The sequence below is a fragment of the Heloderma suspectum genome, chromosome 4 (assembly GCF_057233095.1).
Source record: "Heloderma suspectum isolate Gila_16-S chromosome 4, 16-S_ref, whole genome shotgun sequence".
NCBI classification, from domain to species: domain Eukaryota; kingdom Metazoa; phylum Chordata; class Lepidosauria; order Squamata; family Helodermatidae; genus Heloderma; species Heloderma suspectum.
The window spans coordinates 216,230,556-216,374,734 of NC_139461.1; the positions used below are offsets into that span (position 1 = coordinate 216,230,556).

The 144,179-nt window shown below is 43.7% G+C and overlaps 2 protein-coding genes across 5 annotated transcripts; one reads left to right on the forward strand and one right to left on the reverse strand.

Moving 5' to 3' along the window:
- The first annotated feature begins 10,544 nt into the window (after window positions 1-10,544).
- On the forward strand, window positions 10,545-65,273 carry GNG12 (G protein subunit gamma 12). 3 transcript variants are annotated; one of them, XM_084852253.1, is made up of 6 exons: window positions 10,545-10,680; window positions 28,354-28,461; window positions 49,603-51,068; window positions 52,691-54,274; window positions 59,239-59,356; window positions 63,654-65,273. In XM_084852253.1, the coding sequence occupies exons 5-6, from the start codon at window positions 59,261-59,263 to the stop codon at window positions 63,777-63,779; spliced, it is 222 nt and encodes a 73-aa protein (XP_084708379.1). In that variant the 5' UTR covers window positions 10,545-10,680; window positions 28,354-28,461; window positions 49,603-51,068; window positions 52,691-54,274; window positions 59,239-59,260; the 3' UTR covers window positions 63,780-65,273. The 3 variants fall into 3 exon arrangements, with proteins under 3 accessions (XP_084708379.1, XP_084708381.1, XP_084708380.1); XM_084852255.1 differs by lacking the exon at window positions 49,603-51,068 and having other exon boundaries at window positions 54,169-54,274; XM_084852254.1 differs by lacking the exons at window positions 49,603-51,068; window positions 52,691-54,274.
- Window positions 65,274-65,736: 463 nt separating this feature from the next.
- GADD45A (growth arrest and DNA damage inducible alpha) lies at window positions 65,737-77,623 on the reverse strand. Of its 2 annotated transcripts, XM_084852252.1 has the most exons (5): window positions 77,538-77,623; window positions 77,303-77,393; window positions 76,590-76,691; window positions 75,696-75,915; window positions 65,737-74,371 (listed from the first exon to the last, which is right to left on the reverse strand). In XM_084852252.1, exons 2-5 carry the CDS (start codon window positions 77,344-77,346, stop codon window positions 74,258-74,260), a joined length of 480 nt encoding a protein of 159 aa, XP_084708378.1. In that variant the 5' UTR covers window positions 77,347-77,393; window positions 77,538-77,623; the 3' UTR covers window positions 65,737-74,257. The 2 variants fall into 2 exon arrangements, with proteins under 2 accessions (XP_084708378.1, XP_084708377.1); XM_084852251.1 differs by having other exon boundaries at window positions 77,303-77,623.
- Window positions 77,624-144,179: the final 66,556 nt, after the last annotated feature.

A 144,179-nucleotide genomic window follows, 5' to 3' on the forward strand; every position in this document is an offset into this window, starting at 1 on the left:
GCTGGTTTGGGTGTAGAGTATGCCTATTTTAGAGCCATTCTAGCATGAAGATGAAGATGATACCACTTTGATGGCTGTAAGGAGGAGCTGAGGAACCTTATGATGTTCCTAGGAGGAGCTGAGGAACCTTATGATGAAGATGAAAGAAGAAAGTGCAAAAGCTGGGTTGCAGTTAAACCTCAAAAACCCAAGATTATGGCAACCAGCTTGATTGATAACTAGCAAATAGAGGGAGAAAACATGGAGGCAGTGACAGACTTTGTATTTCTAGGCGCAAAGGTTACTGCAGACGTTGACTGCAGCCAGGAAATCAGAAGACGTTTACTTCTTGGGAGGAGAGCAATGACAAATCTTGAGAAAATAGTGAAGAGCAGAGACATCACACTGACAAAAAAGGTCCACATAGTTAAAGCAGTGGCCAGACTGCTCACTTGAGGGAATGATATTAAAGGCAAAACTGAAGTACTTTGGCCACATAATGAGAAGACAGGATATCCTGGAGAAGATGCTGATGCTAGGGAAAGTGGAAGGCAAAAGGAAGAGGGGCCAACCAAGGGCAAGATGGACGGATGATATTCTGGAGGTGACAGACTCGACCTTGGGGGAGCTGGGGGTGGCGACGGCCGACAGGAAGCTCTGACGTGGGCTGGTCCATGAAGTCACGAAGAGTCGGAAGCGACTGTCCAAATAAACAACAATTGCCCCTAATAACCTATGGCTGCAAGAGCTGGACCATAAGGAAGGCTGACTGAAGGAAGATAGATGCTTTTGAACTGTGGTATTGGAGGAAAATTCTGAGAGTGCCTTGGACTGCAAGAAGATCAAACCAGTCCATACTCCAGGAAATAAAGCCAGACTGCTCACCTGAGGGAATGATATTAAAGGCAAAACTGAAGTAGTTTGGCCACATAATGAGAAGACAGGATACCCTGGAGAAGATGCTGATGCTAGGGAAAGTGGAAGGCAAAAGGAAGAGGGGCCGACCAAGGGCAAGATGGATGGATGGTATTCAGGAGGTGACGGGCTCTCGACATTGGGGGAGCTGGGGGTGGCGATGGCCGACAGGAAGCTCTGGCGTGGGCTGGTCCATGAAGTCACGAAGAGTCGGAAGCGACTGAATGAATAAACAACAAAGCATGAAGATGCTATATCCTGCTTTCACAAATAGCCAGATACTCTGATTCTATAAACCTTGGATTGTGACTAATAAAGAACTATTTCTAGTATGTGTATTTTAGACTAAGTTTCAATTGCTGTAATGACTATATAATTCTGAAATTAAAAACAGAGTATTAATGTGAAGTTTGAGAAATTTTTAGGCCCATCAGGAATTCCACTGTGCAGTGGAACCAGTCAGGAGCTTCAAACGAAAAAGGGCACCAAGCTGCAGGTTGAATGTGGCTACCACAGATATTGCATAGATGTCAGTACAAAGTATTCAAAACCACTCATGTTCAGAAACGGTTCACAGATAGCTTAGCGCAGGAGTGGGGCACCTTTTCTCCCTCACAAGGGCTGCACCAGAAGCATGTTGGCACCCCAGAAGCATGTTGGGGGGGCACATGCCAGCAGTGGGCAGGGCCACTCCCACTCTCTTACACACACCTCCCAGCCACCCCTTAGCTCAGTGATCTTCAGTTTTTCAAGCAGGGACTATTTTGGCTCCAGGCACTGCTAACAAAGCCACTTGAGGGCCTTTCCCATGCTGTGTGTGAGGTGGCTTTCCTCCTGCCGCCCCATCAAACCGTGACGCTATGCACTGGACTTGGCTGGAGGCCTTTTCAGGCCTCTCCTCCGAATCCTCCTCCACATCATCCAGGCGAGGCCTGTCAGTCAGTCACCAAGTCATCAGGAAGGCAAATTCCCACAGGCTCACTTGGGCCTTGGATTGGGATGGATCTTTTCACTATTACTGAGAGAGCACTTTGCTCTATGCAAAATCTCCTGGTGCACATCTACATTGCTCTCTCTCTCTCTCTCTCTCTCTCTCTCGCTCAAGCATTCAACTTCCCTCCAGCGACCATGCAATGCCCTGCTCCAGCTACTTAATCACATTGCTCTTGGCCTCCTCCCCCACCACAGCTAATTGGCTGTTTGCTACTGCATTGGCCTCTCCCCCACCCTACAGCCACCTTACAGCTGAGGAGCAGCAGATCTCCTGACTCCCAACCCCAGAAGCCTCCTCTGGTAGCCCAGATCACAGCAGCTAGCTCACTGCTAAAACAAACAAGGCATAGCTAGAGAGCCCCTGCTGAGAGCGAGCAGCTATGGCGGAGAGAGAGAGAGGGAATGAATGAGAGCCGCACTTGAGATGAGTGGGAGCCATCAGTGGCCCTCCGGCCCTGCAGTGAAGAACACTGCTTTAGATGGTAATATTGTGCAGGTCACTAGTAAGGAGGCTGATTGATGCCAAAGGAAGGCAAATACCAATTCTGTGGAATAAAGAGACGAAGATTCAGGATGTTGAAAAAGATACATGTGGTTTTATTCCAAGAAGGAGCTCTGTGCATTTTGGCCCAGAGTATGGGCCTTCTTCAGGGGTCAGTTTTAATATATATAAATGCCTGCAGTGATCTCTGAAGATGAATCCTGCGACTGTCTTGGAGACTATCTCTTTTAGGGATTTCTGCAGGCATTTATATATATGAAAACTGGCCCCTGAAGAAGGCCCATACTCTGGGCCGAAATGCATAGAGCTCCTTCTTGGAATAAAACCACACATTTTTTTCAACATCCTGAATCTTCGTCTCTTTCTCCCATTAGATCACTTGGGATGGTCTCCAGTTTTGTTTTACCCAAACATCAGTCCTGGGCAAGGTGCAAAGTACAACAGGAGAAGGAGGGGGAACAGGCCAGAGAGTAAGCAGACCAGTTCCTTCTGTAATAGTTGAGAACAGAGGGCTGGTGTAACTCCCCCTAAATTAAGCATAGTCTCCTAGAAAATTAGGAGGCAATTCATTTGCTTTTCTCCATATCTACCACTTGCTGTTGAAGCTATCTATAAAAGGTACAACATCACAAACAAAATGCAATAATAATTCATTTCTTAACATTCAGTATCAACTAATACAACAGTTCCTTCAAATAAGGAACATTTAGTAGTAATAAGCAGTACATGCTAACATTTCAAAGCAAATAATTTCATAAGCATAACATAATTCACTTCAATAATATATCATATCTAACAAAACATAATCAGTTTTCCATTTCACCTCCCATGGGTGGGTCTGTGAACAGCAGGAGTGCAGGGGGTCAGGTGAGTTTCATGCCCGAGTGGAGACTAAAACCTGGGTCTCCAGGGTCCAAGTCCAACAACCACACTGTTGTTGAACATAAAAGCCTGGTGGAATAAAAATGTCTTAAGAGTACAGACCATGCTGGGTGGGGAATGGAGTTGTAGGGCTTTTTTCTATCTAAATACGCATATGATTGTGCCCTTAACCATCTTAACTAAGGCTGGATCTACACTTACCACCTTTTTTCACTTCCAATGAGGTTTCACTGCCTGCCTTTCACACTACGCAGTAGCCACCTCAGACTGGAACCGGAATTTCCCACTTCCGTGCTCCCGCTTTCAATACTCTAATATCCCGGTATTTCCCCTTAATGTGCTCTGATTTTCCGCCTTCGCTATTGTATCCGGTCGTAGTCCCCTCCCCCACCTGTCCATATGCAGCGGTTTGTATTTCCCTCCTGTCCAATCACAGCTCTCAACGGCCCCATGTCTTCTTCCGGCGACTGATCGCATAGCTTCCTCAGCAGCCCCCGTTTCCTCAGCAACAAGCAAAGGGCTGGATGTGCGCGCGCTTGTCTGATCTCGGAAGCTAAGCAGGGTCGGTCCCAGTCAGTGCATGGATGTGTGACCGCCTGGGAATCAGGCTTCCTGCACTGAGCAGGGGGCTGTTGTATCCCTTCAAATGAGATTAAGTTTTACCCCCTCCTATCCCCTGCTCTGGATTTTTTTAAAAAATTAAGGCGTTATCCTCGCAGAATCGGGGCTTCTCCGTGATGTTTTTTTTCCTAATTGAGGCATGATCTTCGAAGCTTCAAAGTTGTGATTCCCAAGCGGTCGCCCATCCAACTACTGACTGGGGCCGACACCGCTTAGCATCCGTGATCAGACAAGCGTGCGCAGGAAAACAGCAGGAAAACAGCACAGCGCTCCAGCGTGAACCGAGGTTGTGCATTCGATGAAGCACTGCAACAGGGAAAATAGGTGAGTGTGAATAATCACGTTTTAATGCGAGAGCGTTTAACCCAACGGGACACCGAATTCATTGAGATGGCGGGTGCAATGTAGATTGGCCCTAAAAGACAACGGACGGGCCAATCTAACTTCCCTTTGGAGGGAGTTTCACAAGCAAGGTGCTGCCACTAAAAAGGCCTTGTTCCTTGTTTCCACCAATTACACCTCTTTTGGCACCAGAATGTAGAGCAGATCCTCCAAAGATGACTGCAATAGACAGTCTGGTTCATGAGCCATGAGGCAGTACTTCAAATAACCTGATCCCCAGCCATTTAGGGCTTTAATATGTTGTAATATGTAATCTAGGTCTCTGTGTGAAATGAAACAAAAGACAGTAGTTTGGGTTTCAACCAACAGAGAGTTGGGAACCTATAAGTATCTTATGGTGCTGGCTGTCTCCCAGGAGATCTGATGTAAATGCAGTGCTCTCCAGTGATCTGCTGGAGTGTTTAAGTTGTGTGTCCACATATCCTCAAGCTGTATATTTATAAATAAATCAAATATTACAAAACACCAGTAAGCCTCCAGTGAACTCCTTCGAAAGGGAACCAAACCCTGGTAAGTTTTGTGCCCCTGGAACCTCTCACTGCTCAAAAAAAGCAGGGTCCACCTAACAATAGGTAATAACCAGCATCTTGGTTTGGGCCCAGAAATGAACCGGAAGCCAGTGCAATTTAAATAAGACTGGTGTAATATTGTCAGAAAAGCAGACATCAGGAATTTTTCTGGCCACATTTTAAACCAGCTGTAGTTTCTGAACACTTTTCAGGGGCAGCCTCACACAGAGTTGCAGTAATCTAATCTGAATGTAACTAAGGGTACAATCCTGTGCGTGTTTAGACAGAAAAATGTCTGACTCCCAGCATGCCCCACCCAGCCATGGCATGAATAACCAGATCTGCTTTCTCCAAGGAGTGCAGCTGGAGTAGCAGCCAAAACTGGGTAAAAACACTCCTAGTCACAGCTGTCATCTGACCAGCCAGGAGCAATGCTGGATCCCTCCAAGCTGTGGATCTAGTCATTCAGAGCGAGTGCAGGCCCACCCAGGACAGGTTGTACTTCTACTCCCAGCCCTACATTTATACGCCTACTTCTGTCTTGTCTACATTAAGCCTCAGCTTGTTAGCCCACAGCCAATCCATCACTGCACCCAGACACCTGTTCAGGTTCTCCACAGCCTCCTTGGCAAAAGGGTGATAGAGCTGGGTGTCATCAGCATATGAATCACACCCAACCCCAAAACTCAATGAACTCTCCCAGCAGTTACATATAGATGACAAATAACGCGGGGGACAAAATGGAGCCCTGAGGGACCCCAAAGGCCAATAGCCAAGGGATCCAATAGTACTCCTCCAGCACCATCTTCTGGGAACATCTAACCAGATAGGACTGGAGCCACCACAGAACAGTACCACCAAGCCCTATACTGGCTAAATGACTCAGAATCATACCATAATCAATGGTATTGAAAACCACTGTGAGGTCTACCAGAACCAGCAGGGTTACACTTCCTGTCTAGTTCCCAAAGGTCATTCTAGGTCATCCGCCAAGGCCATTTCAGTTCCCAAACTGGGCCTAAACCCAGGCTGGAAATGATCTAAATAACCAGTCTCAGCCAAGATAGCCTGGAGCTGAGTTGCCACCACTCACTCTACCTTGATCAAAAATGTTAAGTTAGAGACTGGCTGATAGTTATCAAGGATGGTGGAGTCCAAAAAGAGCTTTTAAAAATAGCATTCTTACAACTGCTTCCTTTAGCGAAGTTGGAACACAGCTCTCATCCAAGGAAACATTCACAGTTTCTTCCAGCCATGTGGCCAGTCCCCCTCTGGCATTCTTAATTAGCCAAGATGGACATAGATCCAAGCAGAAAGTGGTTGGCCTTAATTCTCCAAGCAACTTGTACACATCCCCAGGGTGAACAAGCTGAAATTCATCCATCAAAACAGGACAAGCAGACATCTTAGTCACAGCCATAAATCCTGCTCTGTGTGATTAGGAATCTTTTGTTCTGCCACTAGTAAAATGCGTTGCCTACATTTTTGTCTTTTTCAGGATGGTGGGATGGGTGCTTCTAAGTAGGGATGGCGGAGAATTTCTCCCCAAAACTTCGGGGGGCCGAGCACCAACGTGTTCGGCCCCCCGAACAAGTTTCAGGGAGAAATCCTCCGAACCCCTCCCGCACCCCCCCCCCCGGGACGGGACTTACCTTCGCCAAATGTCCCTCCCGGCAGCGGGTCCAGCCGGTGGTTCGGCGGGTGTTCGAGCGGGGCGGGAGCGGCAGCCGGTCTTTCGACCGGCTGCCACCGCCGCCATTGCAATAAAAAAAAAACACGCCCCCTGATAGGCTACGTGACGATTCACGTAGCCTATCACGGCTAGATTTGCAAAGTCAGCCGTGATAGGCTACGTTAATCGTCACGTAGCCTATCACGGGTGACTTAAAAAAAAAAAAGCGCGTACGGATAATGGCGGCCCCCATAGGGAGCCGCCATTCCCGTTCCTTATTTGGTCGCTGTAGTCTACATAAAGATTTACATAGACTACGGCGAAAATAAGGGCAACGCAAATAGCGTTGCCCTTATTTTCGCCGTAGTCTACGTAAATCTTTACGTAGACTACAGCGACCAAATAAGGAACGGGAATGGCGGCTCCCTATGGGGACCGCCATTAGCGTACGCTTTTTTTTTTTTTTAAGTCACCCGTGATAGGCTACGTGACGATTAACGTAGCCTATCACGGCTGACTTTGCAAATCTAGCCGTGATAGGCTACGTGAATCGTCACGTAGCCTATCAGGGGGCGTTTGTTTTTGTTTTTTTTAAACTTTCACGTTCGCGGCCGGGCGAGGCGGGAAGCCTCCCCCCCGGCGTGAATTCCGGCCGGGGCGAGGCGGGAAGCCCCCCCCCCGGCCTGAACTTCGCGGGGGGAGCAGCGAAGCGCCTCCCCCCCACCGCGAACAAGCTTCGGTGAAAGGTAAGGGACTTTCGTCCACCCCTACTTCGAAGGATAACTTTTAATACAGAGCTGGTGCCATCTACTGTCCAAATGTTTTTATTCTCAACAAGTACAATCTATCCACAAATGTTGCAGTCTTTGAGAGTATATATTCATATTACAGTCGTTAAAACATATCAGAAAATTTTAATATCCTTTAAGCAAGGGACCTAGGATAAAATGTTTTAATTTAAATCACTACATGTGGAGTGACTCTAGCTGAAAGCAACATCTGGAAACTAGCTAGCCTAGCACGTCTTTAATGAGCTAGGACAATGGCCGAATTCCTGGTTGGCATGGACTTCAGATAGTAGGGATGTCAGAGAATTTCGCCCCGAATCTCGGGGAGGCCAAATGCCAGCACATTCGGCCCCCCGAAATCGGTGTCGAAATGGTCCCCCCCCCCCCGGGGACAGGACTTACCTTGGGCGAATCTCCCTGGCGGCGGCGGCTCCAGTTTGGCAGCAGCTGCTGCGGCCAGTCTTCCGACCGGCCACCGCCGCCATTTCTAGTAAAAAAAAAAAAAAAAAAGTGATAGGCTATGTAAAGATTTACGTAGCCTATCACGGCTAGATTTTAAAAAAATACCGTGATAGGCTACATAAATGTTTACGTAGCCTATCACGGCTGAGTTAAAAAAAAAAAACACCCGCGCATACGCAAATGGCGGCACCCATGGGCGCCGCCATTTGCATTCCTTATTTTGGCACGTCTAGTCTACGTAAACATTTACGTAGACTACGGCAAAAATAAGGGGAACGCAAATAGCGTAGCGCCTATGCTATTTGCGTTCCCCTTATTTTCGCCGTAGTCTACGTAAATGTTTACGTAGACTAGACGTGCCAAAATAAGGAACGCAAATGGCGGAGCCCATGGGCGCCGCCATTTGCGTACGCGCGGTTTTTTAACTCAGCCGTGATAGGCTACGTAAACATTTACGTAGCCTATCACGGCTGACTGCAGGGATGCAAACGGCGGCGGCTATGCCCGCCGCCATTTGCAGACCCGGCTGGCCAGGATTCGCGGCAGGAGGGATGGGGCGCCTCCCCCCCGGCCAGAATTTCGGGGGGGAGGGATGGGGCGCCTCTCCCCCGGCCAGAATTTCGGGGGGGAGGGACGGGGCGCCTCCCCCCTGGCCAGAATTTGGGGGGGGAAGGACGGGACGCCTCCCCCCCATCCAGAATTTCAGGGGGAGGGACGGAGCGCCTCCCCCCCACCGCGAATCACATTTCGTAAAAGGTGACTTTCGTACATCCCTATCAGATAGTCTGTAGTCACGCGTGGGAGCACTTGCACCAATGTGGACACTTCCTTAAAGAGATTTACGTTAAGTACTTAAAGCACCAAGGTGAATGTGACCTTTGCTTCTTTGTTAAGTTATAGAAGAAACAAAGGCAGCCGTGTTGACCATGAGAAAAATTCCAAAATCCATATATAATTTTATTACAGTAACTCAGAAATCACAAAACGTGCAAGCTTTTGAGATCTCCAGATTTCTTCATCTGGCAAGATATTACAAAAACAGGTTGGCAGGAAAGTGGGTGGTGTAGTCAGGATGCCTGCAGGGTCAGTCTTAAGATGATATTGTGTTGTCCTGTATCAAATGTTTTCCTTCTTCTCAGGACCAATCATTCACTCTGTTGGTCTTTCCTACATATGTATTTAGAAGAGTATTTCACACTTACAATCTGCCTCCTCTTTAATGATGTCATGGTGACTGTATGGAGAGAAATAGGAACAGAACAGGACATACCCTATAGAACTCTTCAGCAATTTTGACTCATGTTTAGGATTGTGATTTTGCTTTAAATCTATAAATACAAATCTCATAATATATTACTCAGGTATACGTCATATATAGTAACAAATTCAATATTGTTCTGAGGATATTCTTCATATTCTTTAAAGATGACTCTAAAAAAATGTATAGACATTTTTCACTAATAATATTCATGAAGAAAAAGAATATAACATCCAGCAACTACTAATTATGTTTTCAGATTTAGTCTTGATGCCCTTTAAATACACACTGAAGACTTTAACTTGATCTATTCTAACAAGTATACCTCAATTATGCAAAGACATTGAAACAAACTTTATGGCTGCCTTTCTACTCCGCCCAGGTTTATTATCACTTTTAAATCTTCACCTTGTTTTCTTTATTACTCCACATGAGGTTCATTATTGCTGTTCTAATATACAGACAGGGAATTGAGGCTGACAGGGAATTGGGCTAACAGAGGGAATATGCATTTAATTATTAAGCATGTCAGCCAGGGGACCAAGGGCTGTTGGACTGGGTGCGTCTGTGGTTTGTTATTACAACGGATTGTATCCAATGTTAGTCTACCTTAAGTCACACTGATTTCAGTGGATCTACTTTAACACTGGATACAACCCATCTACAGTACCCAACCTTGAAGATCATTCGACTGAAAGGTGGGTTGGATGTAAATCTTCTACATACATAAAAATACAATTCCCATCTGCATTAGGCCATTGAGTTCAAGGCAGAGCACAGATCTGCACATCTCAATCCAGCACTTTCTCTACAGGACCATGGAAGCTCCCTGCAAGCCAGTGGGCTCACGGCATCATTCAAAGACGCCCAGTTCTCAAACATGTGTCCTTTTAAGTCATTCCCTCTGAGCTTAAAAGGACTTCCCCCAAGTGTCACCTGTGATGGGTAGATTCAGAAGCAGAATACCAGCGCTGAGGGCCAACGGAAGGGGCAGCTGATATTCGGTGGTCTGCTGCTTCCGAATTTACCCATCACACTTGTGGGCTTCCCGGAGGCATCTAGATGGGCCTTTGTTCTGACCCAACGGGCTCTCCTCTACGTACACGGCCAAGGGCTGTTTAAAAATCAAGCAGCGCTGGCGCTGATCCAGGACCGTCGGCGCGGCCTAAGCCGAACACTGCGGCCGCTTAACGGCCTCCTGGCTGCTGCGCGAATTCTCCCCGCCGCGCGGCACGCCGTGCTGCATTGCGTCCAGCAGGGGCCGAGGCGCCCTCGGGAGCGGGGCAACTGCCTCCGCCACCCTAAACCAGGCCGGGGTTAAGGCGCCGAACCTGCCTGCCAAGGGTTCCCCTCGTCCGGCTGAGCAGCCCGGCCGGCCGGCCAGCCAAGCGGGCTGCCCGCGGCGGGAGGAGGGGGCGCCCCCGCCCCGCTCAGCCGGATCCGCGCCAAGCTGGCCGAGGCGCTGCTGGGCAGGCGGGCGGGCGGAGCGAGCGAGCGAGCGAGCGCTCAGTCCTGGCCCAGGAAGCCTCGTCGCCTTCCCCGCCCGGGGCCAGGCGGAGCCAGCGACGGGAGGAGGAGGAGCGGGTGAGAGGTCGGCCAGCTCCGGTCGCCCATAGAGACGGAGGAGCCCCGAGCTGTGAGGGCGGCGGCGGCGGCCGAAGCGGGGACAGGGACGACGAGGGAAGGGCCCGCCGGCGGTAAGTGGGGGCGGCGGCCGCGGCCGGTGGGGGGAGCGGGAGGGCCTCCGCGGGGGGAAGAAGAGCTGCCCTTCCTCCTGCTCAGCCCAGGCCGTGTCCCCGCCTCCCGTCACTGCGGCGGGGGCGGATGAGGGCTGCCCCTCGGCTGCCCCCGCCGCGGCCCTTCCCTTGCCGCCCGCGGCGCGGCTGGCCGCACGGGGCGAGCAGCCGCCCCTTCCTTGCCGCGGTGTGGCGCTGAGTGAGGCGTGGCTGCGCGCATGGGCAGCCCTTGGGCTCGCTAGGCCACTGCTCCCCTCCCTGCCCGAGTGCAGCGCTTCGCGCGGGGTCGCTAACCGCCTTCGCACTGGCGGTGATACTGGGGTGTGGGGAGGAGAGTAGATCGGGCGCTGCCCCGCTCCCTCTTCCAAAGAGGTGCGGATTCTAATCCGGATTAGTGACTGCGCAGCCGACGGGAATCTCATGATGCCCTGCTGGAGAACTTGGAGTGTCAGGGTGTGATCATGTGTATGTGCACACGTCGCTAGAGCCCTGCTGGATCAAACCAGAGCACCGTCTAGTCCCGCGTCTGGTTTCCAGACAGTGGCCAGTTGGACGCTTCTGGGAAGCTCACAAGCCGGGCATGAAGACCCGTCGCAGACCCGCCCCCCCCCCCGCGGGTTTTCTCTGACCCTGGACTTTCCATTTCGCTATCGTGGCTAGTAGCTCCTTGATAAACCTATGCTCCATGAATTTATTTAATACCTTTTTAAAGCCATCTAAGGTATTCATCACCTCCCATGTTAGGGCAGATGGTTCCATAAATCAGTCACTCCAGCTTTTCCCAACCTTATGTTGTCCAGATACATTGGACTGCAACCCCCATAATTCCCAGCCAGCATAGCCATGCTGGCTGGGAATTATGGGAGTTGTACTTCAACGTCTGAAGAGCACCAGGTTGGGGAAGGCTGAGTTACCCATCGTGTGAAGAAGAAGGGTGGGATGAAGTTACTGCCACCAAATGTTCCTTGGATTGGCCCTCGTTCCAGAACTGCGGATGACCAATGTAGATAAAATGGACAGGTAAAGCATTGGTGAAGTATTATAGAGTTCTGGCACAGTGTGTTTTATTGGCTCTCACCCCCGTGTTTAGGTTGTCCATGAGACGGTATGGAAATTTCAGGACAGCAGTCTGCTTTCACCACTGAGAATTGCACTGTCCTATGGAATATAGCACTGGTCTTCACTTTTGAGTGAATAGTTTGAGTATTCTTTTATTCTTAAAGTCTTTAAAAATATATAATCTTGTTGCGCTATCAATAGGGTAAAGCACAGTATGAATACCTCAACTAGTGGGCAAGCACTGGGTGAAAGGAAGCTACTGTAGACCCTGTAGATTGGCTTTTGCTTAATGGTAGCTGTGTCTTGGCTGGAAGATAGCTTTCTGTCCTGGGTGGTGTGTAGCTGGCCACGGTGTTTGGTAAATGGTGGCTGTTTAACCTGTACTGTTCCATAGCTGGTGTTGTGTGAGTGATATTGTCATCTTAGCAAAACATTGTGGCTAAGTGGTGCTGATGATTCCCTTTCCACTCAGTTCTGTGGCTTCTGTCGTATGATGTGGCTACTCCTGGTGAAGTGACCTCATTTCACGGTATCTGAAAGAGGACGTATGGTGCTGGTGATTGACACCCTTTGCTCGCTTTTGCTGGTGATTGCCCCTTAGACATATTGTGGTGGATGCCCCACAGTACACCCTATCCATTATGGAGAAATAGCCACTAACAATTTGTAATCGGAGCCTAACCAGTGCTATTTCAACACTGTATTTTGGCAAGGACTGCATGATTCTTCTACTATAAGTTTCAGAATGGCAGGATTTGTTAATGAAAATAAAAAGCTATTTTTTACAGAAGCATGGAAATAAAAGGCCAGGAAAACAATCCTAAATACAGGTTGTGTAATGAGGTTTTCCACTTTCTGGTTCTCCTTAAGCCACTTGTTTTCAGTTTCATCACAACCCACGTACTTTTGTGAAGGAGGTCTTGATAAAACTCCACCCATAACTTGTCCTGATGCTGTTGCAAAGGGGGAAAAGTAAGCAATTGTTCTAGTCTGAACTTAGTGTGATAATGGGCTGTAAGCTGCAGAATAGTAATAAGTATACTTTTACCACTGTTGATGAAACATCTCCTGCATATTAATTGCATTTTCCCCCAAAGGGGGAATGATTGGCAGGTGTCTACAACTTTTTGTCTTGTATTACTAGCCGGCACTGAGTTGCAGTTGTCACTGACCCTGACCCTCCCAATAGTCCTCAGCATATGCCGTAGCATTTGGAATGGGGAGGGGCCCTCTTGTAGCACACTGGGCTTCCATATTGCACTCCCAATAGCTTCTGTCTGCTCCAAAGTTCAGCACAGAATGAGAAACACACCACTCCCTGACTCTGAAGAGGGGGAGGACTCTTATATTTGCATTTCTGCCTGAAAACTCAGTGCATTGTAAAGTTCTCCTCCCCTCCCCAAGCTGGGAGAAGGAGGAAGGTTTCTCATGTTGCTCTGAGCAGGGGTCCCTTGCTTTTGGCAGACTTGTACGTGGATGTATGGAGGCCGGATTATTTGAAAGCCTAGTCACAAGAAAAACTGACAGCAGAAAATAAAGGAGTTATTGAACATGTTCTATCATGTTTAATGTTTTGTTTGCTACAGAAATAAAACACAAGGCATAGTAAAAACTTGCAGAGTTGAATTAAACTCTGTTTCTTTTTATTAGACCAATACTTTTAACATTTCTTTTAAGCTAGAATCGTTTGTTTTGTACATGTTTCTTTGTATGAATTTAATCATCAGTTCATCATGACAACTTTCAGCTGACATGAACAAATTTTCTTTATTAAAACTTCAGCTCCAGCTTTTTAAAATTTCTGTTAACTTTTGTTCACCTCCAGTGATCCATGAAGTAATGACAAGTTGATGTTAGCATTGATTTCTGTTAGCAACGTTTGTGTTTGGCTTTGTACTAAGCTCTTCCATAGGTTCTAAATACAAGTTATGCCTAAAACATAACTTGTATTATGAACTAATTTCCTAGAGATTCAGCAAATTACATATTTTTGGTGATTGAACCACACTCATTTATTTAATTTCCGTATCATTTCAAAATGGTATTGTGAAACTTTAGCAATGTTGATCATGTTCAGCATTTATATCTGTCTATTGCGACAAATGCTTCATTTTTATTTAATTCATTTGTAATCAATAGTTTGGGTTTTCCAGAAAATCTGCAGTTCCCAGAAAATTTTCAAGGGCAAATTAGGTTCATTTCCATAGGAAAAGTTTCAATTTGAATCAGAAAATGTTCTGACGCCCTAGAACAGGGGTGGGCAACTTGTGGCCCTCTAGAAGTTTTGGCCTACAACTCCCATAAGCCCTCACCATTGGCTACGCTGGCTAGAGTTGATGGGAGTTGTAGGCCAAAACATCTGAAGGGCCATACATTGCCTACCCCTGCCCTGAAGAGATCTAATTTAGCATGATTATTATAATTGTATTTAGTAAGCAAAGCTAAAAAAGCTATCCCATTTATTTTTTTGTCCCAATATACCACAAATATTTGACCTGAAATATTTGAGGGGGAAAATTAAGGCACATGTAATTTATTATTTATTTATTTATTTATTTATTTCATTTCTATACCGCCCAATAGCCGAAGCTCTCTGGGCGGTTCACAAAAATTAAAACCAAACAACACACAATAAAACAATTTAAAATATATAGAACATTAAAACCACAATATAACAATACAACCACAATAAAACCTAGCAGCAGTGCAGGAGTTTAAAATACAGATTTAAAACAGCAAAGATAAAAATTTAGAAAGCTAAAATGCTAAAATGCCTGGGAAAATAAAAAGGTCTTCACCTGGCGCCGAAAGGAATACAATGTAGGCGCCAGGCGAACCTCACTAGGGAGCTCATTCCAGAGCCAGGTGATATATATGTTATATTATGTAGAAACGTTTATAGGAATACTTGTAAAAAATGAAAGACAATAGCATATACTTTCCTTACATTCTTTAAATTTAAGGAAAAAACAAAGGAACTGTTGACACACTAATTAATTTTAGCAACCCAAAGAAATGTGCATGATACGCTGACAACCACTCATCTATTTCAACAGAGTTCAACGTCCTTCCATTATGGTTGTTGGGGGCCCTTCACTTTCGCTGCCACTATTTATTAGTTCCATTATACTCTGAGACACATATGTATTTCAGTGACATGTGTATTCTCTCACATACTTGCTAAGGATAATCTCCTGAGAAACATTAATTACAATTTTGAAACTGCCAAGCTTGCCTAATATTGCATTTGCAATTGGAATACATTCATTTTTACTAATGAACTTATGAAACAAAAAAATTATGTAAAAAAATAAAGCACCAGAAAATTTTCCACCCCACATCACTGTTCATAATATTTAGATACTAGAAGTTGCTTTGCTCTCATGTTAGCTCTTCTCACTTTGTGGTCACAAATTAGTTGGAATTGGAATTATTGCGGTAGGCACTCAACAACTTAGCTTTATCTCATAATTTGAGAGCAAGTGGTCCATATAACACTGTAATGGACACACAACAAGACTTTTAATCAGCATCAGGAGTTGCAGAATTCAAGTTCTTTTGCATATTATGAAGATTAAATATATTCTAGCCTTTCTTCAGTCAATTCTGGGTGGGACATATATGGATTTGCTGGTGTCCACAACCCTTTTGATTTTTGTAATGCTCTCCCATTTGAGTGTGAAATACTTAATCTGTAATTTTATGCACACTTTCCTGGGAGTAAGCCCTGTTAAACATAGAAGAACTAAGGAAATATGTATACTTCATTGTAATGGATTGTGCTATCAGCTTCTAAACAATAATTTTTTAAAAACATAATAAACAAATGTTCCTGATACACATGTTTCTCATGCAGGTTTGTGTTTATTTTAAAATGTCTGTATCGTGCCTTTCAGCCTAAAGACCACAAAGGCAGGTATAACAATAAGATAAGACAATGATAAGAACCATAGCAGCAAAATCATCTTCAGAGGAGGAGGAGGGGACCTGGAGCTCATAGCCAGGAAACCAAACCATCCTATGTCCCCCACCAGATGCTGACTAGGAGGCATAGGATTGCTCCTTAAGACACCTAGATCCTTTTCATGTGCATTGTTACCAAACCAGGTCTCCTGGCCAGCCTGTAGATGTACATTTCTTTTTTTTTTTGTACCTATATGCAGGACTTAATTATTTTATTATTTATTTATTATTTATTTTTATTTTGCCAAAATTGCATTCAAGGCAGCTTACAATAAAATATTGATTAAAATAATATCTTAGTTAAAACATAACATAAACAGAAAATTAAAAACACACAAAAACATACTTTACATTTATTTCTGTTGAATTTCATTTTGTTAGTTTTGGCCTAGTGCTCAAGTCATATCATTCTGGATATTGATTCTGTCTTCTGTGCCATTGTTAGCTATCTCCCCAGCTTCATGTCATTTGTAAATTTGATAAGCATCCCCTGTACACCTCCAGCCAGGTCATTTTTTAAAATGTTGAACAACATAGAGGCTAGGACAGAGCTCTGTAGCACGCCACCAAGAGTGCCCTCCAGGCTGATGCAAAGCTATTAATGAGCACTCTTTTATTTATTTATTTATTGCATTTATACCCCGCCTTTCTCCCTCTCGCAAGGAACTCAAGGCGGCTTACATTATCCTCCTCCTCACCGTTGTATCCTCACAACAACAACCCTGTGAGGTAGGTTGGGCTGAGAGTCTGTGACTGGCCCAAAGTCACCCAGTGAGCTTCCATGGCCAAGTGGGGACTAGAACCCGGATCTCCCGGCTCCCAGTCCGTCACTCTCACCACTACACTACACTGGCTCTCCCCATACCTTTGAGTATGGTTGTTCAACCAGCTGTGAATCCACCTAGCAGTAGTATAATCCAGTCCCATTTTATCATCTAGTCAATAAGTATACCCTGTTTTATGAAATCAAGATATGCTATGTCATGTCCATGAGCTATCAAACTAGTAACTTTATTTAAAAAAAAAAGAAAAAAGGAGATAGTCACTTTGAATTGGGCTCAGAAAGTTTGGTACTTTGAATCAGTTGTAGTTTCTGGAAATCCTTGAAAGGCAGTTCCATGTAATCTGAATGTTACTAAGGCATGACTGACAACAGCCAGGTCCATCTTGTCTAGGATAGCTGAGGAGTTTAAGTTGGTAAAAAGCATTCTTGGCCTCTGCCACAACTGGGCATCCAGGAACAGTGCTAGATTTAGGATTACCTCCAAGCTGTGAGCCTAATTTTAAAAAGGGAATGCAATCCCTTGCATCTCTGGTTTAAAAAAATTTCCCTGGTAGCAGGGCTGGGAAAACGTCCACCTGAAATCTTGGAGTTTGGGATTCAATCCAGTCAGAGTACACAACACTAAGCTAAATGGACTAATGCACTGACTCAGTATAAAGGGGGGAGGCGGAAAGAAATGCACTTTCTTATGGATGTAGTGGGGGAGGGAAAGAGGCGGGGAGGGATTTGTTAAATAGGAGACTAGTCTATCCAAAATATTCTTACATGATGACTCTCATAAAGTAATGACTGGATTCTATTGCTGTCCTTATTTGAATAAAATAATGTTCATAAAATATTTCCAAATTAGTTTGGGTATGGGCAGCAGGCCAGTGTTGCTCATCACCAGCACCATTCCTTTACACTCCTGTAGCCACATTCTGCACTGTACTAGGGACCTATCCTTAAGCTTTGTGCAGTAATTGCCTAGTTGTTGTTTCATTATACAGGATCCAGGCATCTTTACTCATGTCAGCACTAGGGAAACAGTTTCCCCCAAAGCTAATGCAATTAGGCGTTCATTTTTTAAATTGTGCTGAAAGACGGTAGCAATAACAATTGATGTGCTATCTGGGGGTGGGGGGTGGGGACAGCTGTAAAAAAAAATCTACAGCAAATTATTGACTTGGGCATCGGGGAAAATACAATTTTCCCATAACAGACCCAGTAGCTTAAGGAGGGGGTGGGGAGAGTCTGGATCCGGCACAATAAATGAGCAACAGCTGCGCAAAGCAAATCATCAGTAAATGATCAGCAAATCATAAAAAATGTAAATTACTTGTGATACCTTAGTTGAATCCCAAGCTGCAAAAGTTCAGAGAGGCTTGAGATTAACATATTTACTTTACATTCTGTGCATGTGCGCTCAGAAGTAAGTCTCACTGTGTTCAATGGAATGTTATTGGGAGGTATAGAAATGTAATAAATAATAATAATAATAATAATAATAATAATGTGCTCTCAAGAAATTGTGTTCAGGATTGCAGTCTCAGAGTTGTAGCCATGGTAGGTTTTCTGCACTACGGTAAATTTGTGTACTGGATATAATTCCCAAATACCTTAATTCCTAGGTATTTTAGATGGACTTTTGATTATATACAGACTGGTGTGCAGTATGGTTCCTGTGCCCTACCAATAATTTAAAGAACAAGAGGCATGTGACTTGATGATATAAGCAGTCTTCCACAATGTGTTGCCCTCCATATGTTTTGGATTACAATACCCATCAGCCCCAGCCAGCATGACCATTGGTCAGGAGTGGTGGGAGTTGTAATCCAGAACACCTGGAGGGAACCCGTTTGGGGAAGACTGGTATATCGTACCACGAAGGACAAGGCTGATTTAATCATTTTGGGGTTGCTCATCTTACTTTTAACTGCTGGAAATTGTTTCCATGTCAGCCTATCAAGGGGGTTTCCATGTAGATATGTGATGGATAAAAGCAGTTGTCTTCAGATTAACACTGGGCAGCTGTGTACACAAGTTTATCCTGCATGCTTGGAAATTGTGGGATCAGCCAATTATCAGTTTACTATTGCCAAGATTCATTTCCAGAATATTAAGACAATGCATACAACTGAGCTTATAAACCGTTGCCTAGGTTTATAAGTGGGAGACTAGTCAACAGAATATAATTTCCATCCAAAAAAATGGCTTTTAGTATTATACTCAAGAGGAAGCCCACCACCCAGGAGTTTTAATTTATTTGTCACATCTGTATGTGGCAGATGTGTTTTATCCTTGCAACAACTTTGTATAATATGTTGGGCAGAGGCAGTAACTTCACCAGGGCTGTCCATTGCCTTTTGTGGTTAAGCAGGGATTTAAACTGGGGTTTTCAACATCCAGTCCAACACACTCTCTACACCACAGTTCTTTGTGCAACACTAGACTTAGATTATGTGATACAGAGCTGTGTTGCTTAATTTTCCAAGCAGCAAAATTATAGGTAAGACTAATAAAAGTGCTATATAGGTAGCACCTAGAAGCAACACTTGAAATGTGGGTTCAGCTTTTGTAGGCACTATGTATCTGCAGTATTAAGGAACGCACTCTTCTGCGTTGATTATCCCATATTATAATGTATGCTCATATTTCAAAGCAAAACACTGATTCAATTACAGTCTATCTCTGGGACATGAAACCATGTGAAAGTGCTTCTGTTGCTTCTGGTGGCAACAGTCTCCTCCGGAAAGGAGTTGTAGAAAGCTGAAGTTGATCTGAATTCTGAACATGATATGGCTGCTTTGGTGAGATACTTCTGTGAGGCTTATAGAGTGGGGAGTCTTGTCCCTAATGTTTAAATACCAGCTGAGCTTCTGTACAACAGAAAGAGAACATGTACTATTATTTATTTTATGTCATGTTTATTCATATTCCCTTCCAGTGGTATAAGAATATTTCACTTTGTTTGGCATGTTTTACTTTCAGTTTTAGCCATATAAAAAAGTTAGTAGTTTCAGTTGCTGTTTTGTTCGTGTTTGCTGCATTGTGCTATATGTATTGGTAAAGGTTCATGCTTTCAAAAGATAATAAATAACCTTCAGTTTAAGTCTGGAAGACATAAAGTACACCTTTGCCTTTGTGCTAGCAGTCAGAAAACATGCAAATGGCTCCTATACAATGTTGCCCAAATATTTTGTCTTCCGTGGCTCAAAAGACGGGTGCTGTCAGTTAATGTGCTTAACAGTCCTCCCATTTTATGATCTACTGCTTGCTAAACCGGAGTTGCAACACTTAAAAAAAAAAAAGTCTATGCATGATCTTGCGTTCCTAATTGATAGTCATCTGTGAATGTAACTTCCTCTTCCCAAGATTCCACTCAATTGGAAGAACAGAACTGTCTGTGTTCTATGAGGGCAAATAAATTAATGAGCCAGTGTCAGGCTTGGATGTAGAGATACCCAGGTTCAGATCCATGCTCAGCCATGGAAACTGATGTGTGGCCTTGGACAAATCATTATAAGTAAGTTCAGATGTGTCAAAAAAGCATGTGGTACATACCTCCTGATACTGTGCCACCTAAGCTGGGTAAAGCATGCGTAATTGCATTCAACTGTTAAAAGTCCCCATGTGTGAAAAGCTGGTCTGTCAGAGAGAAAACTAAGCTTAAGCCCTTATTCCTAATGTGCTAAGTTTCCACATGCAGAGATTATTATGTAGCGGAGAATTAAAATATGTCATCACTCTCCTGCAGTATGAAATGATATAATTTCAGGAGGAATGTGCTATGTGTTTTTGGATGCATGTTTGAGTTAGCTCCAGGTCTCAGTTTGAAGTTAATGGGAATACTGGAAAATCAAAGTAAGTGTTTGCAATGAAAGAATATTTATTCTAGCATCTTGAATTATATTCAATAATTGCTTCTCACCCCAGCATCAAATAGATAATGACATAGGAATACACAGACTTTTGTGTTATTCAAACTTGTATATTTTTCTTTTCCTTCAATCTTACTTCATGTGAAGTATTTGTAATGCACTAGGATATCCTGGCACATTAAAAAGAATACAAATTTTCTTTCTTTTTGGAACTTTTCAAGGGATGCTGTCAGTCTATTTTAGGCCAAAGGTTCTAGAACTTTAAAACCCTTTGCAGTATACTCCTACAGATGTCTCCTCCGAAGCAGGTTCCATTGAGTTCAGTGGGGCTTACTCCCAGATAAGTGAGTATAGGATTGTGACCGTGCAGTACAATCCTATGCAGACTTACTCAGAATCAAGTCTCATTGTATTCAGTAGAGCTTACTGCCAGGTAAGTGTGCAAGGGATTGCTTGCTTAGTGACTGAAGTATCCTCAATAGTCAGATATAATTACTTTTATATTAAAATGCTAAAAAGTCTATGGTCCATGAAGATTCCAAATATTTTTTGGTATGCTGAATTTAAAATCGTACTTTTATGCCAGGGTTGATTAAGGGTGCAATCCTATGCATGTTTATACAGCAAAAAGGCCTACATGGCTGGCTGGGGAAAGCTGGGACATTTTTCTGTCTAAACATGCATAGGATTGCGCCTTAACAATCTAATCTGCATTGACCGCAGTGGGGCCACATGCATGTAAATGGATACTCCTGCAGTGTTTTGAGGTGAATGGGGAAGCATTCTCATGTTTGGCAGCAGGTATGGTACTCCATCCCCTTCATGGATCACTGCCTTGTTGTGGCGAAGGGGCTTGCGTAACTCAGTGAAGCCATAAGCTATGCCGTGGAGGGCCACCCAAGACGGACAGGTCATGGCAGAGAGTTCTGACAAAATATGGTCCACTGGAGAAGGAAATGGCAACCCACTCCAGTATTCTTGCCAAGAAAACCCCATGGAACGTATCACAAGGCTAAAAGATATGACGCCGGAAGATGAGCCCCTCAGGTCAGAAGGTGTCCAATATACTACTGGGGAAGAGCAGAGGGTATTTCCAGGTAGCGCCAGAAAGAGTGAAGCGGCTGGGCCAAAGCCGAAAGGACACTCAGCTGTGGATGTGTCTGGTGGTGAAAAGAAAGTCCGATGCTGTAAAGAACAATATTGTTTAGGAACCTGGAATGTCAGATCAATGAATCAAGGTAAGCTGGAGGTGGTCAAACATGAGATGGCAAGATTGAACATCGACATCTTGGGAATCAGCGAACTAAAATGGACAGGCATGGGCGAATTTAATTCAGGTGACCATCATATCTACTATTGTGGGCAAGAATCCCTTAGAAGAAATGGAGTAGCACTCATAGTCAACAAAACGGTGGGAAAAGCAGTACTGGGGTACAATCTTAAAAATGATAGAATGATCTCAGTACGAATCGAAGGCAAACCATTCAACATCACAGTAATTCAAGTCTATGCCCCAACCACTGATGCCGAAGAAGCTGAGGTTGATCGGTTCTATGAAGACCTACAACACCTTCTAGAACTAACACCAAAAAAAGATGTACTCTTCATCATAGGGGATTGGAATGCTAAAGTAGGAAGTCAAGAAATCACTGGGATAACAGGCAGGCATGGCCTTGGTGTACAAAATGAAGCAGGACAAAAGCTAATAGTTTTGCCAAGAGAACACGCTGATCATAGCAAACACTGTTTTCCAACAGCACAAAAGGTGACTCTACACATGGACATCACCAGATGGTCAATATCGAAATCAGATTGATTATGTCCTTTGCAGCCAAAGATGGAGAAGCTCTATACAGTCAGTAAAAACAAGACCTGGAGCTGACTGTGGCTCAGATCATGAGCTGCTTCTTGCAAAATTTCGGCTTAAATTGAAGAACATAGGGAAAACCACTAAACCATTCAGGTATGACCTAAATCATATCCCTTATGAATATACAGTGGAGGTGAGGAATAGATTTAAGGGATTAGACCTGATAGACAGAGTGCCTGAGGAACTATGGACGGAGGTCCGTAACATTGTTCAGGAGGCAGCAACGAAATCCATCCCAAAGAAAAAGAAATGCAAGAAAGCCAAATGGCTGTCTGATGAGGCTTTACAAGTAGCTGAGGAAAGAAGGGAAGCAAAAAGCAAGGGAGAAAGGGGAAGATATATCCAACTGAATGCAGAGTTCCAGAGAATAGCAAGGAGAGACAAGAAGGCCTTCTTAAATGAACAATGCAAAGAAATCGAGGAAAACAACAGAATGGGAAAGACTAAAGATCTCTTCAAGAAAATCTGAGATCTCAAGGGAATGTTTTATGCAAAGACAGGCATGATAAAGGACAAAGAAGGCAGGGACCTAACAGATGCAGATGAGATTAAGAAGAGGTGGAAAGAATACACAGAAGAACTATACAGGAAAGATCTGAATGTCCCTGATAGCCATGATAGTGCGGTCACTGAACTTGAGCCGGACATCCTAGAGAGCGAAGTCAAGTGGGCCTTAGGAAGCATTACTAACAACAAAGCTAGTGGAGATGACAGTATTCCAGCTGAGCTATTTAAGATCCTAAAAGATGATGCTGTTAAAGTGCTGCATTCAATATGCCAACAAATTTGGAACACTCAACAATGGCTGCAAGACTGGAAAAGGTCAGTTTACATTCCAATTCCAAAGAAGGGCAACGCCAAAGAGTGTTCAAACTACCGCACAATTGCGCTCATTTCACATGCCAGCAAGGTTCTGCTCAAAATCCTACAAGCTAGGCTTCAGCAGTATGCGAACCGAGAACTACCGGAAGTACAAGCTGGGTTTTGAAGAGGCAGAGGAACTAGAGATCAAATCACCAACATTCGCTGCATCATGGAGAAAGCAAGAGAATTCCAGAAAAATGTCTATTTCTGCTTCATTGACTACACTAAAGCCTTTGATTGTGTGGATCACAACAAACTGTGGCAAATTCTGAAAGTGATGGGAGTACCAGACCACCTTACCTGTCTCCTGAGAAACCTGTACGAGGGTCAAGAAGCAACAGTAAGAACCAGACATGGAACAACCGAGTGGTTCAAAATTGGGAAAGGAGTACGACAAGGCTGCATATTGTCACCCTGCTTATTTAACTTATATGCAGAGTACATCATGAGAAATGCCGGGTTGGATGAATCAGAAGTCGGAATTAAGATTGCTGGGAGAATTATCAACAACCTCCGATATGCAGACGATACCACCCTAATGGCAGAAAGCGAAGAGGATCTCAAGAGCCTCTTGTTGAGGGTGAAAGAGGAGAGTGCAAAAGCTGGTTTGAAACGCAACATTAAAAAAACGAAGATCATGGCATCTGGCCCTATCACTTCCTGGCATATAGAAGGGGAAGAAATGGAAGCAGTGACAGATTTTACTTTCTTGGGCTCCAAGATCACCGCAGACGGTGACTGTAGCCATGAAATTAAAAGACGCTTGCTCCTTGGGAGGAAAGCTATGGCCAACCTAGACAGCATAGTAAGAAGCAGAGACATCACCTTGCCGACAAAGGTCCGTCTAATCAAAGCTATGGTTTTCCCAGTAGTAATGTATGGCTGTGAGAGCTGGACTATAAGGAAGGCTGAGCGCCGAAGAATTGATGCCTTCGAACTGTGGTGCTGGAGAAGACTCTTACGAGTCCCCTGGACTGCAAGGAGGTCCAATCAGTCAATCCTAAAGGAAATCAACCCTGAGTGCTCATTGGAAGGACAGATACTGAAGCTGAAGCGCAGATATTTTGGCCACCTAATGCGAAGAGAAAACTCTCTGGAAAAGACCCTGATGCTGGGAAAGATTGAAGGCAAAAGGAGAAGGGGACGGCAGAGGATGAGATGGCTAGATAGCATCACCGATGCAATGAATATGAACTTGAGCACGCTCCAGGAGAGAGCGCAGGATAGGAAGGCCTGGAGTGCTATGGTCCATGGGGTCACGAAGAGTCGGACACAACTGAACGACTGAACAACAACAATGGTACTCCAAACTGACGGCAAGGATTAGGACTTGGTTCAAGTAAAAAGGTTTTCAGCTTAATTTCAATTGTAGATTGGGTTCTACGGTGAGGCTAGTGATGGATCTACCACTTGTAACTATATTTTTACAACTGGTTTAATGCTGCTGTTGCTGGTGTTTTCTCCTGCTCTACTGTTTTTAGTAATATTTTGTACAGTTTTTATATTCTTGATTGTTTTAATTATTAATTGTAAACATTGTAAGCCTTCCTGGAAGTTGTGAAATTGAATGGTGGGTTATCAAAAGTTTTAAACAAATAACTGGTGGATCCATAGTTGGCTACAGAATCGGACTCAAAGAGTGCTTATCAATGGGATCTTCTCAACCTGGAGAGAGGTAACGAGCAGGGTACTGCAGGGCTTAGTCCTTGGCCCAGTGCTCTTCAACATTTTTATTAATGACTTGGAGGAGGAGGTGCAGGGAATGCTGATCAGATTTGCAGATGACACAAAATTGGGCAGGATAGCTTATACATTGGAAGACAGAAACAAAATTCAAAGTGATCTTGATAGACTGGAGCGCTGGGCAGAAAATAACAGAATGAAATTTCATAGGGATAAATGCCAAGTTCTGCACCTAGGAAAAAGAAACCAAATGCACAGTTACAAGATGGGGGATACGTGGCTGAGCAACACTACAGGCGAGAAAGATCTTGGAATTATTGTTGATCACAAGCTGAATATGAGGCAACAATGTGATGTGGCTGCAAAAAAGGCAAATGCTATTTTGGGCTGCATTAATAGAAGCATAGCTTCCAAATCCGAGAAGTACTAGTTCCCCTCTACTCAGCACTGGTTAGGCCTCATCTGGAGTACTGTGTCCGGTTCTGGGCACCACACTTTAAGAAGGATGCAGACAAACTGGAGAGGGTTCAGAGGAGGGCAACAGAGATGATTAGGGGACTGGAAACAAAGCCGTATGAGGAGAGACTGAAAGAACTGGGCATGTTTAGCCTTGAGAAGACTGAGGGGAGACATGATAGCGCTCTTCAAGTACTTGAAAGGTTATCACAGAGAAGAAGGCCAGGATCTCTTCTCAATCATCCCAGAGTGCAGGACACGGAATAATGGGCTGAAGTTACAGGAAGCCAGATTCCGGCTGAACATCACGAAAAACGTCCTGACTGTTACAGCAATACGACAATGGAACCAGTTACCTAGGGAGGTGGTGGGCTCTCCCACACTGGAGGCATTCAAGACGAGGCTGGACAGCCATCTGTCAGGGATGCTCTGACTTAGATTCCTGCACTGAGCAGGGGGTTGGACTCGATGGCCTTGTAGGCCCCTTCCAACCCTACTATTCTATGATTCTATGAACTGAACAATAGGAGATCTGACTAGTGCATCTAGTGTAAGATGAGCTTCAGGTATGAGGTCTTTATTTAAATGCTATTGAGGCTATCTCAAAATCCCTACCCTACCAAGTTTCCAACCCTAATAGGACATGTTTAGATTTCTGTGTTCCTCGTTGGTTGTAATCTAAAGTTACACACTGCAGAAAAAACTGTGTTTATTAATTTAAATCGTTAACATTGGTTATTCTCTATAAATTATAAATCATTTCACAGGGGCGGGGGGATATATGATGCTGACTGCACACTGAGTCAGACCACTGGTCCATTTAACATGTTGCTCTGACTAGTGATGTTTCTCTGGAGAGAGCAAAATGAAATCCTGCTTAGGGTTTTCTCTTTAGCCAGATGGTGAGCACTCCCCTCAGCGGTGCTGGAGGGTAGATATAGTAAGACTCCAATGGCAGAGAGGATTTGCCCTTGCGGTGCTAGAGTGGTTGAAACAACCGAACATGTTATCTTTTCTTGTCAATGTTATCAAGAAATCCATGTAAAGTTTATTTCTCCTCTGCTTAGAAGGTTTCTGGGCAGATCTGATGTTGAGGTTGCCAGGAAGCTGCTTTTAGGTGCTAATATGCAGTGAACAGATCCTTGTGCAAGGCTTTTTGCAGCCGCCTGTAAGATCCGTGGGGATATTGTATATAATGCTTTAAAATCCTAATAATATTAATTTTAATCGGTAATTTTGTTGTTCAGTCGTTCAGTCGTGTCCGACTCTTCGTGACCCCATGGACCATAGCACGCCAGGCCTTCCTGTCTTGCGCTCTCTCCCGGAGCGTGCTCAAGTTCATATTCATTGCATCCGTGATGCTATCTAGCCATCTCATCCTCTGCCGTCCCCTTCTCCTTTTGCCTTCAGTCTTTCCCAGCATCAGGGTCTTTTCCAGGGAGTTTTCTCTTCGCATTAGGTGGCCAAAATATTGGAGCTTCAGCTTCATTATCTGTCCTTCCAATGAGCAGTAAGGGTTGATTTCCTTTAGGATGGACTGATTTGACCTCCTTGCAGTCCAGGGGACTCGTAAGAGTCTTCTCCAGCACCACAGTTCGAAAGCATCAATTCTTCGGCGCTCATTAATCGGTAATAGGTAAGCTTAAATAATGTTTTATTGTTCATTTATTGTTTATATTGTTCACTTATTTATTGTTTGGAAACATTTTAGTTTATTGTGACATTTTTAGATTGTTTATACATATGAGCTGGTCGTAGACTGTACTATTAAAATAATTTATTCGTTTATTCAATCCTGCTTATAATTTTTTTGCTAAGTGATGGCAATTTATTAAGTGCCACCTTGCTTTTTCTTCATTTGTTTTATGGTTCTGATCTAGTTGTCCTCATGTAGTCCCATCAGATACACAGCAATTGCACAAATGAACTGTTCAGTGCAGGAGCTGTTGGGCCTCTCCTCTGCTCCCTCTCCTGAACAGGTTATTTCGCTATCTTCAGTTATCTGTCAGAGCCCTGACTGCTGAATTTGACTGGGGAATTACGCGCAGCTGTTTGCAAGAGTGTTTTCCCATTAAGCAAGGGACATTCATGCATGTGAAAGCCTGCTTCCATAGGCATCAGGCCTCTGCCCTGAATCAGGATTACGTGCCTTAGCTTATGTCAGGGTGGGGAACCTGCTGCCCACTAGATGTTCTTGGACTCCCAACTTCCATCAGCCTCAGCCAACAGGGCCAGTAATCAGGGATAATGGGAGTTGTAGTCCAACAACATCTGGGGGGCACAGGTTCCCCAACCTTGGCTTATGTGCTTTGTTTTCAGTTCATCTTAAACATACGTGCTGTGATTTTCCCCCCTGATGTTTTGTATGTCACATTTCCGTATCATAATTTCCATGTTTTGCTTTCTCATTTCCTTGACAGTTCATATATCCACTTACCTGGGAGTAAGCCCCATTGAACACAGTGGGACTTAAGTATTATAGGATTGTACTGTAAAGCTCTCTGGGTTCCTGCTAGGGCACTTTCGAGCAGGATATAGGTATTTTCACATAGTGTTATACCAAAAGTGCTGCCTAGTCCTTGGGTGTGGTGACGTGCTGGAGCTGTCAGGATCATATTGACAGAGAGAGAGCTAAGAACACAGTTGGTGCTAGAAAAATAAACTAACCTTTGGGGTTCAGGGAACAGGGAGAGGGGGGTTATGATAATTTCAGTGGTGGTTTACAGTGTCCATGTGTATAATGAATAACATACGAAACAGCTCCTAATTATTCTTATGTAAACATCTTTCTTTTGCCTATATCTTTCTTAAGCATTCAGATCACCAGGAGTTCATTGGGGTTGTTTTTCTCTTTTTGTTTGCTTTTTAAACTTTACGTTACACTGTTGGTTCATAAACACTTCATAAAAAACCAAGTATTTTCATTAGACAATCAAATGATGAGAACTAAGAAGCTTTGGCACCCTAAGAGTTATAATGTTTTTTGTTTTACTGTAGGAAAATGTGAGACCTATCCAAAGATACTTATCTTATCCGTTGTACTCTTTTTTCTCATTCTTGTTCCAATCAACCCCAATATATCTTCTGTTTTCCAGATTTGCTAAAGACCAAGCGCAACATTTGTGACAGAACAGGAATTGGAAGCTACATTACCAGATTCCTAGTCGGTGCTTTAATAGCCAGACTGTTCCTGACCTTTGAAGGTATTTTGGGTTTTTCTTTTAACCAGAGCAGAACTCATCTTTTCAAGTTCAGATGTTACTTGTACCTTTTGTAGGTAATTAACCTTGCTATTCAGAGTTGAGGCTTACAATGCCACCTAGAGATTACAGGTAAATATTCCAGTTAGAAATCTAACTGCAATTCTTTGAGGAATTCTAAATTTGCCTTTGACTAACATTATTCCTGTTAATGTCCTTGCACAGTATCACATATGACTGCATATGCACATATAGAATTCTAGGGTGCTATGCTTTCTCCCCTCAGCTAAAGTGTATATTACTTTGCATCTGTCTTGAAGGGTAGGGAGAGAATGCGTCTTTACTCCTTTTTCAATTCACAGCTGTGGAGAGAACAGTAAGGTTCAGTTCGGATGATGTCTAGTCCTGGCAAGATTGAGCCCATAAAACGGTTATGAGGAAGTAGAACAAGCAAGTGGTCTTGAGCTGATGGAAATGGCCCATCAATGCAGAGGCTGAGCTGTACACCCCATCCAGTGTCAGGAGCAATGAGCTGGAGAACATGTGAGGTCAGAGACAGGTCCTTCAATACCTTGGACAGATCATAGAGAGTAAACAATTTGTTCTGATGGGTTCCTAGTTCCAGATGAGCTCTTATATATTCTCTTTGCCTGACTTCCCCTCCTATAATCAGCCCTCTTCCTGGGGAGTGGAAAGCCTTAAAGGAGCAGTCCTTCAGCCTGGAGCTTAGTACTCAGTCATCTCTGCTATTTTCTGCTTGGTTAAGCTGCCTGCACTGGCAGATGTGCATTGGAGAGTGCAAAACCAATGGTGGCAAGAGTGCCGGCCTGTCAGTGGAATTCAGCCCTGGGGCTACTGTCTGTGGGAGTTCCAGCTTAGGAAGTTCTTGGTGCTGGGGCTGAGGTCCAGCACCTCTGCAGCATTGGCCCTCCATAGTTGGTCCCTTTCTGTGTATGTCGGTGTCCAGGTCGCTGGTCATAGTTGGGGTCACGATAGACAACATCGAGCCAAACATAGGTTTGGCAATCAAAAGCACCCCCTTGAGCTCAAGGGAGATGGCCTTCTTGGGGGGCTACATCAAGAAGGCCACCTTCCTTGTTGCCATCCTCTGAGCCTCGCTCAGAGGAGGCACTCAGAGGAGAGCCTCAAATGATGAGCATAGTATATAGGTAGGTTCATGCCAGGAGAGACACTCTGTCAGGTATTGTAACCAACTCAGTGTCTTCTCAGTTGGTGAACATTAAGAGGTCTTCTCCCTTCAGCTTACACTATCTTTTTTTCTACAATTTAGATAATGTATTATTTATGCTGTAGATAAGTATAGAATTTTAAATGTATTTGACATTCTTTCACCTCAGTCCTATTCTAATTTTGGGGGGACCTAAATTGTCTACTGTAAAATGTAAATGGAATTTAAATTTGCATATATCATTAACTCTGCTGAATTGGTTCTTAAATTTGTCCACTAGAGGTCAGTCCTCTGCTGATATTATATCCATCTTTCTTTACTTATGGTCCTTTCACCAATAAGAAACTAGATTATCAGCCAGAGTCCAATTTAATGCAGAGGAATATGCCGTGACAATAGTTAAGTCAGAATGAAAGGTTACATGGATTTTGCCAGAAAGATCCATGAACTGGAGTTATAATATTCTGATCAGAATTTTTTCCTGTACAATACACATGTTTTTACAAGTGGTGTTTCTACTAGAGATATGCTGATTCATACAGATTCAGGAGATGTCTGAATTGAAGAGGGGTTCCTCAAAAGTGGATTGAGGCCAAATCTGAACATTCCTGAAGATTTGGCAGAACACAGAAACAAATAATCTGTCTCCAAAAAATTAATACATTTCCTTCCAAGCTCTCCATATAAGGAAAACATCAGGGTGGAGAGAGGAGAGGGGCGTAGTTTTATGACTGGAAGCTCAAGCTTGTAATCACAGTGAATTTTTACCAGGGTTCTTCAATCCCAGTGCTTTGAGGAAGGGATGCTGAAGTAATATGTCACAGAACTGATCCAGTGTTCAGTACTTCTTGCTTCTTCTCTCTCTCTCTCCCTGCCCCCTGCTCTCTCCCAGGAGCAGGAATATTAAAAAAGGTTTGGTGGAGTCTGTGGGACTGGGAAGCTGTAGCACTGGGCATTTGCTTCAAAAATGCTGGACGCTTAGTACTTCAGCCTCTGCCACTGTATGTTACATATCTGTCACCCACCCCTGTCCTATTACACTTCCCATGTCTTTAGTGCCAGTTGAGCAGAAAACAGTCTTTAAAATGTTTTCCATTCACCGTAAGTCATTCATCATGCACCTGTTATTCTGAAATTTTGCAGGTTTCTTGCCTAGGGACACCTCTGTGACATATGCCATTTTAATACAAATTACCCCCCCCCGAAAAGTGGGGGGGGTGTAAGGGGAGGCAAACCCCTTATTGTCCATCCCCCCAATATGAACACTCCCCTCCCACAAAAAATGCTGCAGCTATCCTTCTGAAATCTGCAGGTTTCTTAACTAGGACCACTCTATGTTTATGTCATTTTCATAACAATTGCCCACAACGAACATAGGAGGATAAGCACATCCTTTTCCGGAAACCTCCAAACTGTAAAGCTTGCATTTGCACAAAGCTCCTTGCACCTATTTATCTGAAACTTGATGCCTTATAAGGGACTACTATCCTTACAAATTTCATCCAGTTCTCCTAAGAAATAAATAAATAAATCAGTTTCCTTTTTTTAAAAAGCCCCAGCATCTGAAATTTGGCAGGCATAAGGAACTACTATACCAACAAATGTCATCCAATCCTGGCAAACAGAAAAAAAGTTAGTCATTTCTTGATTTCCAATGATAGTGAACAGGAGGCATGAAAATTTGGATTTCAAAACTGAATTCAGATTTGGACCTGAGTTGAGGTGGGTGGCCTCCGAATCAGCCCAAGTCCAAGTGGCTTGTTTTTCAAATTGGGCTCTGAACTGAATCTTGTGGTTGGTGCACACCCCTAATGTCTACATGTAAAATGTTACATGATCATCCATCTTCTTTATTAGCTCATCATCTGAAAATTTATCATTTTTCTGAAATCAGTGGGTTTTTTGGTTTTGTTTTGGATGAATGCAGAACAGTCTTGTTAAGCAGGAAGAGACACTTTTTCATTGCACTGAATTAAAAGGAGAAATAATTTCATTTGTGTTATTAGCCACTAAGGTTTTCTAGTTGCAAGTCTGTCCATAGGATACCGGAAGGCAGATAATTACAGCGTGAAGGGAAAAGTGGCCACTAGTTGTTATCAGTGGTATTCATTTGACAAATGGCAACATAAATACTTACAATATGGCTAGGATTCCTGTCTACAATATTAGTTGTTGCTGTTGTTGTTGTAGCAAAAAACAGAAGATGGCTGTTATTCTCATGGACTGCTTATAGGAATCCTAGGAGCATCTAGCTGAGCACATTGCTCCAAAGATGGTTGTTGCTATCTTCATCCCAAAGCACAGGAGATACAAAGAAGGTATACAAATTATACCGTTAATTGTATCAGCCTAGCTTGTTGTAATAGTGTATGAACTTTTGTGGTTTCACAGAATTCCATGGCATGAAGCATTTGCATTCTCAGAGCTAGGAATACAAAACGAGTTTTCCTGCTTGGTCACTATTGTTAACATATCAAAGTCAAGGGAGTATCAAACTCAAGGGGACCATTTGCTTGACAAGTGGTCAAGCAGGGTATTCCTCATTCTGGGAATACAGAATGTTCTTAACCTGTAGTATTAAAAAAGCAATCACTTATCTTGTGCTATGAGGCCTCTGACTCTCTTCAATGATAGCAACGCTTATCATAGAACAGAGCCAGAGAAAGTCATGTATACATCTGGTGCAGTATTGTTGGGTTGCTAGGAGGCATTTGTTAATTGTCACAGGTAGCCACGCAGCCAACACATTGCAATGTTGGGTTATGGAGTTCAGTGATTATATAAGTATTGCCTTTATTACTAAGGCTTTAGCCATGTGATACAAGTATTTCAGTATTCTTGGTAAGGAGGAGGTGATATGCCAAATTTTATTTTATAATCCAGCAAAGGGTAGTATCACCTCAGGCCTTGTGTGGGTGCCCCAGGACTACCAGGGGCAGCATGCACACAGGCATTTCTGCTCATTGTGGCACTTCCCCCCCGGAAGCGCTATATTGTGGCTGCCAGTGGTAGGGGCTGTGCACGCACCAGCCGCATCGAGGACACCCGCACACACACCACTGCCAGCAACCCTGGGCCACCTGCTCAAGGCCCGCGTTGGATACCACCCATTGGGTACAATACAAAAAAAGCACACACTTGGAACTCCGAACCTACTCTGTACCACAGACTGTGAATTACATGACAAGTGACTATGAAAAGGAAATGGTTGTGGAAGCAGTACACAAATGGCAATAAACAAAACTTGTAACTAACAGTATCTTTATGTAAAAATGACCAGCGGGACCTTAAAAAGACCTTATTGCCAGAATTGTTTTCACATATAGGTTGAAAGAAATGGAGATTGACTGTTTATAGTTAGCAGAAGGAGAGAGAGAGAAGACAACAACAAACGTAGAGATCAAAATCCATCCCTTAAATGGAGTTTTGGAAACTAACTAAATGTAGCATCTCCTTATCCACTGCTTACTGTCTAGTACACCTTAAGAACTAAAACTGTTATTTTATGTAGTTATAATAACCCTTAAGGCAGACTGAACTAGATTCCATTGCCTTCTGTTATTGTCAACAGAACTGTTTACCTGTCCATGGAATGCAGTAATGGAGTAATGGCTTTGCACAGGTATCTCTACATGTATAAGTGGGAGACTGGAGGATGCCACAGAAGGAGTACATTGCTTGAAAACCATTTATGTGGAAACATGAAGGACCAAGAGCTGAATCTGTGTTAGAAAGCTTGCCTTTTTGCACTTTTAAACAGATAACTCATCATTTATGCAGTTTGCGAATGATGTGACTGATTGTACTGAGTAAATGACACTTCCTCATTCTTATGTTATATGTTGCTACACTGTAAGTCAAGTCCTAGAATAGTTTGTGATAACTGTCACTGGGCTATCATGTTGATGGTTCTTCTTCAAATTAAAGTGGAATAGATAAAGTTGGTTTCAAAGAAAAAGTGGCAGGGGGAGGGATGATGGGATAGACCTTACGTTCATTAGCATTTCAAATGACACAGCCACACACAGTAGGCAATTAAGAAAAAAACACCTCTGGTGGGAGTGAAAGAAAGGGATAATATATCCAGCAAAATTGACACTTCTACCTGATGGAACTTCCTTTATATTCTTCACACTACCTTTTTCCTCTAGGGGTGTAACAACTTGGTCTCCTTAGACTTCTTTAAATGGTTCACTGCACCTGTTACAGTGTTTCATTTATTTACAAGATTGTATCATTTCTGTGGCTCAGACCATTAATTAGACACTCTGAGGTAAAAGCTGTGATAACAACAGTAGTGTGGTGGTAAATTTTAAAATGCAGGAACCCATCATGACAGCCCCCATAGCCATGCCCCAAGGATAACCCATAGTCATTCCCCCAGGAGATAGATCTATCCTGCTTATCTATTATTTATACTCAAATATATTTTTAACATGGTTAAAACACTCTGGTTAAAAGCTCGATCATAAAATAAAGATATCTAAAACAAAAAAAAATAATAAAATCTCACAATTAAGTTTATGGGGCACGACTTCAATCTTACACATATTTACGTGGGAGTAAGCTCCATTGAACTCAGGGGTGTTTACCTCTCACTGCATAGGTTCAACTTGTAAAACACATTGAGTTGAAATGCAAAATCCACATTAGCGTATTTCCTTTATTGGGCTAGCCAAAAAGTGTTCAAAGTTTCACGATCCCCCGATCATTTCATGAGGCAAGATGTTACAAAACGCAGGTTGGGGAGAGAGGAAATGATTTGCTGTTGATGTCATGGTGCATGATCACAGTCTTGAAGTGTGATGAGAGAGGAGGGCCTGCAGACATTCAAATAAGGCTCTAGCAGGTGATGTGATTGCTTCAGGTTTCACTTGGAGTTGCCCCTAGAATTGCTGGTAGCAAGAAAGGTGCCAAACTTTGATCCCCCCCATTTTTCAAATATAAAATCCAGCTGTTACTCAGAACTGACTCCATTCTGGCCAAAGCACATAGGCTCCTTTATCAGGAGTGGGGGGATAGAGAGAAACTAGGCAGTCTTTAAAGCTGACAATAATTTTACATGCTGTACTAGGTTTTTTAAAAAGTCAGTTGAAGACAATTTGAGTAGCTTTATCTAGAAGTTGGAGGTGGCAAAACCGCAGAGAACAAAAACCCAGCTTCAGGTGGTACAACATTATCTTCCCTCAATATAGGGTCCCATTTCTAAACAGCTAAACTTGGTATTCTTCCTGTCACACAAAAAGGGAAGGTAGCCATGTTAGCTGTATGAAATCTACAAAATTGGTTTTGGCATTTTTCTTATGGCCAAAATAGTTACTTTTGCTTTTTGTGTGACTGAAATGCAAATAAACTTGAAAATAAGTATTACAATTTAAACTGCTAACAGTGAAGAAGGAACCCCAACAAAGAAAAGGAAAGAAGTATCCAGGCTCTATTTGATTATTTTTCTCAGTCTCTGGTTTCCTCTGTGCTAATTCTGTCACAAACAATAGTAGACGTGAAAGCTTTATCACCTCATTCACTTGTCAGACTAGCATCACTCCTGCTTGGAAAAGAATCCCAGAGCTGCACTCTGCTGCATTTTCTTTCCATTACACCACTGAATAACAATGTAGAAACATTGTCCTTCAGTTTTGTTTTTGGTATTTTAAAATCAGTATTGAGGCAAGTTAGAAAGATTAGGAAACCGTCTGTGCCCATAGGCTTACAATCTAATAGATGCTACATAAAAGGAAAAGGGGATCGGGTGGGGAGAGGAAAACAAACTGAGGCACCAGTTCTTAGTTACATAACTGTTCTTACAATGACCAGCTGGAATGGAAACTGTTCAGGGAGGTAAGGAGACAAGTGGCAGCTGATGTCTCAGCAGAGCCAGTGGAGATGTCCCCACTGTCCCACCTCTCCCTCTGTTCCAGCCTGGTGGAATAGGTGCTGATAGATGACAGTTCAGGAAGCGAGAAGGGGCCAAATGGCAGTTGGTCCCTGCCAAACGATGGAGTGGGCCTATACTGTTATGCCACCAGAATGAATATTTCCTGTGACAGTGACCAGAAAATGAATGGTCTTGTTTGGAATTGAGAAGCCATTTCCATCTGGTGATCGTGGCTTGGCTCACAAGAACTGAGCTATTTGCATGTGTTTTATGAAATATATTTCCTGCCTTACATATATATACCTCTGATACTGTATAGCTTGTTCTCATTTGTTTCCTGTTTGTGATAAATAAATTCTGGGAGATGTTGCCTAATCTGTTAAAAATGTGTACATATAGAGAGTACTTAGTCTCCATAACAGAGTCTTGTCTAGATGACCTTTGGGTGTTTTCAAGCTCAGCTTCAATGGGAATCGTTTCAAGAAATTTATGAAGGATTTAAGGATCTATGAAAATCGATTATGTAATGGATTCAGAGATACATGAACCAAAGTCAGTAAGGTGACAGCAGTCTCTGGAGAATAAAAAATGGACTGAGTTTGGGGGCAGTCTGGGACAAAATAGGCATGGGCACATTATTGGTGTACTTCATTGTAGGATCAAATTGCATTTTATTTTTGGCTTAAACTCTGGTTAGTCATAGCTGATGAGCTCTGCTTTGAAAAAGAGGAAAAAGGAGGTTAAAGAGGCTCCACCAAGATCATCAGAGTCGGGGATCCCTCCTCCCCCACCTCTTTTAAACTCACCGATCCCGACATCGCCTTCAACATCGCCGACTCCGGGACGGGACTTACCTGGGGCGGATCTTCCTGGCGGCGGCTCCGGTGGCAGTTCGGTGGCGGCGGTGGCGGCAGCAGCCGGTCTTCTGACCGGCTGCCGCCACCGCCGCCATTTCCAACTTTTAAAAGAAACAAAAAAACGTGATAGGCTACGTAAAGATTTACGTAGCCTATCACGGCTAAATTTTAAAAAACACCGTGATAAGCTACGTAAATCTTTACGTAGCCTATCACGGCTGATTAAAAAAAACAACGCGCGTACGCAAGAGGCAGCGCCCATGGGCGCCGCCATTTGTGTTCCTTATTTTGGCACATCTTCTTAGTCTACGTAAACATTTACGTAGACTACGGCGAAAATAAGGGGAACGCAAATAGTGTAGACGCTACGCTATTTGCGTTCCCCTTATTTTCGCCGTAATCTACGTAAATGTTTACGTAGACTAAGACGTGCCAAAATAAGGAACGCAAATGGCGGTGCCCATGGGCGCCGCCATTTGCATACACGCGTTTTTGTTTTTTGTTTTTAATCAGCCGTGATAGGCTACATAAACATTTACATATCCTATCACGGCTGACTGCAGGGACACAAACAGCGGCGGCTACAGCCGCCACCGTTTGCGTCCCTGCTAGCCAGCGGCCGGATGTCTGGCCGCTGGCAGAGCTGGCCGGCGGCTCCGCAGAATCCCTGCGGAGCGGAGCCGGCCGGCCAGGATTCGGGGGGGGGGGACGGAGCGCCTCCCCCCCAGCATCAGCATAATCCGCGAACAGGTAAGTGACTTTAGTACATCCCTACTGCCACCGTACCATTGGATCCTCTGTCTATGGTCTCAGAAGGGGAGATTAGAGATCTTTCCCCTGTTCAGCATCAACCAGATCTCAGCCCTCGGGACCAACACTATCAGTCTCCAGAAACACAATACTGTGACTGAGGATTGCAATCTTCTCGGTATGGAAGACCACAATCTTCCACATTTCATGGGGATCCTGCTTCTCTGTTACAGTCATCCCTTCATTGTTATGATGAAGACTATCACAGTAGACATGGCTCCCCTCAACAGGAGTGGAATCAATACTCGGGCTGGTCTATGCCTCCTCCACGGTCGTATCAATGTGATGACTGGTCACTCAGAAGAGATTATGATCTGTACTATGGTCATGTGAGATATTTTGGAGCAGCTTCTCAATTCATATTGCGCCCATCAGCTTCAATTTCACGCCCACCAGACACTGCTGTTTTCCAGCAACCATCTCTGCAGTTTCCTAGAGACAACATGGATCGGGCTCCTCCAAGACGCCCCTTGCCAACCCCACCTGTGCAGGAGCAGAGTGAGCAAGTAAGGACTACCAATCAGATGGAATTATCTCATGATACAGGAGAGGATTATCAGTCAGATTCCTCATCTTATTCCTCTGTTCTGCCGTCTGTTTCGTCTCCTGATGATGTGATGGGTGCCTGAGATAGAGCTTCCCCTTCGGAGGACATGGGCCATTTTTCAGAACAAGTTTTATGAATGGCGCAGTCATTAGGAATAGAGGTGCAATAGCTGACGGAAAAAGTTCAGGATCCAGTCTTTGATGCAGTGTATTCAGAGTCTTTGGTACCGGTGGCAATCCCGTTTCTTCCAACCCTTCTTCAAACAGTGAAGCAAACCTGGTCTGCCCCGTCTTCTGTGGCTCCCACAGCAAAGAGATTGGAGTCAATGTATAAAGTGCAAGAGAAGGATGCCGCATTCCTTTTCTCACACCCATGTCCCAATTCGATAATAGTCAAGTCAGCTCAGGGTCGTTCTCGGTGATCTCTGGTGGATAAAGAAGGATGTAGACTCGACGTCATGAGATGAAGATTCTGTTCATCTGCTGCATGGGATTCCGTGTTGCTAACTACTAAGCCATGACGTCCCGTTATCAATTATTTTTGTGAGAGAAGATGGACTCCCTATGCACTTACCTGCTGGATGATTAGAGAGAATTGGCCAGAGTGTTCCAATCTGAGGCGGTTCAACTTTCACACCAACAAATCAATACCGCACATCAGCAGGTGGATTGCAGTGCAAAGTCAGTGGTGGGCTCACCTGCATTAAGGCGTCAAGTGTGGCTCCAGTGCACAGGATTAACACCTGAGGCCCATTCTAGAATCAAAGACTTACCTTTTGATGGAGAAAGTCTGTTTAATTCTAAGATGGATGACCAAATGGATTCCCTACAAAAGGCCAGAACAATGGCTAAAAAGATGGGAATCGGACAACGTCAACAACAACAATCATACAGACCTCGTCATTGGTTTAGACAACAGCCTTCATACTCCCAGAAACAAGCTGCAAACCATACCTCTCGTTACCAGCCACAACAGCAACAGCAAAGGAAGCAGTATTCCACTGCTAGATTTCGTAGTACCTGTACAAAGCCTGACAACTCCTCCAAGCGGCGTCTTTGACTCTGCCCTGGCTCACCACCTCCCTCTCCTGGAAGTTTCACAATCATCTTTCATTCCTCCTCCCTACTTGGTGTGCGATAACCTCGTATCAATGGGTACTGGCTATTGTTCGTCACAGATACAAGATCGAATTCAACAGCCTCCCTTCAGTGGGAACTATACGATGACTCCTCTTTCAGTAGCATTACATCTAGAAATGGAGTCCCTCCTTTGGAAAGGAGCCATCCAGCGTGTTTCTCTCAGGCAGAAGAACAAGAATTTTTTCTCCGGTTACTTCACAATTCCCAAAAGGGACAGCAGACTGCACCCCATTTTGGACCTACAAAAAGTAAACGAGTTTATCACAACCAGGAAATTCAGGATGACGACGCTTTCAGCAAGTCTTCCCCTCCTTCAGAAAGGCATTTGGTTCGCGGTGGGGGTCTCAAAGATGCTTATTTCCACATTGCAGTCGAAGAGTCATTCCGGAGGTTCCTTTACTTCGCAGTAGGTCCGGACATGTTCCAGTTCCATGTGCTGCCTTCAGCTTTGTGACAATGCTAAGAGTATTCATGAAATGCGTAGCAGTAGCTTGCACATATCTCTGACTCAAGGGCATCAAATTTTACCCATATTTAGATGACTGGCTCCTGGTCAACACTTCCAAAGAAGCCATTGTGTTTGTTCAGAATCTTCTTGATGTTTTGGGACTTTGCCTCAATGAGGAGAAATTGAGCTTACTCCCTTCTCAGACTATACAATTCATAGGGGCACTCTTCGATGCCACAATGGGCCGTGCTTTCCTCCCTTGGGATCACGTAGTCCAATTGGTACAAATGGCGAGCACTCTGTACCAAGGCAGATATGTTTTTGCTTACGACATCCAATGCCTATTAGGACATATGGCAGTGATGGTGTCTGTAGTGGAGTGGCTGCGATTAAGGATGCAACCCGTACAAAACTGGTTCATCCGGGTTTTCCACAACGATACTGATGCTCATCAAACCCAATTCACGATCCCGGAACACATTGCTCAGTCTCTCCGCTGGTGGATGGATCCCAACAATCTCAATCGAGGCATCCCTTTTCTGCAACTCCATCCATCTCAGGTCCTCACCACCGATGCCTCCCTAACTGGGTTGGGGGCTCATTCTGGGCCTCTGTAAGTCCAAGGTCGATGGTCACCAGTGGCGCATCAGGCTCACATAAATTCTTTGGAACTCCTTGCAGTGTGGAAGGCTCTACAGGCTTCTGCAACTTACCTCAAGGACAGACACGGTCAAATCCTAACAGACAACACTTCCATTCTTTGGCACCTGAACAAGCAAGGGGGCACTCATTCATCCAAGCCAATGGGGCTTGCCCTCAAAATTTATGATTGGATTGTCCCCAGGGACAATCCAAATCACCGCGATTCACATCACAGGGACAGACAACATTTTGGCAGATTCACTCAGTCATATCTTTCAGACATCTCACAAGTGGGAACTGTCTCCAGTCATCCTGCGCAGACTCTTTCAATAGTGGGGCACCTGTCAGTGGACTTGTTCACAAACCCCTTGAATGCAATGTGCAAGACATTCTGTTCGAGAGCAGGAGTGGGCCGTTGGTCTTTGGGAGATGCTTTTCTCCTTCACCAGAGCAGAGCCTCCTTCTATCTCTTTCCCCCATTTCCTCTGCTACCAAGAGTGATAGCAAAGATCAAGGAGGAGAGGACCAATTAATTGTATGTTGATCGCTCCATGGTGGCTAAGACAACTGTGGTTTATGATTCTGTCAGGCAGGGCCAAGGGCAATTTCATTCGTCTTCCACTCATGAGGAGTCTGATCTCCTGGGACCGAGAGAGGATCTGGCACCCAGACATACGTACATTGAAGCTGATGGTATGGAGGATTCATTTAGAGGACTGAGGAGGTTGATCCCTTCCCCAGTTCAGCAAGTATTGGATGCTGCAAGAAGACTGGCTACCCATCACTCTTACAATAATAAGTGAGCAACCTTCCAGAAGTTTGCTTTTTCTTGTCAATTTTGAATGTTTTGTCGTTCCTTCGCCATTTGTTTCAGAAGGGTCTTAAATACTCATCCATCAGAGTCTATGTGGCAGCAGTATCAGTAATGAGAGGACAGATACAAGAATCGTTGGTGTTTACACAACCACTCACCAAACAATTTTCGCATGGATTATGAAATTTGGTTTCTCCTGTTAGAAGGATGGTACCAGACCAGAAAGTCTTTGGTGCTACAGACTTTAATGTTGAAGCCATTTGAGCCAATGGCTACTATTGACATTAGTTTACTTTCTTGGAAAGTGGCTTTCTTGGTAGCCATCACTTTAGCTAGGAGGGCATGTGAGTTATGTGCTTTCCATCTCAACTCGCCTTTTACTGTGTTTCGTAAGGACACGGTTGTCCTTCTACCAGACATCTCTTTCCTCCGAAAGTGGTGTCGGATTTTCATATTAACCATGAGGGTTCCTGCCAAAAACAGCTTTCCTCAGCTATAGAAGTTTTCCAAATGGAGGCTCTGCTCAGACACAGAGCCTATACATGTGAATGCACAGATGACCACTCAAAGAACTACAGTTACAGGTGAGCAACCAGCCTTTACTAATAAGCCAGAATTCTCAGCAACCCTGGCTTCATGTTTTGTGTAAACGCTATATGCACAGTATTTAAATCCACATTCATGTACAAGAACTTTGTTTCCAGGGAAGTGTTCAGCTTAGCTAGAAGTAACTTGTATTGTAGCCATAAGCTTCGATCTGCAGTGGGTTGGATCCAGACTTGCCCCTCTGCAACTGGAAAGGCTCCTTCGATTCACAGAAGGGGACGAGATCCAGCAGAATCTTCCACTGTAGGAAGAGCAGGGAGGTGATTTTCACAAATTTTCCCCTTCCCTCTGCAGCCCCCCATGCTACCTCGCACAGTATTCCAGAGGGTCCCCCAGTACTCTAAAACAGCTTTTGGGAGTGTACACAGTTCAAGGGGAAGGGGAAACTGGCAAAAATCTCCCCATCGCCCTTCCTCCAGTAGGAGAGTACCATGGGTGGAACTCTGCCAACAGACAGTGTGGATCCAACCTGCTCAGTTTGTTTCAGATGAAGTATATGATTTGTAAGGTTGGGATTTCACAATCAGTGAGAATTGGAGAATATCCTCTACAGATCGCTTGTTTCTCATCACAGCATGTGATAGCATCATAGTCGAAGCATCATTCAGATTATACTTCTTGCTTTTCTGGCCACAGCCTAGTGTACCAATGTGCAAGGATGCACCTCCTGAATTCAGAGGCATCTATGTGGCATACAGAAGTTGTACCATGCTTCGACTGTTATGACTTCAACCAAAGAGCCTAAGGAACTGCGGCTTTATGAGAATGCTGGAATTTTTGTGCTGGCGATCCCCAGCCCCATAAAGAACTGCATTTCCTCATGGGGAAACTTTGACAATTACACCAGTTTATAGCGTAGGCATGGCTTAAGGCCACTGCTTGCATCAATATTGTTGAATAAATTTAGTTAAAGGCAAAGTTCTCTGACCCATCTCCCAGTGCCACACTGTGTGTATTGCTACAACTTTAATTCAGATATAACACTAATTGCCAAATTATGGTTTGGCAGTAGCGAGTGCCCTATGGGCACTCTCTCTTCCCTTCCTGTGTAAACTCTCTTCCCTTCCTGTGTAAAGATTCCCTCCTCCCTTTCCTGGTTTTCTCTAATTACATTTTCGTGATATCCAGATTGGACAAACTTATGTTACTGTTAACCAGGCATTGCCTACAAGCCATGGTTTGAGGTGGGTTTACATAGTCGCAGAAAACTTTATCAGAGCAAATTGGGGAAGGAAGGAGAGAATGTAGGTGTAAAAAGAGAGATAGGAGCATGTGAGTCTACAATGGACTCCCGACTGCCTAACCATGATTTGTGAATCAGCCTACATTGGATGTAGCTGTACTCTTGGATAAACTCTTGCATTGCATGTGGTCATTTTTAAAATGCAGGTTCACATTCTGGAGGTGCTCCTTGATCTGTCACTGATTTTGGATGCCAACCTAGTGCTTTTTGCCAGCTCCAGCTGCACCCTTTCCTTGAAAAGACTGATGTGGTCACGGTCATTCATGCTTTAGTAGCCTCTAAATGGACTTCTTGAATACAGTCTACATGGGACTGCCCTAGAAAATGTCTGGAAACTTTGGCCCAAAATTGTCTGGAGCTGGCTAGCCAGAGCATATTACTCCAGTCCTTTATAATCTGAATTGGTTTCCTATCCATTTCTGGTCTCAATTCCAGGTGCTGGTTCTTACATTTGAAGTCCTAAGTGATTTGGGCCCTGGCTATCCAAAGGGCTGCTCTTGGTTTGCTCCAGGTACCCCTGCTGACTGAAGCAGGGCCATTTTAGCTGTGATGCCAGCTTTGTGGAATGCCATTCCCTGGGTAGGCCCAACTTGCTCCATCTTTGTGTTCTTTTTTGATGCCTCAGCTTTTTAATGAAACCTTTGGAGAAGCCTGATGACTTTGCCAGGCTCTGTGTCTGTTTTGACTGAGGTTAATCACCTTTTATATTGCTAGATTGCCAGTTTTTAAATTGCTTTTAAAATTGTATTACAAGTTTTGTAAGGTGCTTTGAATTATTTTTTAAGAAAGGCAAGGTACATTTAAAAATAGAATGGTTTGGGAATTGGACAGATTAATATCTGAAATGAGCCAATGTATGACTGGTATTTCAGGCTAAAGGGGAAGAAGTTGTACTTTAATCTGCCAGGAAAGATACTTGGCCATAAGTTATGGTTCTGTTCAGTCCCCTACATTCCACTCTTAGTGACAGCTGTTCAGTAGTCCAAATCCATTTGTAAAAGAATGTGAGCTGAGCAGGGCTCTTGGCTATTAACTCTTGCTCAAAGGTTGGTTTGGAGCCAGGAGAGTGGAAAGCAGGAACTTAAAGGTCAAAGTAGTGCAGGGAACTTTAATGAAGTAGAACAGGTTTAGAAACATTAACTGCAAATAAGTTCAAGTGTTAAGCAAAGATATTCATAACCTTCTTTCATTTTCTTTTCAAATCCTTAATTATTTTCACAGCAGAAGTGTGGTCCTTTACAATAATCCTTTAGTAAATAATATGGACGACTTTATACATGGATTTCACCAGATGGTCGACACCGAAATCAGATTGACTACATCCTTTGTAGCCAAAGGTGGCAGACACCTATATAGTCGGTAAAAACAAGACCTGAAGCTGACTGTAGTTCAGATCACGGACTTCTTATTGCACAATTTAGAATCAGACTAAAGAGAATAGGAAAGACTCACAGAGCAGTTAGATATGAGCTCACTAATATTCCTCATGAATATGCAGTGGAGGTGAAGAATAGATTTAAGGGACTAGATTTAGTAGATAGGGTCCCGGAAGAACTATGGACAGAAGTTCGCAACATTGTTCAGGAGGCGGCAACAAAAAACATCCCAAAGAAAAAGAAAACCAAGAAGGCAAGATGGCTGTCTGCTGAGACACTGGAAGTAGCCCAAGAAAGAAGGAAAGCAAAAGGCAACAGTGATAGGGGGAGATATGCCCAATTAAATGCAAAATTCCAAAGGTTAGCCCGAAGAGATAAGGAATTATTTTTAAACAAGCAATGCGTGGAAGTGGAAGAAGATAATAGAATAGGAAGGACAAGAGACCTCTTCCAGAAAATTAGAAACATTGGAGGTAAATTCCAGGCAAAAATGGGTATGATCAAAAACAACGATGGCAAGGACCTAACAGAAGCAGAAGAGAGCAAGAAAAGGTGGCAAGAATATACGGAACATCTGTATAGGAAGGATAATAATATCGGGGATAGATTTGACGGTGTGGTCAGTGAGCTAGAGCCAGACATCCTGAAGAGTGAGGTTGAATGGGCCTTAAGAAGCATTGCTAATAACAAGGCAGCAGGAGACAACAGTATCCCAGCTGAACTATTTAAAATCTTGCAAGAGGATGCTGTCAAGGTGATGCATGCCATATGCCAGCAAAATTGGACAACACAAGAATGGCCATCAGATAGTAAAAAATCCACTTATATCCCCATACCAAAAAAGGGAAACACTAAAGAATGTTCAAACTATTGAACAGTGGCACTTACTTCACATGCCAGTAAGGTAATGCTCAAGATCTTGCAAGGTAGACTTCAGCAATTCATGGAACGAGAGTTGCCAGATGTACAAGCTGGGTTTAGAAAAGGCAGAGGAACTAGAGACCAAATTGCCAATATCTGCTGGATAATGGAGAAAGCCAGGGAGTTTCAGAAAAACATCTATTTCTGTTTTATTGACTATTCTAAAGCTTTGACTGCGTGGATCATAACAAATTGTGGCAAGTTCTTGGTGGGATGGGGATACCAAATCATCTTGTCTGCCTCCTGAGGAATCTGTATAACGACCAAGTAGCAACGGTAAGAACAGACCACAGAACAACGGACTGGTTTAAGATTGGGAAAGGAGTACGGAAGGGTTGTATAGTCTCACCCTACCTATTCAACCTGTACGTAGAACACATCATGTGATGTGCTAGGCTTGATGAAGCCAAGGCTGGAGTTAAAATCGCTGGAAGAAACATTAACAATCTCCGATATGCAGATGATACCACTTTGATGGTTGAAAGCGAGGAGGAGCTGAGGAACCTCATGACAAAGGTGAAAGAAGAAAGTGCAAAAGCTGGGTTGCAGTTAAACCTCAAAAAAACAAGATTATGTCAACCAGCTTGATTGATAACTGGCAAATAGAGGGAGAAAACGTGGAGGCAGTAACAGACTTTGTCTTTCTGGGCGCAAAGATTACTGCAGACGCTGACTGCAGCCAGGAAATCGAAAGACATTTACTTTTTGGGAGGAGAGCAATGACAAATCTTGATAAAATAGTGAAGAGCAGAGACATCACACTGACAACAAAGGTCCGCATAGTTAAAGCAATGGTATTCCCCATAGTAACCTATGGCTGCGAGAGCTAAACCATAAGAAAAGCTGAGCGAAGGAAGATAGATGCTTTTGAACTGTGGTGTTGGAGGAAAATTCTTAGAGTGCCTTGGACTGCAAGAAGATCAAACCAGTCCATACTCCAGGAAATAAAGCCAGACTGCTCACTTGAGGGAATGATATTAAAAGCAAAACTGAAGTACTTTGGCCACATAATGAGAAGACAGGATACCCTGGAGAAGATGCTGATGCTAGGGAAAGTGGAAGGCAAAAGGAAGAGGGGCTGACCAAGAGCAAGATGGATGGATGATATTCTGGAGGTGACAGGCTCGACCTTGGGGGAGCTGGGGGTGGCAACGGCCGACAGGAAGCTCTGGCGTCGGCTGGTCGGAAGTCGGAAGTGACTGAACGAATAAACAACAATAAAATAATATGGAAGAGGGGTAGGGAGGTTTTTGTTTAAAACCTAACATCTTATTCTCAATTACAAGGCCTGTAAAGTGGATGCATAAGCCAGTTGATAAAGATTCTTTCACGCTTTATGCAATGGTCAGGTTTGCCGCAGCGACAACAGTGTTTCATCAATATTTCCTGCAGTAAATATGAACAGGTGAAGGACAGTCATGCATCACCAAAAGCATGAGGATGCACACCAGAGAGCCCTGACTGGCTGAGGCTCCATGGTGAAGGTTCTCAGGTGTTTAGGGATGTCCGCATGACCTTAATATTTTCTTACAGGAAATGGATTATTGTTGTAGCTACAAAAACATGGTAACTATTGCATAAAGTGTTAAGCAGCATTTCGTTCTTGAATTTAGTGCAGCATGTATGTGCATGTGACCGTATACTACATAACCATATAAATACACCAAATATATAAATACACCAAATCCCTACCTAGGAATTCTTGGTGTAGCTTTTTATTTGTTTGTTTCACACCAGTCCTTCCAAAAGAAGAATTTGTGACCCCCTAAATTATTAGATAACATTCATAAAATGGGTTGTGAGTTAATTGGTGCTTATAGTTAATTGGTTAGGATGACGCTGATGTGAGTGAGGGCAAGATTTCATATAACTTTAGTAGAAAAGAGATTTTTGGCAGGTACAGCTTTTTGTGTCACAGCGCTGTAAGTTTTTAAAAGCTGCACCTGCTAAGATATTTCAACTGCATGAGTATTTGAAGTACAGGAACCCTGTCTTCCTTTGCATCTAGATACCCTGCTTTTTGCATTTCCCTTCCTTTAGGTGTTTCATTTAATACACAGATGGAGAGGAAGGATGGCTTGTGAATTATAAGCCAGAAGGGGAAAGTGCAAGTCCTTAGATATATTCTTGACTTCAGAAGTTTCCTTTGGGATAAAATGAGTCACTAGATTTATTTTTTAAATAGATGGTTCCTGTCTGCTTGCCAGAAGCTTGTACAAGGGTTAATTCAGGGAGGCTTACCAGGGATTGTTGACTCCTTTGATTGCTTTGGCCATCTCTTTCCTGGCCAAGAGCCTGTGTTAAGACACATAGACCTGGTTCACACACCAAGGTGGCAATTCCTGATTTGTTTAACCCAGGAATTGCGGGGACGAATGGAGCATGCAAGCTGCATGCTCATCATTTCTGCTTTCAATTAACAATCCAGCAACGCTCCATTCCTGGGTTGTTTTGTGACGTGTGAACCCGAAAAATCTGAGTTGTTTGTGGGTTAAACAGTGCAGACTTAACCCAACAATGGCCTATGGTTTATTGTTGCTGAGTTTATTCTGGGTTCTTCATTGAAAGTGGAAACGTTGAGCGTGCAGCTTGCACCCTCCTCTCATCCCCATAATTCCTAGGTTAAACAACCCAGGAATTGCTGCCATGACATGTGAACTGGGTTTTAGAGGAGAAATCCCTGCCTTGAAAGTGTCAACACCGGATTCATATAATTATTTAAGTCTTTACACTGGATCCATCAGTACTTCTTATTTTCAGATTGAAGCAAATGCTCTTTAAATCAGTAAGAGGTTCAAGTTTGTTACAGTGGGAGGGAGAATATGTACTGAAAATTGGTGTTTGAACACTGAACACTAACTTCCTTTGTGCTGCTCATGGAATATGAAAGAATGGTCCATGATGAGGGAGTAGTAAGTACAGACAACATTAAAAAATGATAATAGTTTGAAAGCTAGGTGATCATATTCAGGCATAATATTTTACTGGAGAAATAATCACTTCTTCTCTGTCAGACTGAGGTGTCATCAGTTCAGTATTGCACCAGTGAGTAAGCTTAAGATTACCAAATCATGCTGAATAATGCAAGACAACAGTGGCATGTGAATAGCCTTATATGGAAAGGATAATGCTGCAGTGATAAGAAGGTAGCGCCATCCATAGTTCCATTTGCTTCAATTGGGCTTGACTGATCATCTGGCCATAAAGGCAAAACACAAGGGGCATGATCCAGCCAAAGTTAAGCACTTTCAGAACAGCTTGAGTTCAATGAGAATGGCATGTGCTGAACCTAAATGTGTTCAACTTTGGTTGGAATAGGCAGGCCCAAGGTTTTACTGTTGTTCTCAGGGTACTGAGTAGGTCATGAGTTCTTTGAAAAAAACAGAGAAGGCAGCTAAAGTTCCAACTATATGTACAGTTGGAATCATCCTATTTTCATGAAACCTTCTGAAAGATTGTAGGCCCATCATGACTATAGAATAATGGTACTGTTCCTAAACCCTATTACCTCAAAGGAAAAGTGAGCATGTAAGCTATAAGATGTGGATTGGATGGGAGACTGTTGCCTTACCTTCCTGTAGCACCATCACTGCTAGCTGGAACAAATATGAATGGGATAGAGAGACCATCAAGATGGACAGGATGAGCACTGAATCTTGAGTTGGGAATAGAATCCCATCTCCAAGGTCCATGTCTTGGGATAGTAAGCCCCACCAGCAGTGATATTGGGTCTTGGTTTTTATTGTTGCCAAGTACTCACTGCATGTTGCCTGCTTACCCAAGCTAAGTAAAAGCATCAACCTATTCTGATTTGAAAGAAAAAATGATTAAAAGTTAAACGGTGAACTTTTATATTTGGCTTTTGTTAGAAATGAGATTCTAGTTAATTGATTTAAAACTATTGTATGAATTAAACTTTTGTAATTGCAGTGAACAGCAGGTTACCACATAGACTAAATTCTTTTGCATACTTGCCATTGTGAGTTAATTGCATTTCACTCAGCCGGTAGCTTGTAGGTTCAAGGTCTAAGATAGTCTGTAAAAGAAGCTAGATTGACCTTAATTATCTCAGTTGGAGCTTACCTTTTAAAACTGAAATATATACCTGCAGTGAATGTTTTAAACACTTTAAATGCATTGTGACCTTGACCAAAGTACAGCAGTATTCTGCACTTAAGTGACGTTCTGTTTTAGAGAAAAACACCAAATGAACATTCCAGTGTGTTTGTTTTTCTGAATATACTAAGGCTAATACATAAAATTTATTAAGTATTCTGATGGTGGTAAAACAAGGGGACAGTGGTGAATGGGAGTCTTACATTCTTTAAGCAAATAAAAATATTTCCTAAAGGTTAAGCTGGCATAGATAGCATACCAAATATGGGTGAGTAGGGTATATGCATTTAAAAATAAAAATTAAAAACTTGTAATACCGAATTCAGTGAATTCTTTATAGATGATCTGGAACTGCTTTGACATTTTGGGAAGAGCAGATAATTTGATGAACGTTTAGTGTATAGATTTTCACAATCTCTTGCTTTATGCTCTTTGTTCTATTTATTTTTTAAGAAAAGAAGAGAAACAGTTACAGTGGGCAATAGTTTACTAGTGCATATTTTTCCTTAATTCTTGTGCTACAAAATCCTAATATCTCCCTCTGGTTTGTCATTTATTTAGGCTTTCTGTAAAGCTTGTCTGATCAGCCTTCCTCTGGTAAGACTGTGTAGTGAAGTTAATAAAGTGCCTCCAGTAGTGAACCTAAAAGTTCATAGTGGAGGGTTTGCACTTAACAGCAAACCACAATTCAACGGCACCTCATACTCAGCCCATACTCTGGGTTGTTGTTACGTGTGAACCAGGTAGTGTCTGGGTTTGTACGTCACATAGCAACCTTCAGTTGGCCTGATCGGAGGTTGCATGTACAAAATGGGGGCGGAACATGCCCAGCATGTGCGGCATCAAATCATGGGTTAACTTACAATATGCTGCCATTACGTGGGAACCAGGTCTGTATATGCTATTACTGATTATATTTGCTTATACTTTATTACAGCCATAAATAAAGAAAATGGCCCTTTTTGTTTTCTCACTTTTAGCTGTAATTAAAACATATTAATTGTATATCTTTTGTTAAGATAATTTAATATAAGTTCAGGATGAAATTTGGGAACGTCTAAAATGTTTTACTAATTGCAATCCCTCTCTGTGTTCATGGCTTCATGGCTTCCCCCATCCCCAGACCTTATGGCCGTATTACATGGAGATCAGTTTTCAGTGAAACTTTTTTGGATCTCAAAACATGAAGAAGGCCTAAAAGGAATCTAGAATCATACTCATGGGTATGTTAAAAAAAAATTACAGTTCACAAATCACATTGACTAATCATTTGGCCCAAAGCCAAATGCTTATTTGAAAGTGAACTTGCATTTCTTACTGCTGTAAACTGATCTAATGTCCAGCTGTAGTTGAGTCATATCTTATGCTCTCAGACTTCTTTCCCTTTCTTTGCAAGGTGAAGTCATCTAAACTTTGAACATCTATATAATCTTTTATAAAATCTCATTTAGAAAATAGTACCAGAAGCCTGTATCCAAAGAGTTAGTTTATATAAATCAGTATCTGAATATTTAACCTCCACCCGCTGCCTTTTGACTCTGTTGTCCCCTTAGGGTTACCAAGTCATAATGCTGCAATAACAATAACGATCCACACGTGCGTTGTTCTCTACACAAGGTTTAAACTCCGGACTTAGAAACCACTGCCCTGTGGCTCACAGTCCAAAGCCATCCAAACCTCCCTTGCCTATCCTTCCTGCCAGCAGTACCACAGACCCAGTACTAATTTCTCTTTGGCTTCTCTTTTTTCTTCCTTCAACTACATTTCCCCTGCCACTCATTATTTCATAGGACATCTACTTTATTTCATAATTTTAAGTGGTGCAGAGATAGGCGTTAGCATGGGGTGTTAGGTTGTTATTCTTGTTATTATTCTATCTTAACATTTTAAAAAATTATTTTTTGAAGTAGACATGATCGAGCAAATGCTAAGCACTTTGAATGCCTATTGATTTTACAGTGTAATCCTATAATGGGATTTATTTCTTCAAAGTAAATTGCATTGAGTTCAGCTGGGCTTACTCCCAGGTAAGTGTGTATTGGATTGCAGCCTAAATTTTGTAAGCTTCCCTGGAAACTTTGATTAAGGGTGGTATAGAAATCCATTAAAATAACAAATACTTCGGTAAACCTTTCCATTTCTTCCATTGAAATAATTAGGATTTTAAAGTGCTGATCTTTGACTGGGTTGACTGTGGCTTTAGAATGCTAGACAAGTAATGAATTGACACACCTGATTTTGTCCCCTATAAAACCAATTTCTCGTTCTATATTTTTAAAAAATAGTTAACTAGTCTCTGTCTGGTCATGTTCATCACCCTTCTTGTCTCCTGACTCAATTCTTTAGAGAGTAACATAGCTGAAACAAATTATCATAGAATCATAGAATAGTAGGGTTGGAAGGGGCCTATAAGACCATCGAGTCCAGTCCCCTGTTCAATGCAGGAATCTAAGTGAAAGGATCCCTGTCAGATGGCTGTCCAGCTTCATCTTGAATGCCTCTAATGTGGGAGAGCCCACTACCTCCCTAGGTAACTGGTTCCATTGTCGTATTGCTCTAACAGTCAGGACGTTTTTCCTGATGTTCAGCCAAAATCTGGCTTCCTGTAACTTGAGCCCATTATTCCGTGTCCTGCACTCTGGGATAATCGAGAAGAGATCCTGGCCTTCCTCTCTGTGACAACCTTTCAAGTACTTGAAGTGTCAGGGTGGACACTAAGCCCATAGAATCACAGAGTAGTTCTGACTCTGAGGAAGAGCAGCCATTCCTGGGAGAGGAGCGCGCTCATCCTTCCGAGGGCGAACAGCTGGCAGGGATTCCTCCCACCAGCATTCCTAGCATAGATACCAGCCCCGGGAGTGAGAGAGCGCGGGAAGCAGACTTGCTGGATGCGTGACGCCGATGCAGGGAGCGGCGCCAAATGGAGGGCGCGGAAAGGAGGCGTAGTGCCCGGTTGGCGCGCAAACAACGGTTGCGCCCAGAGGATCCAAGGGAAAAGGGGAGGGACTCTCCCTAGCCCATAAGTTCAGGGTCTGCCAGTGATTCTCCTTCAAAGGGGGACCAACTGTTCCAACTTAGGTCATAGGTACTCAGCTGCTCATATCTAGTTGCTCACAGTAGAGTTGTTAAGTTGTAAAGGAAGAATAAAGCTTTGAAAAGAATCCCTTTGTCTGTGTCTGGACTTGGCTACTGGATTAGACTGAGAGAGGCCTCCAAGGAGCCCTTGACAGAAGAGTGCTATCGTATCTCCCCTCAGTCTTCTGTTCTCAGGGCTAAACATGCCCAGTTCTTTCAGTCTCTCCTCATAGGGCTTTGTTTCCAGTCCCCTGATCATCTTTGTTGCCCTCCTCTGAACCCTCTCCAGTTTGTCTGCATCCTTCTTAAAGTGTGGTGCCCAGAACTGGACACAGTACTCCAGATGAGGCCTAACCAGTGCTGAGTAGAGGGGAACTAGTACTTCACGTAATTTGGAAGCTATACTTCTATTAATGCAGCCCAAAATAGCATTTGCCTTTTTTGCAGCCACATCACATTGTTGGCTCATATTCAGCTTGTGATCTACAACAATTCCAAGCTCCTTCTTGCTTGTAGTATTGTTGAGCGAAGTATCCCCCATCTTGTAACTGTGCATGTGGTTTCTTTTTCCTAGGTGCAGAACTTGGCATTTAGCAGTGTTACTGACAGAACTGTAAACATATCAGTTCAGGTGCTGCCATTGAGACAGTGTCAAAAGAACTTTGGCAATGGACAGTATAAATTCTGGTAAACAGTCTTTTGATTACCATACTGATTACGCACACAGTCTTGAACAAGGCAGCTGGTATTCAGACTTTTATTTACTTAGTTTCACAACAGGAAATGTGATCTTGTTATAGGGGTTTTTTTAGTCTCTGAACTGCATGCACTCCTCTCATTCTGTGGTACTCAAGTGTTTGGCATGCATAGCTAGCAGAGCTTCTAAAGCTAGTCGGTACATGCTAAATGTTAGCATTCTTCCCCTTTCCATGTTTTATAGACAGTGTTATTTATTCTTCACTGACAGCTGCCTACTTTTAAAAAATCTGTGAGTTGGATGCTAGTCTTTTAGCTAAAAATGAGCAATTTTGCTGACTAATGGTCCAAATTAGAGTAATAAAACAGGTCATTAGGTGAAATGGTAGTCTTCATACGAGCATAATGGCGTAGTCTGACATCCCCCCTTCCCATTCCACCACACCAGCACCCAGAACTACATGTTGACTCCACCACTATTTGTACAACAGTAGTTTTGTGGGGGATCCTAAGCGGCCCAGGATCCCCTTCTAAGGCACAAGCCTACACATCCAGTTTTATAAGTATTTATAGCACCTCCAGTTTTACAGAAAGTTTCAGTGGCAAGAGGTAGAGTATATACGTTGCATCCTATATACTAATAGCGAATGCATTATCCAAGTGCCGATCCTTATGTAATCAAAATGGCACCATCCACATCCAAGAGGAAGGTATCAGCAGGTTCAGAAGAAGCCCAAGGTTTTCAGAAGGACAGATCTTTAGGGAAAAACCATAAGGGGTGGGAGAACCCCAACTATAGCCAAACAAGGACTGAGCATGCTCAGATGGGTAAGAATGCTGACAGTCTGTTGGAAGGAGGAAATGGAATGGAGTATCCTGGAAGAGGTCATGGCTGGTGAAAATCTGAAATGGGAGCATTTTGTTGCAAGTCCCACTTGTCTCTCTCCACTTCAAAGGATCTCAGGTAATAGGTCTCGGGAAGACTTCTGCATAGAGAAGCCACTGCCAGTCAGAGTAAATTATTTTGGGCAAGATGCACCTTCATACAGTATGTGCATAGTTATCCTGTTCTGCCCTGCTTGTCACGTGGAGGATGTTTCAGGCATCCTGGCAAGTTTTATAAAAGTTAGTTCTCTTTGAGGCCACAAATGACTAACCCAGTTGCTTGTGGGCTAGGAATTATTTTTTGGGCTTATTTGTAAGTCTGTTTTAACTGTAGATGCCCACGCCTCTGTTAAAGCTAATTATCTGTTGATTTTCACCTAGTGGACCACCCTCCTTTAAAAGATTTATGCAGCAAATTGTTCAGTTGCAATTTAGGAAACTGGCAAAAGAGCCTCTTGACTTTCTCCACAGGCATTGTATCCTTGAATTGAAGTTTATGCCACTTCCTGCCAGCCAATGTCATACATGAACATGAAGTGTCACGCACTGACGGAATACCCACAATATTGTTACCTCGGTAAGGCTTGGCTGCAGTGTGCACCAGTTTCCCCATGTGTTTATGAAAGTAGTCTTCCTTCAGGTGCTCCTTTTATCAGAGGACCTTGAACCTAACTTGCTTATTCTTTACTGGTCATGATCATGGTGGCAGTCAGTGACTCAGCAGGATCTGAAACTTCCAACCAGCACCGTCTCTAGATTTTTGAGTGTCCTTGGACAAGACATCCTCAATGGGCCCCTACCTCAGTGAGTCTACCTTCTCAGAGACATTGTCACCAACTGCTGTTGCTGCTGTTGCAGCTCCTCCTCATTACTACCGCTTGCTTGCTTGCTTGGCAGGCAGAGAACCAGTGAGCAAGTAGGCAGTGGCATCTAGTGAGGAACAATCAGTTTGTAATTGGGTTTCAAATTGGTTGGTTGTAAGTAGTAAAATTTTTGATTACTAGTTTATTTAATGTGTAATTATTGACTTTGTTTATATTATTGTGTTGTAAGTTTTGGGGTTAATTGGAATGCATTCTGGTACAGAGCACAATATACATTTGTATTATTATTATCATTATTATTATCATTATCATTATTATCTAATGCTCTACCTCCTCACCACGACCGTTGTCTGGGCCAGAGCAAGAGGCAGGTGACCCAGCAGGTTGCAATAGTGAAGAGGAGGAGCAACTCCAGGGGGATCTTGTCAGTGGGCCCCTGCTGGGGGTGTGGGCCTTTGGCAGGTGTCCCATCATGCCTACCCTTGGGTCCAGCCCTGCTTCTGGCCTAAAGTGAACATACTAATTGAATGAGATTTTATATTGTGCTTCCTAACAAAACAAAACAAAATTGAAAATGGGCTCTCCTTCCCTTGGCAGTAAACTCCTGTCATATACAACATACATTTCCTCTCACCTCAACCACCAGACAGATTTGTTTGCTACAGAGGGTAAGAACTGACTTGTCTGCCAGGAAGCTTAAATGATGACATAGTGTGCTTGCTGTCTGGCACAAGCCTCATTGCAACTGATCCAGTTAATACATTTTCTTGCTACAGGTTTTGCATGACTTCCTTTTGGACACTGTTTCTAATGGATTATACTGGCAATGTACTTTATATCTTTTGTTATGAAGCCCTATTCTTCTGTCAATTTCATAAGCACAAAATGTGTATATATTTCCTATGAAGGTCATAGATACCATGCTATTGATGCCTGCCAAATTTTACAATGAGCTGGGATGCTCTGGTATTTATAGGTTCAATATTCAGAGTTATAATTCAGACCCTGGAAATCTTTTAACCGCGTAAAATTTAGAAATATAACAAAAATTGGGTTCTTGTTTTTTTTTATTGGGTTGTTAGGCTTTTCAGACCCACTGGACTACTATATTTCAAACATGCCTTTGGACCTGTGAGATTTAGAAACTTAGTTTTAAAAAGGAAGTCAAGATTTTCAGGATTCTGGATGCATCTGACCTTTATTCGCATGTTGCCCATCACTGATGGAAACAAAAAAATAGCTATCATTAAGCAAGATTGGTTGGTGTGCTTTTTATGAAGTAGTATCAGGAAAGTGGTTTCTTGTGTGGTTCCTCAAATAAATTCATGCTAATAGCTCTTTTGCATTCAGTTAGTACACAGATAGCCTTCTATCGGAAGTGTATAGATATATATGTTGTTGCCAAATAGACTTGCTTTCTAGCTCACTCTGCAATTACGTGAGCGGTATATTAACCATATACAGTATATATAAGGTCATTTCTTGTTATATAGAATGAAAGCAGCTGAACCTAGGCCAGGCAATATAATCTGCAAGACAGTATAGGATTTCCTACACCCTGTGAGGGTAGTAAAGAGAAAGATTACTATGTGGGATAGAATGGGTCTTAACTGATCTTACAATTTTAGATGTGAATAAATTTGAGAATTCCAGTATGTCAGGCTTGTGAAGGAAATAATCAATGAAAGGTCACAAAACCTTTAAGATTATTTCCAAGAAAAATAAAAACTGTTTTTCAGCCTACAAACAGTTGTCTAAGATTTTTGTTGTCTTTTTACTCCTTGTGAATCAATATATTGGTTATTTAGGAATTTATACAATTCATTCTTGCATGTATAACTGAAATCTGTTAAATATTTTGGCATTTGCCTTACTATAATGTGCATTCCCCTTTCTTTTTAGCCTGACAAAAGCAGGATCATGTTTTGTTATTTTGATCCAGATACTAACCTTCCAAATACATGTGAAAAGGACAGATATCATAACATCTCCTTTGTTTAATCCCCTTTTCACATGCCAGTTTTAAAATTTCTTTTCATTCTTTTGATTTGTACAATGTGTGATATATAATGGTTTGTGTTCATGTATCTATAGAATTTTTGTCTCTGATACTTGATCTATGGGCAAAGGAGACAGGGCAAAGATGGCTAGGGAGAAAATGAGTTTGTCATGATTTGCCATGTAACTCTAAGACAAGTTGTCTTGCATTTACTATGGTGCCATGTTCTTTTGCATTCAAAAAGTGTTGGTACCATTGGATGATCCCATTGCTTTTCAAATGATGACAGTGCAGACCAGTAAAAAGGATAAGATAAAACAGAAAAGAATCTAGGTGCGCTCCCAAACTGCAAACCTGATTTTTTTTTAATAGTCTATCTTAAGAAATTTTCATTTATATAATAACAGCACAGTACAATCCAGCATCTCCTAATGAACAAAGATGGCAATAACATGTATTAAGTAACTAAAAAACAAAAAAGGGGGTTGGATGATAAACAGACAGATAAACATAAAAGCAATTAAGCATAGAAGCTACCATTTTTAATGTGCATTTAATGTGCTTTCCCCGTTCTTATCCAAAGTACACCCTGTAGAATGGAAATACAAACATCCAGACAGATTTTTGTTAATCCTCCAAAACTAATACAGTATTAATTGGTCTTAGACTTGTTTTCCCATTTTTGAAAGCAAAACTGCTTTTTAGGAAGAGTGCAACTGTGTCCCAAAGAACGATTCTTATTTCTGGATCAGCAGTTCTACTGACCTGGAGCACTTCTATCTTGTCTGGATTATGCTTACGTTTTTTAGCCCACATTCAGTCCATTACTGATCTCAGGCACCCATTCAGAACCTCCAGGGCATCTTGTGACTGAGATGAACATAGCTTAGTAACACTATAGCTTCTCAAGACTGCTTTATAATTCAGTAGTTTTACAACATTGTAAGTATTGTTGGGAAACAGTCAACAGAATGCACTATTGTGGATATGGTGACAAAATAATTGTTTCAAGGCCTTTGTGAAAACACTTTACTGTAAACTTTGTAAAGGGGTGAAAATAGGAACTTGAGCAGGAGTTCAGGCTGATGATTTATTTGTGCTATAGTTCAGTTTTAGCAGCCATTTTTCTTCCTTTTGTTCATGATCAGACTTGGCACTCTTACAGTTTTATTCTGTCTGCTTACTTGCACAGAAGAATCTTGTTAACTACTTCATGGGGTTTGGCTGCAGCAGAATGTCTATGTGCACAACTATCTGTAAAACATTTTTGGCACTGTTTTAGGTATAACCTTGAAATCTGTTCAAGAGTTGTCTTTTAGTCACTCACATGGTATCACAGAGACTAAAGAGTCTTTCCAGCAAAGCTGTCATGTGCTACTGTGGTCAGTCCTTGGCTGAACATGATGATCAAAGTCATCATGACGATTCATTGGAAGGGATCCAGTAGCAGGATTGTTAAAACCCTCTGACTCAGCTGCTTCTTTGAACTCTCATCCTGGGACATAGAGTGCAATCAATGCAAGAAGTTATGAACAATGGCTAAAGAAAGGGAATTTGATCTTTTTTAAAGACTCTTTCTGCTGATTTTTATTCGTTGGGTGATATCCTCACATCATTACAGATTCCACACATACACCCACTGTAAACACATTTAGAGCTGAGAATTTAGAAGAAATGAGAGAATATTTTCAAAGTGTGTTTATATAACTTGAAAACTTCTGGGTGTGTAGATGTTTAAGTTCTAAAAAGTTATTGTGTAGCAAGAGACAGTGAATAAACATGAATGAGCAGTACTTTAATTAAATATTAGTGTCTGCATTTTCCAAAGAAACAGAAATAGAAATTTAAAGGAAAAATATGTCTCTTAAAACTTGAATGGAGAAGGGAAATGAGAAATAACATTTTAGTTTGCAGGAAAGTTAAGATAACAGTTTTCTTGACATGATCTGCCCCCTTCTTTCCAAAGATGGGAAAGGAGAGCAGATGTTATTCCTGCTTTTGATCTTGAAGATGAGGTGCAAATCGGGAGTACCGGGGACATTAGAAATACAGGTTACTATGGAGAGCTTGATTAATTGTGATGCCAGGGTTGTGCATAAGAAAAAGGTAGAGCTGCAGGTGCTCCACACAGCACATTCTCTGTTTTCTGGTTCCACGCCAGATGAAGCCAAAGATGGCTTTGATCCATTCCTCTTCATGGATGCTGGCCCAGCACATTTGGATGGATATGATGATGGGGATAAACACTGAACCTCCCCTTGCAGCCATCATTCCGCAGCGGGGCAACTACAGAACAACAAAATAAAGCACTTTGTACATTACACGTGTTACAGAATTTATGACTATCAGTAATAATTATAAAATTTTGTCCCTCTTATTTTCCACGTGTTGGAATGGATAGTAGGTCTTAAACAAAAGTCAAATTCCCTTGGTTGATTCCCTTTGTAAAATGTTTGAAAATGAACACAATAGTTCATGATTATGAACTGGAATGGCTATTCTACTTGAAAGAATTTTACATCTATAATCCCATCGTTCACAATACTTTGTCTACTTTATTACCATGCAGTTATTTGCTCTTTCCATTGTGACAGCTTAGTAGCTGTCACAAAACCAAGGCTACTAAAAGATGTGAAGTTTTCTGAGCAGCCCTTTCTGGTGCTGATTGGCAACCATTATTGGTTGCTAGAAAAATAACTGGTTGGCTTTTCTTAACAGTGCTTGAAAGAGCTTACTGAAAATGTCTAGCAAAACGTCTGGCACAACAAACAACATAGCTCAGGCCAGAAGAACTGTTCAGCAGTTGAGAATAGAAGCATCTATAGAAAGAATAAAGGTAAGAAGGCATTTTTTTTCTTGTACTCTGTGACCATTATTTAAAGCAAGTCATTTATGTTAAGCTGCTTTGTATAAAGAAATCAACTATTCCTAAGGATATCCTTGCAGATGTTAAAAAGTGGTTATTTAGAGTATTGCAATTCATGTTCAACCAATGCATATGGCAACTCAAGCCCCTAGCTTCTGTATACAATTCTTAGATGTTTTTAGCAGGCACACATTCAGAGCATGTTACTCCAGGCAGTCACAGATAGCGGTGTTGTTATACTTTTGATGTATATTGGGAATGTGTGTGTTTGTATATATGTGCTTTGCCAGTGTGTGTTGACTAGAGAATGTCCATAAAAACTGGCCGTTGTGCACAATTACTGGACATCTTGGAAAATGTGCACAAATGAAGAGCTCTAGGAGGGGATTCTGCATATTGCCCTGTCAGTGTGTGTATAATCTCCAAATGATGCAGCAGGGAAGATGCAGAATATGGTTTTATTTGCACATTTTGCTGCATTTAAAATATATGCAGTATAAACAACAAAACACCACTTTATCTCAACCACCCTAACCCCAACTTTCTCCCAAAAGCTAATAAGAAACTATTAGCAAAGAAAGGGGAATGGGAAAAGAAATTAAAGAAGGGCCAGCTCAGTATGAAGGGAAGGGAAAAACATAATAATAAAGAGGGTCAAACTACACATGACCCTAAGTGCACCTTTGCATCTAACATGTAGGTTGACACCCCACCCCCTCCAACGCAAATGCTAGCTTCGGAAGAGGGATTTCTTCAGAACCACAGCAGGGGAAGAAAGCGTTAAATTCCCCCCTCCATATCCGTTTTGGTTCCATCAATTATCAACACTCCCCCAGCTGATGCAATTTGCTTTTTCAGAAAACTGCATGTTAGATGCAAAAGTTAGATGTGAAGAGATCATGTGTGGTTTGGCCCAGAGAGAAAAGAGTTGAAGGGTTAGGCCAACCTAGCACAAAAGCTTGAATACTGAAATTAATTAACAGAGATGCCAAATAAAAGTGTAAGTTTCAGGAATCTCCTACCATAATGCAGGTTTTCTTGTGCACTGACCTCCACTTTTCCTTCTAAACACTGCTCAGTAATAGAGAGTAAAAGCCCCATTATTGACGCATCAATCCCTTTGCCACCAGTGAAGCTTGTTAAATTGATAAAGTATTGTATTTAGAAAGCGCTGATAAGGAAAACTGTAACTCCAAAGCAAGTGATTAAAGAAAAACGGTACAGAGGAAGACAAAATAAGATACTCCATTTTATTTCACACATTACTTAGAGACTATGCACATTCATTGTTCAAATACATGGTTCTTTTGTTGCCAACATGTCATGATGGTTATGCATATTGACCAGAAAATGTACTCAGCTCCCTGTTCATCTTGCTAATGTGCATATTCTCCATAATATCCAGAATTTATTTTATTTTATTTACAATATTTGCATACTGCTCCACAACAAAAGATTTTGGAGCAGTGAACAACACAATCACCCATTTTGGGGTGTGTATTCTTCATTCAGCTTTCATTACCCCCAGCATATACACAATGTATATTTGAAGACACTGGGCAGTATCCACTGCTGCTGTTCCACTTAATGCAGTTAACGCAGCGTTAGCATAAGTGACCTCTAGTGCTACATCAATAGCGTAAGGTGGTGCAACGGGTTTTCCAGGGAAACCCAGCGTGCCAGCTTACATTATTGGTGTAGCACTAGAGGTTGCTTAAGTTAGCGCTATGTCAACTGTGTAAGCAGAGCAGCAACACTGGATACTGTCCACTGTGATGAAGTAACTGACCTTTCTACATATTTTAGATACACTGGAAGTAATCTTCAGAATGTATGCAGCGCTGAAAACTTTAGTAACAGGCTGAGATCCAAAGTGCTATGTGCAAAGGGAGCGATTCACTTTCCCTTCTAGTGACAGCCTCACACATTCCCTGGGAGCCTTCTGGAGCAGCAGCACCTCCTGAGGTGTGGGGGGTTGTCAGGAGGAAGAAAAATCAACCAACCCTGATTCCCACGTAGAAGTGCTATTCACCGTGCATGACCTTCTCTGACATACATAGCTTTGCAACCAAAGTGCTCTTTTTGTGAAGTATTTTGTGCCTTCTTAAGTTTTACCATAGCACTGAATTTAAATAATTATATGAATTTTTATTTATTGCACTTTTAAGCAGGCCAATAACCCAAGTTCTCTGGCCAGTGCACAATATATTAAAAACATAAAATGGAAGCCCTGAAACAAATACAGACAGCACATAGTAAAACCAATATAAAACCAGCAGCAAAGAATAAACGTATCTATTATATAATATTAAGTGCTCCAAGTGCTTCATGTACACTATCCCAGTACAACTCTATAAGATAGACTAATCTTATTCCCATATTACAAGATCGGGAGGGGGAGGCCAGAGGATCCTCAGTTCCTTCACAGGTAAACTGAGATTGGAAATAGCTTTTGTAATGTTGCTTATGACAGTGTTCCCCATCCTGGTGCCCTCCAGATGCGTTGGACTACAATTCCTATGCTGGCTGGGGATGATGGGAGTTGTAGTGCAACATATCTAGAAGGTGTCAAGTTGAGGAAGGCTGGTTTATGATATAATTTGTTTGTAGACATATAGATACCCAGATTAATTTACTATCAAAATATATAAGATGTATATGTAAAGAATGAAAGATGATAATCAATGCAGAAAAGGCTGAAGTCCTCTACACACTTACCTGAGAGTAACCCCTTTTAATCACAATAGAACTTATTTCAAAATAAACATGTACAGTATTGTGCTGTAGGTTTCTTGGTCCCCATCTACATGGGGAATTTACTCCAGTTCTACTGCTTCTCACAGGCATTCATGGCACATGACATTCCCTCCTCTCTGCAGCAAACTCAGATTTTCATGCCAAAAAGTCATGCCAGAAATGAAAAGTCGTTTTGTGACGTATTCTCCCATCGTGATGGCTTCAGTGCAGTTTTGGAGTCTGTGTGACCTCAAACAGCAATACTCCCTTCAGCTGGCTGAGGTATAGCACCAATAGGAAGAAGGAAAAGTTGCTTCATAAGCACATTTCCAGAGGTGCGCACTGGTGAACAGTCATGCTCTGTTTTCCGTAAATGATCCTTAACAGCTCACTAAGCATATCTACTCATATATAATTCCCATTTACGTTCACTGCACTTAAGGGCAAGGAGCAGAGGGAAGGGGTAGGAAAGCCTGTTGTATAAATCAGCCACTGCGTGGGGGGGAGAGGGGCACTTTTCCAGATCTGTGCACATGCTTTCCTTTTCTTCTGATGAGACTTAACATCAGCAAATTGCTTTGGGCCTTAGGGGTGCCACCATGGGGAAAGAGGAAGGTGCGCACAGGCGCACACACATTCTGGGCATTGACTTCCAGCGCACTTAAGCATGGAACTGAGGGTGTGGGAGTCTATGGTGTAAATCAGCGCTTTTCCAGAGATGCATACCTCCTCCGTTGTGCTGCCCACTCAGCCCCATGTCCTGGCTGCTCCTGCTGCTGAGCGCGGTGAGCGGAGCCATTGGGAGAGAGGCGCACACGGGCGCACACAGGTTCCAGGCAGTGACGTCCACTGCACTTAACCCTGGAGCGGGGGAGGGGGGAGCAGTCTATGGCACACCTTCACATAACTTCACTTTTCTTTTTAAGGCAAGCTTGTTGTTGCCATGAGACTTCACCCACATACGCCTGAACTAATGCCCTTTTTCGTGCTGTTCTTTTTGCAAAAGCGATCTTTTTGGGGAGGTATCCCCCACTTTAATTGACTGCATGTGCCACAGGAGGAGCAAATCCAATGTCATGGAAATGTGGCTTTAAACAGAATTTCATTAGAAAGTATCTCTGTATAGATGGGGCCTTGGAATCCGCAAGTCGATTGCAGTCCTTGCTGGCTGTAAATATTATTACATGATACAATCTTATTATTTTTGTTATTATTGTTGATTTGTATATATATCCTAAGCTGCATCAAGTTGTTGAGAAGAACTACATACATTCTCAAATACCTGAATAAATGGGACATCTTGTTTTACATTTTGTTGTTTTCACCACTGAAACTAATCCAGAAAGCAAAGCTGAGATACAGCAGCTTTTCTGTTTGGGGTCTGACTTTTGTATATATATTTTTTATTTATTCACTCATGTGTATCCAATGAATCCACCTGCAGCTGCTTAAAATTCTGTCACCAGTCCTGCTAACCTTCTAGGAAATCACTCTGGAATATTACAGTTCTGCATGTTTTTTCACTCTTCAGGTGTCCAAGGCATCAGCAGATCTACTGTGCTACTGTGAGGAGCATGCCAGGAAGGATCCTTTACTAATGGGCATTCCTGCTTCAGAAAACCCCTTCAAGGATAAAAAGACCTGTACTATCCTATAGGCAAAGCAACAAAATGTCTTCAAGACCCTCCCTGCAAAACCAACCAAGCAGATTCGTAGAGAAGTAACCCGAAAGTCTCCGGTACCAACTGCATAAAACAGCAACACATTTACATATAGTGTATAAATGAACATTTAAGTTTTCTAAAAGGTTTCTTTTCTTTATAGCATTCTAAGTGGGGATGCAAGGTTTATAAAGTTACTTCTTATAAAATGGGATGGTTCTAAGAGCGTAGTTGGAAATTGGATTCTGTTGGCTTTTGAGGGGATGAGAGAGTATTGGGGTGGGGTGGGTTTTACTTTAAAGTGCAATGAGTGTTCACAGTTCCAGCTGTTAGGCTGAACAGTCAAGACCAAAGTTGCCTGAGCTTCATTTACAGAACAGTGAGGCAGACAAGCATAGAGTCCTAATCAAGCTTACTTTTACATTTGATTTTATACCTGTGTATATCCTTGTATATGTAATTGGTGTCTATATCTAGGGTGTGTATGTATGTTTGTTTCGGTATATACACACATTCCAAAGTGCATTCTTTAAGTGCGCCCTTCAGAGTTAATTGCTGCATTTATTGATAAACTCCTGCAGTTCATGCCTTTACCATCAAGTATGTCTTAAGCTTTTCATGATGTCTTAAGAGCCTATAAACATATTCCTAGTATAAATTCTTATTCTGAAAGTAATGTTGAAAGGTGAAGTTTATAACCTTTGGTTCTGCCTTTCTCCTATTTCCTTTGAAATTTAGACAGTACTAAATAGCACATAGGCTCTGAGAATGGCATCTAAAATTTCTCCTCCTTTTCTATTGGGCTTTAAGAGGGCAATCTGCCCCGACACAGTTCCTACTGAACCGATTTTAGGTAGCATCCAGGCTTTTCTTACTTTGATGGCTAAATTCACATATCACAAATGCCAAACAATATCTAAAGAGGCTTGGGGGACTGGGTGCAATCCATGGTGCTATTGCTTCTGCACAAGGCATATTGAAAGCAATGGTTGTGTTGGAGAAATGTTTGAAGGATTGCAGCAATGCTCAACAGCAAATCTCTGAGCAATGTAAACTTTATGAAAATATTTGTGTATACTTCATGTGTTGATGAAATACTGAATGGCAAGAAACAATATTGACTTCTTCTAAGCCACAGATTTGTATCTACATTCCATTTGTTGCTAGCCCTTTAATATTTTTAATTTTGTGGTCTGCCATAGCTGTGTTTTTGCAGAATTCACTAACTGTCTGGAGTTTTGTCCAGCAAGGAACATACTGGGGTTGCTCCACATGTAAGAGACTTGAGATGCATGGCTAGATTCCCTTAACAGACCCCTAGTAGCAAAGCCAACCCATGATGTTTCCACCAAAAGAACCGGAAGATCCATCTTCAGCCAGCCTAGAGAAAAAGCTCCCTTGTTGAGAAGAGCTAGATTTCTTTTAAAGTAACTGCAGCCATATCTATTCCATGACAGGTAAACAAACAGATAGAAATCCCAAATACCTGGTTTCACTGTGACTACATTGAGAAGTTGGTTGCAGAGCCAACAAGTCAAGATCCCTGCCCCACTCCCTGGTGCTTTGCATTGTAATGGCCTGAAACTGCAGGATCAAAGTCTTGCAGATTTCTGTCTTAATGCTGTATAATTAAGGTTAAAGAGACATGGATGATGCTAGTAAGAAAAATTTGTTCATAGTCTAACTGCTTATTTTTGATATCACCAGAATTTCTTTTTATGATTAGAATATTTTTCTAAAGGCAGCTTTAGAAATGATAAGCGATGAATATTCACAGTGGTTTTGCTCACCGTACTTCAGTCTGCCTTCTCATAATGAATATTATTATGAGTTATTATGTTAACAATATTATTAATTTGAGGACAAATATCCACATTTGAGGTACCCATTAGAACCAGGGAATTTTCTTCTCTGATAATCAAGTCCTATGAACATGTTTTCAAATGAACATACTTAGGATCACACTCTGAACTAGCTGACTTTGTTTCTCTGTTGGTTTATTTTACGATATTGGGCAGCTGTTGATTTGTGTAAGAGACACAAATCTGCTTTTCTAAATGCTGATGCATGGTAACAACAACATGGGTTGACTTGCATTTTCTGTAGATCTGTAAGTGTTGCATCAGCCTTGTCAGTAGTTCATCATTTGTATGGATCATGACGTACCACATGGAAATCTTTGAAAAGTGTGTTGAATCTGGATGCGGTGACTCAAAATCTAGGTGCCTGTTCAAACTCTCATAGAGTTAGTGCAGCAGGTAAAAGTCAATGGAAATACCAAAATATATGGCCGTAAGCGCCGCTCTGATGGGACACGAAAACTATGGAAGCTGTGTCCAAGCTAACAAGTATCTCTCTGGCAACAAAATTGGCACTCATCACAGTAAGCCTCTGAGTGAGGAGAGTCTGAGTGGGCAGAGCTGCCAAGGGACAGCTCCCTTGGTGTGTGTTTATGCCTAATGCTAGCCCCAAATCCCTGGTGTCAAGTTGCCCGAGTGTTTAAAACCATGACGCTAGCTCCTAAAAATCTGAAATTGAGCCTAGGAATCTGTACTCTTCTCCCCCCACCACCACCATCAAGCCCTCCCAGATTATATCCACATATCTATATTTTTCAGGAATTAGAACTTTGTCCTTTCTAGAACTACCTTTACTCAACGAATTAATGCATTTTTTTTTTAAAAAAATAGTTCTTGATGCACTAATCAATTTGGTACTTTCATATAAAAATGAATATGCTATTTCAGTGATTGCAGTATTTTTTCAGTTACTGAATTAAAATATAAACTTGGATGCAAACAAAACATTTTAAATGTACACACTACACTGTCACCAGCAAATGCTGTATATGCTTTAATGTAGAATAATTTGGACACATTCTGTTGTCGTTTACACCCTTCACTTGAGATTAGTTGGTCATATCCTTAAGCCTTAAAATCCGGATACAGCTGCCTGACCTAGTACAGTTGTAGCCTCTTTAAAATATATTCAAATGATTGGGTATTCAAATATGTAAAACTTTGACATTGCGTAAGCATTACATACCTATTGACAAAGCCAGTGTTAACATGTGGTGACCTAGGCAGCTAAAGCTACCTGCCCATCGGGGAGGTGGGGGGAAGGCTGGCTGGAATAAGCATTTCAGGAGAGAATGAAGGTAGTCCTTGGAGGTTGCATTGCAACTGATCAACACCATTCCTGTTTTTTAATCTTCTCTTCTTCCTTTCCCACCTCCATTCCCACATTTTCCTGAAGTGGGCCCTTTGAGGGGGCGGTATTTTTATTGATACCGATGCTATTATAACCTAAGTGTATTTTAAAAATGTTTTTCATGTGTTCAGTATCTTCATGTGCATTGCAGCACCAGGACAAAATGGGTTGGATCCAAAGGTGCCCTTCTGCATGTGGCAGAAGGTGTCTTCTGCTCACCGAAGGACTGTTTTATACCTCATGCTAGAGAGTTGCCCAAGGAAAGCAAAACTAAGGCTGCAATCCTATACACACTTACCTGGGAGTAAGTCCCATTGAACACAATGGGCCTTAATTCTGAATAGACATGTATAGGATTACACTGTGAAGCTGCAATCCTAAAGACACTTACTAGGGAGTAAGCAGCACTGAGCATAGTGGGAATTGCTTCTGAATAAATGTGTAGGATTGCACAGCTTATCCAAAGATGATGATCTACTTAGTAAGCGAAAGCCTGGGAACTGCTAAAGAACTTACCTATTAGGGCACTTTGTAAACAATTCTGCTAGCTGTTGCAGAACAACTGTGCTCATGGTGCTTTGGATCCAAACCAATATTTTCACCAGCAGTGCTTTAGGTCTTTATTACACATAGGTATTTTACTACCTGAAAGAGGAGTATTAAAAATGTCATGTTATAAACTGCAGGGACATAATGTTAATCAAGTAAAAATTGTGCCAACTTTGTATTCAGAAATGCCTTTTGACTTCCACTCTAAAACCACATGGGTTGAAAACCTGGTCCCCATTCAGTTTCTTTCTTGACTTAAGTATAGCAGTTTCCAGTCACAGCAACTGTAAATTTAACACCAAAATACAACTAGCTGCTTCGGGTCACTTCTGTCAGATGTTCGGTAACTGCAAGATGCGTTGCCACTTTTTTCCAGGCTTCCATAATGTACTGTCATCTTGAAGAGTCAAAACATGTACACATTGCTCTTTTTATGAAAGCAGACTTTGTGGTGATAGTAGAATCATAGAGCAAAGCATAGAGAATGTTGCCTTCGTATGCAGCTCTGCTTCTCATCCTCCATTTCAGTGGGATTTGAATGGAAGTTATGCGGCAATAGTGCTTAGATGATTGCATCCAGTAGCATTGAATATGGATATTGAACCATCCAGAATAATAACTGCGAGATCACTGTGAGGTTTTGAAATTATGATACTTAACTAGAGTTTTCAGCAAACTGTACCACTATAACACGTCTTGGTGCTTTGATTAGAAATGCCTCAGTAGTAAAATAATACTCCAGAAAATGTTTAGTGTTTTCTTTTTGTCCTTTAAAAAAAAATGCAATCTGCTTTTTTCTTACAGGCACACCTTTTTGCTGGGTTTTTCTTTGAATTGCTTTTGCAAAATATTGTTTTGTATTATCATTGTAATCCTAGATCAACAAGAATAATACCATGCTTTGCCTTGGGGGGAAAACAGATATGTGAAATTATTTTAATAGAGCTAACTTGTTTTTGCCTTTCACGAGCAATCAGTCTCGAATATACATTGTACATTTGCATACATTGTGATATTTTATTGAAAGATGGCTTCTTGTAGCCATGAGAGGAGTTAAAAAAATCTGTAAGATTCTGTTCACAGCTAATATATTTAGTACCATGGATATGAAACACTATAATTAAATTTCACTTTTCATTGTACCTTTGTTGACTTCAGGTATTAGAAAAAAATATTTACTTTCTTATATAGCTTCAACTACATTGTCCAATAATGAAGTGTCAAATGTAAAAAAACGTATTTGAGCCTTAATACATAATACCTCCATGCAGTCACATTTTGACATTGCTAATGTAACACCATCCCTCCACAAACTAGGCAGTCATCAAACATAGTTCCACACCCACAGTGTCATGTGGATCACAAGTGAGGGCTACAACAGCAGCAGCACCCACCTGTACAAAATCAGTTATTCCTTTTAGGGCTTGTCACTGTTATCTTCCCAGGGCTCCTTTGACTTTTCAGAAAGTATGACAAACATCAGTGGACCAGGTACAGTGGTACCCAGCATAGAGCAGCGATGATAGGGGAAACCGCACCAGTTACTTCTCTGTCATGCAGTTTTCTCAGGCACAGGGACCCTGGAAAAACAGGAAAGTGGCAATCCCATTCCTAGATGGCACTCTCAGAACTCCACTGCTGATATTGTTAAACAAACCTGACTATGGCAGCTGTTCTGATAGCTAGCATCCTCCACACCCCACTTGTTACTCACTATAACTGTCTTCAGGATAGGGCACACAGAATGGAAGGAGGTCCAGCAAGTTGATTATTACCAGAACTGAGAGCCTGTTATGACCTTTCCACTGGAGCATTTGTGCACAGAGATGCTAGGAGCACATTGTCCCCCTGAACCAAGCAGTAAGGCTGCAAAAAGTGGAGAGGAGGTGAAAGCTCTATGTATGTGTCTGTGGATAAGGTGTGATGGGATCATAACCAGACAAGTGAAAGCACATGAGAGACATGACTTGGATGGCATTGTGCATGCTTCCTTCTGTGGGGAGCACCTTCTGTGGGGAGCATACTGCTGCCACCTGTTGAGTAAGAAAGGGTTGTTAAGCTAGTTCAGCTTCTCCTACTTCCAGGGCAGGAAAAGGACGTTCTGTCTGACCATAGGTAAATGCTCTGTGCTCTCATCTCTTTTCTGGAGGCGGGGAATAGAGATGGATAGAGGAGATGCAAGAGCCCTACTCAGAGGCATGGGATTCCCCCTGCCCCGCTTCCTTGTGTGTTGTGCCTTCTCTTTGTGGTCCCCCTCGTAGCAGTGGAATTGAGATTCCTGGTGGATGTTTCTGTCTAGAATCCTGAGGAAAGGTACCAGTAAAGGTTCAGAAAAGACAAAGGGTGTCCATATGTCCTTCATTTCCTTTTGCTCCTGCTGGCTGTTGGGTGTTCCTTGTTTGTATCTAATGAATGCATAAAATATACCACTGCAAAAATATTATGTGAAGATACATTTCATGTTTCCAAGTAACACCGCATGGCACAATTAGACAAGTCTGTCAAGAGAACCTGGCCATCCTCCTCCTCCAACATGAGTACATGCGCGCACAGTGAGGATAAGATGGTCAGAACTGATATCTTTCAGGTTTTCATTCCAGCAGTTTCAAGTGGTGACTTAGCAAACTAGTTTCAGGTTCTGCAGTTACACACACACTTTAACTGCAGTTTCATCCACAGTTAGTCATAGATCTTTAACTATGTGCACAATACTGGACCAGCTGGTTCCATCCATCTGATATTGCTGCTGAGCGGTCTCCATTTAATTCAGGCATGTGCAAGATTTTGTACCGACAATCCTTAAGACAATGACATTCCTGCTAACTCTACCCTTAAAAAAAACCTTTTCAATTGCTATTTTAATTATTGGCATTCCTGCCTCCTAAATGTTTAAGATTAAAGTGGAGAAAGATTTTTTTAACCCCAATAAGCCATAAGTGTATACATTATTTTGAAAGGCTGACAGTTAAAATTCCACAGAAAGCAACAATTCCAGGTTTGGAGGCACAGTTCCATGTTTGAAATAATGGCATGGTGCTGTTATTCTTCAGTCTGTGTTCAGTGTTTTAACTTCTTGCTTTCACTTAAGGCTGGCTAGCTGAGGGCAAGCTGATCAGTTTGGGGCGTGGGGAGTTATTTCCATTTTCTAGCTCTCAACATTGTTTTTTGGACTTCTCACTAATGCTTTCTCTTCACAGTGCAACGAAGGGTACTGATAATGGCCCTGGGTGCTGACAAGTTCACAAAATTCCTTTCCAGTTATGGCCTTGTACAGCATAACTTCCTTGCATGGTACAGTACTGATACCTCTTTTAGAACAGTATTGTATCTGTGTAAGGTCACTTACGTGTGAGATCTTGTCTTACTATAGGTGTTGCCTGAAGATAGGATTGCACTATTAGGCTCATACCATTTGCATCCCTATTTCGCACATAATGCTAACCCATGGTATGGGTTGCTGAATTCTGGGTTGTGATATGTGAATGCAACCACACTAACAATTATTTGTTAATCAGGAATGACCCAGAAAGAGAAGGCGTGATTTGTTGTTGGATTTAAACCATGGGTTGTCATTACGTGAGAACCCAGAACAGTGTGACATTCATGGGGTTCACCAAGCTACAGAGGTGGCAGGCAAGAGTGGTCAAAACTAGTAGTCACTGTACATGCCAGTATTCAGCACCACAAAGGCATTTGGGATACAGGGAAGGAGCGGACAAAGGAAAAGGGAAATAACCCCAGAGTTTGGGGAAACAAAGCAGAATTTGTACAGTTGTCTGACAGACAAACCCTGGGCAGGGCAATAAACCATGGGTTAAATAAATGATGTGTTTTTTTATTTACAACATTTGTATACCACTCCACATCTAAACAGATTCCAGAGAGGTGAACAACAGATAAAACAAACAAAAGATAAAAAGAATGAAACATGATGCTACAATTATTCTCTAAAAAACAGAGTGCCAAGAAAACTAAGGCTGGTAAACCTAAGGCTTCTTGGAAAACAGCTGTTTTCAGAAGGTGCCAAAAACAACTCGGGCCCCATCTACATGGCGCCAACTGGGTCTATTGCATTGTTGGCGCTGCGCAGCTCCTGCGCTGTGGATGCTCAACGACCTAGATGTACGGGGGCTCGTTACTGCAGAGTTTTGCTGCAGTGCAGGAGCCTGGCAAGCGCTGTTGCTGCTGCCTCAAGCAACAGCACCCGGCAGAGAGGGACAGTTGCTGCGGCGGCACGAAGCTCTGGTTGCCTCTCCCATCGCAGCTGTGTCCCTCTCTGCAGAGCAGAGCCCCTGGCAGAGGGGGGTGCAGTTGCGGCAGCGGCACAATGCACTGCTTCGCTCTCCCATCCCATCCCCTCTCCCAACTGCGGGCAGGATGGGAAGCGATTGGGAAGAGAGAGAGGGAAGAGTGGGGAGGAGGAAAAAGGCATCACACTGTCACTCACCGCCCACTCCATGCCCACCGCACCCCGCGCTGTCCCCCTAAGGGATGGTTCAACAGCACACCCCACCATGAAACATTCAGAGGAAAACGAGGAAACTGGAAATCTGCATTTTCTGGGCGGAAACCACAGAAGACTGCGAGGTGGCAACTGCGTCGTCTAATCAAAAGGACCTCCACTCGTACGGGCCCCGAAGGAAAAGGCACATCTAGATGTGCCCTCAGTGTTGGCGCCTGCCTGACCTCCAGAGGCAGGGAGCGCCATAGGAAGGGAGCCACCACTCAGCAGCATGTGCAAACCAGGCCTTTTGAGTGATCATACCTAGAAAGTCATTTGCAAATGGTTTACTTCCTATCCACTTACCTTCACAGCGTCTTCAGTTTAGGCTCAGTCAACATGCCCTAACTTCTGTTTATGTTTGTGAACCATAGTATTGTTTGATCTGTTTGTATCTTGCCCTCAAATCTCTTATGCTGGAATATTTCCATTTTCATGGAGTAAACAGTCTGCCCTTTCTTTTGTCTTTCCTGTGTAATACACTGAAGCAGTGCCCTCCTTCAAGGCATCTCTTGTGCGTAATGCTTCAAGCAATTCAATGGGTCCTTAGCAGCCTGTAAGTATGAAAACAGAGATTTAAAAAATTGCAGCAATGGGTGCAATTTAAAACTGGCCTGACCCATATGGAAAAGTTCAGTGGTGCACAGTTCCTTTGATTTTAATGGGGTTAGGCATGCCTTTCTCTGGATTACTCCCTATTTTGTAAACATCCCTAACGTAAAGCAGTTAAGATTGTTTTAAAAAAATTATGAGACATTGAATCAGGAGGCAATTCAAGAATTGTCTGTATTTAGACAAGCTAGACTTTTGGAGAACATTTGGCATTTGATTTGTTGAAGTTACTCACTAAGCTTTAATAGTGAGACCAACTTGCCCTTCGTAGATATTAGATCCTTTCCATAGCAGCCTTTTCATTTATTGCACACAACAAATCTTTCCTCAAGATTGCAGTTGTCCTGCATTAACTTTTTTTCCAAATACATGGGTCAAATGTTTGTCATGTGGAAAAATATGTAATTCCTTAGAAGAATGCATTTGTTGCTGTTGTGATTGCCTGGCAAGCATGTGATTGAAGAGTGTCAGAGGCACCTTGGGCTATTTCATGGGGGGGCAGTTGGCAACATCATCTTCCCCCAGTGTCCACACAATTTATCCCTTTCCATTTTTATTAAAGTTTTTAGGGGCTGTGCAACTCCTGCACAGGACTGCTCATCCAGCTAGTGATAAACAACAGCAGTGATAACCCCTCTCCACTGTAGCACCCACTAATTTTCTGAAACTTGTTTCTCTTTCCCTGCCCCCGCTTCATTTCATCTCCCATTTTGTGCAGGAGCATCCACATAGCTTTTTTTGTTTTTAAGTCAAGGGAGACAGCATCACTGTATTTCTACCTCGGGCCACCCTATAACTTGCAGATATTATGCTATTGTGAGGAACTTGCAAATGCATTGTGCAAAGGTTTAAATGCTGGGGCATACTCTGAGTGCAGTGTCCTAGCGGCCGTGCCCTAGATCAGCACGATCCTGTTTGCGCATTTATCTGCTTTCCAGGAGCTGTGTTACCAAAACTAATTCCTTGTGTTGTCTCCATCACAACAGCAAAAACACTGGTTTTCCATGGCTTTTACATCTTTATTTCAGCAAACACCATCCAATTTCAAACAAATTTATTAAAAGGTAGCAGTTCAAACATTTTAATACAAGTGGTGCACACAAGATGCTCTTGAAAATCCCTAGCATAAATAAATCTTTCATTGGTATCATAAAATAACTTAATATTTCTTTGAATAAAAAGCATGTTGAAACAAAATAGAGTACGTTTTATGAATGATGAACCTTTTTTTTCTTTTTAGCTCTTACAAGTGTAAAGTATTTAAAAACGGAAACTAAAAAGTTGCTCTTTTACAACTCCAACAAAGCGCATTTGGTGTGTTCTGAAAGGAACTCCGTCACACTGCTTTCACAACCTTCTTGCAGAACTCCAACTTCTTATTGCTCCCTCAACACAACTTCTGCTTTCAAGTCCATCATTTTCCAACAGCGAAGTCAAACGTCCTTCAGTTTCACACAACGTGTAGTTCAACCTCAACCTATGCACTTGACATCAGTTATTGTAATCCTTGTGCCAGGCTGGGAAATTACCTCCTGAGCAAACTACTAAAGTATTTTAAAACTTCAGTGCAATTTTTCTACAGTTCAGCTTCATTCATGTGTGTCACCGTTCAGGAAGGTTAATCACTGGGACCCACTGATCCATGTAGCGGCTTTCCCGGCAAAAGCAGATCAGCTGACTTAGGGCTGGATCCTTCCACTGAGAAGCATGTGGATTCTGTAGGGAGGGGAGGGAAAAGCCATGTCAGCATAAAATAAAATGCTGTGAACAGTAAAAATGCCACATAGTGATCTAACTAAGGCTACACACTGACCTAGGACTAAGTAATTGAACTCAGTTGGCTTCTGAATAGACATGCATGGGATTACCCTGTTTCTTTAGATCAAGGTGTTTGCATACATTTTGTGTTTATAGCACATCTTACAGGGTATTTTGGAATTAACTTTTCTTTACAACTAGTAGAGAGACAAAAGGCTGCAGCTGAATGTATTTATTGCTCAACTTCAAAAATGTTTTAGGTTGCTTTTTACTGTTTGTGAGGAGAGTTAGTCTATAAATGAATTCCTTGAAATAATCCAGCATATTTTAGGAAATTGCCTATAACAGGGTTTTGTATAAAGATTAAGTACTAAGCCAGTAAAATGTGTTTCCAATTTTTTGTATTAAGCATATACAGTGTGTAAGTAGAGCTCACAATACAGAAAGCAATCCTTAATTACATGAACAGTCAAGTACGTGCTTGGTTTCATACATGCAATTCATTTTTTAGAGTTCTATACACGCAGACCAAAAAGTACACGTGAATGTTTGCAAGATCAGCTCATTAATTTTTAGACAAACCTTGGTGTTCTGTCCACGTCTACTACTCAGGATGATGGGAAGTGAATATTACACTGGCTGAATTCCCCTTCCATTTACATTTTTAGTAACTTGATTTTTTAAATCTATTTTAAATAGTAAAAAGCATTAACACTGGAAACATTTCTTGAAATGTTTTCTGGACTATGATTAACAATTCAACTCTCTACATCTCACATTCGATCCCATGAACAGATCAGGATTGAGTAACAGTGACCAGTATTTTTGTTACAGTTAAACTAAGCTATCTAGTAATTGACCTCTGAACCAATTAGCAATAAGGAAAGACAAATATAGGCAGGGAGTTACTGTAGAAAGGTGACTCATGGGGTTGTACTCTCCTGGTGTCAACAGGACAGAACACGTTTGAACATGTCTTTTGCTTTGGAAATCCCTATGAGCAAAGTAGGAACTATGATACAATTTGTGCAGAGGGAAAGGCTAAGGAAAGGAAATGCTGATTCTCATTCAAACTAAAGAGCCAGATGCACCAAATGAAAGGACCCTGAACACTAGTATATACCATCTTGAAGTGCAATTAAAAAGGAGGACTAGAGTTTTAAGAGATTTTTACAATTTGCCATTCAAGCTCATTTCAAGGAAATGTTGCTCTTACAGTCAAGTGAGGTCACCCTGTCCAGTAGCTTTTATGCCCTATCTGTTAACGGAGCACAGCACTTACCGTCACAAGTATGCAGTGCAGGTCTGCAGGCTGCTCGCCCCCTCCGCTTGCCCCTAAGAGCAGTAGCTCAGCGAGCCGGCTTGGGTTACTCACTCGAAGTATGTTAATGTCATTCTCACAGCAGAAAGCTTGGATCAGGGTGAAGTGAATTTGTAAAGCCACATCCTGATTGTCTTCCTCATCCGCTGCCAACAGACAAAGCACCACATTATCTGGATCCCTGCAGATATAAACAATGCAGGCTGAGTTAGTCACAGCCCAACAAACAAGGATGCATTTTACAATGACAGATCAGAGACAAAACAGGAACTGGGCATGCTGCAAACCCATGCTAACTATACTGTTCATACACAATACACAGCATGGACACATCTATGTGCCTGAGCCTTCACACGTGCCCTGGATTATGGGAACTGAAATTTTAAGTGCTCAGCATCTCCAATTGAGGCCCATGGAGCGAGAGGGGGGCATTTTTAAAACAAGATCTGATTACATTTCAGCACCAAACTGAAGGGCACATTTTCAAAACTGCTGATCAGCAGTTCCCATTGTGTCAACTGTCACTGGGCGCTTAGAACTCTTTCTTGCATTGTGGGTAAAAAAGGGCTTCTTCTGAAATCTGGCCCATAAAGAAACTGCGGCACCCATGATGGATGAACAAACCTTTACATGACACGTGACTATGACCAAACACACCCAGATATTTTTTTTATGCCCGCTTAACCTAAGTTGACACCGTGAGCACACAGCAAATCTTTCTGCCCTGGTGTTTTCTCAGAACAGGGAGGTGATGCATGCACAAGCCCTAAGCTGCAGCAACCCAATAATGGTGAGAGGGCCTGGGGGGGGGGGGGTTAATAGAATAAAAGCACCAGAAAGTCAGTTCTCACTTACACGTTGAGCAGTTTGGCAGCCTCGTACACCCCAATGGTGATGCTTCTCTGAGTCAGGGCTTTGCTCAGGACTTCCTCCAGCGCATCCCCTACCTTCTCCATGCTGATGGAAGCCCAGAAAGAGAAAGGAGAAGCCAACTCAGACTATAGCCAAAACAGCGTTACAGCAGCGTTAAAAGAAAACAAGCTAGACCGCCTATCTTAAGTAGATCCCCAGTCCACATTCCCTCCCGGCGCTCTCCTCTCCTGCAAAACTGAGGAAAGGGCTGAGCTGAAAAGCCAGTCCCCTTAATCCGAAGCGATCGGCTCCTACAGAAGCGGGAGGGAGATGTGGCTACAGGGCAATCGTTTCTACACGCCGGTTGTGCGGGCGTCAGCGTGTACTGGGTGCCTTTTGTGTACCCCGTCAGGAAAAAGCCATACCCTTCCTCACGCACACGCCTGCTAGATTTCCTGCCTCACGCACACGCAGACGGCCTTTCTCCCGCACCGCCTCTTCCCAGCTCCCCCTCAGGCATTTTTGCACCACCGGTTCCCTCCCGCTCCCCCTCCCAGCTGTGAGGCGGCGGCCGGCCGGCCGGCCGGCTGGCGAGTCGCGCGATCCTGAGCCACCGCCGTCCTCCTCCAGCAGCAGATTTCGAAAACTTGACCATTTGCGGGGGACGCCCTGCCCCGGACCGAGGGCGGCCAAGCAGCTGTCGCGGCATGCCGTACCTTCCAAAGGTCTGATGCTCCCCAGCGAGCTCTTCCAGAGTCATGTTGCGGCTGCAGGTCCTTGCAAAAAGGGGATGGGGGAGAGAGGCAGCTGGAGCCGGCGCCCGGCCGATTCCTCCTCTGGGCTGCTGGTCCTTCCTGGCGGGCGGGCGGGCGGGCTGTGGTGCTCCGCTCCGGCCGCCCTCGTGCGAACCTCCGGGCGCGTCCCTCGGCCGATCAATCCGCCGGCGCCGACCCCGCTGCCGCACTTCCCCCGAGCCCCCGTCCTCCTTTCTTCGCCCCCCACGACGCCCGCAGCCCGCCGCGCACCGAGCCCGGTCTGAGGGACAAAGGGCTCCTGGGGCTGGAGTTATCCTGCCAACCGTCTCATGGCTCGTTTGCATGCGGCCATCCGATTGGGTCATGCAAATAAGCCGCGGCGCTCCACTTGACCTCCGCCTCGCTCCCGGTGTCCCTTAGGCAGAAAGAGAGAGCGCGAGGGAGAGACCGACAGAGCGCGCGCGCGCGCGGGGGGGGGGGATTGGGAGAGCCGGGTCGGTAACTTTCCCTGCCCTCGATGGTGCTGATTGGAAGATGGCCAAGTTTTGAGGGGCGGGGTTTGCTGTGGGAGAGAGCGAACGAGAGCCGTGGATGGTTCTTTCTTTCTTTCTTTCTTTCTCCCTCCCTCCCCTTTCAGCTGTTTTTCTTGTTGGTGCACATTTTTCCCCTTTGTTGGGGGGGGGGGGGCGGAGGGATTGACTCTAAGCTCCTGTTTGCAGGCCTAATGCTGTACAGATCACCCCTCACAACAAATAGTTGTGAGTAAGCAGGATATAAAGGTCAAAGAGGAGCTGACGCTCTGCAGGGAACTTTAACTGATGCTTGTGTAAACCTGGGAGCTACAATGCGCTACTGGGTCACGTCACCTCTTGCTTGCTAGGGTGGTTTTTGTGTGTGTGGTTGTTTTTAAATGTTATGATTGAGCTGTTATTGGACAGATACGCATGACAGGATTTTATGGGTGTTTTTAATGAGATATGGCCCAGCTATGTAAGTTTCAGGCGCTATTTCTAAACTGCAATGACCTGTGAGCTTAGGTCAGCCTTGCCCAAACTGGGGTCCTCCAGATGTGTTGGACTACAATTCCCAGCAACCCCAGCCAGCTGTGCTGGATGGTACTGGGCACATCTGGAGGGCACCTGGTTGGAGAAGTTTGCCTTAGGTCATACCTACGCCTCAATCCGAATGGGGATCTGAGCTTAATTTCAAGGCAACAATCCACTTTAGCAAGTGCTTGGCACTCCTGAAAAAATCAGGCCCATGTTGCAGTTTTCCTGGTGTGTATGTTTTGTAGACCAGAGACATTATTTTATATAAGGAAAGTCTTACTGGATCAGAAGTGTAGCCTTTCTACACTCCTTCCTTCCTTATTACATTTTTATCCCATCCATCTTCCAAGGAGCTCAGGGTGGTGTACCCAGTTCTCTCATCCCCAATTTTATCCCATACTCACAACAACCCTGTGGTGTAATTCAGGCTGGGAGAAAAAGATTGGCCCAAGGTCATCCAGTAAGCTTCATGGCTGAGTGAGGATTTGAAACTGGGCTTGACAGCAAACAGTACACACTGCTTTAAACTAATCTGTTCTTGCTTAATGTTTCTCACTTCCTTGAAAGTTATTAGCCATCAATCTTCTATGAACATCTTGTCCTTTCTGGAACCCAGTTATAACAACCAGCTATTACCACAATCCTGCTAAAATGTTTCTTTTTAATTGTTTTTGAAGGATTCTTTTCAGCAATATTTTCCCCCCAGAGAATAACAACTACCATTCTCACTTTAGACTGGAATTTATTTACATAAACAAGTCTGAAGCAAAGTACATTTAAGGCTGAGGCAAGTGAAAACCAAGGACAAGAGCTCTGGAACAGGCAAGGAGGAACTTCTTTTTGCCTCAGCAGTCATCTCAGGTTATCTGAGGTCTGGTTCACACATGCATGTCCATCATTTGATGATAGTTGCATCAAGTGATGACTTGCATGTGTGAGAAGCATGCCATCTGAGGTAAAAAACACTACACGCACAACTTTCATATCACCTCAAATAATGTATTTCAGACATGTCAGTTCACACTTTCAGCTGCTGGACATTATGTACGATAATCAAATTATGTACATGCATATGTGAACTACCTCCCTAGTGTAAAGATCAGGAGTGGGGAGTGTGTGGCCCTCCAAATGTTATTGGACTACTACAAACAACTCACCTGAGCCCCAGCCAGTATAGCCAATGGTCAGGGATGATGGAAGCTGGAATCCAACAACATCTGGAAGGCCACAGATTTCCCACCCCTAGTGTAAATAATATTACAGTGAAGTCCTATACACAGGGCAAGTCAGGATAGTGATTACCTGCCAGCATGCAGGGGACTCTGATAAGGCAAAAGCACACACACCTGGTCCTGCCCATCAAATGCTCATACAGTTGACACTGACATTCCAGGGAATGGAATGCAGAATGGCTGGTCTCAGAAGCAGAATGAAAAGCCTGCATACTCTAGTAATGCCAACCAATTGTTTTATTGGCATAAACTATGTGTGAAAGTATGTGTTATTCAATACTATAGGTAGTTGATCACTACAGAGAGAATGGTTAGGGGTTGCAAGAAAGAGCTGACCAGGACAAAGCAGTCAAAGTCCAGCAACTTCCTCCTTGCCTTATTTATTTATTATTTAATGTATTTCCCACCTTTCAGCTAAAAATAGTGCTCCAGGCAGCTAACAATAATTACAAAAACAGATAAAATGTAACATAATTAAAGCATAACCACACCAACTAAACACATCTATTTTAAAACACATTGGTTAAAAAGAAATTAACCACACCCGCCAGTTAAAACCTACTTCGGGAAACAAAACAACTCAACAGACAACAGCCTGCCTGACTAAAAATATCTTGCCTACTGATGGAAGGATAATAAAGGTGGAGCTAACCTGGCCTCCTTTAGCAAGGAGTGCCAGAGCCTGGGAGAAGCCACCAAGAAGGTCCTCACATTCCCACCAAATGTGCCCTCTGATGGTGGTGGGACAGAAAGAAGGACCTCTCTCGAGGATCTTAAAACCCAGGTAGGTTCACATGGGAGAATGTGGTCTTTCAAATAGTCTAGTCCCAAGCCATGTTGGGCTTTATCGGTCATAACCAGCACTTTGAATTGTGCTTGGAAACAAACCAGTAGTAACAAGGGAGACATGTGCTCCCTATAACTAGGATCCTCCACATTTCAAACATCACAAATTAAGCAGACTACAAAAGCAGGGAAGGGGAACACAGTGTTGATCTGTCTGCATGAACATACGTCTAACATACCTTTGTAAATTAATGGAATTTTAAAATCTGTTTTTATCAGCTGAGGCCAAAACATACAGGTTGACTTTTACTCTGTATAAAGGCATGCTCTCCTCCCATCTTTTCTATATTTACTGTTTATACCAATGAAAGAAAAGCCTCTTATCTGACTGGCATGACAATCAAGAGAAGCCATGAAAAAGAGCCCACCTTTCCATAGAACCTGCCTAAAAAGAAGAGGAGCCAGAACTTCTCTGCTTCCCATTTCTTCGTAATGATGTTGCTGTCATTGGCCGGAATCTAATGATAACCCACAAAGGATCCTTTCTGCACTGTGTTCTCTCCATATGGTGGCTAATGGGAGAGTCCCACATGTTTAGGCGGAACCAAGCATAAACCACCTTTCAAATGTTACTGCCTCCATGTGGAGAACCAACATAAGGAGTTTATTATATTTTATTTTAAGCAAATTCCACATGGAGTCTGTGGTCTGAGTCAGCCTTTAGGCCCAATTCTTTTGAAAAGGGAGCTGCATGTATGGGCATTGTTCCATGTAGGAAATTGTTTGTTTAAAATGGCTCCCTACATGGTTGTTATGGTTTCCACCACACCCATGGAAACCCACCCACTTAAAATGGGGTGCTGCCACAACTACCTGCTTCTCACATACTGTTTTGTACATCCCAATTCCTTTTCAAGTGGCAACCACAGCACTATTGTGGTATATGAAGTGGTAAAGAGACCCAACAAGAAAGCAAGATTAATCATGGCAACAGCATCTGAGGCAGAATTAGTGTACTGAGGTGTCATGTCCAACAGAGAACAGGTTAATTATAGTTACGCATAATGCCTCACAGGCAGGGCTTATGTTGAGCCAGGTTGTGGATCCTGTTTTGAATGTCAGGGCTAAGTGCTGGAGTTTGTGGTAATAAAGAAGACTGCCTCTGAGCATATGCAAGGTGTGCTGCTTTCACCATTGTATAACCACATCCTTTCCCCCAAATATCTGGGATTGGAGACAGGGGCTTTAGGCAGCTTAGCTCTGAATAAGCTCCTCAATTTCACATGCCACCAGATGAGTAAAGGCATGCTCCAGATGTAAGGGAACATCAAGGTTGTGATGACATTAACAGGCTTCTTGGCAGCAGATCCAGGAGCCAGCCCCAAATCTCTTTCATCATCGTGTTGTAACTGGATGGCATTTCTTCTTCCACCCTCTCTTCCCTTCCTTCATCAAGCCCACCACCCTCTCATCCCAGCCATCTATTTCTGCTTGGGCTGTTATGTTAAAAATCAGGCCCATATACACAGGATAAAGGACCTGCTATAATATAAATCCTGTTCTGAATGTCAGGGCTAAGCTTTCGAGTTTGTGGTAATAAAGGAGACTACCTCTGACCATGTGCAGTGTGCACTACACATAATATAAATAGTGCATTCTCCTATATATGATGCCTAATTATACATGTATTCTTATTTATCATCATGTTATTATAATATATGTCCAATTTGCATATTCATAATCTTATAACCTTTGCAGCCTCCCCATCTCCCCAGACCTTCTGCATTGCTGTTGTCTTCTGTTTAAGATACCATTAGTGAACACTCAAACTAAACATGTAACATGCTTGTCATCAAATTTGCTCTTTTTCTCTGGATCAGTTTGCACAATCAAATAGCCCACCATGGCTTATTTAAGCCATGGTGGGTTGTGACACATGCTGGTGGCCATTTTGAATATTCAGCTCCTGCCCACGGCTTGTTGTGTCATGCAAACCCGGGTGGCAGGGGCTGTGTGAGGATTAAACAACCCTTACATAACCCATTTTCTGTTGTTGGGTTGTGCAAGGGTTGCTTAATCCTTGCACAACCCCCACCACCTGGATTCACATGATACGACAAGCTGTGGCTGGGCATTGAATATTCAAATCCCAGCTGGCTTATTTAAGCCACAGTGGGCTGTGACATGTGCCAGCCTGGATGTGAATATTAAAGAGGCCACGGTGGGCTGTTTTGATCGTGCGAACCAGGTCTCTAGGTGGTAGAAACAAGCATTGTGGATACCACTGAAGCAGTTATACAGCTAGTTTTGTTGGGAACGTCTCAGTTCTTCAGATTTTCAGTCTTTCCTCCTCCAATTTCTGCTAGGTAAAATATGGTTTCCAATCAGCCTTTAGCTCTAGCTTGGCCACCTTTCATGTACTTGCCATGCTGCAAGCTGCTAATCAAGCATGGTACTATTTGCTACTGCCTCAACTTTATTCCCACATTTTTATTCTTCCTATTCCATTTGTTGGAACTATTCTGCATTAGGGATGTACGAAAGTCACTTACCTTTCCGCGGATTATGTTGATGGTGGGGGGGGAGGCGTTCCGTCCCTCCCCCCAGAATCCTCGACCGGGAGGGAGGCGATCCGTTCCTCCCCCCCGGAATCCTCCACGGCCGGCTGTGCTCCGCGGCAGCTCCGCGGAGCAGCCAGCCAGGCCCAGCCAGGCCAGAGCCGTCTGCAGCCAGATTTCCGGCCATGGAGGGCTCTGGGAAAAAACAAACCCACGTACGCAAATGGCGGGGGCTATGGCCGCCGCCATTTGTGTTCCTTATTTTTGGCCGTCTTAATCTATGTAAATATTGACGTAGACTATGACGGCGAAAATAAAGGGGAACGCAAATAGCGTAGCGGGCGCTATTTGCGTCCCTTTTTGATTCACCGTTTTAGCCTACGTAAATATTTACGTAGGCTAAAATGGCGAATCAAAAAGGGATGCAAATAGCGCCCGCTACACTATTTGCGTTCCCCTTTATTTTCGCCGTCATAGTCTGCGTAAATATTTATGTAAACTAAGACGGCCAAAAATAAGGAACGCAAATGGCGGCAGCTGTAGCCGCCATTTGCATATGCGGTGTTTTTTTTTTTAAACCCAGCCATGATAGGCTACGTAAATCTTTACGTAGCCTATCATGTCATTGTTGTTTTTTTAAAAAAAAACAGCCATGATAGGCTATGTAAATCTTTATGTAGCCTATCACATGGTTGTTTGGGGTTTTTTTTTTACAAGACTGCAAATGGCAGTGGCGGCAGCCGGTTGGAAGACCAGCCGCCACCGCCGAAGCCGCCACTGCCTGGAAGATCCGCCCCAGGTAAGTCTGTTCCCGGGGGGGATCCGCAGGGGGGCGGGGGGGCAGGCCGTTCCGCCACGGAGTTCGGGGGGCCGAATGCACTGGCATTCGGCCTCACCGAGATCCGTGGCAGAATTCTCTGACATCCCTATTCTGCATGTGTCTATTTTCCTGTCTGGATTCCGTCTTGATATTTCATTGTTTGTTTGTTTATTGCCCCTAATCTCACGATTCCCTAACTCATTTTACTAATGAGATCAACAGTAAGTAGATTTAGGTTCTAGGACATTTTCCCAACTGATTTTGAATTTTCTGCATCTGTCAAATGCAAAAACAATGATGGAATAAATTTGATTGCAAAATGACTGTTCTCAGTTTTCTATATCTCATTTTGAAATTACACAATGAGAGATTAAGGTTGCATTCCTATACCTATTACCTAGGAGTAAACTCCATTGAACTCAATGGGATGAACTTCTGAACAGACATTTATAGGACTGCGCTATAGAAGGCAGTATTATTAGAATTACCAATGGGACCTGTGACAAAAGGTTGTAGTATATCCCCATCCCCTAGCAAGAATGCTCCTGCTCAGGGTTCAGACAGACAGCCATGCCTTTCTACAGATACTATAAGCTGTTAGGAGCTCAAGCAAGCCAATCCATTCTCCTCCCCCACTCCCTTCCCCCTGCCGCCCCAGTTTCCATTTTTCTTTTCCAACTGGCACTTAGCATTTCATGCTTCCTAGAAACCATTGAGCTTGCTCAGTCCCCACTGTGTGCGCCATTTACAAACTTATATACTTCTGTGTATCTGGGCTGACCCCTGAGTATGTAGAAACTGCTATCTTATTTGTAGGTATACATACACACACACACACACACACACACACACTTATTCAGAAGTAAGTCCCACTTCAGTGGGGTTTTCTCAGAGGTAAGTGTGCACAAACTGCAACCAGACAGTGCACACATTGTGTGAGTTTACTGAGAAGTAAATCCTGTTCATTTCTATAAGGTTTACTCCCAAGGATTGCAGCCTTGGCCTGGTTTGAAACAAAAAACTGAACTATCACTTTTTACACCATTGACTGGGATGTGAAAAATTTTTTAAAATTGTTCCGCTATATTTTCACCTACTGTTGCAAGGTTCCCATGAATGATCCACTTATGCATTCCATGTTTCCCAGCACTTGGGAAAATTTGTTTTAACCAAATCCATCTGCTTCCTTTCTGGATTCCATCTGGCATCTCATTTTTGTTTTCCAGATCCATAATTGCATTGGGAGGATAATGTTCTGCCTCTTCTGGCTACCCTGAGATGAACAGAGAAAGCAAGCAAAGAAAGAGGCCATGTGTGTATTTAGAGCAAAGGACAAGTTTGAAAACTGTAGAAGAAAGAAGCAGGTAGATATTCTTATGTGTGTGCACCCCCCTTTGGAGTGGTGAGAAGTTTCAGGGGTTCCAGCACTTACCCAGGATGTTTCCTTAGAAGGAGGTCACTGAAGACGTACAGTGTTTCTGTAATGTAAGATTGATTCACATGAATATACAGGCTGAGCATAAGATAAAGGTTCACAGTATTAACTCTCCAACAGATTCCTATTTCCCATCAGATGTCTGGGGAAACTCACAGTGCTGTAGGATGTCCTGTACAGAGAAAAGTCATCTCTCTGTCTCCCTTTCAGATCGAGTTCCATCTACACTACACACACCGATCTCACTTGCTCCCTCCTTTTGTCTATTGGGGGAAGAAAAGATGAGTCATCTCCACTCATCACTTAAATGTCTCTGACCAGCATTTAATTTCGAAAATGGGAGGTGCTGGGTTGCCAAGCTGCCCAGACAATGCACCACCAGACTTGGAAGTGCTACTTTCAAGAGTGTAGGAGCTGGCTGAGATTACTTAGGAGTCATATGTTCTGCTTTAGATCACTTAACACAGATTACTTACACCAAATATGTTGACAATCTTCTCAACCTCCCATGCATGCTTATGGATGGCCAGAATTTCCTGGGGATCTGTCCCCCGAAGCGTTGGTGCAGAACACACCTCAGTCTGGTAGTTTCTCCAGTTAGGACTTTATTTCTAGGCTGTTTTTTCTAGTCATAGAAAGCAATTTTCCCCCAGCGCATCAAGGAATGCTAACTTTAGATGGATATGCTTGCAATCGGCAGGATGGAGCATTCCTCTTCATGAGTAGATCCTATGGCAGAGACGTGAACCAGCTCACTGCTTCATGTGTCAGGGAGTGCAGCTGCTCATCACAAATGGGTGTGCTAGGAGATCTGCTGGTGCAGAAGGCTCTTTTCCATCCAGATTCCTCCTCAAGCAGATTTTTTTGTAGGGAAGAAGATCTGCTGCATGATGCAGCCAGCGGTGTAGAGGAGCCAGGGCTCACAGGGCTGAAGAGCAGGACTTTTTGATTAGCAGGAACGATGACATCATCTGCCACCCCCTTCAGATGTCTGTGTTGCCTCTGAGTTTAGCTGTAATCCTCACAGCAGCTGGGGCAAAATGGATTTCCCCAGCAAAATATATATTGCATGATATATATTACAAAATATATGCATCATGCTGCATCATGTATGTGTGTGCATCATACATGATGCACACGTGCACACGTGCGCACGCGCACACACACACACACACACTGTGTGTGTGTGTGTGTGTGTGTGTAGGGGGAAATCCATTTTGCCCCAGCTGCTGTGAGGATTGCAGCTAAACTCAGAGGCAACACAGACATCTGAAGGGGTGGCAGAAGATGTCATCATTCCTGCTAACCAAAATGTCCTGGCGCTTCAACCCTGTGAGCCCTTGCTCCTCTACACCACTGGCTGCATCACGCTGGATCATGATAGATAGAGATATTGGTTTATACACACAGAGAGAGAGAGATCAACACAGCTGTCTCCTTGAGGCTCTGGGAAATGTAATGCTGAGTGCCTGAGCTTCAAAATATACCGTTACACCACTGGATGCAGCCAATGGAGCAACTTAAAAAAATGCACCACTGAGTTTCATATAATACGCATGAATAAGTCTTGCATTATTCTTTACATATGTAGTCTGTGCATGTACAACAAGTGTCACACGAACTTACTGCAGCCCCCCCACACCTTTTGGGGTCAGTGGGCACATTTGAAATTTTGACAATGTGTTGTGAGCACTCCCAAAAAAATAGCTGCCATGGGTGGGGGTTCTTGCCCATTCAAAAAAGGTCTGCCACAGTGAGCTTTGCTGGTCACAAAAACACTTATTTCCTAGAAGGCAAACTGGGTACTCTAAAACAAAAGTATCTTGCCCAAGAACTGAAGTGCAAGGCAGAAGTGAAATCTGAGCTTCAAATAATTCCACAAATATCCATTTTGAAAGCAAATAAAGATGATGTGGAAGGGCAGCTCCTTGCTTTGCAGCTTTCCAGCCTCTAAGTTTTAAAAATCTTAAGAAATAAAAGAAAGATCAGGAGGGGCAGGGAACCTAGTATGTGCTAAGGGAGGTATTTGCAGGCACATTAGTGCCCACGTTGAAGACCCCACGCATACTGGGTCAAGGAAAGAGAAATGCAAAGGAGTATACCCCCTGTCCTGCGAAGAAACAAGCTGGGGAGGAGACAGCCCTCTTCTACTGAATTTCTCCAACTCTCCGTATGGGTAAGGCAGCCTGGCGACCCCTCTGAAGTTCCTACAACTCACCATTTGAAAACGGCCCACACAGCCCAGGCAGTTAACTGAACACTGCCTCATTTTGGACACACAGTCACATCCTGAGTTTCTCATTCCCTTCTTATTTTGGACACGCAATCACATCCTGAGTTTCTCACCCCCTTCTTATTTCAGTAAATTATTGACGTAAAGGCTCAGGCAGAAGATATGGTGAGAAACTTTGTACCTCTGTCGAAACAGGAAGGGCTGAGCCCTAGAGCTATTAATGTTACAAAGGCTGCCTTAAGAAGCAAAGTCCGTATTTGCACACTGAAAAGAGGATTAGGTATAAAATGAGTATCCTTTCTTTCTGCCCGAGAGAAGAACATAACATTCTTAGCTAACCTTACAAAGGGCATCTCTATACCAGCCTAAAATCCTGCATTTAAAATGAGGCTTTCTGCTTCTGTTTTAAATGCAGGATCACAACGACTCCCCTTTTCATGTGCTTCTTTTCCCCCCACCCCTCCTCCTCCTTATCCCCTATGTGAGTCTTCCATTATCTTTCATTGATCTCACTCCTCTTCTTGCCGCTTTTACTCTTTTCATGGAGGAAACTAAAGCACAACACAGCGGGGTAATTTGATACCTCCTTATCTAAGATCTATTTAAAAATGGAGCAAAGGGCATTTAGTGCAAGAGATGCCTTGAATGATCACAGCGTCATGTAAAGAGCCCGCAAACTTCCGTGAAGGAGCGATCTCAGTTGTAGGATAAAAGCTCAGTGTGAAGGTTTTGTTTGTCGCTCTACTCTTACTAGGGGAAAAGCTGGACCAGTTTCAAAGCAGGTTTTTTTTTTTTTTTAATTTCCAAGAGTTTGTGTGAAAAGGGAGAGAGAGAAACATTTAAGTTCTGCATTCAGTATTAGTTGGAAAAGGGGAGGAATTAGGTTTGCCACCGTTCCCCCCCTCAAAACTGATTTCTTTTACTCCACCCACATATTTGTAACTCTGAAACAGACTCTTGCCATGACACCTTAACCAATCGAAAGCCAAATGGATGATGTAATTTATGGGCAAACCCCAGCATCTCCCTGCAGATTTAGCCATGGATATTTGCCTGGTTGCCCAATGCGTTGCATTGACATTCCATGTGATCACCTTAGTAGCTGCACATTACTGGAGGTACAAAGTTCTCTATAGACTTGGCTGCATGAATCAGCATTTCTTTTGTCAGGAAATGGCCAAGATAAAGGTGGAACATGAACACAGCAGATTTTTCTCCCATGGGGTGAGACCAACTTCCTTCTATGTCTGCAATGTAAATGCTAGAGGTACATACCTGCAGTAAGAACACTGGTTAAATAATCAGTCTTGCTCCTTCTGCTGTGTTTCAGGTAGGGATGTCAGAGAATTTCACCATGAATCTCGGGGAGATTCTGCCCCCAGTCTGCCCCCCCGCCCCCCCCCCCAGGATGGGACTTACCTTTGGCAAATCTCCATGGCGGCAGCGGCTCCAGCAGCGGCTTGGCGGCGGCAGCTGCGGCAGCCGGTATTCCGACCGGCTGCCACCGCCGCCATTTCCAGTAAAACACACACACACACACACACGTGATAGGCTATGTAAAGATTTACGTAACCTATCATGGCTAGATTTTCAAAAAATACCGTGATAGGCTACGTAAATCTTTACGTAGCCTATCACGGCTGAGTTAAAAAAAAACAAAAAACCCCGCGCGTGCGCAAATGGCGGCGTCCATGGGCGCCGCCATTTGCTTTCCTTATTTTAGCATGTGTAGTCTACATAAACATTTACGTAGACTACGGCGAAAATAAGGGGGACGCAAATAGCGTAGCATCTACGCTATTTGCGTTCCCCTTATTTTCACCGTAGTCTACGTAAATGTTTACGTAGACTACACATACCAAAATAAGGAACGCAAATGGTGGCGCCCATGGGCGCCACCATTTGCATATGCGCGGTTTTGTTTTGTTTTCACTCAGCTGTGATAGGCTACGTAAACATTTACGTAGCCTATCACGGCTGACTGCAGGGACGCAAACGGCAGCGGCTATGGCCGCCGCCATTTGCATTCCCGGCCGGCTGGGATTCGCGGTGGGAGGGACGGGGCGCCTCCCCCCCCGGCCAGAATTTTGGGGGGGAGGGACGGGACGCCTCCCCACAACCGCGAAGCAAATTTCGTCAAAGGTAAGTGACTTTCGTACATCCCTAGTTTCAGGTGTGCCATCCACCTTTTTTATTTTTCAAAATGTCACAGATACATTTAGATTGCAATCCTGTGCATGTTTAGACAGAAAAAAGTCCTACAACTCTCAGCATTCCCTAACCAGCTATGGGTCCTAATTAGCCAGGTCCTAATTAGCCAAGGATGTGTTTGGGGAATGGCCTCCAGGGTTATGTTTACCCCATTAGTCTATTCAAGTAAAACACACCTGTTTTCTGCATGTTCCTTGTTTATTATCATAGGTTGTCTCATGGGATTCCATATGCTCATGGTATTCTATTGTTGCACTTTCAGACATATAGTGCCTTGTCACCACCCATCTCTGATTATCAGAATTTAAGGCTGCAACCCTCTAAACACATACCGGGGAGTAAGCCCAAGTGAACACTGTGGATCCTAGTTCTGTGAGTAAACATGAATAGGATTGCACTCTAAAGGTGCTTCCAGATGGAGAGCTCCTAGTGCTGTCAATCAGAATGCACCTGTGCAGGACTTCCATCTTTTTCCACTTAAGTGGACTTTCTGTGGTAAGGAAAAAGAGGGAACAAGTGTTGGGAAAACCCAGGAGGGCTACAACTGGAAGATGATGACGTCTGGACACCCACCTACCCATAAAATTCCATGAATGAGACAGGGTGATGGTGCTGAAAAAGCCTCATCTAGAAGAACCCTAAGAAAGAAAAGGTACAATGAAACTTTCCCTCAAGCCATAATTGGTAAAGGTGGTCACATGACAGCCTCTCCTCTCCTGAAAGTGGGGCAGTATTTGGTATTCACAGCTCACATGGTTGTTTATCTATAAACTGTAACACAGGTCAAGGTATCCCACATTTCCTACTTTCCCCATTACATATTTATCCTGCTTTTCCTCCAGGGAGCTCAGGGCAGCATATAATCTCAGTTACCCCCACAATAACCCTGTGAGGAGAGTGTGAGCTTTGTAGCTGAACAGAGATTTGAACCTGGGCCTCCCCATTCTAACTCTGACACACTGGCCACTGAACTGCATTGGATTTCAAAGACTGTGTAAATTAGCCAGTTTTTAGTCAGTGCTGCTATGGTTCATAAGCTTGAGCTGATTGTCTACAAAGTGATGGGCTGTACTTGGTAAATAGGACGGTTGGCTCAGTATTTCTTTTGAAACTTCTACTGACATAAGGTGCCAACTTTTGCTGTTTAAGTTTTACAAGGGAGAGTTCATTATCACTCACTTTAATTGTGAACTCAGGTGGTGAGTGCCAACAGAAACGGAAGCAAAATGGGGCCATTGAGAAACAACATACTTGTGGGAACCCCAAGGTTTGCAGAAGTACACATTTTTTAAAAACACACAATTCTAAGGGAACAACAACCGCTTAAAGATCAGTCCAGTGGGGACTGAACATACTCAGTAGCCAAGAGGAGTTAAGTGTCAACTGGGGAAAAAAACCTGGAAAAGCAGCCAGGGTAGGGGGAGTGGAGTGGAGTGGAATGCCGAGCTTGGGAGGAATGGATGGAAGCCTGAGCAGGAGCACTCCTGTTAAGAGATAGGATACGCTGCAACAATTTGTTACAGGTCCCAATTTCTTGAGTCTATGTCGGAGATCATGTTTTTAAAAGCAATATTTCATATTTCAGTGAAATTATGTATGAAATAAAAGTTTGGAAGGTCTGAGGAGGAAGCCTGCATAACACCACTTAGCTGTGTAGGTACCTTCACTGAGCTATTGATCAGCCAGCTACATTTCAGGTACAAACATTCCTACAAAGCAGCAAATATTGTTTGTTTCTCCCAAAAGCTCTGAGGCTGCTTAAGCAATCTGAACCTTCCAAGGGTCATCTGAAAGTCTGTGGCTTAAAGCCAAAGACTAGATGGCATCATTGTGCACAGGATGCTCATTAGACTTTGAAATTCAGGTTCAATCTAAGGTGTCTGGTGACCCCTCTCAGGTATTTAGGGCAAGGTAGGTCAGTCCCTCTGTCATGTTAGAGCAGCTGAGCCAGGACAGCTGCATGATTTCTGCAAGCTGAACACAGCCCCCCAGTCCCCATCAGGGGCCCAATAAACCTCCTGGTTTTCCTGCCTGCCTGGGATTTGCAGGAAAAAGTTGATAAACACTTAGGAAGCCTCAGAATATGGCTATGGGGTGAATTCAGCTTGATGGGTGACAAGCCGTGTAGGCCAGAGCTAAACCAGTGGTAGTCAAACAACCCAAAACTTCAGCACCACAAACAGATTCACTTCTCACAACAGAAGAATCAATGGCAGAGCAAGTAGATGCAGGGGTGGGCAATTTCTAGCCCTCCAGATATTTTGGCCTACATCTAGACAAGCATACAAAGAGGGATCCAAGCTTCCTCAGTTTCTATAAACAGCTTGAAAGTTTCTGGAAGCGAAGCCTCCTGAGTTATCTTGTATCTAGGTTAACTTTTTGGTATATGTAAGTATGTACATTTTTATATAAAGGAAATTTGTGCATTTTTAGTTTGTTTCAGAATGATAATTTTACCTCTGTAAATTTGTTTTCAGGACTACTACAGTTCCTTGCCTTTCTTGGACATATTTTAGGCCTAAGACTCCTTTCAGTCTGAGATTATTTAAATATGCATATGCATTTGAATGTATTTTTTCTTACTTTTGGTTTGGTAAAGTCTATGAGTATGAGCCTGAATTGGGGGGGGGGGGGACATATAATATATTCATATGTTTTATATATATTCTTTGTAAGTTCAATTAAAAAAAATAAATTTGTTTTTATAATTGCAGATGGATACACTGTAGTATTTTACATTGTGAATATGTCTGAGAAGCTTGCATAAGTGTGTGTGTGTCTTTATATACCCTTTTACATACTAGACCACGGAAGAAGACCTATGGTCAAAAGGCATTTGGTTACTTTTGGTATTGAATGACATGATTGTACACTTGGGATTTGTTTTTTTGCATTGTATGAATACTATATTTTAGTCTGTACAGATAAAGGTGCATTATCAGGCTTTTTAGATATTGTTTATTTTCACCAGTTTACTTATCCCAACTGATTAGTTGCTTTCTGTCATATTAATATACCATTTACTAGCAGGGTATTGTATTCTCCCTTACCCTCCATTTTAAGTGTGAAGACTTGTTAGTGTACTTATCTTCCAACCTTGGTTGCTAGCTCTCTTGGTTGCTAGCTTTCTACTTATCTCGATTTCTAAACATGTTTAAAGGCTGATACTCAGCAACCGCAAAAGGTGGGTTTTACAATATGAATCAATAAAAGCTGCATATATTTTAGATATTTATTACAATGGCAAAATCTCTGGGGTGTTTTTTTCCCTCTTTTTAACAGAATCAGGAATATTTGGGGAGGACATTTGATGATGAAATGGAAGGGGTTTTATAGTGTGTGTGGGCGTGTGTGTGTTTGAACACTGCAAAGGGCAGAATTAAAAGAGCTCTTCTAGTTTCTGCATCACTGATATAAGCAGATTCTGACATTCTTGAAGGCCACAATTCTATGCTTTTTTAGACAGAAAAAAACTCCTACAAATCCCAGTGTCCTTCAATCAGCCATGCTGGCTGGGGCATGCTAGGAGTTGTAGGACATTTTCTGTCTAAATATGCATAGGACTACACATGAAATGGATAATTACCATGTTCACTTGCCTTTGTAATGGTACTCACTTTTACTGGGCTGGTGCCAAGAAATACACCACCCAGCCTGGACCAGAGCTTTATACTTTATACCTCTGAATAAACATGTATGCTTGCTGTTATAGATTGGTCACAATGGAATTTTGAAGTTTTTTTTTTTTAATTTAGCCCTGCCCACTTTTGCCTGTGGCCCCCAAGAGCTTCTCTGAAATGGAATGCAGCCCTGTCAACAGTTAGCTGCCTGTCAACAGTTAGCACCTAAATAGCAGACTGAGCAGGCACACAGGCCATCTGGTCACATATATGGTGAGATCATTGCATGTCCCAATATGGAGAGATTCCTGCATTTCTGTTTAAATTAGAGTAATTATTTGTAAATGTGCATCAATACATATAAGCATAGGCTAATTTTATGCAAATCTGTTCTTTTTGTTGTTGTTGATGCAGTTCCTCTTTTATGGCAATTCCTGAGTAGCCACCTTAGGCAGATGATCCAGCATCCCCCCACACACACACACACACACTATTTAGAATTGATCTCTTAGGGCTTCTTCACACGGAGCTTTTATCCTGCTATTGATATTGCTCACTCACGGAAGTGTGCAGGCCCTTTAGATGATGTCATGAACCTCCAGGGTATCTCCTGCACTTATTGTAGTTCAGTCGTTCAGTCGTGTCCAACTCTTCGTGACCCCATGGACCATAGCACGCCAGGCCTTCCTGTCCTGCGCTCTCTCCCGGAGCATGCTCAAGTCCATATTCATTGCATCAGTGATGCTATCTAGCCATCTCATCCTCTGCCGTCCCCTTCTCCTTTTGCCTTCAGTCTTTCCCAGCATCAGGGTCTTTTCCAGAGAGTTTTCTCTTCGCATTAAGTGGCCAAAATATTTGAGCTTCAGCTTCAGTATCTGTCCATTTTAGTTTGCTGATTCCCAAGATGTCGATGTTCAATCTTGCCATCTCATGTTTGACCACCTCCAGCTTACCTTGATTCATTGATCTGACATTCCAGGTTCCTAAACAATATTGCTCTTTACAGCATCAGACTTTCTTTTCACCACCAGACACATCCACAGCTGAGTGTCCTTTTGGCTTTGGCCCTGCCCCTTCACTCTTTCTGGCGCTACTTGGAAATACCCTCTGCTCTTCCCCAGTAGTATATTGGACACCTTCCGACCTGAGGGGCTCATCTTCCGGCATCATCTCTTTTAGCCTTGTGATACGTTCCATGGGGTTTTCTTGGCAAGAATACTGGAGTGGGTTGCCATTTCCTTCTCCAGTGGACCACATTTTGTCAGAACTCTCTGCCATGACCTGTCCGTCTTGGGTGGCCCTGCACGGCATAGCTTATGGCTTCACTGAGTTATGCAAGCCCCCTCGCCACAGCAAGGCAGTGATCCATGAACGGGATCTCCTGCACTAAATGACCTTTATTCCATTTTTAAATAGATTCGAGATAATGAGGTATCAAATTATTCCGCTTGTGTTCCACTTGAGTTACCTCCATAAAAAAGGGAAAGTGGCAAGAAGAGGAGCTAGATCAATGAAACATATAGCAGACTCAGATAAGGGGGAGAAGGAGGGGGAAAGGGGAGAGGGGAAAGGAAGCACGTGTAAATGGAGTCCTTTGTGATCCTGCATTTAAAATGGAAGCAGAACGCCCTTTTTAAATGTGGGATTTTAGGCTGGTGTAGAGATGCTCTTAGAGTAAACCTAGTGTGCCTATTGTTTGCATTCCCCTCCCCCCCCTCATGTAGCTGGGCGTGACCTTCTAAGCATTCTCATATTATAAGTGTGAAAATTGAGGAAACTACTACACCACAATTGACTGTACCCCTTATATTATGCCACTTATGTTTTGCCAGATGAATGTCTTTAGACCTGAAACATTCAATGTAATGTAATAGAAAATAGATAATGGAATAGCTTTGTACTGAAGTTCATATGCACAGTTAAGTTTCTTTAGAACTACAGTGCAAATTTTGTCACCAGTAGGACTCGATAATTTGTAACGTTGTGCTATTTCTTACCCTGACTGTCTCTGGGCAAGAAGCCATCAGCCGTCACTTTACACACAAGTCCCTATAATAAAAGTATTGCTTCTCTTACAGCAAAACTCAGTTTTGCTGTATGTGAATAATTGAGTGTGTGAATAACTGAGTGTCCTACTTCGATTATCGACATTGCCACGTTAGGTCAGACTATTCCATTGTTACACTGAGTGATGAGATGTGGCATGACATGGCTTAAAACCTTACTGCATGAGAAAGCTGCTGTTGCAAGCAGGTAGAAAGGGAGCAGCAGATGGTAATGCACTGGAAAAACAGGTGGAGACATTGTTTGAAGACGGTCCAAATTAAGCTCGCTTAATTTGTTAGATCTCTGCTTAACCCCAGCAACTACGGTCTTTTGCGCTCTATCAGGTTTATCCAGCAGGCAAATGGTCAGAACTCGCCCATCTGCAATCACTTCTTCCACTAAATCTTCTTTAAAGCTAGCCACCAAACAAATGCCTTTTCCTTCCTTCTCTCTCTCTCTCTCTCTCTCTCTCTAGGTGAGAGCAGCCTCTGACACCAGGGCATGAGAAAATACTCTGCAGCGCTTGGAAAAATGTTTATTTTCTTGGAAGCATTTTCAGCTGTAGGGTGACTCCCTTCTCTTCTCACTTGGCTAAAGTGCAAAGAAAACTCTGACCATCACAGACTTCGCCTTCTTTGCAGGGCCCTCTTCCAAACAAAACAAAACACAAAAGCAAGGGAGCATTTTCCAAAACAAGGGCCCTCCACGGAGTGCTGAGATTGCAGTCTCGCTGTGGAAATCAGCTCCAAACTGCTCCCACTCTTGCTGTAGCTTGAGTAGTAAGACAAATTAGTACTACAAAAGGGGGGCTTGGGGGGAGTGGAAATGAAGATTCAGATTCCGCTTGGCATGCATCGAGTCAGGGTGCATCTGACAGCACACAATGGCAAGTTCTTTCTGCCCTTTTACGCTAGGGTTTAAAGAGAGGTTAGCGTGGACGGTCTTCTCTCAAATAGCCCTGAGCAAACGATGACGAGGTCTGGGAGGCCAGGCTCCTGACCAGACATCAGGCTGAAGACCCTGAGCACTAGTTTGCAGAAGGTGTGTACATCCCAGGACTTATAGTAGCCGCTTGGTCAGTTGCCAGAATTGGAGGATGAAACACACACACACACACACACACACACTCTCCAGAAAACCCCCAGCCAAACAGGTTTTTTCCCTCTCTCTCTTAATGAATACAAAGGGAGTGCATGGGGATGGGTGGGTGTTGTCGTCCCACTTGTAATATAGTGCACACATGTAATCTGAACACTTCATGCTCTGAGTGCAAATGGGTAGAGACTGCTGGCCTGTAAGTGCATCATTCAGGGGTCTGGCCCAGATTTTCAGGATGCATTAGGTGAGACTGTATGTGTGCGCGCTCATTACTCTCCCAGTTGCTGTGCCAACTCACCCAAAGGAGAGACTAGCCGTATCCCACACAGTCCAAAGCAACCTTCCCTGTTCCAAAGACTGCCTTACGGGTCCCTCCTCCCATGCTAGGCCATTTCACTGCACTGCGCAGGTGGAGCCTGAGCAAGCAGGCTGAGGCTGAGATGCCAGACGCCAGATGCCCAAAGACGTGCCTGACCAGCCTCCAAGCAGGCAAGGGAGCATTTTCTTCACACTCTGCAGCAGCTCTTTGCCCGTTGGTCCTTTCAAAACAAGGAGGACAATGTCACCAGGAAAACTCATTCCAACTTGAGCTGATGATCTCCATGCATTCGTGCTGAGGGGCACAATGCCAGGGCTGGGCAATTGGCCCACCAGCTGCCGTTGGACTCCAACTCCCATCGTGCCTCGATGTTGGCTGTGCTGGCTAAGGCCAAGGGGGATTGCACTCCGACAATAGCGGGAGGGCCACTGGTAGCCCAGCCCTGCACGCTGTGCCAACTTGTAAACAAGTCATTGTAGGTGTGAGCCAGAAATCACCTCTGGAAGGAGCTGTGGGAAAAGGCCAGGCAGGGTCAGTCCATCAAATGTATGTTAGAAAGCTCACACTTAGGACTACATTAAACATGATGGTGGCAAGTGGGGTGCATGTGTGTGTAAACACAGATGTGTCCCAATCAGACAGCAAGCAGATGGTGGAGGGCCTGACGATAACAGCCAGAGGGGAATGTGGCTGAGGAAAACAGAATCCTTCCCCTGACCACAGCCTATGTTTCTGCAGCCCCTTTCCCGTAGAACTTTATTCCAGCCAAATATAGTTGGGGCACTTAGCTAAGGAGAAAAGCACCTGCAAGTTAGTGGGGAGGAAGACAAAGCCCTATGAGGAGAGACTGAAAGAACTGGGCATGTTTAGCCTTCAGAAGAGAAGACTGAGGGGAGATATGATAGCGCTCTTCATGTACTTGAAAGGTTGTCACAGAGAGGAAGGCCAGCATCTCTTCTCCATCATCCCAGAGTGCAGGACACAGAATAATGGGCTCCAGTTATAGGAAGCCAGATTCCAGCTGAACATCAGGAAAAACGTCCTGACTGTTAGAGCAATACGACAATGGAACCAATTACCTGGGGAAGTGGTGGGCTCTCCCACGCTGGAGGCATTTAAGATGAAGCTGAACAGCCACTTGTCAGGGATGCTTTGACTTGGATTCCTGCATTAAGCAGGAGGTTGGACTTAATGGTTTTATAGGCCCCTTCCAACCCTACTATGATTCTGACAGTGGGCAGTATGCTGGGCATTTGGGGAGGGGAGGATGCATCTGCATGCACCCTTTTTTGCACCCCTTTTTCCACACGATTGGGGCAGATCTGAGTTTAAACCCAGAGATCTGCCCCCTTCACATGTAATTTGGCCCTGATGGCTAAAAGTGTAGTAACCCAAATCAGACCCCACAAAAAGGCCTTGTCACACATGATCCAAGACAGTAGGATTGGGTTTTGTTATGCCTCCTATATATTATAAAGGCATTGAATGTAATCCACCACTCTGAGGTCAATTATTTATGATTTCACTACTGTACAGAAAACCTATCCTTCACCTTCAATATGATATGGTTTAAGGGAAGAGCGGGGCCTGTTTTAACCTTTATCAGTCAGTCTTCAGGCTGAAAGGTGGTGTTGAGTAAAACGTAGGAGATCCTCTGGAATAGGCTGAAGCGATGCCTGAAGAGAGTACTTCCCCCTCAGCCTCACCAGGAGAGGACTTGGAGCTTGCCAACAAACGCACATCCAGTATGAACTCACAGTTGTACGTGGGTTTCCATCTGGCAGCTGCCACTAAATCTGCTTCTGATCACCTGCCAAGAATTGCTAAGGGCGTTTTCTTCCCCATATGGACCTCTGTGCTTTAATCTTTACTTTCATAATTTGCCAGGCTCCTACTTGGATCTCCCTTTTTATGGAACTTATTTGGCTGCATTTTCAATATTGTGTGTGATTCTGGTCTGCCCATCTGAAAAAACAAATAAAGAAAAAGAAGTATTGTAGAACTAGAAAAGGGGCAGAAAAAGGCAGCTATAATAATCAGGGTGGTGGATCAACCTGACCGTTGAGGGAAGGCTGAAGTGTCTGGGCATTTATAGCAGCTCCCCATCTGAGTGCCCTCTGGGTGTTTTGGACCAACTCCTATCACCCACAGCCAGCATGGCCAATGGTAAGGAATGCTGGGAGTTGTTGTCCAGAACAAAAAGAAAGCAATAAGACAGGGGAACGCTGGTGTTCAAAACTGGTAGGATAGGCAGGAGATAGAGGTGGGACTTGGGATGTACCTCCTGTGGTGTGATGGGACCACCCAACAGGTATTTAGCGATACTAGCACAGCTGCCCCCCCCCAGCAAAACACCTGTGACAGTCATGCTTGCCAAAGCCAGAAGAGCAATTTACCAGCAACTTAGGTTACTCAGTACTTTGCCTCTTGGCAAACAGCAATTCCCTCACAGTGGAAGTGCTTGCTGAGGCAATTTTGTCCGGGCAGTTTACTGGTGGCTTTGCAATTGTGGGTATAAGCCACAGCCGCCGGAAAAGCCCCAAGTGTTTATAAAGCTATACAGAGATGTTACATCTCCATTATGCTCTTACACACACTGCTTTGTAGAAAGAATGAAAAAAGTGCAGGGGGGATTTCAAATTACAAATTCTGGTAAGGAAATCTAATTGGAATCAGAGCCAAGGAAGCCAAAAAGGAGTTCCATGCACAGATACAAAATCCAGGGTCTAGAAGTCTGATAGATGGCTTAAGCCTCTGTTTCTGTAACGTCAAGAGCCCTAAACGCTTCATTAAGCCAGACAGACTTAACTGGAAAGCAGTATTAAAAGCAGAAGAGCTTCCTGAGTGTTAAGGAAGAAGCCGTCCAACTTGAGCTTTGTGAAATAAGAGCAAATACTGTAAATGGGAAGGTGACTGAGCAGTACTCGTGTCAAACAAGAATAATAAATTGGGCACAGCCCAGATGTTTCCTTGCAGTTTACTCACTGGGTTTCCGCAAAGACAGGTAAACAAACCAGCAAACTGGCTTTCCAAGGTCTCTTTGGATGTTGTTCGCATCCACTAGACAGGAGAGTCTCAACACGCTCTTTAAAATGCAAATTATGAGGTGCATGTACAACAAATATGCCCTGAGAATAAATCCCATGCTATCTGATGTTCCTCTTACTTCTAACTCAGGAAAGATGAAACCCTCAGCAATTTGTAGGATATACTCTATGTATATCCATTCCTGAAACCTGTTTAACATTCTGTGCACAGGCAATCCAAATTTTACGCCAAGCAAAGCAGAATTTTTCCTACCTGTATAAATTATGCAAATTGAGTATTTGCGCAGTCTCTTTTATTGTGCATAATTTATTCCACAATTTTGACCATTATGCAAAACTTCTTCTGGTTTAGCTAGGCAGAGGCTAGACAAGGAGGTATACAGGGCACTGAAGAGCCGTTCCCAGGGAATCTTGTTCAGCCACTGCTGTCCATGCTAAGACTTTGGCAAGGTTTCCCTGCACACTTTCATGCGTACCTTATCTTGACAACCATTGGAGTAGCTGAGCTTCTCAGGAGGTGCCATTCTGCACCTGGTATAACATTCTGCACTTCTTCTGGGCTCTTGAAGAATTGCAGGATATGTAACGGCCCTGTATATACCCACTGTGCAATTCTCGTTGGCGAAAGACGTCCACTTTGTGTTCACAGATGGGGAAGAAAAACTCAGGTGTGCAGATTCAGTGCTTAAGGGCACAATCCTATGTATGTTCAGTACAGGAAAAAAAAGTCCTACAATTCCCAGCATTCTCCAGCCAGCATGGCTGGCTGGGGAATGCTGGGGGTTGTAGGACTTTTTTCTGTCTAAACATGCATAGGATGGAGCTCTAATTTAATTTCCAAAATGAGAGCTAGCAACCAAGATTGGAAGCCGTCTAGTCAACAAGTCAAAGCTCTAGACCAGCCTTCCCCAACTGGGTGCTTGTCAGGCAGTCGAAATACAACTCCCATCATCTCCAGTCCAGCTGTCTGGCTAAGGATGATGGGATTTGTAATCCAACACATCTGAAGGGTGTCTGGTTGGGGGAGATGACTTTAGACCCAAATCCCAAATGTGATGCATACTTGTGGTTGCTTGGTGGTATTGGAAAGGCAGTTGGCTGTGAATTTTAAGATATGCCATTCTGCTGTTTTGTCATTGATTTATTGTTTTTAGGGTCATTAGGGCTATCTGCCATTTGGGGTTGTTATTTGTTTAGTTTACCACTTTGTACACTGTACTGGAGAATAATGGTTGCTACATTTTAGAAATAAAATAAAAACAGATCAGTTCAGCTGATGCTCAGATGCACTCACATCTTCATTATTACTTCACATGGTCATATTACAGTGCTGACATGGCCAACTGGTACAAATGCAGGATCAATTGCAGGTGGCAAAAAGGTGCAAAAATGCTGTGCAAAACTGTACCTTTCTTTCCGGATTGCATCATCCTGTTATGTGCTCAAGACACCCTGCCCAGACTTTTGTGCATGACTCTGTCAAAATATGGGGACTTCAGTTGAACCTCAAAATGGTTAAGCTAGTCCCACATGAGCTATGAGGCTGAAATTTGAGACATCCTCAATTATTATAGAAGTCTGAACTAGGGTGCATTTCTATATCTCTCCCTGCAAATGGGGAACAAGAAGTGAATCCCCAAGTGGTTACAGTACTTCTAGCCCACCCAGAAAGCTGAAATTTGGCAGATAATATAGTGAAGATAGTCTGATTACTAGAAAATTCCAAAAACGTGGAGCATGAAGTCCACCTCCTAATAGAAAGCGGCATTCCAGCACAGAACAAATTAAGCTATACATTAGAGGGAGTGCTGGGTTGTGGGAGTTCTGAAACCTCTTTAGGCTTCAATGTGGGAGGGGGACACTTCCAGTTATAGCCAGAAACATAGAGCTATGCTTGCATGTGTGTCATACACAAATATATATTAAAAAGTATAATAATGACTATGTTCTACAGTTACATGTTAACAATTCAGGCTAGCTGCAGCATTCCTTTTTCTTAGCAGTGTAAGCCTAAAAAGCAGGGCAATTCCACACATAAATCCAAGAGTGGCCCAATGCAGGGGTTTCCAGTGCCAATGTATTGGCATATAAAACTGATACGCCTGGCAGAAGACCAGCAGCCCAACCCAAGGGAGCAAACATGGATCATCCGGGGCTGTGCGTGAGATGCCCTTTCAAAAAGGTTAACATTAGCTGTTTGGTGGGGAAGGGAGAAGGGGGAGGGGTTATGGAGGGCCTTTCTACATGAGGCTTTTATCCCACACCCTTACTGGGGCTTCTGCTGCCAGATTCTTTGCAGGATTAAGATTGGCTCCTTTGCATGGGCTTTTTTCCTGGGGTTGTCTTTCTCTGCCTTCCTATATGTTTCATTATACAGCCACTACATGGCTCTGTAGTACAGCAGAATTGCGCAATTGCACGAGACTCTCATTCCACTATTTCTAAATAATACCAGGCTTTCCTCATTAGGAAAAAAACCCCGCGATAATGGTTGCAAAGCATGGGAGAGGCCCTGGAGGAAGATGACATTGGGTAAAGGATCCACAAACTACTATGAGTGAGCAATCATGACTGCACAATAAGAGCCTCATGTAGAAAGGCTCGGAATGTTCATATTTTGAAGGGGCTCCATGTGCACAGTACCAGCTTTTAGAGCAGAATGGGCACCACAAGGACAGCACCCATTGGAACATGTTCCAAATCCAGTTTGAGATATGTGCGTGGCCCGAGATTGGGACTGGGGCACAGGTGTAGCCAGATATGTCCTCCAGATGTCTTGGACCTCAACTCCCATCAGCCAGCATGACTAATGATCAGGAATGCTGGGAGTTGTGCTCCAAAACATCTGGAGAGCACCAAGTTGGAGAAGCCTGTGACAGACAATACAGGATGTTAGTTTATGCCAGAAAAGCTAGGGGCGATACTTCTAATTGAAACCTGATCGCTGCCTTTTCCCATTTTACTGTTTCTATGTGTTAGATGATTGACTCAGCAGCTGTTCTGTGAAGCTGATCAAACAACCACTTGATGGCATGAGAAGTGCTATTGCACATGATGACTTCATGTTTAAGTGAAGCCAATGGGGACCCTGTGTAAGAGACCACACAGGGGTTTTGATGAACCTCCTTGACATGATCCCTCAGATGGTTCCCAATTATTCCTTAAAAAAAACCTAGCTAAAAATGGAAGTTATTGCCCCCACAACAAACAGGCTTTCCTTTGGTTTCGGGGGGGGGGGGATTTGGTGATGGCTCAATTTCTCACATACAAGTAAAGTAACTATCAATAGTAGAACAGAGGATTTAGTGTAGTTCAGTGTTTAAATTGAGAGGTTGATTGGTACCATAGACAAACATTTGTTTATTAAATAGGAATCACTTGGCATGCAAATGCAAACGAAATTAAGGTATCTTTAAATCTAGCTATTAAGCAAACCTTGAGAATGGTATAAAGGACAAGGCACCCAGAGGCTTCAATTTATTTTACTGAAACCGGTTTAAATTTATTTTTAATATGATTATTACGTTCGTATTGTTTTTATACTGTAAGCTGCCTTGGGAAGATTATAGTCTTGAACCGCAGCTAAGATATGGATTAAAGAAAAATATTACAGGCCATTTCAAAACAGCATCAGGTATATGTTTGCTAAACCACCCCCATCTTGGAGGCAGCCCAGTCAGACCATCTGGCAAAATGAATACAAAAGAGAAAGAGGGAGAGTCTTGGGCCTGCTGATTTTAAAAACCTCAAACCATCTGAACTGGCAACAGGCGCCCACTGATCCGGCCACCTCCCACTTTTGCTAACTTCTCAAAATGGAGTTGGGGGCTTTTAAAAATGGAAGTCAGAATGTCAAGCTGGCCCAAATGGAATCAAATTGTGGCTAACAAGAGCCATCACCGTTCGTTCTTCGAGGCATACTTGAATTGAGAAAGGGATCTAGGTCTAGAACCAACAGAGTCTACAGATGGCATTGCGTGGCAGTCAGTGAGAAGAAAAGAGCTGTCTGCAACAGACTGTGCCTGGGGTTTCCAGTGTGGGGCCCATGGGCACCAGTGTGCCTGTTACACCTCTGTTGGCACCCAGTAGGCTCCCTGCCCCTCCTGATCTTTATTTTATTTAATTAGATTTTTTAATTATTATTTTTAATGGGGAGCTTGGCATGCTGCAAATCTAGGTGTGAGCTTCCAGTACCATATTAATTTACAAGAATGCCTCTTGGCCCCATGTGATCAGTGGCTTCAGCCCAGGGCTTTATTTTGAGGCATGCCCAGCTGCCAAGAAAAAGGTAAGCTGGGAGGGGGGCTAGAGCATGTCCTGGGGAGCAAGGGGAGTGTTTTGCCTATGCTGTGTGTGTGCGCATGTGTGTATTTGCAAATACAGCAACAACAAACAAACAAAACAAATCAAGAGGGGGAACCACAAAAGAGAGAAAAGAAAAACAGAACATCTCATAATATCCATGCGCAATAATCATTTACATCACCCTGAATATAAAAAGAAAAAGAGGGAAGAAGAAGGATTTAACACTTCTATTTCAAATATATACTTTAATATAAGCAGTCCATATATCTAAGTAAGCATCCATATGAGATTGACAGCTGTAAGAAATATGTTCAAGTGTAACAAGTGCAGTAAGATCTTCAATCCATTGAATGATAGGTGGTGGATGTTTATCCTTCCAAATTTGGAAGGATAAACCAATAATAATAATGAGGAGGAGGAGGAGGAGGGGAATCCCTTCCAAAATGGGCAAGTTGTAATCTGAATTTGCCCCTTCATGGATCACTGCCTTGTTGTGGCGAAGGGGCTTGCGTAACTCAGTGAAGCCATAAGCTATGCTGTGCAGGGCCACCCAAGATGGACAGGTCATGGTGGAGAGTTCTGACAAAAATGATAGAATGATCTCAGTACGAATCCAAGGCAAACCATTCAACATCACATTATTCAAGTATATGCCCCAACCACTGATGCTGAAGAAGCTGAGGTTGATCGTTTCTATGAAGACCTACAACACCTTCTAGAACTAACACCAAAAAAAGATGTCCTCTTCATCATAGGGGATTGGAATGCTAAAGTAGAAAGTCAAGAAATCACTGGGATAACAGGCAAGCATGGCCTTGGTGTACAAAATGAAGCAGGACAAAGGCTGATAGAGTTTTGCCAAGAGAACATGCTGATCATAGCAAACACTCTTTTCCAACAGCACAAGAGGCGACTGTACACATGGACATCACCAGATGGTCAATATCGAAATCAGATTGATTATGTCCTTTGCAGCCAGAGATGGAGAAGCTCTATACAGTCAGTAAAAACAAGACCTGGAGCTGACTGTGGCTCAGATCATGAGCTTCTTATTGCAACATTTCAGCTTAAATTGAAGAACGTAGGGAAAACCACTAAACCATTCAGGTATGACCTAAATCATATCCCTTATGAATATACAGTGGAGGTGAGGAATAGATTTAAGGGATTAGACCTGATAGACAGAGTGCCTGAGGAACTATGGACGGAGGTTCGTAACATTGTTCAGGAGGCAGCAACTCAATCCATCCCAAAGAAAAAGAAATGCAAGAAAGCCAAGTGGCTGTCGGATGAGGCTTTACAAGAAGCTGAGGAAAGAACGGAAGTGAAAAGCAAGGGAGAAAGGGCAAGATATATCCAACTGAATGCAGCGTTCCAGAGAATAGCAAGGAGAGACAAGAAGGCCTTCTTAAATGAACAATGCAAAGAAATCGAGGAAAACAACAGAATGGGAAAGACTAGAGATCTTTTCAAGGAAATCGGAGATCTCAAGGGAACATTTTGTGCAAAGACAGGCATGATAAAGAACAAAGAAGGCAGGGACCTCACAGAAGCAGATGAGATTAAGAAGAGGTGGAAAGAATACACAGAAGAACTATACAGGAAAGATCTGAATGTCCCTGATAGCCATGATAGTGCGGTCACTGAACTTGAGCCGGACATCCTAGAGAGTGGAGTCAAGTGGGCCTTAGGAAGCATTACTAACAACAAAGCTAGCAGAGATGACAGTATTCCAGCTGAGCTATTTAAGATCCTAAAAGATGATGCTGTTAATGTGCTGCACTCAATATGCCAACAAATTTGGAACACTCAGCAGTGGCCACAAGACTGGAAAAGGTCAGTTTACATTCCAATTCCAAAGAAGGGCAACGCCAAAGAGTGTTCAAGCTACCGTACAATTGCGCTCATTTCACATGCCAGCAAGGTTATGCTCAAAATCCTACAAGCTAGGCTTCAGCAGTATGTGAACCGAGAACTACCGGAAGTACAAGCTGGGTTTCGAAGAGGCAGAGGAACTAGAGATCAAATCACCAACATTCACTGGATCATGGAGAAAGCAAGAGAATTCCAGAAAAACGTCTATTTCTGCTTCATTGACTACGCCAAAGCCTTTGATTATGTGGATCACAACAAACTGTGGCAAATTCTTAAAGAGATGGGAGTACCAGACCACCTTACCTGTCTCCTGAGAACCTGTACGAGGATCAAGAAGCAACAGTAAGAACCGGACATGGAACAACCGATTGGTTCAGAATTGAGAAAGGAGTATGACAAAGCTGTATATTGTCGCCCTGCTTATTTAATTTATATGCAGAGTACATCATGAGAAACGCCAGGTTGGATGAATCACAGGTCTGAATTAAGATTGCTGGGAGAATTATCAACAACCTCAGGTACGGAGACGATACCACCCTAATGGCAGAAAGCGAAGAGGATCTAAAGAGCCTCTTATTGAGGGTGAAAGTGGAGAGTGCAAAAAATGGTTTGAAACTCAACATTAAAAAAATGAAGATCATGGCATCTGGCCCCATCACTTCCTGGCATATAGAAAGGGAAGAAATGGAAGCAGTGACAGATTTTATTTTCTTGGGCTCCAAGATCACCGCAGACGGTGAGTGTAGCCATGAAATTCAGAGACACTTGCTCCTTGGGAGGAAAGCTATGGCAAACCTAGACAGCATAGTAAGAAGCAGAGACATCACCTTGCCAACAAAGGTTCGTATAATCAAAGCTATGGTTTTCCCAGTAGCAACTTATGGCTGTGAGAGCTGGACTATAAGGAAGGCTGAGCACCGAAGAATTGATGCTTTCAAACTGTGGTGCTGGAGAAGACTCTTTCGAGTCCCCTGGACTGCAAGGAGGTCAGATCAGTCAGTCCTAAGGAAAATCAACCCTGACTGTTCATTGGAAGAACAGATACTTAAGCTGAAGCTCAAAATTTTTTGCCACCTAATGCGAAGAGAAAACTCCCTGGAAAAGACCCTGATGCTGGGAAAGATTGAAGGCAAAAGGAGAAGGGGACGGCAGAGGATGAGATGGCTAGATAGCATCACCGATGCAATGAATATGAACTTGAGCACACTCCGGGAGAGAGCGCAGGACAGGAAGGCCTGGCGTGCTATGGTCCATGGGGTCACGAAGAGTCGGACACGACTGAACGACTGAACAACAACAAATCTGAATTTGAAGACTTCTTTGTGAATCCAGTCCTCCAGCTCCCTCCCACCCCAATTTCACTGCATCCCACCAATCTGTTTCAAATTCTGTCTTCAGATTTCAGCTTGCCCATTTTGGAAGGGATTCTCCTCCTCCTCCTCCCCCTCCTCCTCATGTTACTCTTTTTGTTTCTCAGAAATCCTCTGGGAGATGTTGGCTGCAATTCTAAACCCACTTACAGGAGAGGAAGCCCCATTGAAGCCAATGGGGCTTACTTCTGAGGAGAGATGCATAGGATTGCAATGTTCCCCATTTCTAGCCCCCCCCCCAATTTCGGCACCTCTGCTGCGGAATTACTGCCAATTTTTCCCCATGTGCGCACGTTTGCCTACTGCTTCCACCCTCCACCCTTTCTCCCTTTCTCCTTCCCCCTGGAATAAGAAGGCAAGATCCTTACTGCAATCAACAGAGAAACTACAGAACATGCCCTGTATAAAGAAGCACAACTTCCCAATCGGGATTTAAGAGAGCAACAGGAGAGGCGACAGAGCACTTTAGGGTGAGTTACCACAGTTAGCCTTTAACCGTTTCACTGCAGGGGAAAGAGATTTATTTCGTACTTCTGAGTAAACATGCACACAAAGGGGGGGAATGTTGAAGACTGAAACCAGGCTCCATTCACTCCCCCCTCCCCCCACCCAGGCAACTGTGGTTGGTGAAACTGGAGTGTTTACTTTGGGTTCACACTGGAGCAGTAATACACTACTTCCACCTTTGTGCTTTTAAGGGGATTTTTTTTTCAAGGTAGAGGCTGCCAAGCAGAGCACACCTATACTTTCAGGTGGATGGCCACCAGAGGTTAGTGGTAGGCAAGGCGAAGTAAATACCATAAAGTAGCTCAGGCCTCCTGATGGGCCAGGTGCCCAATGGCAGAAACATCAGGGAAACACAGGGAGGGGGAATATTGGGGGAACACCCCTTGACCAGGGTCAGCGAGGTCAAGGCCGGTGAAAGACGCACCCCTGGGTTGGGCTGTCCTGCCGATGTAAATGCGGAGGGTGGGTACACACTGCGACAGAAGCACAGACAAGCCAAATTAGGGGAAACAATCAGACTAAAAGTCATCTCTGAAAAACTGGGTTATCCATGAAAATCTCCAGGATGGCTTCGAGAAGGCCTCAATATCATGTGCCCCGAACAACCTCCGAATGCAGCCAACTTGAAGTAAATTGCTTGTGGAGGCACCCCCCCCCCCGCCCAGATCTACCAGTAAATCTAATCTACCTTCCCCCCACCCCACCCCTGGTACAGGCTATAGTGAACAGAGGGGAAAAGCAGGGGCAAAAAGAATCACAGGAGCAAGCTAGATGATACACTGGATGTGCGCATGTGTTGCATGTATCTACACTTCATGTATCTGGGTTTCTCATTGCAGCCATGGGAGGTATCAGTATCAGGACCATAGTGCATGGGGAGGGGTCTTCTCTTCTGGCCCCCAATTTGCTCCTGGTCCCCAAGTTGCAGTCTCAATTAAAGTTGCCCCCCCCCATGCTGCTATGCCCCCACCCCAGGAGGGAGGTTTGCATTGGTGGAGGAGTTGAACCAAGAGGCTTAATACAGACACCAATTTAGTAACAGTGACGCGACTGGAAGGCAAATACTGTAATATAACCCCTTGCCAAAGATTTTTCCGTTTCCATTGTGAGACAAAGTCATTCTGACTTCTCTCCTGTGCTCGCAATTCCCAGAAGTATTTGAGAAGGCAAAGCTTGATGGCAGGAAAGAACCATTTTCAAGTGTTGCATTCCTGGATATTTATAAAAAGCATCTTTAGAATGTGTTGTTCAAGCACTGACATGAGCATCTTCGAAAGTGGCTTGTGCTGTACAGAGGCAAAAGGTTCACACACAGTGCATCTTTGTGCAGCATATCTGGGAGATTGGCTGAAAGGTGGAGAGAAGAATGGGTATTGTCTTCATTTCTTGGAAGGCACTTGTCTTGAGTTATGGGCAGAGCCAATGCAGAAGTGCTAAGAAGATGAATGACTTTCTTAATTTGCAGTGCTGATCAACAAGACGTTGTTATCAACAGACCTTATCATTTTTCCTCAGTTGAAGTTAGGTTGCTACATCCTGCATGGGGCAGGTTTCCCATGCCTTTAATAGTTATAGAGAATGGAGAATTTCAGCTGGCATGGTTTTTATCCCCAAACGAGTGAAGGTGGAAGTAGCTGCACCAGCTCCCCACTTCATGACTACTGAAAGCATGAGAACCCTGTTTTGTGTGGGGCAGTGCTTCAAAAAGGGAGAAGCTGCACGAAAAGGAGGTCTCGGGAAATGTATCTGAGGTGGTGCCAAGTTGTTCGGGTGTCCCCTCACTTACTTGTATCCTGGCTCCCTCAGAAAGTGCCAAATGATTCAAGCTAGCCATTAGAAATGAGTTTTCAATTAATAGAAAAGAAGGAAAGGTGAAATTCTATATACAGTGAGATGGCTTCAAGACCTGTGTGACTCTACAACCGTCATTAAAGGAAGTGTTTTGAAGGCTAGCTGACGTCTGAGGTCATGGGCCAGACGCTGACAGAAGAGAAGCTAGGATTGTTACTTCATTGTTGCTGTTTTCTTTAATGAGGACAATGAGTTCTGTCTGCTTGCCTTCCTGCTTCATGGGTTGCCCCCAGCCCCTTACCAATGGCCCAGTTTCTTCCATGCTGTGAAATTTCAACTGCATCCCATGTTGCAGGGCCAGTATTGCTTCCTTCCTGTGGTGTGAAACTTGTCAGTAACCTTCCTGCTGTTGACAGAACAGCTTGCCACCATGAAATTTTCCATCAAGGCACATCATTGCGGACTCAAAGCCCTGACACTTGACTCCTCCGTAAACACTGTAGTAGTACCAAAAAAGAGAGAAGAAGATGGAGGATGTTTTCTGCAGGCTGCCTTGGTGAGGAAGTCGGGGGGGGGGAGGAAAAATGCACCCTACTTGTTTGTTTTCAGCATCTAGATAGTAATTTACTTTTTTCCAATTAAACAAATGAAAATGTTTTTCATCAGTGTGGCTATTTATAAAAAGTCCATTTATTCCCTGCCACACTATTAGTCACCCCACTGTTCACTATTAGCATTACTATCTCTCCAGGAGCCTGCTAGACACTGTGTGGGACACAGAAGCAGCCCAGTCGCTTTCCAGAGGCCGTGCAATCCACAAGATCCAGAAGTGAGGAGAACTCAGGAATTGAGGCGAGGGGGGGGGGAGGAAGTGGCTCTGAAGGAGCAGGCAAAGTGATGTCAGGCTAATTCAGAAAAGGCTTCTTCCCCTTCCCCTTCCCACATATTCTATAGGACCCCTGGCTTGTGCAGCTTCCTGAAATCAATTATTGAGTCTTAAGGGTAAAATAAAAGGTGCAACCTTGCTAGTACACCCAGTGGTGGCTGGTGCTCATTGGAGCTGGTGTGGCAGAGGGCAGGGAAGATATTCAATATTCTACTGAGATTACTGGAGGGGGACAGGAGACGGTCATGAGTTACAACTGGCAGCTCCATACATTGGAGCAAATGTACCTGGTTGTGGGGGGATTTCTCTGCCAGAGGGGGGGGGGAGGGGCAGAGAGTCGCTGCCCCATTTGCCCTAAATATGGAGCCACCTCTGAGTACACCCATTACAACCTCAAGTCAGTTCTTAAACCACTTATTCTAGATGAGACCTCTAGGCTTCAAGGGGACTGCTTTGGAATCAGTGGTTTTAAAAGTGATGGCATTGTTAGTGACATTCTCAAAGGAGCTGGTGTTTGTTCGGTGATGCACAGGAGTTACTCAGAGGAGGTGTCCTACCTTGGGGAAAACCTTGCTGCAGTGGGAATACCTCTTTGCCCTTCTTTCTGAATGGGGGAAAGTCTTGAGCAATGGGACCTCTAAGGGAGGAAAGCATCCCAAGCCTCTTTAAAAGTTATGGCCTGTGTGCAGCTGAAGTGTGAGGGGTAGAAAGCTGAGAAGTAAAGGGGAGAAATAAGGGATCCTGTTATGATTTTTGGAAGAAATGAACAGGTTGGATCCGAGCCCCTAAATCAATTGTACATAGCTCTCCAGAGACTGCCAGGCCAGCCAGAAAGATCCTGCAGGTGTAATTGTGCTCTTCTGTGGGATATAATGTTCTAGAAGAAAAGCAAGTTCTGACAAACTAAGCAGGCCCATTAAAATCAAGGGACATCTGGCAACTGGGGTTTCTTGATTTCTAGTGGGGAGTGGGGAGCACCTTTCAGCCAAAGCTGCTCCCTTTTTCCTCCTCCTCGCTTGGCTTGTATGTGGATTCTTGGCCAGCTGGGCCACTGCAACCCTCTCTCCACTCATTTGGCTCCTGAGCCATGTGGTTGATCATGAGCGTGGGCACCTGGCCAGCTGCTTCCCTCCAAAACAGGGTCAAGGCAGTCCACGAGGGAGTCTTGTTTACCCCACACTGCTCATTCACAGCCAGTGACTTGCCATTGGCTTGCAGAGCTTGACTGAATGCAGGAGAGGGACTGATCCAGGACGCTCTTGGAAGAACCTCTTTCGGCTTTTGCGGGGTTAGCCTTTGCTTCGCTTATTGCAACACTGAACGTTACTGCGCTGGGCCATGTGGTCTGAATGCAAAGAGGATTCTGCAAATGAAGGAGAGGTGGAAAAGGTCACAATGCATGATGAGTGGTTGTCAGTGGAAGCTGGTGGCACCTATGTCAATGGGGCGGTGGATCCTCTCTGGGGTTCAGAACCAGCCAGAACGCTAAAGGAACTATCCAAGGTGCTGAGTCCTAGCCCCCAAATGGGTTCAGCACCTTGGATAGCTCCATTGGAGTTCTGGATGCTCTGCCCCACTGACATCGGAGCCACCAGCCTCCACCGACTGTTGTGGGTGTTACTATTAAAGCACTGGGTTTCAGCCGTTCAGGCTGGCACAATCTGCAGTGCTGCCTATGGGCTACTCATTGTGCTGGCCTTCCTTTACAGAGCAGGCTGTTGAGCAGTCCAGCCCCACAGTATTGATTTAGCTGCTGCAGCAGAAGCAGTCTTTTCTGTGCAAGGCATGAGGTGCAGATCCTGCACTTTTGCCCCATCTACGTCTCCTTACTTCTCACTTAGCACTGCCGGTGCCAAGTTGTCATTGTGCTGGAGTGTCAGGGTGGTCCTTTGTGCAAGGGACACAAGGGTGCCTTCTCCACCCTCACTCCATCCCCCCCCCAACCCCTGTGGTCATCAGAGTTGCACATGCAGGAGTCTGGAAGGAGCCCCATGCATCAGAGAAAGTAGTTACTACGGTGTAGGCTCGCCAGTCTAGACACTGAGAGGCTGCAATCCTGTGTACGCTTACTTAGGAGCAAGCCCTATTGAACTCAGTGGCGCTTGCTTCTAAGTGAAGATATTAGAGGTTGCATTGTAGGAGTTGTACTGAATTCCCCCAGTGTGGCTGCTGGGGTGGCCAGATGCAAAAGAAGGAAGGGCTCTTGCACTTTTAAGAATTGGGTAAAAGAGGGCATTTCAGCAGATGTAGCTTGTCATGCAATCTACACCTGCTGAAATTTCCTCTTCTGCCCAACTATCAAAGGTGCAGAAAGAAAGGGGGAATTCAACCCTTTTCTCCCCTGCTGGAGTCATCAGGAAAATCCCTCCTCTGAAGCAGGTATTTGCTTTGCAGGGAAAATCTCCCACTAGAAATTACACCCCCCCCCCCACACACACACACATCTATGCAAATAGAACTTTCAAGGGAAGGATGTTGTATCAGGGGAGGAAAGGGTTAAATATCTCCCTCCATGTATGCTGAGATCCTGATCAGCCTGACTGTCCCCCACTCCAGCTGATACCATTTGAATGTTTTAAAACCTGCCTGTTAAGTGTAAAGATGCATTCAATGGTCATGTTTGGTTTGGCCCTTCTGCGGGCAGACAGATGCCCCCAGACGTCCAAAGAAGAATGAAACACCCCAGGTTGCAACACTCGAGCCTTTTTAAACAATGCCACTTTGCAATCTCCAATTGTCGTTGGAGCTTCTCCTTACCATTCACGTCTGCAGAAAAACCGCAGCAGAAACTCGAAAAATGTTTGTTCAGGAACTGAATGAGGCAAGAGCGAGACTGACTTGGCAGAAGCCGAATCTGGTTTTCCTGGAAGGGAGCAACTGAACTTGCTGTACAAAACTGAAGCAAACCTGCACTTCCCGGTATTTTTTCAAGGACGAAAGCGGCCGGGTGTTTAGGGTGTGCAGGTCGAGCAGGCCACACACACACACACACACACACGAGTTAAACTGTAACAGGCAGTTAGTGATTGCCACTGCCTTTATTCCTTGGACACCCAGAGTGTCCAACAGTGGCAAGAAAGGAACTAAAAACGACAATACTGAGTGCTGTTGGGGAGGGAAAAATACTTTATTGGAGTTCGTGAGGGGTTTTCTTTTCTTTTTTTGCACATCATTTTATTCATGCTCCTGAAAGGTCATCGTGTGCAGTCTCTCATTACAGTCGTTGTTTGCCATCTTGCGCTCCTGACCAGAACAATATCCTTGCTCACCCTTCTGCTGGCACCAATTGGAGACCTGACATTCTTCTCATGCTACTACAGCCCACTTTTTTTACGTTCTGACTGAAACCATGGCTAAAAGAAACACAGTTTTACGTAAAGTCTGATAGAATATTCTTGTCCTCTGTCATTTGATATTTTTCTCTGAGGTCAGAAACCAAATGTTTCTTGGGAACTGCAGCCTACAACCACCACATGTTTGAAATGGCTCCATTTTATTTTCCCAAGTAACTGCCTCCCCAACCCTGTCCAGCTAGATTATCATTGCAAACAAAACAAAATGGAAAGTGTTGCTAAAAAGACATGCTGGGATGAGAAACTTGGCTAGGGAGATGTTTTGTCTGTGAGAAGTGAGCAGTGCAGAATAAAGAGCCCCCCGCCCTTCCTGCCAAGAAAGCTTACTCAACTCTGGATGAAGGTTTTAAAGGTTTAGAGAAATGGCTGGATACTTTACATGTTCATTGGAGAGATAGTAAAGGTACCGCTTGACCTTAAGCATGTTTATGGGGAAGTAAGTCCCACTGAGTTCAGTCAGCTAGGTAATTTTAGACCCTGGACTTAGAGTGAAATTAATTGCATGTATAGACAGAAAAAAATCCTACAGCTCCCAGCATTTCCCAGCCAGCCAGGACTTCGTTTTCTGTCCATACTTGCATAGGATTGCACCTTTAATTATCTTATGGAACTCCTCTTTAGAGGGCCGTGTGTATTATTTCAGTTGCAAACCACACAACAAACATTCCTCTTCCCCCCTTGCCACCATTCCATGCTTCACAACTGGTTCTACATTCCTGATATATTACAGCAAAAAAAACAACAGCACCTGTTTACCAGCCCTGATTGAAAACAACAAATACTGCAAGCATGTGCAGTTTTGCATTTGTAACTCGAATCACAGCACCACTATGACTACAGGAATCAATCTGGGCTTGCTTCTGCGGCCCCAGTTCTAAAAATGTTCATTTACTTGGGAATAAGCATCGTTTTGTTGTAGAGGGGGATAATATCTTTTAAAAAGTCCAAATCATAAGATGAGCATCTGTAAGCATGGACATGTCCAGTTGGCTGCTTCCCAAGTCTGAAATGCTTACAAGTAAGAAGGATGCTGCCGCAAGCAGCGTCAGCCCTCACGGGGGCCCGGCATGTCCATGCCAGCCCAGGTGCTGATACAGGGCCTTTTGCTGCTGTGGCCCCTGACCCTTGCTGCTCTCTGGATGATCATATGGGGGGACCATGGGCTGCAGGGTGCCTGGACATTGGCCCCAAGATCCAGCCCTAACTGCGCCACAGAGTTCACTGAATTTCCAGTGCAATCCTATCAATGTTTACTCAGAAGTAATCCCCACTGAATTCTATGGGACTCCCTTCCAGGTGAGTATAGGATTACAGCTTTACTCTCAGGTTGATGTGCATAGGATGGATGCATGCATTTATCAAAATTCTTTATTCTTGCCAAACGCTTTATTCTTGGGATTTTCCTCCCACCAACCCTGTAGGTTAGGTACACTCTACTCCCATTTCACAGATGGGGAGAGTGATGAAGCCAGCTTTCTGAAACCTGTGTCCAGGGCTGTAGCCTTTGGGCATCCATAGCTCACTCTCAAGTGGGGGCTCAGTCTCAGGGCTGACTCCTCTGCCACTGCTGTAGCCATGTGAAGTGGGCCAGGAGACCACTGGAGGGCTGGAAGCTGACGCTACTCTCAGATGTCCCAAGGCAGAATTTTTCTGGTGTGGCCTTTGCCTAGAAGTGGAGCTGGTCCTGTTTACTTTACTTTGGTAGTAGTCACAGCTTCCTTTTCTGCTGTGTGAACATGTGTGTGTGCGACACACATGCACACACACATCCCACAGCTGCTCATTCAGGGATGGGGGAGACATTTGCTATCAGTCATGTTCACCTTTCTGCCTCCATCCCGTGTCTAGGACTTAATTTAAGCCAGGGCTGTTTGCCAAAGCTAATCCTCTCAGCCAGAGGATCTGTTTTCATAAACTCTGGCAAGGAGCACCAGCGAGAACGAAACCCCTGTACTTATCTGGCTTCTAGAAAGGTTCCTTTTTTTTGAGCTGCATAATAATAGTCAGAAATATTGCTTTCGTTTTCCCCTTGTTATTGCCTGTACACACTGTGAAAGCCTGCCCCTGTTGAGTTTCTGTCTGTCATGTCCTGTGACTGTGAAAGGCACAGGAGCTCTGGTGTGAAAGGTGGCAATTTCACTGGATGCCTCCGACACTGCTCAGCCCTGTCTTTGCCCTTCTGAGCTGCTGGCTTCCTTTTATCACATCTGCTTAATACAGTGGCAAAGTGTCTGATCTTTGGGGCCGGATTATCTAAAGATACCTTGGGGCTATGAGTCCAAGGATTGTTCTATAGCAGGGCTGAGCAACGTCTGGATGTTGGGGGCTTCATTGCCGCCCCTCCCCCCCAGAACTCACCACCACTGAGTTTACTGCTGTTGCATTGATTTCGCAGGGAAACAAGGCAAGTGGGGAGCGTGCACCTTGTTTTCAAGCAGCATGGCACGTCTGGGAACATGGTTCTGCTTCCAAACAAGGCGCATGCTCCCCACTCACCTTTCCCCACAAAATTGCTGCAATTTTTGGCACGGCTTGTGCTGGCTGTGCAATTTCGGTGGTGGCAGGGGGACTGTGAGGGCTGCGTGTTGCCCACTCGTTCTGTAGCAATGGCAAAACCAACAAGGTTGGGACCTAATCCAGCCCCTGGGTGGGAGATCGCTGGGAGCCACTGGTGAGCAACTCAGATTTCTAAAGCAAGAGTGAGCCATAGAATGTGATTAATAAGTTACAGGGGTGCAATGTTAATCAATTAAAATTCTCTCCAACGGTTAAAGTAATGTCCATGGTTCATTTGGCCTCCGCTGTCCCAAGCCAACCTGGTGAATTTCCAAGAACTTGTGACCTCCTCCCCTGGTACAGAAGGATCACCGGAGTGCAAGCCCTGATCTGGCAGTGCACAGCCCTCTCAAAGCAGGAACATGAAGGTATGGGCAGGGTGAGCCATCCCCCGTGCCCTCCAAGCCACAGAGGCATGGGGATGGCATGCTGGGTCCTGAAAGAAGCCATGCTTCCATGGCTCTGGTGATGGAGATGTGGCTCCTAGCAGAAAGCAATGCAAATGCCTTGCAAGATGGGGAAGGCACGTAGGACATACATGAGCTTTGAAGCTGCATTGTCCAGCACAGGGATCAGCTAAGAAGGATTTCCCTGCAATTTGGCCAGTGAGTAAGTAGCCAGGTATGAGGAAGAGGGGATAATCTGCACCTGAGACTTCACCAGGTTGGTACATAGGAGACAGCCTCATTCCAGCTCAGACTATTTGTCCACCTAGTGTAGTATTATCTACCCTTACTGGCAGCAGCTCTCCAGGTCTTGAGCAGAAGAGAGGCTTTTCTGCCACTCACTACCTGGTCCTTTTTAACTGGCGATGCCAGGGGCTGTGCATGCAAAGCATGTCAACATAAGAAGAGCCGTGCTGGATCAGTCCAAGGCTCCATCTAGTCCAGCATTCTGTTCACACAGTGGCCAACCAACTGTCAACCAGGAACCCACAAGCAGGACATGAGTGCAACGGCACCCTCCCACCCATGCTCCCCAGCAACTGATGTACATAGGCGTACTGCCTTCAATACTGGAGGTAGCATAGAGCCAACAGGACTAGTGGCCACTGATAGCCTTCTCCTCCAGGAATTTGTCTAATGCTCTTTTAAAGCCATCCAAATTGGTGGCCATCACCACGTTTTGTGGTAGTGAATTCCATAGTTTGACTATGCGCTGTGTGAAGAAGTACTTCCTTTTGTCTCTCCTGAATCTCCCACCAGTCAGCTTCATGAGATGACTCTGGGTTCTAGTATTATGAGAGAGGGAGAAACATGTCTCCCTATCTACTTCACACCGTGCATAATTTTGTACATCTCTATCATGTCTCCTCTTACTTGCCTTTATGTGCTGTACCACTAAGCTATGGATCCTCCACACTAAGTGGAGATTGGGATACTACCCTCCTTTTTTCTGACCTGGGCTCAGGGTGACTCCCTCACTGTTAAACAAAGAGGAAGAAAATATAAACACTCAAAACGTCTAGTTGGCCACAGTTGTGAATACAATGCTGCTCCAAAAGGCCATTGATGTGATCCAACAAGGCACTTCTCATGTTCTTTATTAGTCTCCATGGCCCTCTGCACAGTGGTGGGCAGACTCTAGGTTTGCGGGATCTGCTTTGTTTGTTTTTCTAGAACCTCAATATCTGCAAATCGGAACCAGGTACAAAAGACATGCATTGCTCCTGTCTCTTGAATACTGAATAGCGAGGAGTAGAAACCAGTTAGTCATGACATGGAGCTAAACATTATCACCTATTAATAGCTGCAGATAAAATCTGTACCAAAGGAAGCTACAGGGGTCAGTTTGAAAGTTGTCCCTTCCACAAGAGAGGTGCAATTGGCAGGTTAGAGGCTGAGGAGGAAATTGCAAAAGTAAAGAGATAACAGGACGTGGACAGGATTGTGAGAAAAATAAATAGGCCCTTGTACTGTAGGGGGTTTTTTTGGTTTTTTTTTTAACCCAACAACACTGAGTTATAAATAAGCAGATGGTGTAAGTTGGATGGTAAACATCTGTATGGGCCTGAACGTTGCCTACTCTTGTTTTTGGAGCAAATATGTTTGTATTGCATCCCTTGGCTGGTCAGACAGTTGAGCTTATGAACTTGCTAAGCCCCCTGCTGCTGGATACAGTTCAGTCAAGTGTGCAAAGAACCAGGTGTGAGACTGGGGGTGGGCAGGGAATGGTGTCTTGCGAGTTACTTTGGTCACACAAGACACAATAAAGCCAACCAGTGTTGCTGCTGGTCTTGTTTTTAACATCAAGGCAGCTTACTAATCTTGTTAAAAGCAACACAGCATGTTTTAAAGAAATACATTTTAAGGTTCCCTTTCCCAAACACACATGACAGAGGCAGCCACTTGTTGATATCCAAATGCCTATAACCATGGGGTTGGATTCAGGATCTGACTTCTGTGAGAGGAAGGGCTGTGCTCACAGAAGGTCCCTCTGCCCCAATATTTGGGATCCCCTCCCACACGGACACACACCACAGCTCATGCCATTCAGCAGGCTCTCGTGACTCTCTGTATAGTGTTTTCAGGGGGCTGGAGGGGCTGCCATGTGAAGGAGGGGGCAGGGAAGTCCCCTTCCTCCAGTGCAGTTGATCCAGTGTAAGTCTGGATCCAACCCACAGCCTCCAATGTTTCCCAAACGAGAGTACTGAGACTTGTGTATTTATTCCAAAATCCATATTAGTGGAATGCCTTTATTTGGCCAAACCAAAAGATCAAAGAAATCACGCAACTTTTTTAAAAATATATTTTTATTTATTTTATTTTTATAAATGAAATAAACAATACCAAAATTACCAACAACCTAATCAATACTTCAATTTCCCAACAGTACAATATTCTGATAAGGACACCACAATAACAAAGAGAGAAGAAAAAAGAGAGAAAGAAAAAAAGAGAAAAAGGGGGAAAGGGAGGAGGAAAGGAAGTGAAGAAAAAAAGAAAAAAAATTCCCTCCCCTTCCCTCCCCCTCTCCCTCTCCCTCCCCCTTAAAAAATTAAGTTTAAACTCCAACACCCCCTGGCCTCCAATGCCATTCTATTTTAAAAACTATATCTATAACCTTAACAATCTTACAGTTTAATAAACAACCTTACATCTCTATATCATATCATCAATCTTATATCAAGGAAACAGGTCTACAATTCATTCCTAAAAGCCTATATTATTATTATTAGTAATAATAATAATAATAATGAAATATACATATAGTATTATATAATAATAAAACTTAATATAAACCTTCAACCATCAGTAATAAATTTTATACTAGATACATTATCTATTTTAAAATAAAAAATATAAAGAAAAGCAAGAAAAGATAAAAGAGAATAAACCAATATAAATATAATCATTTATCTTCTGAATTAGCCTGAGTCACATAGACTAAGCACAAACAGTTAACAAAGCTTGTTTAAAGATTCCAGTTCATGGGGTTGTAACAGAATTCTCACACATTTTTACATTAAGCCAAGCCTCCACCATTTCATGATTTAAAAATTTCTTCATCTGACCTTCAGACACAATACAAAGTGTAGCAGGATATTTTAAGTAATATTGTAAGTTCATTTCTTTTGCCATATTCTTTGCATTGATAAATTGCCTTCTTTTATTCGCCACCTCTTTGATGTAGTCTGGGAATAACATAACTTTATCTTGTTTCCAGGAAAGGCTTCCAGCCTCCCTTGCCAAGCGCAGGATATAATTCTTTGTGGAGACTTTTGCAAATTGAACTATGATGGTGTAATCAGTCCCTTTAGCATTTGGCACACGAAATGCCTGCTCAATATCAAGTAAATAATCAGATGGAATAGGGAATATCTCATGCAAAAGTTTATCCACAAAAATAAGCAATTTTACATCATTAGGCAGATTTTTAATCCCAATAATCTGTACATTGGATCTTTTCGTGAAAGCCTCCAGTTGAGAGATTCTATCAGAGATATTTTTAAAACAAATTTGTGACGTAGTTTCATTTTCTGCCACTCGGTTTTCGAGCTCATTAATTTTCGTCTCCATTTTTTGCCATGATGCATTAATTGAATCAACAGCTCCTTACAGGGCGATGATGGAATTTTGGATTAAATCCAGCCTTTTGACTTGCTCCGTAAATTGCAAAGATAAAGTCTTTATCAGCGTAAATAAATCCCCTATATCTTCTGTCTTCGACACTTTTGACACAGAGGATGCGGGGAGAGTAGATGCCATATCCTTTCTGCTCAGCACAGACATGTTTCTCTCAAACAGATCTTACAGGTCCTCAGATGTTCTCAAATATTGTTAACGTTTCTTAAATCATCCCTCAGAGGTTGTTGATATTTCTTAAAGCATATATTATTATGGAACACGTCAGCCCTGTTTTCTCCTATAAAATAAGAATCTCAGTACAGCTTTTTGCGCTGGTAAAGCTCTGGGGAGATAATCCTGGAATCCAGCCCCCCCACTATCACGTGGGAGTTACCTTTCTCCAAGATGTTGTCCAGAGCTGTTGCCTTGACCCCCTTTCCATTCCGGTTTTTCAACCTTTTAAAAAGCTGTTTGAGAAAGCTCCTATGGAGACCCGTGGGAAGCTACTAGAGTGACATCGGTCCCAACTGGAAGTCCAAAAATTGCACAACTTTTTGAGATCTCCAGATCTCTTCATCAGGCAAGATGTTACAAAAAGCAGGGAGGGGAGAAAACAAAATCTGATTTGATGATGAAGTCAGAGTGTCTGCATGTTCAGAGTCGCAAGGTGAAGGGGGATGTCAGCAGACATTCAAATTAGACTCTGCAGGTCATGTGACAGCTGGACCTGCAGCAGCCCCACAGGTTGCTGGGAATCAGAAAGGGGAACATGTTGGATTCCCCATTTTGTGTATTTATAACACCCCACTCCTGACACAATTGATCACTGTGTGCCCCTGTGATGTATCATTTAAAAGGTTCAGCAGCCTGTACTGAACTGGCCTCTAAAACCAATGATAACAGTTTTCTTTATTAGGTCTGCTGTCCCCCTCTAAATTGCTGGGGGTGGGTCTTATGTCTGAGTAGATATGCATAGAATTGCACTGTTATGCTTTTTAAAAGTCTAATAGAACATCTAATCTCTCAATGGACGGGGTTGAAATTATTATGGAGCAGCAGCAACTCAAAAACATTCTGCAATGTTTATTATCTGGTTAGGCTGTTGTAGGAGAATGAAAGGGACACTAGTGCTCCCTAGTGCACACGTGCAGATAATGATGACAATTTTAAACAGGCATTCCCTAGAAGGCAGAACAAGGGTGGCGATTTTCCAGAAAATAGGCATTGTCAACAGTGCATAGTGACAATCTGTGTCTTGTAATGAGTGATACCCTTTCAGTGTTGAGAACTTCAGTAGAATGCTGCTAGCGCCACCCTCTTTTCTGCTACTTGAAGTGCAAACTTCAGCAAGTGAAGTTTATCTCTGTGCTGTGAAAAGCTTCACCTGGCTGGTTTCTGCTCATCCCGCAGAAAAGTGTTTCTGTTCTTGAACGCATACAGTTTGTACAACTGATTTCTTTAGAAGTTGCATAAAAAGGGAACTTCAGCTAGGTCAAGCTGTTGCTGTTAGATGCATGCAGTCTACACAGATTTCTCAAAGTTGCACTTCTGTTCTGGAATGCTGTATTCTTTCCAGCAATCTTTTACCCAGAAAAATGCGCTAGCCACAACAAAGAGTGGCCTTTCTGAATAAAGTGACAAAAGCTCAGGGAAGTTTCGTTTCCTAATTTAAATATATGCTTAAAACCTTTTATTTGTATTTTCAAGGCCCTACTTCCGCTTTACTGGATTGGTAGTTCAATGTTTTATCAGTATGTTTTCTTGTGTTTATATTGTAATGGCCATTGGCTATAAACAATTTTTTAAAAAGTGAACCATTCTGCCCAGAGCTAACCAGTTATTTGGATTACTTGGTAAACTTACCCACAAATGTACATTGAAAGGGAGCAGGAGAGAGAAAGACCATTGTTTTACTATCTCTTAACCCCCCTGTCTGTTAATACAATGGGATGGTTAAAAGGTATTATGATATATCTAACCAAAGTGATGTTGAATATATAGTGCTATACCAGCCTAGCTAAAACCATAGCTGTGTTTTCCCCGTATTACTCCACTGGCATGATGGAGATTTCTTCTTTGAGTTCTGAACTGTAGTGCAGTACATCTATAAACTTGTGTTTAATAAACCATATTATATCCAGGAAGTGACAGCAGTATTAACAGACACACATTGTAGGGAGCCACATTGAGTTCAGATAATCAAAGACTGGGTAACTTTGGACTTTACGTCTTGCGGAGGGTTTCTGCAGAAGTTCATAACAATCAAACAGCAACTTGTCTTCCAAGCTATTCCACACTGTGGGAACCTAGACATCTCAAAGAATGGAGATTCCCTTTCATTTAAAGGGTCTTTTCTGAGGCTATAAACCTATGTAAAGTTACTGGGGGGTGGGGGGAGAAATGGTGGCAGTCCTGTACACACTTTACCAGGGAGTGAGTCCCAATGAACTCAGTGCAGCTTACTTCTGAGTAGACATGTATAGCGTTGCAGGTTAAGTCTTACTGAAATCAGTGGCATTCGCTGCAGGGTAGACGTTCCTAGAATCCAACTGTAAATTGGATTAAACATGCTGTATACTCAACATCACCCCTTCGTGGATCACTGCCTTGTTGTGGCGAAGGGGCTTGCGTAAGTCAGTGAAGCCATAAGCTATGCCGTGCAGGGCCACCCAAGACGGACAGGTCTTGGGTGGCAACCCACTCCAAATGGCAACCCACTCCAGTATTCTTGCCAAGAAAACCCCATGGAACGTATCACAAGGCTAAAAGAGATGACGCTGAAAGATGAGACCCTCAGGTCAGAAGGTGTCCAATATACTACTGGGGAAGAGCAGAGGGTATTTCCAAGTAGCGCCAGAAAGAGTGAAGCAGCTGGGCCAAAGCCGAAAGGACACTCAGCTGTGGATGTGTCTGGTGGTGAAAAGAAAATCCGAAGCTGTAAAGAACAATATTGTTTAGGAACCTGGAATGTAAGATCAGTGAATCAAGGTAAGCTAGAGGTGGTCAAACATGAGATGGCAAGATTCAACATTGACATCTTGGGAATCAGCAAACTAAAATGGACAGGCATGGGCGAATTTAATTCAGGTGACCATCATATCTACTACTGTGGGCAAGAATCCCTTAGAAGAAATGGAGTAGCACTCATAGTCAATAAAAGGGTGGGAAAAGCAGTACTGGGGTACAATCTCAAAAATGATAGAATGATCTCAGTACGAATCCAAGGCAAACCATTCAACATCACAGTAATTCAAGTCTATGCCCCAACCACTGAGGCCGAAGAAGCTGAGGTTGATCGGTTCTATGAAGACCTACAACACCTTCTAGAACTAACACCAAAAAAAGATGTCCTTTTCATCATAGGGGATTGGAATGCCAAAGCAGGAAGTCAAGAAATCACCAGGATAACAGGCAGGCATGGCCTTGGTGTACAAAATGAAGCAGGACAAAAGCTAATAGAGTTTTGCCAAGAGAACATGCTGATCATAGCAAACACTCTTTTCCAACAGCCCAGGAGGCGACTGTACACATGGACATCACCAGATGGTCAATATCGAAATCAGATTGATTATGTACTTTGCAGCCAAAGATGGAGAAGCTCTATACAGTCAGTAAAAACAAGACCTGGAGCTGACTGTGGCTCAGATCATGAGCTTCTTATCGCAAAATTTCGGCTTAAATTGAAGAACGTAGGGAAAACCACTAAACCATTGAGGTACGACCTAAATCATATCCCTTATGAATATACAGTGGAAGTGAGGAATAGATTTAAGGGATTAGTCCTGATAGACAGAGTGCCTGAGGAACTATGGACGGAGGTCCGTAACATTGTTCAGGAGGCAGCAACGAAATCCATCCCAAAGAAAAAGAAAAACAAGAAAGCAAAGTGGCTGTCTGAGGAGGCTTTACAAGTAGCTGAGGAAAGAACGGAAGTGAAAAGCAAGGGAGAAAGGGGAAGATATATCCAACTGAATGCAGCGTTCCAGAGAATAGCAAGGAGAGACAAGAAGGCCTTCTTAAATGAACAATGCAAAGAAATTGAGGAAAACAACAGAATGGGAAAGACTAGAGATCTTTTCAAGAAAATCGGAGATCTCAAGGAAATGTTTTGTGCAAAGGCGGGCATGATAAAGGACAAAGAAGGCAGGGACCTCACAGAAGCAGATGAGATTAAGAAGAGATGGAAAGAATACACAGAAGAACTATACAGGAAAGATCTGAATGTCCCTGATAGCCATGATAGTGCAGTCACTGAACTTGAGCCGGACATCCTAGAGAGTGAAGTCAAGTGGGCCTTAGGAAGTATTACTAACAACAAAGCTAGTGGAGATGACAGTATTCCAGCTGAGCTATTTAAAATCCTAAAAGATGATGCTGTTAAAGTGCTGCACTCAATATGCCAACATTCACTGGATCATGGAGAAAGCAAGAGAATTCCAGAAAAACGTCTATGTCTGCTTCATTGACTACGCTAAAGCCTTTGATTGTGTGGATCACAACAAACTGTGGCAAATTCTTAAAGAGGTGGGAGTACCAGACCACCTTACCTGTCTCCTGAGAAACCTGTACTAGGGTCAAGAAGCAACAGTAAGAACCAGACATGGAACAACCGATTGGTTCAAAATTGGGAAAGGAGTACAGCAAGGCTGCATATTGTCGCCCTACTTATTTAACTTATATGCAGAGTACATCATGAGAAACGCCGGGTTGGGTGAATCACAGGTCGGAATTAAGATTGCCGGGAGAATTATCAACAACCTCAGATACACAGACGATACCACCCTAATGGCAGAAACCGAAGAGGATCTAAAGAGCCTCTTGTTGAGGGTGAAAGAGGAGAGTGCAAAAGCTGGTTTGAAACTCAACATTAAAAAAACGAAGATCATGGCATCTGGCCCCATCACTTCCTGGCATACAGAAGGGGAAAAAATGGAAGCAGTGACAGATTTTATTTTCTTGGGCTCCAAGATCACTGCAGATGATGACTGTAGCCATGAAATTAAAAGATGCTTGCTACTTGGGAGGAAAGCTATGACAAACAGACACAGCATAGTAAGAAGCAGAGACATCACCTTGCCAACAAAGGTCCGTCTAATCAAAGCTATGGTTTTCCCATTAGTAATGTATGGCTGTGACAGCTGGACTATAAGGAAGGCTGAGTGCCGAAGAATTGATGCCTTCGAACTGTGGTGCTGGAGAAGACTCTGACGAGTCCCCTGGACTGCAAGGAGGTCAAATCAGTCCATCCTAAAGGAAATCAACCCTGACTGCTCATTGGAAGAACAGATACTTAAGCTGAAGCTCAAATATTTTGGCCACCTAATGCGAAGAGAAAACTCACTGGAAAAGACCCTGATGCTGGGAAAGACTGAAGGCAAAAGGAGAAGGGGACAGAAGAGGATGAGATGGCTAGATAGCATCACCGATGTAATGAATATGAACTTGAGCACACTCCGGGAGAGAGCGGAGGACAGGAAGGCCTGGCGTGCAATGGTCCATGGGGTCACGAAGAGTCAGACACAACTTAACGACTGAACAACAACAACATACTCAACATCAAAGTATTTACATATATTGGCAGCCTGTAAGTTTGTTATAACTGGTGCTGCGTTTTTGTTTTTGGTGATGCTTTGCTTTTTGATACAAGGTGAGCTTTTAAGGTGTGCACAAGCCAGTTCATTTCTCTAATGTGCTACCACTCAAGCATAATTTTAAGTGTGGGGGTTTTTTTCACTGCATGATTCCAGCCAATCAGGGATCATGTAATAAACATGATTAATTGCCACTCTACTGACAGAAGATGTCAGCCAGCAGAATCAGGAGGGATGAGATTCGGGGCAATTCCCCCTCTTCTGTGTACCCCCCCATCTGCTCCAGAGGGTTGGGATGCAGAGGATAGGGGAAAATAGTCCCAAATTTCCTCCCTTTCTGTTCTGCTGTTAGATGTCTTCCATCAGCAGAGTAACCACCATTGCATACAGCCTGATGACATCACAACACCACATAGCCAGTTAGATTTGGTTACGTGATGACATCACTAAGGACAATGAAGCCATCCCATGGCCCTCATTCTGAAAGGAGGTGGTGGTACGATGCCTTTGTCCAGGCAGCCAGGTGACACTCCATCTCTTGCCCCACTGCACTGGCAATGTACAACCAGTCATAGTTGCATGGCAAGACTTCTACTCTTATCCAGCTCTAGTTCTTCATAGTTATGTATGACTAGTGGGGCAGAATGAAGTGAAAGTAATGCAGTGCAAATGGACAACATCCACATTCAGATGCGCACCTAGGTATGAATGTCTATCTACACTGCATTATTTTCTGTTGGGGGCCCTAGCCACATTCTCCCCCAAGTTGGCCCTGCTGTGCTCAGGTGTTCACTATAGGAAAGAGAAGAGTGTTCAGATGACTGGCTCATCCTTGGAATCTAGTAATTATTCTTTAGTTATGACTATGAATGGAAAATCACTGAGAACAGTTTAACAGTCAGGTTCACGAATGTGTTAATTTTTGAGCAAAATGCCTCCCAGGGATTTGTTACATTTCTTTTACAGACAGAAGCACTCTGCACAACCTCCTCCTCCACTGAAAGTACCCAGAAACATGTACAGCATAATCCTAAAGCTATATAATATTGTCAATAAAAACACAAGTACAACTAACACCTAAGTGTGTGTGTGTGTGTGTGTGTGTAAAACAGAGAACATATAATCTAGCCAGCATTTAAAAACAAAAGAAAAACCTATAGCTGTATCAGAAGCTGGAGTTGTATTGCAGGTACAAATCAATCTGGGAAGATTTGTGGGTGGGGAGATTACAAAGAGTGACATGTGTTGATTTCTACCTCTCACGTAACTGATAAAAGGCATAAAGTCACCATTCCATTTAAAACAAAGGGTGGGGAAGTGTAGTTATAGAGTGTTTATACCTATTTTCCATTGGTGAATATCCTGGGGAAAAAAAGGGGTGCCCAGGAGATGAAAAGCTAAAACCCTACGCCATTCTTGAGGAAAATCAGTTGAACTGTTTTTGCTTCCTCTCTGGTGCCATCTTGTGGCTATTTTGTCTTACGTACAAACCAATTATTTAAGTTGCTGGGCCTTGATTACCACCAAATAAGCTGCCTCACCCAGATCTTAATCTTTTAGGGCTACATTAACACTTACTCATTAAAACATTCCCGATTCTACCCAGATTGCTCTGTGGAAACATCAGGTTAATGACTTCTCTTCACTAATACATGCGCGTGTGCACACACCCACACACACTTCCACTGATAACTAGTTACTCATGTCTTCTCTAGATTTATCCCTAACTGTGGCGAATTCAGAAGGGCAGGGTCCCTTCATGACAGTCACAGCCACATACCCCTCACAGCCATGCCCCCTTCTAAGATTATACAACCTTGTAAGATTATACAATACAAATGAGCTTTCAGTCATTTTCTTTCGAGTATCTGGTCACCCTGATTCAGAATTATTAAAAGGTGCATTGAAAAGAAAACACACACACACAAAGTCATGTCCAGCAACTTGCTAGAAAATATTATTTGGTTAATCATAGAATCATAGGGTTGGAAGGGGCCTATAAGCCCATCAAGTCCAACCCTCTGCTCAATGCAGGAATCCAAGTCAAAGCATCCCTGGCAGGTGGCTGTCGAGCTTCATCTTGAATGCCTCCATTGTGGACTAAAAAGGTTAGTCCTTTTTAATTCAAGAAACAATGACAACGGTAGTGGTAGTAGTAGTAGTATATTTATTATTAATTATTATCATGAAGAGCCATTGCAACCACGTGTGAAGTAATGCCCCATTACAATAAATGGAACTTAGTCCATGGTGACCCACAACTCCTTTAAGGCTGCAATCCTATACACACTTATCTGGGAGTAAATCCCATTGAACATAATGGTATACTTACTTCTGAATAGACAAGTAGGATTGCCCTACAAGGCTACAAGCATAATTGCACTCACTAGGGAAGTAAACCGAAGTCCAAATCACCACCCCCCCCCCGTAGCCACGGATGTAGACAAAACACGCTCGAGTGGTGGGTTAGGAACAGACTTTTTCTGGAGATGTAACCAACTTACATCTCAAGATAAGCTGGCTGAGGTCAGCATCACTTGCAGGAGAAGGAAGGAAGAAAATAGGAAAGTAGAGGGAGGAGACAAGGAAAAGGCAGAAGAGGCGTCTCCCTCCCTCCCTCCCACCTTACTCATATTAACCCTTCACGTTCAGCTTAAGTGACTCATGGCCCTAGTCCCTCCAACACAAACTCCACTGAACACATTGGGACTTGCTTCCGAGTAAACAAACCTAGGACCCTACTGTCAACCAGAGGGGTTGGATGCAACCCCAGGCCCCCTCCTGTGCCTTGAAGGACAAACTTGATGTGCAAACAAACAGCGGGTGAAAACTTTTCACTGCATGGTGCCAAAACATGACCCCCTGCTAACTTCTGCACATCAAGCCCACTAGAATCCCTCTCCCACACCCAGCAAACCGCACGCATAAGCACGAGCAACGGACAACAGCGGCAGCGCCCCGCCCTGCCCCCTGCTCCTGCGGTGGTCAGCAGCAGCAGCCACCGCCGCCCTGAACGGGTGGCCAGTGCTGCAGGATGGCGAGGGCAGCGCAGGGCAGGCAGCAGGGTGGGGAAAGGGTCAGGAAGCTGAGGGGCTGGTTGGGGACGGTTGAGTTGCGAGGTGTAGTGGTTCCTCAAGGGGTGGAAGGCAGAGAAGCTGAGAGCTGAGGAGGAGAATAGGGGGCACCAAGAGGAGGCAGCAGAGCTCCCTCAGGCTCCCTCTCTTGCCCCCTATGTCTGGCCAGCTCTGCATGGTAGGCGAGAGGCAGCCGCCAGTCACTCGCACTCCCTTCCTCTGCTCCGTCGTCCTCCCACCACATCTGCCTCGCAGCAGCCTGTGACCCAGCTGGGAGCCAGCTCCAATAAAACTGCAGGGGCGAAGCAGCAGTGTGACCCCAGAGCACTACACCCCTGATCCCTAATGCACACTTAATTCTGGGTGTGGGGCAGGATTTACAAAGTCTCCCTTTATGGGAAATTCAGCTCCAGACTTTGACAAAAAAAATTAAATGACTTGAATTTAAGAAAAATGTAAAATGGTTGCTAAAATGGTTGCTAGAAGACTGATACTACGATACTGGAAGGATAAAAGCTCACTGCCTATAATGCAATGGATTGAAGACTCAACAATGCTAGCAACATATGAAAGAGTGGTGTATAGGTGTAACTTGCAAATGGACTTATATTTGGATATCTAGTCTGCTTTGACTGACGTTTATGTATAGCCATTTTTTCTCTCTTTCTCTCCTTAGAATATTGTAATATTTGAAACTGAGGATTTTAGAACATGCTGTTATATTTTTAAATTTTGAGGGTTTTAAATGTTTTTTGTTTGTTTGCGGAATAGGAGGATATCCTGCGTCAGCTGAGGGAGGACCAGGTCCTGTGGGTGGATGGGTAGGCGGATAGGCAGCCTGACTTTACCCCACTAACCCCAGTTGGTCCCTCACTCACCTCCACAGCCTCGGTCATATTCCCTGTGTATGCACACAGGAATTGAAATAAAGGCATCTTTGTCGTTTTATTTGTTTAATTTCAATTTTTCCCTTGAATTTGGCACCCCACTTAACTTGGCACCTACATGGACGGGCCACCCCTGACAGAAGAAACCACTCACTTCTGAAGGCAGTTGTAAGTTATAATTGATACACTTTTGCTCAAGAATTTACATGGTTCAAGAGTGCAATGATCGTTATTAATCATTGTGGTTGCAGAAAAGCTGCTTCCTGCAACCAAGAGAATATGGTAACCAACAGTGGTATGCCTAAGACATTTTTAACCAATGTGGAGTACTTATTTCTACCTGTGAATGCTGAAAGAAATAATATTTGGAGTGGTTACAGAGTCAATGGGGTGTGTACATGTATATACACAACCAAAGGGTCCCTTTTATGAGCTGTCCTGGCATGATGATGTTGCAAAGCCGGTCTGGTATCCCTGGTTGTCTTGAAAGGATGGAACATTACAGTAGGATTAATAGGGAGAAGCAGAGGGTTTCATTGTTTGCTTTTGTAGCCTGCAGCTATTGTTAGTTTGTAAATGAAGGTACAGTTGAAGAATTAGACAAGGGGAGAAAAAGGCATCACCAACCACTCAAAAGAGAGGTGGGGCTAATCCCTGCTCTCTGACAAGTTAGCCTGTATGATGCATGTGTTTTCAAACACCTGTTTTCTCATATCCACTGTGAGCAGGTCTTGTGGCAAAGGCACATCAAAAATTCCTTGGTCCATTGACTCCATCAGAGGGGGTGTTTCTACCAGCAATTTACTCTGAGCCAGCTGAGTGTTGAGGTCACTAAGGATACATGACGTTATGGCCATCCAGCAGCCACCCTGGAGCTTATCAGGGAAAACCCAGTTTTCCTGAGACTGCTTGAGGATCGATTCTTTTCCTTAAATCAGGTTCACCCTAGTATAGTTGCTGTGTGCCCCAACCCCCACATTTAGCTTGGGTACGGTAGCCGTGCCCAGGACTGTGCCTTTCACCGTGACCCCGGTCAACGCGTGTTTCCTCCCGTTGTGCTGAATGAGGCTTGCCCTCTGAATGCCCACAGAAATAACAGAGAAGCCCCTCAACTGACACAGCACATGTTAAAGCCCAGTTCCTTAAGTGCAATTAAGCATGATCTCGAGGCTCCAGTTCATTGCCTTAAGAAGTAACTACTTCCCAGCTTCCTTATAGAGATCCTGTGCATTAAAATGGGGGCTGGTTTCCATCTCTTTCCCACAACAAACCAATTAGTGTCTCCTCAGAAGTAACTCCCATTGTGCTGAATGAGTTTGAATGCCTTTGAATGCCCACATCAGAACTTACAGAGATTCCTCCTCAATTGAAATGGTGCATTTTAAAGCCCAATTCCTTAAGTGCAATTAAGGCTCCAAATAATTGCCTTAGGAAGAAAGTACTTCACAGCTTTGTTATAGATAACCTGCAGGTTACAATGGGGGCTGGTTTCTGTCTTTGTGTTTACTGCTCTCTTCCCCACAACAAACCCATTAGTGTCTCCTCAGAAGTAACTCCCTTTGTGGTCAATGAGGTCCTCTGGGTTAAAATGGGGGCTGGTTTCCCTCTTTGTGTTCACCCCCTCCTTCCCAGCAACTCCCATTGTGCACAATGAGGCTTGCTCCTGAAATGCAGGCGCATCTGGCCTTTCAGGGGAAAGGAGAAAGGGTGTAGGAGGTGGGGGGGAGCCTCTCTTATTGGTTGAGCAGCTGCCAGTCAGATGACATTCACTCCAGCCCCCACTCCATGTTCCATGAAGCGATTTTTACTGGTCCAGACAATCTGCTTGTGGAACCCTGCTCACAGCAAAGCCGATTCCTTTTTTAAAATCTGCTACTCCTCCATTAGCTTCTCCTTCCATTGTCCTGGAAACATGGCCAGAGACACAGCTGCTAGAAATAGGCTCTAACTCAAAAGGTGAATAAGCAAGACTCTTCTAGTTACAATAGTGGTAGTCTTCAAACAGAACATAAAACAACTGGGGAATCGCTCATTCATTAGGAGAATTCTCTCCACTTTCACCTACAGCAGGAACTGAGGCCAGGCAGGTAAATAATCCCACCTCTCTGCCAAATGCATGAGAAGTAACAGTGCCCACAGCTGCTAAATCTTTCTGTGCTGTTCCCCCCCAGTACCTTTCCTGGGGAAAAAGCTGACTCCCCCAGTCTTGAGCAGCCAAGTCCAGAGCAGCCTTTTTGGAGCTTGCTCTTAAAGGGGCAATCGAAGAAGCGGGGTGGGGTAGATCTCTTCTCTTCCCAATAGATTAAGCAGCCCCTGAGGAGCAGAGTTTGCCATTTCCCAGGTAAAAAGCTGTTCCTCACTCCCAGCTTGCCTTCCTCTCTCCTGCTGTCTGGGTCTCTGTTCATCTCGTCATCTCTTCTCCACCTCCTCCCACTCAGAGCATCTCTACACCAGCCTAAAATCCCACATTTAAAATGGGGCTTTCTGCTTCCATTTTAAATGCAGGATCATGTGGGACTCCATGCTTCCTTCCCCCTGCCCTGCTTTCCCCGCTCCTTTCCCCCTTATCTGAGTCTTCCATATGTTTCGTTATACAGGCTCTAGATGGCGCTGTGGTCTAGCTCCTATTATTGAGGATTTTCCTTTTTCATGAAGGAACTCAAGTGGAACTCAAGTGTGGTAATCTGATAGCTCATTATCTCCAATCTTTTAAAAAAAAAAATGGAATACAGGTCATTTAGTGCGGGAGATGCCTTGGAGCTTGACTACGTCATCTAAAGGACCGGCAGATTCCATGAGTAACCTATCTCAATAGCAGGATAAAACTTGGTGAAAGGAGCCCTCTATCTCCTTTCCCCACTTTTTATCCAGTGTCAGCCCACTTTTCTCCCATCATCTTCTTCATCCCCTCCCTCTTCCAGGTGAATCCTTTCACAGTGCCTGTGAAGCACTTTCACAAGCCTTGAGCATGTGCTGGCTGGCGCCGCTATTCATTTGCACTGCCGCCAATTGCCGCTGCCCGGGCATAGCCAATCTCCTTCAGCCCAGCATTTGGAAGGGTGCAGGGTGCCCTGGCAACACCGTGATGGGTCTGAGAGAGAGCAAGCCCTGTCGATCTCTCACATCCACACTTTACGTTTTAGGTGACATCATGACATCACCTGGCAAGATGGTGATCCCAATCCTCCATTTGAACCCCCCACAAAAAAGCTTGACTGGCTAGACATTGGCCCTCTGATGTGTTTTGCAGTACCTGGAAGATAAAGTAGATGGGTCCCTGCTGTCATGGGAAGACTTAGAGGATAAACCGGTCAGGAAGACTGGGCAAGAACTTTGTCTCTCTTCAGCAAGAACAGAGCAGCAACAGGAAACTCCTGACTCCACTCAGATAAACTAAGTCCAGTGCCATCTAGTGAGTAAACTATATAATGACCCACATACCTACCATTGGCATTAAGAGCTTTTCTACACATGTCTGTTAAATGGCTCTTAATCTGTTGTATCTCCTTCTGGTTTAATTGCAGAACTGAGATTCAAGCACTACAGAAGTATTTCCTCTTCTGCTTTTCCACTACATAATCTCTAGGAGGCACTGTGGTATAGTGGAATAGTGCAAATACACAAGAGGAAATTGTGCTTCTTTCACTCTCACAACTTTCCCTGCTCTAACCCCCCCCCCCCCGAAAGTGCTGGTTAGACACAAAAGTGAAACTGGAGGGTCAGGATGTTGTCTAAAGAACCCATAAACAACTGTGAGTAGGGAATGACAAGTGCATGATAAATGCTGCATGTAGAAAAGCCCTAAGAGGTTCCAGAAGTAATTTTAGGTATTGAAACAAGATTATATCCCACCTTTCTGGTGCTTATGCAACACTCAGGGTGGCTAATAACAATTAAATTGACAAGAAAATACAATAACATTCTACAACAGTGACAGCATCATAAAAGCAGACAGCTCTAGCAGATTAATTCAGGCCAAGAAATGCTCTTTCTTCAGACAGGGAGTTCAGATACAGAGCTCTGGTCTCCAGCTAAACAGTGTGTGTATGTGCATGCATGCGCACACACACACAACTTGCATAGGTGAAGAGCAAATAGCCCCATTAACAAAGGGAGAGTTTGAAACCTACTCCCTAAAAGCTGAATTTTCAACTCGAATCCTCCCTATTAAGGTGACAATCTGTTAACTGATAAAGTTTTCCTGAAATTGTGCAGTGGAATATGAAATCTGTACAGTCTTTGGAGGGAGGAATCTCCACAGAGCAGAGCCTCCTTAATAAGATTGATGATACTATGAATTGCTGTTGCAGGTGCAGCCTTAGTTTACAGCTGCCTTACCCAGCGAGGTGCCCTCTATATGCTTTGGAATACAGCTCCCATCACCCCTGTCCATTGGCTGTACTGGCTGGGGCTAATAGGAGTTGTAGTCCAAAACATGTGGAGGACACCACATTGGGGAAGGCTGGTGCAGAGAATGTAAAGAGGGCTCAGAGGGATATATATCATTTTGATGTATTTCTTACTGAGTGGATCAAAACCATTTTTGGCATGAAACCCTCAGATGAGGTGAGGATAGAGCTATATCATATCAGATCTTGCTGAGGGGAAAGCTTCAAGTTGTTACAGTGATACTTTTGTATTTCCCAGACATGAAGAAAGATCTAAAATGTAGAAATCTCAGGGAAATTTCATATAAACAGGGATAGCCCTGCCATGCACTAGGCTAAAGAAACCTGCTACAGGCAGCCCAAGTAGGAATTGGTACCTGAATTGTGGAGAGACATGTTGCAAATCTTTGGTCCTGGGGTGGTGGGGAAGGGAGAGTTTGGGTTCTACTTCAGGGAGCAATGTATCTTGGGCCAATGTAACGCACTGGCATATTTTTCTTTAAGAATTCTGAGTGGGGATATTCCTGCACATGCTCAGCAAAAGAGTGAGTTAGGGAGTGGCCACCCTTTTAGGCAGTTACCAAAGTGCAGTGTGGAAGAAGCTTGCTTTCTCTTCTCTGTAAGACCCTTGAGACAGGTTAGTAGGGAGGGTTTCTTTTGAATTTTTTTAAGGAGTCACATTGGTTTTTTTTACAAACACTATGAGTTCCTTATTTGTTTATGTTCTTTCATATTGTATATAGAGCTGTTTACAAAGTTGTTCCTGTGTTGCTGGATCCTGGTCCATTTTGAGAAGATTGCTGTGGAGCTGGAGTGAACTGCGTAGAGACTGTTTTCTTCATCCAGCAGAAATATCAAGCTTCAGAGAGAAGTTTTATTTATATTTTTGTTGTGGACTCAAGCTGAAGGACACAACTTTGGGAGGGTTGTGCTCTGTTTTATTGTTTTGGTGATAAGTGAATTGTTATGCATGTAAAATTATTACATGTGCATTATTGTTTTAATTAAGAAATTCAAATGATATATGTTAATTGTCTCTGTACAAGGCCTTTGCTGTGAATCCCTTTAGAGACCCTGAAGAAAAGTGTTACACCACCACTCCATGTTCAGTATCTGTGCTCAGAAACACTCCATGAGGCAGCACAAAGCAGTGAAGCCAGTGATAAAACTCCTCCTCTCCAAAAGAAGACTAAAACATGTCTGGGGCTTCCCATTGAAAATTATGGTTGGAAAAGTTGACAAGACATATATGGCTTTGTCCCTGAATGGAGGACTGATTTTAATAGGCATTAAAACATGAGAGATAGCAAATGGAGATGGTAAAATATAATGCTGCAGATGTAGAAGATGAAAATAATGGGGCTGTTCACATGTCATGGTAATGCTTGATGGGTGACTAGCCACGCGGAGTGTGTTGTTTTGCAAACAACCCACCCTACGTGGTTAGCACACCCACCAGACATTCAGGCAAATAACTCACACTGCATGGGGCTTTGCCCGATTGTCCCCCTCTCCAGGGGACTTGGCAGCAGAAGTCATCTTGTCTGCCATCAAGCCCCTGCCGCCACCACCACCCATGATCTTTTCCCCAAACCAGGGATGATTGTGTCATTCTATGGGAAGGAGAGGGGGGTGCCTGAGGGGAGTGGGGGCCATGTGGTGGACCACCCCAAAGGGCTCTCCCTCTGAGGCATGACTGGGAAACGCACAGATAAGTGGGTAATTTTAATCCTTTGTCCCCCTGCAGGATGGGGGGGAAGGGTTAAAATCACCCACTTACCTGTCGGTTTCCCAGTCATGCCTTGGTGGGGTAGCCCTTCAGGGGTTCCCCCACATGGCCCCTGACTCTCCCCCCCCCCAGCACCCTCTCATTCCCAAAGAACTACACGGTTGTCCCCGGTTCAGGGTAAAGATCTTTTTCACACGGGGAGCTTTAAATCCCAGTACAAGCCTATAGGGGTGGGATTCCCCTCCATGCAATTTTTGGGATGGGGTGCTTTTAAAAAAATTTCCCAGCCTCATTTGAATGCAAAATGGGGCTGGGAGAAATTTTTTTAAAGGACTCTGACCACAAGCAAGATGCCGATCAGAGCCAGGAAGGGGTGATTGTTGGGGGCAAATGGGGGAGGGGTTGACAGCCCCTCCAAGGGGTCATTTGGGCACCACTGGAGGGGCTGTCACTGGCATCTGCAGCGGCTTGGCTGTGATCATGAATGGCCATCGCGGCCGCACTTAGCAGGAGCAGCAGGGGTCCTATGCAAGCAGCTCGCTGCCTGATGCCCTTTGTCTATGATGGGTTGGCATGTCTGGGTTCACCCAGCATAACAACTTATCGTGGGTAAACCTACTGCAGATTGTTGGCTCTCAGGGTGGGTTGTTTGGGAAAGAACTGGCTGGCGGTCACCCATGATGGGTTACTGCGAGGCATGCAAACCCAGTCAAGGAGTGACAGAATCTGTGACTCATAGGAGCAGATTTATTATCATTATCATCATTATCATTATCATAAAAACAAACAAGAAAAAAATCAACAACAGTATCAATAATACAGTCTAAAACCAGCGATAACGGAATATCACCATAAAATAGTAGCAATGATTTCAAAGTAGCAAAAGCCTGGGCCAACTTCAGATTAGAGAAAAGGAGATATAAAGAGTCTGAGTTGTTGTTGTTGTTCCCAATGATTTAAAAACATGCAAGAAAGAGTTAAATGAACATCTTGTGCAAGCTAGTTCTAGAATGATGGGGCTACCACTGAAAAGGCCCTGTATCTTCTTCCCACCAACTGTTGGACTTTACTGGCAGGCCTGTGAGCAGGGCCTCAGGGGCCAGTCTTAATGGCTGGGCAGTCTTTTATGTGGTCCTTCAAATAACCTGGTCCTAAGCTTGTTAGCAATTTACAGTAAAAAAACAGTACTTTGAACTGGGCCCAGGAGCACACTGGTAACTAAGTACTGCTGGTGCAAATGTGGTGTTATAGGCTCCAATCACTTGGCCCTCACAAGGAACTGGTAGGGTGGCCACTTATGTATTCCAAAAAAGAGGAAATGCATTTATTTAAAAAGATGACAAAAAAGGGCACTGATTTGCATAAAATTTTATTATGCTAATTAATATGAATACATGAAAAATTAGAAATAATAATTGTAATGTATTTCTGTTTAAATTAAATTACATCTCAGTACAGTGGGGAAGAATGTGACCAGGTGAGCTGAGTGCCCACTTGCTCAATCTGCTGTCCAGGTGCTAAGCGTTGATGTGTTCTGGCTGTCTTCTTAGGGTGCTTTATCTTTGAACCAGACTTGGGGCTGAAGGGACTGGGCAGCCCTTCAAATAGAGGTCTGTTCCCTGTAAAGTGGGACCCTGGTTTGGATTCAAACTTAGGCATACTTAGAGGAAACACATGGAAATCAACGGGACTGAAGTTGCTCATGCCTATCTTAAGTTCTATTGAGTTAGGTCAGACTAGTTTAAGTATAACAAAGTCTGGATCCAGCCCACGGCTGCCCTAGCGACTGGGCAGCTGCACTGTGACTCATTGATAGGAAGATGTTCCAGAGTTCTGAGTTAGCTAAAAACAACCTAGTGGGCAGTGTCCTACACCGCCTGCATGCTAGTGGAACGGACTGCTAGTGCAACAGGAACTAGAGGCTCCAGAAACGAGTGGCAAAGCTCGTTCCTGACATGAGTCAGTAGAGCTCTCAGAAGGGAGCTCTGCTGACATACCCCATTCTGGAAATGAGCATTTCTGCTTATTTTCTGCTTTATTTCAGGAACTGCTAGCAGTCCATTCTGCTGGTGCAACAGAACTAGTAGAAGCACAGCAGCAGTGTAGGATACTGCCCGGAATGTTTTATGAAGAAGGTGCTTACTACCTTTAGCAACTATATTTTGAGAAGCTATGATGCTCTGTTTCTCTTTGAGCCCACCATTTTCTCCCCGTTGTAGAAAAATGCTTGTAGGGAAGGGATGGTGACATTCCCTCAGTTAGGGAAGGTGTTCTTTTCTTTAAAGTTTAGCGAATGTTTAAAAACATATTAAATGGTATTTGGGGGGACCCCCTCCCTCTTCAGTGTTTTTATTCTTTATTGTAAAAGTGTTTCAAATACTTTAAACAGGAACAAACCACTGACCAAAAATAATTACTTGTTTTAGGATGCAATCTTACACAAACTTTCTGAAGCATAAGACCCACTGAATTCAGTAGACGCAAATGACAGTGTTATAATGCTTACCCCTAAAATGCTCTCTCTCTCTCTCTCTCTCACCATTTTAGCAAGGTAGTTAATGGAAAGGGGTTTAAAATGATTTTTAAAGCATGATATGGGTATAGCGCTATACCCCTGAAATGCTATAATACTTTACAGTAGCATCATAGCATTATAGGGGTAATGGCAGCTACCACAAAGGTTACACTGAATGTGTGCTGAGCTATAATAGGTTTGCCTGCTGATAAGTCACTGCTCATATCAAAACCGCACCTCTTTTTAAAAATGGAAGGGTAGTGCCAAGGGCATCTACACCTGTGCAGGGCTCCTGAACTGAAAGGCGGACTAGAAATATTTTAAATTTAAAAAGCATATGTTTCCATCCTTCTCCAAAAAGCCAGATTTTCTCCAGTAAGACAAAGGACTCCAGGTTTGTATGTCACACTCACAACCTCCAATCAGGCTGGCTGGAGGTTGTTTACAGGGACCAGAAGTGGCTCGCAGATGGTGCATTCCCATGAATCATGACATTAAATAATGCATGTTTTGCCGCCATGACATGTGAAATGGGACTTTGGCATAATTTGGGTGCACAGAAGCTTTAAGGGGCATGCTATAAGCATTCCTTCATGGAATCTGCACTTCCAGAAATATACTACAGTAGGACTGTGGTTGCATTCACAGGTACTATATATACAATAAAATCCAAGCTGAGTATCTAATTGCTTTCAGGCATGCCCACCTAATGCAACTGGGATGTTTCAGATGAAATACGAGGGAAATAGTTGCCACCCAGTTCTTGCACTCGTGCATTCTTCTTCTGATTTTAATTTTATAAGATAAAATATCGGTGGTAACCCTTGACAAAATTAACCAATGCGCAACCCTGACATTCAGAATGGGTTCCTGCATTGAGTCCTTGCTCAAATTAAGCTCATTTGTTTTAAAACTAATTTTCAAACCCACATATTTATGGCCAATAAGCAACACTTCTTAATGACTGTGCATAACTGCTGGAGATCACAGTCTTGACAATGGCATCATATTTCCAGTAAGAAAACCTCTACTTTTACCTACCAGTGGCTGCCCATAGCCCGCTGATAAATTCATCATTCCAGCTGCCAAGGTTTTGAGTTAGCAAGAAGTCAGTGGAGTAAAATGTTCTGGCCATGTTTCAAAGGAACTAGTCCAATGTCTTGCACAATGTGTTCCAGCTCTCACTGCCCCATAAAGCCTCTAATCGACCTGCCTACCTGTTTCCTCTATTGTGTAACCCCATTCCCCCTCTATCCCAAGCTGATGGGGAGGTCAACCTGAGTCAAGTGAACAGTTCCACACTCATCTGGATCTTTGTCTGTCCTGCATTTGGCAATCGTCTGCATATAAGAATTAGGCTGTAAATCTATATACCAGGGATGGGGAACCATTTTGGGCTGGAGGGCCAAATTCAAATCTCAGAAAGATCTCGGGGGCCACATTCCAGAGGTGGGCAGCACTATAAGTGAAGAGGGCAGGGCTACATTTGCAGTGGGTGGGCCCTATTTTTTTTTTTTTCATTTTACCAATCGTGTTTATTTTTTCATTTTACCAATGTAAAAGGATAAAAAGAAGTGCTTCTTCACACAGCACATAGTTAAACTATGGAATTTGTTACTCAAGATATAGAGATGGCCACCAACTTGGATGGCTTTAAATGAGGATTAGACAAATTCATGGAGGAGAAGGCTATCAATAGCTATCAGTCATGATGGCTATATATTACCTCCAGTATATTGGAGGCCACATGCCTCTGTATACCAGTTGCTGGGAAACACAAGCAGGAGGTTGGTATTGTGTTCATGTCCTACTTATGGGCAGGGCTGCCCCAGACATGTTTCTGCTTGAGGCAAAGGATAAGATGGTGCCCCTTTCCCATTTCATGTACTGAAGACAGCTGGATTAGCAGCTGAATCTTAACACTGGTGACAATATAGTGTCCTCTGCTGCATCTGAGGCAACAGGCTGGACAAGCTGTGTGGCCTCTAACAAAGGTGGAATGCCTGACAGTTCAGGAGGAATGGCCTGGGGGCAGGGGGCAGCTGCTGCAGTTCCCCAGAATTTGCTGCCGGAGGCATTTGCTTCACTCTGCCTAACGGTAGGGCAGGCCCTGCTTGTGGGCTTCCCACAGACAGTTGGCGGGCCACTGTGTGAACAGAATACTGCACTAGAGAGGCCTTTGGTCTCATCCAGCAGGGTTCTTCTTATGTTCTTATTCAGTCTTTGGGAAAAGGATATACTTTGGTAAAGGAATTCCCTTTCTATGAAGTTTTGATCAGTCTCTGTGGTTCCTTTGATATGTGCTCCTTCAAAGAAAAAGAAAAAAAAAGTGGGAGCTGCAGTCCACACATTCTCAAGGGCCCCAGGTTGGGCAAGTCTGGGCAAGCGGAAGCACATGGGCTAAAAGCCCATCAGGGAGGGGGAAGGCTAGATCTGCTGGCATCTTGCAGGAGAGCCCGTTTGTTCCAGTGGAGTGAGTTTTAGGCTGGGACCTGTCTTAAAACTGCCATTCTTCTAGCTGATCTTGGGTCAAATTGCTTTCTCTTGCTCCTCCTGCTTTTTAACATGGGGATGATAGCGACCAACATCACAGTGTTGTTGGGAGCGCAACACAATCCAGTGTATAAAATGCTTGACACATCAGGATGTTATATATATGGTAATGATATCCACCCACAATACTTTGGCAGACTTATCTGTGGCACACAGGGGTGGTGTTGCGTGGCAGGGTGGGGGCTGCTCCCTAGGTGGAGACCTGTGGGTTGGGGCCTCCTACCGTGCCATCTCTCAGCCTAATGTTTGGAGGCATAACCACCTTACATCCTGCTTTGCTGTGTTTGGGGGGCCTGGAGCTCCAGGTATACCCACCTTTGGGCAGCCCTGCCTCTGTTTTCCTCTCTTGAAAGCCAAGCGGGGCATGCCACGGCTGCATCGACCCTTTGCAAGATACTCCCGGGAGCCATGACCCAGCAGCACCTGTGGCCTAGCCTGTCTCCATGCCATCCTCGTGGTTGCAGGATGGCCTTCCCCCAACCTGGCGCCCTCCAGATGTGTTGGACTACAGCTCCCCTCAGCCCCAGCTAGCATGGAAGGCACCAGGTTGGGGAAGGCTGAGATCAGGAAAGAAGGAGCAAGCTGGGTAGCAGTGACGCTGTTGGGAACACCCAAGACAGTGGCACTGACGGCTGGACTGAAACAGGCGGTAGCAAAGCCTGCATTGTATGGCATGTTCTGGGGTTCATATGCAGGGTGAGCTTTGTTTCTTTTTTGCTGCCCTACATGAGGGGGAAGGGGCAAAGGTGTCCATATGCAAACTGACCCCACGCCCCAGAATCTCCCAGAGGGGGAGAACACAAAGAGGGAAACTAGCCCCCATTTTAACCCAGAGGACCTCATTGACCACAATGGGAGTTACTTCTGAGGAGACAGTAATGGGGTTGTTGTGGGAAAGAGAGCAGTAAACACAAAGACAGAAACCAGCCCCCATTGTAACCTGCAGGATATCTATAACGAAGTTGTGAAGTACTTTCTTCCTAAGGCAATTATTCGGAGCCTCGCTTGGTTGCTTAAAGGCATTTAAGGAATTGGGCTTAAAAGTGTGCCATTTCAACTGAGGGGGAAATCTCAGCCTCATTCACCTCAATGGGAGTTACCTCTGATGAGACAGTAATGGGTTTGTTGTGGGAAAGAGAGCGAAACCAGCCCACATTTTAATGCACAGGATCTCTATATGGAAGCTTTGAAGGAGTTACTTCCTAAGGCAATGGATCAGAGCCTCAAGATCCCGCTTAATTGCATTTAAGGAATTGGGCTTTGATACGTGTGTGTCAATTGAGGGGCTTCTCTGTTATTTCTGTGGTCATTGAGATGGCAACCCAATTCAGCACAATGGGAGAAACACCCCTTGACTGGGGTCATGGACTGTGATCTAGTGCTTATTTTCAATGATGTTTTAAAAGTTGGTCCTTTGGCATCCTACTCCAAAACGGTGATGAAACTTCTGGAAAACAGGGAGGGAAAGGGCTGGGTCACTGAGGTCAGAGTGACACACCCACAAAGGGTGGGCTACACACCCCATGGGCAGGACTATGATAGCAGACCCAGTGTGATTGTGGAAACAGGTCGGTAATGGAGCTGCGGTAAGCTGGAAAAGTCGGACTATAAGCAGTTTCAGAAGAAGCGGTTGTTCGGTGATAAAAGGCAGGGCTGGTTCTGAATGGCCACGATGTCATGGAAACACAGAGACCTCACCGCACAGCCAGGTTGGAGTAAATCTCTGGTGGAAATAATCTCTGTGACTGGAATCCCCCCACACGCAAAGACACACACTAAGGGATTTGGAGAGAATTGTGTTTGAGGGTGGGGAGGGTTCAGCTCTCCCTTCAGCCTATCTGTCCATGCTCCACTTTAAATCTCTCTCTCTGTCTTTCTCTCTCGCATGCGCACACACACACACACACCCTTTATAGGGGCTTGGTGGCAGACCCAACTCCACACACATGTGTGCTACCATTGAGGCTAGTTTGCCCCTTAACCTTGCCAAATCTTTTGGCTGCTCTCTGTCAGATGGGTAGCTGCCAGCTTTCCCAATCATAAAGAAAAAACCCAACAACAATGCAAAATTATTTATTACTGGTTAGGGTTGATCTTCTTAAATGGAATGCCTGACTAATTGCTTTGTATGTTATTAAGAGCCTGGAAGCTGTATCCATGACTCAGAGTTAGTAGGATACAAAGCCATTGTGCCTAGCAAAGCCTTTTAAAAAGGACCTCTTGCATATCGCATTAAAATATGTTTATCCCAAAGGAGGTGGCAGGGAATAGGAAATCACAGGTGGGAGGAGGAGGTGCGTGTGGCAGCAAGGAGAAAGAAGGAATGAGAGGTGGTGTGGGAAGGGAATCCCAAGCAAGGAGGAGGAAGAGGAAGTAGGGGGCAGAAAAGAGAGAATCCATGGAGGGGGCAGAAAGGAAAGACCCCTGGAAAAAAATAGCAAATGTGCCCCCAGACCCATGAAAAAATGACAACTGTGCCTGTGGCCTGAAAAGGTTGCCTGCCTTGGTCTACATGGTATGTTCCAGTGTTTGAATGTCCATATTTCAGTAGCTATTTCAATTATGATAAAAAGTTCCAGATGGAGCAATAGTATGCTCTCTAACATGATGGGATGAGATCTATCTCTACGCTTTTCTACATGAGTCTGTTAATCTGCTGTATCTACTTTCAGTTTCATCGCAGAATTGAGATCTGAGCACTATACGAAGAGCATTTCCTTTCCTGCTTTTCTGCTACGTAACCTCTAGGTGGCACTGTGGTATAATAGAATAACACAAATACACAAGTAGAGAAAGGTTTTCTTTCACTTTAATAAATAAAATCGCATTTTCCCTGCTCTAAAAAAAACCTTACTGCTATTCTGTTTAAAAACAGAAGCAAAACTGGAGGGTCATGGCATCATCTAAAGAACCCATAAACAATCATGGATAGGGAAT

Coding starts and splice junctions, on each gene's coding strand:
- GADD45A (XM_084852252.1), bottom strand. CDS start 77,346: ATGACTCTGGAAGAGCTCGCTGGGGAGCATCAGACCTTTGGAAG. Junction 76,692..77,302: donor GAGCATCAGACCTTTGGAAG/GTACGGCATGCC, acceptor GGCTTCCATCAG/CATGGAGAAGGTAGGGGATG. Junction 74,372..75,695: donor TGCACTGCATACTTGTGACG/GTAAGTGCTGTG, acceptor CCCTCCCTACAG/AATCCACATGCTTCTCAGTG.
- GNG12 (XM_084852253.1), top strand. CDS start 59,261: ATGTCTAGCAAAACGTCTGGCACAACAAACAACATAGCTCAGGCCAGA. Junction 59,357..63,653: donor CATCTATAGAAAGAATAAAG/GTAAGAAGGCAT, acceptor TTCACTCTTCAG/GTGTCCAAGGCATCAGCAGA.